This window comes from Populus trichocarpa, chromosome 2 (assembly GCF_000002775.5).
Source record: "Populus trichocarpa isolate Nisqually-1 chromosome 2, P.trichocarpa_v4.1, whole genome shotgun sequence".
NCBI lineage: Eukaryota > Viridiplantae > Streptophyta > Magnoliopsida > Malpighiales > Salicaceae > Populus > Populus trichocarpa.
Window position 1 is genome coordinate 13,612,649 of NC_037286.2, and position 144,179 is coordinate 13,756,827.

The following is a 144,179-nucleotide window of genomic DNA, read 5'->3' on the forward strand; positions in this document are numbered from 1 at the left end:
TAAAAAAATAATAGAAAACCAAAAGGGCTCAGAAGCAAACTAGGATTTAGCTTGCTGAGAATGCATAAATGCAGCGAGGTGGACTCCACGAGTTAATTAGCAGAGTAGCACCTACAATAATGAAGCAACATAAAGAGGAGTTGAAGGAGACTCATTGCATCTATATACAAACAAATATTTAGCTTGCTAGAGTCAACACACTGCTCTCCAACTTTGATTGGGTTTTCTAAAAAAATTTGGGGTAGTTTCGCACGGATGTGCAAATGTTTTTTTTATTTTTATTTATCCAAATAAAAATATTATCGGTCTTAGCACTGGTATTAGCTATACACGCAAGTTCAAAAACCATCAATTTTAATGAGAAAATCAAAGTGTGTAAGGTTTAATTGAGGTGGACATTTCCCAAACAGATGGAGAATATAAGCACTTCTTATTGCTCTATGGAAATGCCGTATGAGGGAAGTAGCTTGGAATTCTATAATTTGATCTTTGAACTTCTCGTGACATGGCTTTATGATCTTGTGCTCTCTTGTATAATCATTTTCAAAAGTTTTTTCTTTCTGTTTTTCTCTTCCGTGGAAGAATTAGACACTGGAAGAGATTATTGTGACGTTTTATGTATACTTGTGAGTGACTTTTTGTGAAATCTATGAGTAAATTGTTTTTCAATTTAGTATTTTAATATTGCCTCGGTGCGAACAAAAAACAATAGAATTTAGTGTTTATTATTAGAGGCTTAATGATAGTTTTTGACTTTGTTATTAATTAAATTATTGAGTTCATGTCACTTTAAAGCTTATATTCATGAAATATCATGTTTTTGTAAATATTAACATTCTGTTGTCTTTATTTAATTTGACTTTTGGAGTAATTAATGAATTAAACTTTGATTGATGCATAACAATAATGGCTTTTAGAATTCTCGATTAAGTTGTATTACATATCTTATTTATTATGTGAAGAAAGAGAGTTGATATTGCAAATCTTCAATCTCCAGCAAATAAATAAATCCCCTTAGGAGCTACTGGGATATTTAGCTATGTATTAACTGTTGTTTTTTGAATTTTTGTTTAGAAATATATTAAAATATTATTTTTTTATATTTAAATTTTTTTATATCAGCACATCTAAACGATCTAAATATATAAAAAAATAATTTTATATATAAAAAAAATTTAAAAATATAATTTTAACCGCGTTTCAAATCCATCACTAAAAAATAAAACTCAGGATACACAAAATCATATGGAATGGTAGAATCAACGAAGAAAATGAAACATGGTTTTCTTTTTTAAACACCAATAATTAGGTCTTCACGGGAAGGCAGCATGACCATTTTGGCTAACATTTTAAAAGATGAATTGAGCTGCTTACTTGCTTGTTCAAGCTTGAAAGTCCTCTTAGTTTTACTGTATACACGCAATGAAGTCAAAAGTTGGAAAGCCGTCAAATACTGCTGCTGACCTGCAAATTCTGCTGGTTCTTCCACTTGGAGAGAATTTGTCCCTCTTCTGTAGGGTTTATAAGAACTCGCGTGGAGAATAAAGAATATATCCAAATCATCAAATCAAACACACACACGCACACGTTGTTATCCTTAACTTCCCTAACTGTCATAACCCACGAACGTCTGCAGTTGTAATCAACCGAGTAATTTGAACTCTCCAGTTCATAATAAGAGAGGTATGAGTGAGACTTATAACTGCTACTTTTTTTTTTAATTTGGATCTAATTCTTCTACAGTCCTCGAGGTAGGAGGAGGACGAAACTGCAAAAAAGAAAAGAAAAGAAATTTCCAGTGGAATGAATAATATTTGGAGCCTTCTTGGCCAAACTGGAGATTTGTAAAATTCCGAGTTTTACTTTATTCAAGCTTCCAGAGCTATTTATCCACAATTTGATGGATTGCCTTAGCGTTATTAGTGTGCCGTATAGAAAAGATATGGCCCTTGCCTCCAATTATTTTTCACTTCAATTTTGTTTACCAGATGATTGAGACCATTATTCTGAAAAGAAAAAGAAAAAGAAAAAAAACATCAGAGAGAGATCATTAGAAGAACCTTTATCCCTTAATTATTAACAAAAGCTTGACCCCCTTCCAATAAACTTTGATCACCTTGACTCATTTGTATTGTTAGCTGAAATGGTATAACGATGGTTTTGTCTTTTATATATAAAAGAACTTAAAACTAATTATTAGGAGTATTAAAAACTTAAAACAATGGACAATTTTGTATTTTAACAATAATGTTTACATGATTATCATGTTAGATGAGGGGCAATTTTGGATTTGACTAGGTATATAAATATTTTAAAAAAAACAAAGCACACAGTAAAATGATTAAAATACCCTTAAAAGCCAAACAATTAAAACTGGCCTCAATAGGCTTTTTCATCCTTTCACTATGATTGTTTTTTGTTGTTATCATGTTAGTGGAGGGAAAATTAGGTCTTTTAATAAATAAAAATAATAATAAACAAATAAAAAGTAGTTGGTACGGGTGGGATACCCACCCACGCATGAGAGACGCTCACACCCTTTGGGCAGTGCGGCGCCTCCCAATTGCCAAAAATATCCTTCCACCATGTCATTGGAAGTGTCGCCACATCCTTTTCTTGTTGGTGTGTGCCACTGATGGTGGAGTTTGATAAGAGAAAAATATAATGACTAAGGTCACAGGTTTGAAAAGTTAATATGAATTGATAAAGTTTTTCAAAATGGGCTTTATAATTTTTTTTATTTTTTTTCTATTGAGGTATTCTGATCTCATGATTTGAGCTGGGAGTTTAGAGGGACATCCTAGATTTGCTCAATCCTGATTATCGAGGTTACATATTTGTTATGCTAATTCAGGTTTGCCAAGACTGATTTTTTTAGGTTTTTTTTGCTCCATTTCATCCTGTTGTATTTAATGAGATGTGAATTGAGCTATATTATTTGTATTTTTTAATATATATATATATATATATATATATATATATATATATATATATATTCCTAGGTTATCGTGATCACTTAAAAAACAACCTTGATCCATCTATTGTCATTGCTTATTTGTTTTTATCTTATAATTAAAATAAAACTAACTTATTTGACTTATTCAGGTCTATAACTCAAGTCATGAATTATTATTTTTTTAAAAAAAAAACACACTTACAACACTTGAACATCATTTTTAATTGAAAAAAATAGTCTAGACCTAGAACAAATCAGAGTAACTGATACAAGTTATTACACTAGAATGTTTGAAAAGGAAAAATGATTTGGATGGTCATCTGGTGCTCTAAATTTACTTTCTTGCTCGTAGTTTTGCATGAATTGATGAAAAATTGATTTGTATTTAGCACAAACTAGATAGGTGACTCGCACTACGCTGCGAGCAAAGTCAAAATATTCATAACATAAAAAAATGTCAAAGCCAATCGAGGCTAATATAATTAATACGCAACCCGAGATATGAGATCAAGTTAAACCTGCAGAAAAGAAAAAGGAGAAACAATCACAAAGTTTAAGTCCCAATAGCCTAATGTAAAATGATGTAAAAAAATAAGTTTTTAAAAAATAGTGTTGAAGAAAGAAACCCGGGTCAACTTGGGTTAATTTGACCAACCAACCATCTGCGATATGAGATTAGGATAAAAAAAATTAGACTCTTAAAAGAAGGTCCTAGCAAAAAATACGGAAGGTCAATAACATAAACATTGAAAAAACAATTTAGCTAACCTAGATTAACTTAACAAACTCAAACTTGGGATCACCTCACAGAAAGAAAAATAAAAAAAATGACAAAGTTCAAGGGTCAATAATTTAATGCTAAATGATGCAACTAAAAAGAAAATATTTTTAAAAACAAATTGAAAAAAAATGAGTCAACTCGGGTTAACTCGACTAACCCACCACCCACAATATGACATTGAGATAAAAATAATTTCAAAAGAAGAACCTAGCAACCGAAGCTAAATAAAAAAAAAAGGTTGAAAAAAAAACCAAGATAACATGTGTTAACTTGACTAACCCGCACTCGAGATAACACTATAAGCAAAGAAAGGAAAATCACAAAGCTCAATGATCAATAATGTAATGTAAAAGGATGAAATTGCAAAAAAAAAAATAATTATAAAAAAAACATCGAGAAAAACTCGAGTCAACCCAAGTTAACTCGACTAACCTGTTACTCGGTATATGAAATTAGGATAACCCAACAAAAAAGAAAGTTAAACAAATAACAAAGTTCAAGACCCAATCACTAAAATGTCAAATGATGAATTAAAAAAATCAATTTACAATAATAAAAAAAATTGAACTCAAATAGAACTTGGGTCATGAAATTAGAATTACTTGTAGGAAAACAGATATTAGAAAATGACAAAGTAAAATTCCCAATTAAGATGAGACTTATTAATTTCATTTGGTTTGTGCTAAAAGAATAACAATAAAACTTTAAGAATATATTATTGAAAATAGAAAATAATAAATATTCAACTTAATTATGTTCTAAGTGTTTTAATAAACAAGCACTTGACACTATTATAATTTAAATAAGATATTTAATTATATGTTTTATATAGTACTAGTATTTTGTTTTAGTTTCAATTGCAAATTTTACATTGATTATATAAATGGCATATATATAAATTAAACTTTTAGAATTGCTAGTCTATTTTATCAACAACAGTCATATAAGAGACCACATGGGAACACAATCTTTTTTGTTTATTGCAAAGGGTTTTAAGCAGGCTTACAGAACATAAATAGACGCGCACATGTAAGAAATTTCAGCCTTTTTGGGTACACATACTCTGACTTCGATAGTCTCCTCAAAAAAAAAAAAAAACAAAATCCTCCATTTGTTTTGGTCTTGGGCCGGGCCCACTCTATAACAAGAATAAAAAAAAAAAAGTGGATTAAAAAACATGTACATGCCATGGATACAAAGAAATAACCTTTTCCTCTATTTTGTTTCCAAACTGAAATTAGAATTTATTTTTATTTTTATTTATTTGTCAATATGCAGAAGAAGAAACCGCTGCGATCTTGTAAGAGAAAGGAATAAACCCGTCAGAATTAAATTCACATCTATAGTATTTGGGAATAAAAGACATCGAAACCACATATAATGGCAACGAACGAAATAGTAATGCTTTTAGTGGTTGAAAAAAAAAACATTAAATAATAATGTTTTTCGGGTCCAAATAGTTGACTAATTTATGCATTAATTACGCATCTAACCGCAATCCATGTTTAAAAAAATAATTTTTTATTTTAAAAAAAAACCACATAACAAGTTGAATACACACAAATCATGGGATAATGCTTAATATGATAGACAAAGATAAACAAGACATGATAATTTTTTATAAAGTTGTTTGGTGCATCTTTAGATAGTACAAAAATCATTTTTTATCCTGTCCAAGTTTGTTTTAATAGGGGGAAAAATCCCACTAAAAAGAATAGGACAAGCTTGTTCACTTCCCTGCACAAGAATTAACTCGGTGAAGAAAAATATTTTAGCATTACTAACATTTTTTCTAATAAAAATATTAGTAATGAACTCAAAATATGATGGATATTGAAAAAAAATCTTTTTAAAATATTGATTGTAAACTAGGTCATAACACCGTGATAATCATTTAGAAAGCAAACCAAAATAAATTATGAAATTTAATTTCTAATCAATCTAATACTGAAAAAAAATTAAAAAAATAATATTAAAAAAATTAAAAAATGACAAAAAAAAATGATATGAGTCAACTCAGGTTAACCTGCTAAACCCGCGATCTAAGTTATGAGATCATGATAACCCTATATATATATATATATATATATATATATATATATATATATATATATATATATATATATATATATATATATAAAGCTCAATTTCCAACCAACTAAAAGTTGAAGGTTGAAATAAAAAAAAATCAATTAAAAAATATGACCTACAAAACAATTCAAGTTAACCAGGACTAACATGTTAAACCAACAACATAGGTAATGAGATTAGGATAACTTCATTAAAGCAAATAAAAAAATTATGAAGATCTATTTCTAACAAATCCAATATTAAACGTTAAATTTGAGAGAGAGAAAAAAACTAAGTCCATAAGATTAGAATAACTCCATATAAAGCATATTAAAAGGGGCTACGAAGCTCAATTCACAAAAAATCTATTATTGAATGATATAATTGAAAAATAAATCTAAGAAAATAGAAGAAGAGTGAAGAGTGAAATTAAAAAATAAAAATAAATAAAGGACTAAAAAAATAAACCGAGTCAACTTGGGTCAAATTTCCAAACCTGTGACCAGGGTTAAGAGATTGAGATAACCCCATAGAAAGTAAATCAATTTTCAACCAACTCAATATCAAAGGATGAAAGTTAAAAAAAAATTCAATTAGTAAACGCGAAAAAAAAGGACCCAAACCAACTCAAGTTAACTTGTTAAACTCACAATCTAAATCATGAGATTGAGATAAATTCATAAAAAACAAATAAAAAAATTGTGAAGCTTCATTTCTAATAAATTTAATATTAAATGTTGAAATCGAAAACAAATCTATGAGACCAATATATAAAACAACAGGGAAAAAAACTAAATAAATTTATGAAGCTTAATTATCAAGCAACCTAATATTCAAGGGCGAAATTGAAAAAAAAACTGATTAAAAAAATCAATAAAAAAAAGATCTGAGTCAACTAGAGTTTACCCACTAACCTTACAACACTGAGTATAGAATTAAGATAACCTTATAAAAAAAAAGTGAAAAACAAAAAGCACAAAAACCAATTCCCAATAAATCAAGAGTTGAAGGAAGAATTTGAGGAAAAAAATCAATTTTAAAAAAGAACCTCAAAAAACTAAAGTCAACTCATGTTAACCTTAAAACTTATAACCCTAGTAATGAGTCCGGGACCAACCTCATGAAATGCAAAACTTAAAAAATAACACAATAAAAATCAAAATCAACAAAATATTAAGAGATGAAATTGAAAAAACAATCATAAAAAAATATCCTAAAAAAGTATAAATAAAAAGAATGAGAACTAAATTTGAAATAAAAATAATTTCAAATCAAATGATAAAAGATGAAACAAAAATCAATTAGGAAAAATAAGAAAAAAAATAACAATCAAAAGAATAAAATCAAATTTGATATAAAAATTAAATGAAACCAAATGATGATGGATGAAATTAAAGAAAAAAAATCAATAAAAAAACAAATAGCAATAAAAAAATGAGAATCAAATTTGATACAAAAAATAAATGAAAGAACACCTTTATATTTTGGCACGGAGAAGAAAAAAGTTTACCAGAGCTCAATCACTATTAAAATAATATTTATGTTTATCAAAAGATCAAATTTCTTCCGGACAACTTATTAATAACTAAAAACTAATTTGAAAATATAAAAAAACTTTGGATGTAAACTTAATAATTTTATTTTTTATATTATGTTTTTAAAATGTAAAAATATCAAATTACCCCAATAAGCCTTTTAACAAATTTTACTTATAAAGATAACATAATCTTTATGCTATGCAAATTAAAGATAAAAATACTGAAATTCCCAAGAAAAAAAATACCATATGATCACCGATATCAATTTCATTTTTTTTTTTAATGTTAAAAGGGCAAAACAGTAGTTATCTTATTGCAGTGAATATCTCTAAGCCCGTCAGTTTATTTATTTATTTATTTATTTTTTAAAATAGTTTTTGTGTCCATCCCGTGTTCATCAAACCTGGCGGAGGCTATTAGCCGTCTTTAAACTTGTCTTCAACTAGGCCTCCTCCACCCTTTTAAACTTGTCTTCTCCTTCTCCTATTTAATTTCCTCTTCTTCCCCCTTCCCCCTTCCCTCTTCAAATCAAAATCAAATCTTTCTACACTGGTTATTTCTCTATCACCCTTTTTCTATCAATCTCTCTTCCTCCTTTTAAAACATGACTTCTTCTTCTTCTTGCAAGAGGAAAAAAAATCTCCCCTTAAAATCCATCTTTTAATTTATTATAGCAATTTACAGGCAGCAAACCATGAAATTTCTCTATGCCCCAATCTTACTTTTGTTCGTAATACTCAGTCTACTGTTTCTGCTTCGTGTCCTTTTGTTCAAAACTGGGCTAATTTACATCACCAAAAAATGGTGGAGGTCAATAGAAGATTGTTTCCATGTCTATCAATTCTTCAAAGTCCCTGAATTCAATGAGAACATGCAAAAAAATCATCTTTATTGCGAAGTCTCTATTTATCTCAGCTCTATAGCTTCCATCGAAGACTCTGATTTCATCAATCTATTCACCGGCAAAAAACCCCACGACATCGTCCTTCATCTCGATCCGAACCAGGTAATAGATGATTATTTCCTTGGCGCAAGAGTTTCTTGGATTAACGAGGAGAAAAACGATACCAATCGTTGCAGAACCTTCGTTTTGAAGATCAGAAGAGCCGATAAGCGCAAAATTCTGCGTCCTTATCTGCAGCACATCCACATAACTTCAGACGAGCTCGAGCAAAAGAAGAAAGATGTGAAGCTCTACATAAATATCGACAGTCATGAGCAAAGCAGACAGTGGAGATCCGTTCCGTTCAAACATCCGTCGACGTTCGATACAATTGCAATGGAATCTGATCTCAAGAATAAGTTGAAATCAGATCTTGAGTCGTTCCTCAAAGCCAAACATTACTACCACCGGCTGGGGCGTGCTTGGAAGCGAAGCTACTTGTTGTACGGCCCATCAGGTACTGGAAAATCCAGCTTTGTTGCGGCCATTGCTAATTTTCTTGGCTACGATGTGTATGATATTGATCTTTCAAGGGTTTTAGATGATTCGGATATGAAAATGTTATTGTTACAGACGACATGCAAGTCAGTGATTTTGATTGAAGACCTTGATCGGTTTTTGATGGATAAATCAACGAGGGTCAGCTTGTCAGGTATTTTGAACTTCATGGATGGGGTATTAAATTCTTGCTGTGCAGACGAAAGAATCATGGTTTATACGATGAATTGTAAAGATCATGTTGATCCGGCTATTCTTAGACCCGGTCGGATTGATGTTCATATTCATTTCCCTTTGTGTGATTTCTCTGCTTTCAAAACATTGGCTAATAATTACTTGGGTGTTAAGGATCATAAATTGTTTCCTCAAGTAGAGGAGTTTTTTCAAACCGGGGCCAGTTTGAGCCCAGCTGAGATTGGGGAGCTTATGATTGCCAACAGGAATTCGCCTAGTCGGGCCTTGAAATCGGTCGTTACTGCTTTGCAAACGGACGGTGATGGAAGGGGGTCTTTGAACATTAGAAGACAGTGGACTGATAATTCTTCAAGGAAGTCGACTGAGGATTCAGGGGAACAGCCGGGGGTTTTTTCCAAGGAGGGTGTCAATGCCATGAAGGATATTAGAAAACTGTATGGCTTATTGAGATTGAAAAGTAGAAAAAATTCAGAGTCGTTTGATAGGATGCCGGACAGTAAGGATGGGCAATCATGTGGTTTGTGATGTTTCGGGAACATACAGGAAATTTCATAGCCATGGTGCGGTTCGATGTTTCACATTGATAAGCGGGAAGGGGGCATGAAGAACTTATACAACGAAAAAGCCAGATGTTGATAAGAACATAGCATAGTTTAGAACAGCTGTTTTTTTTTTTAAAAAAAAAAAAAATTCTGGTGTTTGGATGCTTTTGTTCCAATCCAACTAGAATATGATTCTGTCATATTTTTTCACGCCATTTATTTTTACTCTCTCTTAGTTTAGCAGTAGAAGAAGTTGAACTTCATCTTCTCTGCTTCTTCCCTTGATAGTATTTTGGACATGTACATGATGCATTAGCTTGATGATCTGTACTTGATGCTAATTAGAGGACTTTACATGTATGTATATCTGTCCATTTTCCGAATCATTTAGGCAACCTAAAGGAGAATCAACATTCAAGAACAGGTGCTGTGTTAGTATAATATTGAATATTCTATTCGGTAGGCCAAATGGTTAGGTAACCAAGTGTGTAGCATAATCATCATCCACCTGGTTAAGAGAGCAGAAGGCTTAAAAAAGATAAATTTATAATCAATCCACGCGCTCCTGGCTTCAGTCACTGGGCAAAAGATCCTTTTAACTGTGTCTGCAATTAAAAGATAGAACATATATGTCTGGTGGTTTAGAGTCATGCCTCCAACCACACAACCAAGGTTCTGACATGCTAACAACAACAGAATATTAGGTTTGTCCCTTGAATCGAGCAATCTCTGATTAAGAAACATTTCCCCTTTTTTTCTGCAGAAGCAGAACAAAACAATGGATCTGAATTTTGTGTTCCCCAATCTTCTGTAATTTTTCCTGCGATTGTTGGTTGTTTGATGAGGGAGATTTGGAACATGTAGAAGGCATCAGTAGCCAAAAAAAAACCATAAAATTGATGGGATGTAACTAAAGGGTGAAATCAGGAATCTGTATTGGTCTTTTAGCAAAATTGAGCAGAGGCACAAATGACTTAAACTGGGCATGGTATATGAAGTTTCGGAAGTAGGGCTTTTCTTCTATTTCTAGAGCAATGCCAATCTTCTTCTTCTGCCAAAAGCAAAGATGCTCCAACCATTTTCGTACTCTCATCATTGGTGATGATGTGCTTGACCTTGACTAATCACTTGTAAAGTGGTTTTGTACTAGAAAAGTAAAATAATATAAAAAATAAAAACGAAAATATAAAAATAACAAAGAATATTTATTATTTTTTCTAAAAAAAACTTATTCATCAGTTTTATATACATCGCATCTGCTGCTGAATCTAGGACCCATAAACACAACCACCACGGCGGAGGAAACTATATGTTAATTTTATAGTATCTGAAGCCTAGCAATAATGAAAAAGGGACTGCTATCATGTGCTATTATTATAAAAAAAAAAAGAAAAAAGAAAAAAGAAAAGCAGTACTGCAATGGTTCAAGCTGCAATGTCATTAATGTGGAGTTATTCATCGGATTTTCTATATCCAAGAATTTGGCAACATGTCTATCAAAGGTCAGGCTCTGAAGCTGTATGCCAAGTGAAGCCAGATTGTCCTGTGAAGAGGACAGAAAAGTTCAATGGCTCCATATAATTATTGCTGCCATTGTCATACGGACCGAAGCCCCTGTGAACAGCTAACATTTTTTTGCTACCTTGGTCTTGTCCCACTGCCAACAGATGGTGGGTTCCAAAAGTCAGCTGCGCCGATAATGATCCTCGCCAGACGTTACGGCCAATATAATTAAATTGCTAATTATCGTCTCAATTTGATTCCATATAATTAGAAAGTTATTCGATATGCTTTGGGAATTAACAAATTAGAAAATTAGCTGGATTATTTTTAAAAACTTTATCTAACTTTGCCTCAATTACATCCTATACTTTATAAGTTCATCACCCTCGTGCATCCGCGTAAAAAAAAATTAAATTATTTAATAAACTGTCATTATATTTAATTTAATAATTAAAACATGCTTGCTCCTCTTCCACGATAGCCATCTCCACCGCCTCTTCTCCCTTCTTTTTTTCGTCGATCACTACAGCCACCACAACCATCTCACTTCCACCATCTTTCTTATCTCTAGCAAAACATCCACCACTAAAAGTAGAGAAACCACCAATTCCTAAATTGCGAAGAACCACATTACTTCTCAATCTGCACTCCAAACTCAACAAGCAAATCAATGGTGGGGTGATTTGAGATGTTTTTTTTATTAAAATTTTAAATTTTTTATTTTAAATTATTTTTTATATTTTTTGATTCTTTTGATATATTTATATAAAAATTAGTTTTTAAAAATAACAAAATATTATATTAATTTATTTTTAAACAAAAAATATTTTAAAAACCAACAATTACCTCATACTTCAAACACAGCCTGTAACAAACCTCAAAACTTAATTACTGCCTTATAAAGGCATATGATCTTAATAAAAACAAGTCATATCCAAGTACATATGGTAAAACAGCAACAATCCAATCTATCCTCCTCCTGAGGTCACTTCACTCTCACTTCCTTTTGTCGCAGAGCCTTGAGAGAGAGAGAGAACAGCAATTGTAAGCTTAAGGCCCCCTCGCAATTCATGTTGATTGATGCCTGCCTAAAGTTCTTTCGCTCGCTTAAGCCGAATCCTCCGATACGGCTACGCTCCTTCAAGCCTTTGAAACTCTTGAAAACGGCACCGTTCTTCTCTTTTTTTTCTTCCTTGTAACTATAAATTAACACGAACAATAAGGGCGGGCATGAATATAAATACATACAATTTATGATCATTTATTGTCTGTGAGATAATTTCCAATCTTGAATCTATCTCTTGTGATTGCTCTTAATTTATCATTGAATGTAAATTTATTTTCCAATCTATCCTTATAAAAGACTATTTATTGTTTTATTAAATGATTTTCAATTTTTGTATATATTTTAATTACTTTAATAATTAATAATATCATTAATCTAATTATGATAAAGATTAAAAGTAATGAGTCTTCATATATGTTACTGAAGTAATAAGCTTTTCATTAACAAAAAATTGAAAAAAAATGATGGTTTTACTATGTATCACCTCACAAAACACTATTTATTGTAATAATATTTTTTTTCTCTTTATTTGTTTGTTTTTTTCAAGACATTTGATTTATTCAAAATTAAACTTCATGATTTTTTATAATTTTGTAATAACATCCAATCTTTTGACCCGAATTTACAGATAAGAATATAATAATTTAGTACCAAGTTATTGACATCAAACACAAAATTATCATCCAATTATACCATTTTAAACATTTATTCTATTCAACAATTCAAGATTTCAAACTTATTTTCACATTTCAAAAATCTTATCAATATACTCCATATTTACACAAATAATTAATCAAGTGTGTGTATTCAATGAGTTAATTAAATACATGCATTACCGTTTAAAGAAATAAAACAAGCTAAACCATATAATATCCCATAGAATCTTTTCTAAGTTAATTACAATACCTTAGTTTCTAAATTTTTAATTACAGCAAAAAGTAATTTCTTAAAAGCCTCACATAAAATTCTAACTACGTCAAAAAACAAAAAACATCCTAAAGTTAGCTAACAACCTTAGCTACTCAGATGAACCTAAAAATTTATTTAATACATAACATAATTAAATCATATAATAAAATATAATATCATGTAATTTTTAAATAATTTCTAACAAAACACAACGTTATTGAATTCAAAGTTACACCTTACACCATAATTTCCGATTCTAATTCCCACATTCTGCCCTACTGCCTATAACCAAGCATTTATCTCATAACCAGGACTAAACCCTCAACTAGGGTAATAAATCACATAACCCAAAATAGGCATTAGTCCTTGACCAGGACTATCAATTCCCATTGCCCAATCGGACGCTAGTTCCTAAACCAGAACAATTACCTCACATTGTTTAAATTCGAACGCTAAATCCTAAACAATGATAATTAGCTCATACTGTTCAAAATCAGGTGCTAGTTTCTAAACCAGGACAATTAGCTTACACTTGCTATTAAATTGCAAAATTCATAATTCAAAAGAATTGATGATAAATGGTTTTGATTTCTTATAATAAAACAATTCAACTAGTTTAAGGTGTCTACCACCTATCTAGATTCTATACTCAACTAGGAGTTCCTTCTTGCTAAAGAGTGAATATGGCCTCACCTATACCAACAGGTAAATCATATTATTATTAGTATTAGTATTAGTATTAATATTATCATACACTTTCGATTTACTACTCCACCAAACACATACACCCAATTTTCATTGAAAGCCAAAACAATTAAGTGTGTGTGTTAATCTTAGAACGACCACCTTTCATTCTCACGTCACATTCCCAATACAACCAAACAATTGTTTAACTAAATAAAAAAATAAATTTTTTTGATATAACACATACATTAATGATAAATCAAATGACATAATCAATTCGATTGATCAATTCAATTCGACAAATTTATTTCCAATATAACTTATCGACATAACAAATTAACATATCAATTAATTCAACCCAATAATTAATTCTGATAATTCTTATCGACATAATAAATCAACTCAATCAACTCAACAATTTATTTTAATATTTTCCATCAACATAATGATTATTATAATAAATCAATGAATTTAATCAATGTAACACAACTATCAAATTTAACATTTGCAACATAATTAATTAACGAAGTCAATCGATTTAGACTAAAAATCAATATCAATAACAACCATCAATATAATAGGCCAATGAAATTTCATTCATTCATTCATGCAATAATTTCCACCATCAAAAGCATTAATTCATATCAAACACACTCATAACACTTCGCAAGCAACAAATCAATTTCCTCAAACTCTTTATTTTTTCCTATTATGGCAAGCACTAATTTTCTCTAATAACCCATGATATTTTCTTCAATTATCTACTATAAGACATTATTTATAACACAATTTACCTCAATTGCAATAATTTATAACAATATAATATTTTCCTCAAATTTCTCTTCAAGAACCCTAACTAGAAAAATTCAATTTCATGCATAAAATTAGAGTATATTCCATAAAACTCACATCATTGGTTTTAAAATTTCTTACCAAGAATAAAAGTGAGCTTTGAATGTTAGCCTATCGATTCTCTCTCTACAACCTCTAAATTCTCCTTTTAATTCTTGTCTCAGTGATATTAGCAACTTGATTCTTAAACTTGCCAAACTTTCCCCATTGATTTATGATGAAACCCAACCAATTTCAAGAGAGAAAAATGTATAAATTTTTTAACCCTCTCTGTAGCAGTAGTCGGTCGTCATGAGAGAGAAATGATGAAATTTTCTTTTTATATTCCTAGTTTACCCCTTTTTTATGTTCTTAACATCCTTTTGTTGTTTTTGTTGTTTACTTTCATTTCACTTTTAATTATTTTAATCCATTAAAAGTATATATATTAATTTTTAATATTTCTTGTTTCCACGGTAAAGTTTTGCTTTTAAATCGGATCGTGAAAAAATTTTAACCGGGGTTTTTATAGGTTTACTTTCTATGTAGTTATTCCAATCTCATAATACATGTTGCGAATTTAGCAGGCTAACTCAGTTGACTTTGATTTGTTTTTAATTAATATTATTTTTTTACTTCATCATTCAACATTAAGTTGATTAGTAATTATGTTTTATGATTTGTTTTGATTTACTTTCTATAATGTTATTTTGGTTTCATGACACGGGTCATGGGTTTTTTGGATTAACCCGTGTAGACTTCGGTCATTTTATTATGTTCTTTTTTTAGATTGACTTTTTTTTTCATCATTTAATAATGTGTTGATTTGGAATTGAGCTTCATAATTTATTTCGATTTGCTTTCTGTAGAGTTATTCAAGTCTCATAACACGGGCCGCAGGTTTAGTAGGTTAACCCGGGTTGACTCGAGTTGTGTTTTTGATTTATTTTATATGAGATTATCCCAATTTTATAACCTAGATCGTGAGTTTGACAAATTAACACGGGTTGATTCAGGCCATTTTATTTTTGTTAATTTTTAATTGATTTTTCTTTTTAATTTTAATAAAGGTGTTTGTTTTAAAAGTGTTATTTCACTTTTACCGATTAAATGTTTATTTTAATCATATGAAAATCATTAAAAAAAACTAAAAACAATATATAGAAACAGTTATAACACATAAACAAATGATGGCTTCGTGAGTACGATATTTTAAATCCATCAACACAATTCTTAAAACAAACAAGATACATGTGTATATATGTCCACGCGCACGCGCGCGTCTTATTTGGCGGATCTGATTACCGAACCTCGTAACTAACCTCTTCATGATCCAAGTGATGATTATTAGCGATGTGATTAGAGATCACACGAAACGCATGCAACATTCGCCTCTCTTCGATCCATGCGGAAGCATAATATTAACAGCGAATTAGAGGCGTGCAAAGCCTAGAACACGCAAAACAGGAACGCATGGACGCTCGAGATGTGCGAATTATATAATTTTGTCCGAAAGCACGTGCAAATAACACGAAAGGTAACAAAGCCATTATTGCCGAAGCACCTAAAGGAGAGGCAATAATATTATTTTATGGTCTCTCCAAGAGAACTTTCTAGCTCTTGAGTTATAGATGAAGTCTTTTAGTTCATTTGTTGTGATTATAACACCAACCTTAAAAGAATCGAGGTGGGATTCACAATGTTGCTCTCCAGTTTTTTTTTTTTTTTTTTTTTGTGTGACTTTTTTTATTTAATCTAATTTATAATTTTATAAGATAAAATTTTAGATCGTGATAAAAATAAATAAAATTAAAATTAAAAAAAGAGAGACATGATGTAAAACATAAAGAATACATGTGATCAATCTCAGTTTTTAGAATTTTAATTTTAGTTCAAAAACTTATTTTGTTTATTTTTTAATCTCTGAAATTAAAAATGAAGAGAGAAACTTGCTGGAAAAAAATAGAAGTGAGAGTCATTGCTTGCCTACATTTTGGCTACAAAAAATAACGATATTTGTGCTATGAGTTTCTCTTCTTGAGAGGAGCTCAGAGGAGGTGCTGGTTTCCCTTTAAACATGCGAAATGTAGATAGGGGTTCATTTAATTTTTTATTTGATTGAATTCTATTTTTGAGAATGATTTTGGGGTGTTTTGGTTTGATAAATGATTTTTTTTTTAGGTTTATATTGTGTTCAGAGGTTTTCCTAGATTAAACAAGATGAAATTTGGTCCTTTTTTTTGTCCAAGAAACTAGATCCTAATTTTTCGGTCACCTTCGTTGATAAAAAAAAAACCAAGTGATGGCAGGTCATTTGTCACTATAGACGACTTGTCGCCCGCCCTTAAAAAAAAAAACAAATGCAAGCCCACGCTCTTTTTTTTTAAGGCTAGGCGTGTGAGGCTGGCCCATCAACGCTTGATCTATTTTTTTATTTTAATTATTTTTTGAAAAAAAATTAATACCCTCCCTTTTTAATTTATTTTTTTACTTTGCATTAATTTTTTTATTTAAATTTAAATTAATACCTCTCTTTTATCTTTTAAATTTTTTTGTTCACCTTTGTATTCATAGCATTGACATATTTCTCTACTACATTAAAAAACAATTTGAAATTCCCTTATTCAGACTTGAATAAGGGAATAAGGGAAACAAACTTCTATGTATTCTCGTTGCCATTAGGAAACACAAAGGACCAAATTTGATTTGATTTTTTTAGGGGAAAAAAAGTAGGTTTAATGGCGGGTATTCCACCCAAGTCTGCTATAATTTGCAAGCTCGGTTGCTCCGGGGTTTCTTTCTCCTAAGAGACATCTTAGCCCATTGATGCAAACTTTACAAACCTAGCAACCTAACTTAGTAACCATTTATCTAATTTGAAGTCACTCAATTTCGTAGAGCCTTCAACACAGCGGAACCTTTATTCATATCAAATTAGAGAGATCTCAAGTTCTTTACCATAGTTTTGAAACCCGGCCCGGTGGGTCGCCCGGGACCCGGCCGACCCGGAATTGTAACCGGGCTGGGTTGAAGAAAAAATATTAGAAGAAAAACCTGGTGTGACTGGGCAGGTTGACCCGGTCAAAAACATGGTTGCAACCCGTTGACTTTTTTTTGTTTTACTAAAATGACGTCGTTTTGATTTTAAAAATAAAATTTAACCTAGGTGACCCGGTCAAAACCCGGAACCCGGGCTTTGAACCGGACCGGTCTGAAAACTATGATCTCAATGCATTATCAAAGGGTCAAAAACGTTTAAAATTGCAACTTGCATGACCCGAGGGCAAATTCTTTTCGGCCTGGGTCCATTTTGATATGAGAACTTTTTATATTACCATTATATTTATTTTGTAGAAACTGAATTGTTATTTATGAAGGGAGGAAGTCTTAGGGCTTTAAAAATGAAGTAGAGAGGCAAAATAATGTGAAGGAAAATTTCATGGTGATTAAACAGTAACCAAGCAAATAAATATAATGGTAATAAAATACGCGGACTAAGTTTAAACATATTAAATCTCAAGAATTAAAATATTGTTAAAAAAAATTCAAAACCCCCAATTTCACATCGAAGAACTTATCCAATAAAATCCGTTTAACAATGAATTGCATTTCTTTTTTTTCTTTAGCTTGGCAAAATGAAATCCATTTCCACCGTATAAACTAACGGAGAACTCTCGATTCAACCATGGCACGCATCTTAATTTATAACCTATTTGTCACTTTAATATGAAGAAACTACACTTGATAACCATGTAATCATGGTAATACTGGGCAAAACAGTTCAAGTTAACCCATTAAACTCAAGTTTTAAATCACGAGACCGGGATAACCTGGCATAAAAAAAATATCATAAATTTGGATCAAAAAATAGAATTGAAAACCAATAGAACTTTTATAAAAGGATCAAGAATATAAATTACAAGTCAAAAGTATAAGGATAAAATCAAAAAAAAATATATCTATATAACAAATTAGAATCAAATAATGAAATTGAAAATAAACAAAACTTTTATAAAAGAATCAAGAACAAAAATTAAAAATAAAAAGAGTAAGGACTGTAGTTGAAATACAAAAAAAAAGACTAACTTGTAATTTTCAGGAGATGAGAGAGAGAAAAAAAAAACTCACTAGCAATAAACCACCTCACCTTTGTCAACACACATCGCACCATTAAGAAAATAATGTGGCGACGCATCTAAGAACATGATGAAATGATATTTTCTGCCACTAGAAGGGGTGACACACTCCATTTAAAGTGTGCAGATGCCTCCCATACACCAACAACTTTTAGCATTAAAAAATTAATTATTCAACTTTAAAAAGATGAAAATGCCCTTAATGGTCATGAATTTATCAACAACCAAAAAAAAGTGTGAGAAGACCAAAGGACCCTAGACACATGATTTAATTTTTCTATTTATATATAAATGGATTACAAGTCATTTAACTATATTTTTACAAGTAAAAAGACAAAACACACCCCTCTTAGTGAGTTTTAAAAAATCTTGTCTAGAGGGTAATTATATCATTTTATTGTGCTAAAAATACAGCAAAAAAATTTATACTCCCAGTCAAATCTTTAATGACTAATTGATCATGTAAAAAGACCAAAATACCCCCAACATCAAGATGTATTTTTTTTTTGAAAGGAACAATCATAATTATACTATTTGTAATGTACAGCGAATTGTGTGTGCACGCAGTGAATCACCCTTCAACTTCAGCTTCTTTTTTTTTTTTTTCCAACTAATACTAATCCAGAATTCTAACTAATGAAGGAAAAGAAATACCATCCATCCAAATCAATACAAAAAAAATAAAGTAAAATGCAATGGTTATACAAGACAAGTACGGTACTGTTCAAATCTTGGCAAGTTAAGAAAAAGGAAAAACTCGCCACCCTTACCATGGCACCGATCACCACTTTCCAGAGACAACCACAGAATTATGTAAGAGCATGGAGGAGTAAAGTCATACAGCACAAAATTCACTAGAAAATGATCAAATCAACATGAGCAAGCAGATGATTTCTTCACCTCGCTTATCTCCAAATCAGTCCCTGATATACCATCAATCTTAGAACCTTTAAGCGTGATGGCATCAGCAACATTAGAATTTCCATTGCCACACTCCAATGCCTTCTTACAAACCGTATCATAAATTTCCTCCAGCAACCTGAAAAATGCACTGTCCACATTGTCACCACTGAAGGCTGATGTCTCGGAAAAAAATAAGCCCTGATCCTCTGCAAATTCCACCGCGTCTTCTGCTGGAACTGCCCTGAGGTCCACGAGATCAACCTTGTTCCCAATAAGCATGATCACAATTGAGTTATCCGCATGGGCTCGGAGCTCGTCGACCCACCTAACCACATGATCAAATGTCGGTCTCTTGGTGATGTCGTAGAGTAACATGGCCCCCAATGCCCCTCTATAATATGCACTCGTCACTGCTCGGTACCTGCAGATTTTTGTTTTTCAATAAATTGAACTTTATATATCAGAATATGACTGCAAGTTCGGAATATGTTTTAATAGCAGCATCAGTATTTCATTGCTATTCACGAGCCGATATGCAATGGGCCCAACTATTGCCTTCAAGGCACTCATTTCCACAATTATTGTACTCTATTCAATAATTCTAATACGAACATTCCATCAAAAAATTATAAAATAAGGGGAAGATTTCTAAAAAAAAACAAAAACTAAAGAAAGATAATCTCTTCTTTATAATTATAAACATCAATTAGAAGAAGAACTATTATCTTCTGCTAAGCGGGCGCAAGTAGCTATACTTTATAGTCTTTTTTCTTTTATCATGAGCCATAAGTTACAGTCTTGAAACAATTAGATTAGATGTATATATCAGGCGACCAAGAGGGGTCAAGCAAAAAGATACATGTTTGATGTGCATATGAAGAGAGAGAAAAGAAAAAACAGAGAGATGGGAGGCCCCAACCTTTCTTGGCCAGCAGTATCCCAGATCTGAGCCTTGATGACCTTGCCTTTAATGGTGACGGTCCTAGTCTGGAACTCAACACCAATGGTAGACTTTGAATCAAAGCAGAACTCATCCTTGGTAAACCTGGAAAGAATCTGAGTCTTGCCTACTGCAGAGTCACCGATCACCACCACCTTGAACACATAATCTATTCTCTCTGCAGTCTCTTGATGGTTCTGATCACTCTCAGTATCCATCTCTTGGTTCATTTTTTACCACTACTAAAACACAGTTGGGGCAAAAATAAACGGTACTTTATACTGATTCGGTTTATCAGCTGTATGCCAAATATCGTAGGGACACTTTTGAAACTTTGTGATTGGTCGTGGGACTCTAGTCCTGGTGGTAAGTGAAGGACGAGAAAGTGGATAGACAAGAGTCACAAGACAAGACTGTGTTTTCAAAGGTTCGAAATCCTTCACTAAACAGCGAAAAAGGAGTTGTGAAATATGGTCCACACGAGAGGGTTTGTAATTATAATAGCGGTTACGGTTTAAAATAATTTTTGTTTAGAAATATATTAAAATAATTTTTTTATTTTTTAAAAATTATTTTTTACATCAAAACAACTTAAAAATATATATAAAAAATTAATTTTAAGCAGAATAAAATTTAAAATTTAAGGGAACATGGTTTGCACCGCTTTTCCAAACAGAGTCATACCTCTCTTTTAATGCTTTAGATTAGTTATACTAGCGTATTGTCTCAAAGTTAAATTTTTAAAATCCACTGTTATTTTTATTTAATATTAAGAAGGAAATATATTGGATTAATTTAGCTAAATTTTGGATTGATAAGAAAATGTTGTGAGGATAATTTTGAAAAAAACAAACTAGAAACTTAAATTTCAAATTAATTCAATGTAGAAGAATAAAATTAAAAAAATAATTAAAAAACCAAGTAAATTCGCGCCAATGAATCAAACTCTCGATACAAGTCATGTATGTCATCCGATTCAATAAGTTTATTATTTAATAGATTTTATTTAATAGATTTAGATGAAAATAAAGTGCGTGAGAATTTTTTAATGAAATATTTTTTGAAAGAGAAAAACCATGATAGCCGTGTGAGACTCAGATAGCAAAAACAAATAGTTTATAACAAAGGGTGAAACTATATATTTTTTAATTTTTAAGTTAAATAAAAAAATAGATCATGAATAAGAAAGGATGAAATTGTATTTAAAAAAAATAAGAATGAAAAATGCATTAAAAAAACAATAGATTGAATGTTATGGCTTAACTCGTCGAACTTGTGATCTAAGTCATGGAACTAAAATAAGAAGAAAAAAAAAGCCCGGAAGCATGGGCTTTTGGAATGAACAACTCAAGTGTGTGGGCTTTTAAGCCCAAGCCCTCAAGCTTGGACTTTTTTTTCTCTCATTTGAAGGGTTGGACAACTTGTCATCCATTTTTTTTTATTTTTCTTAAAAAAACACGGAGACGACACGTCGTCTTCAAGTTTAAATTTTAGCCACCACTGTGGTGGTTAGGAAATCAGGGCTATGGATTTTAAACTCAACAAACCCATTTTTCAACCCTTTTAAAGCTAAAAATTTGTTCTAAAACATGTAAAAACCAATTTAGCAACTTAATAAACCCAAAAAACAATTCAAATCACATAATCAAGTTGAATAAATTTTCTCATCCTTGACTTAAATCTATTTTTTTAGACAATATCAAGACTAAAAAAAACCACTATAAGACTCCCTTCACTGAATGAAAGTCATTGACACTAATTTTTATCATTTTGGTGGTTGAAATAGGTGTAAATGATGTTTCTTCCTCTTTAAACTTAAATTTAACACTCCTCTTTCTCTTCTCCTGTAAAAAATGACTAAAAAATAAGAAAAATAAATTTTAGTATCAAAATTATATTTTTTAAAATTAAAATGACCGATCGCCTATAAACCCAAAAGGATGAAGGATTAAAATAAATTGTTTGTATGAAATTTGAAGCCACTATCTCTTTAACCAACTATTTTCATTCTGATTCTCTAGCTTTCCATCCAATCCTTACTTCTAAAAAAATACAATTTGGTGCAAGGTTGAGCAAAAGAAAAGCTCAATTGCAAGGAAAAAAATCAAATACAAATTGATTTAAAAAAAAATTAATTATTCCAATCCTCGGTGAGTTATTTGAGAATAAACAGTAAATATACTACAGTATTTTGGCGACACAGCTTAGTGTTCGTTAATTAATAGGTACCGTGCATTATTAATTCACATAGCATGATAGAGAAAATTAATTAGCTAGTGTTGACTGTGGCATTATTAATGGGATTGTGAGCTAGGATTTGTGACTCTAATTACCTGGCTGTCCAGGCAGCTTCCTCGTACATCTCTTGTTTCCCGGAACAATCTCGGGATTGAGCTTCAGCTTTTGTTTTACTTTATTTTAATTTGAAGTGCTCTAAAAAATGCATGCATATCCCCATTGAGAGATGGACTTCAGACCACCGTCTGATGCTGTAATCAAATACCTTAAAGCAGGGATAAGTTAAAAAACAAAAAAACTAATTAAATTGAGAAAATAAAAAAAATTATCAAAAAAAACCGAACCATAAAAAAAACTGATGAAACCGATTAGAATATTTAAAAAAAACTTATGGTTCGGTTTGATTTTGGTTTCATAATGCTAAAATCAATAAACTCTAATCAAATCAAACCGGTTCATATTAAAAGATATATACTATATATTAAAAAAAAATACTTTATATTCTAACCCATTAATCCTAGCAACCACCCCCACTCCTTAGAGTCTATCGCCCTAGCCTTATTCTTTTACATTTAATAACAAGAAAAAAAAAAAAAAACTCGATGCTTTAACCCTGTTGCCTAGCCTCCTTGGCATAATTGTATTCTTCCCAACACTTTCTCCATGTGAAATGGCTCGAATGCACCTCTAGCCCCATTTCTTTTCACTTCTGTCACTGTTATCTTTCTTGGCAAATCATGCAAGAATCAAACACACAAAATAAATCCCTCTTCTTTTTTTGTATCATTCTCCAAACTCAAAAGGTTGGTGGTCATTATATTACCTGTTTTTTAGATGGATATAGGGATTGATTCCACAACTGGACAGATCTAAGCGACTCAAATTTCTTCTTGTGATAGTTGTTGTTGATGCTGCTATTTCTCTTATTTTTCTCATTATTATTTTATGATTATTGTTCTTGATGATCATTATTATTTTTTTCTTGGATATGAAACTCCGACTGTTGTTGTTCAGCAGATGTGGATTGGCTTGGATATGAAACTCCAACTGTTGTTGTTCAGCAGATGTGGATTGGAGGCACTCATTTTACTTGAATTTGACTGCACATTCATCATACACGGTAACCTTGTATAGGTTTTTTCAATTTTTGACATAAAAAACAAACCGAACTGAAACCGGTCGGTTGGAATCGGTTTTGGTTTATTTATTTATTTTTTATAAAATTTTGATTTGATTATTTTTATAAATAAAAACCGAATCGAATCAAATCGAAAATGATCACCCTTACATTAAAGTTTACAAAACTTATGCCCGTCCCCATTTTTGGTTATTTTGTTTTTGTTTTAAATTAGTTTTTTTATATTTTTAGATATTTTAATATATCAATATTAAAAATAACTTTTAAAAATAAACAAAAATATTATTTTAATTTATTTTTAAATTAAAAATATTTTAAAAATTATTATTATTACGATAAAACAAAAAATCTTCCACTACCATAGCTCCCCCTCGTTCATGAAAAAGGCAGCTCCAAGTTTTATTACAGTGCCCATAAATGCACGGGAAACTTCTAATAAAGTTTGCTTTATCCCAGCAACTTCAGTCTTTAAATAGAAAAGGACTCCCAGCTTTATTTGCACCGACAAAATTCTTGGGTGCAGTGACATCCCCAAGGATGAAGTTCGGGATGTCAAATCGAAACCATCTTCAAAGTGAAATGAACAACTCACTGAATCCTCGAAAGACAAAAAAGAAAAGAACATGATGTTCCTCCTGAGAATCACCACAGCGTTCCTTATAAAAGGTAAAAAAAACTGTACGTTTGATTTTTAATGATGAATTTAACTAACCCGACATCATTATGCTACAAAAAGCAAACAGTTAATCATAAACAAGAATATTTAAGATTTGGAAAGGCCACGAACACTGCTCTCTGATCCTGGCTTTGCGCGTAAACAACGATAGTACAATTTCAGATCGCCTGGCGTTGTTGGAACTTGGAACAGATTTCAATGGGCCAAAGGATCTCTGACGGGAGATTTGAAGGCACGATCTGATGGTCATGGATGGGCCAGATTTTTGTATGCTTTATGGCAGAAAAGATGAAATATATGGACCCATGAAATATTTTCCTGAGGCCCGATGGCAGAAAAGATGTTGGAGGCTCGCTGCTGATACTGGTTCATGATGCCCTATGTTCTGGGCGCGCCATGTTTCTCGTCAAAATAAACCTGCAGGGCAAAATCAGATCGATGTTGCCCACCAAAATTGGTAACATTAACCATTAATAAAAATATTAAAACATTTGAGGTGGAAACACAATTCATATGCATAGTGAATCACCTCACATCTTTTTTTTTTTTAATTCATGTTCTTTTTCTTTTTTTGATTGGATTCTTTTTTTATTTATACCCTTTTTTATTGAGTTTTTTTATTTTTTATTTAACAATTATAATTTAATTTTATAAAATTGACGCGATGTTTGGATTATAAGCAATGAAACACCTCAAACTTTTATTTTCATTACCATTAACTCGCTCTGCTTGGTTATTACTGGGGATTGCTACTTATAGAGATCACTGGCATTGTCGCATCCATAGATTAAATCAGTTGCCAGACTCAAAAGTATACAAGCAATTTTAGAGGGGTATAACTTAATTGATCAGGTCTTGAGTTTGCTCCTAGAGATCACTAGTTCGAGTGCCACAAATGTCAGGGCTACTGAAGGCTTGTATAATTGTTAACTATAAGACCTCAAGAAATTAGTTGAAGTGAACGTAAATTAACCCAGATATCTCTAGTAAAAAAAAAAAAAGTATACAGGCAACAAAAAAAAATATGAGCAATTACATTCAGAGCAGAAATATAAAAACAGCAAGTTAGACTTTTGTGCCTTCCTTTAGTTTCAACTTGTGTTATGAAACGTGTTACATCAAATTTTTCTTGAATGAAAAAAAAACTCAAATATTACCAATGTTTTAATTTTTCTGGTGGAAAAAAAATTAAATCATATGGAGAATGATCTGATATAACTTGATTAATTTTGCAGGTTCAAAAATAATTTGAACAATCCGTAAAAACATAATTTGACTCATAAAAAATTTCAAGATAATATTTTTTTTTAATAATAAGATAATAAGATATTGGATTGACTTGGACAAACTCGAGTTAACATGTCAAATTCATGACATGCGTTGTGAGACTATGATAACACTACAGAAAACAAATCAAAACAAATTATAAAGTTTAATTCTCAATCAACTAAATGTTGAAGGATAAAATTGAAAAAAAAAAGAATTAATTAAAAAAGGACCCAAAAAAACAAACTGAGTTAACCTGTCAAACCCTCGATCTAAGTCCTAAGACTAAGATAACTCCATAGATAGCAAATCGAAATAGATTACGAAGTTTAATTCTTAATCAGACCAATGTTGAAGAATGAGATTAAAAAAAGAACATAAAAATGATCTAAATCAATTTGTCAAATCCATGAGACAAAAATAACCTCATAAAAAGAAAATAAAAAAATGATCTGATTTAACATTCCAAATTCATGACTCTAGTCATGAGACTCAAATAACTTCATAGAGAGCAAATCAAAATTAATTATGAAGTTCAATCCCCAATCGACCCTCTCATACTCAATGATGAACGATGAAATTTATAAAAGTTTTAATTTAAAAAATAACAAAACAAATAAGTCAAGTCAATTCGGGCTAACCCATTAAGCATTAATTCTGAGTTATGAGGCCACGATAACTTAATAAAAAGTAAACTAAAACAAATTATGCAACCTAATTCCAAAATGAAACACAACATTAAATGATGAAATTAGAAAGGAAAAAAAGTCAATTAAAAAAAAATCGAGTCAACTGGGTTAACCTGCTAAACTCGCGACCTAGGTTATGAAAGGGAGACAACCCAATAAAACAAAAATTCAATGTTGAAGGACCTGTGACCCGGGTCATGAGACGAAGATAATTTCTTGGAAAGAAAATAAAAAAAAACAACTCAATTTAACTAGGGTTAAAATGCTAAAACTTGCATCCTTGATTACAAAACCAAGATATCTTCATAGAAAACAAATCAAAGTAAATTATGTAACTCAATTCTCAACCGATCTAATATTGAAAGATAAAATTGAAAAAAATCTCAATAAAAAACACAAAAATAAACCCAAATCAACTCAAGTTAACATGTTAAGTATTATTCCCGAGTTATAAAGCTGAAATAACTTAATAGAAAGTAAACAAAACAAATCATGAAGCATAATTCTTAATTAATCTAATATTAAATGATAAAATTAAAAAAAATTAAAAAAAAACTCGAGCTAATCAGGTTAGCCCGTCAAACTTATTATCTATATTACGAGAATAAAGAAATTCAATAAAAAATAAATCTAATATTAAATAATAAAAGGAAAAAAATATAATAGAAGGAAAAAAAAAGCCTTGTACAAATAAGTTAAAAGTGGATGACAACCGTTAAAACCACACGTTGTTTTTTGTGTATTGTATAATAATAATAATAATTACCCGCGACTGCTTGGTCGGAACTTCTTTAAAAAATCGAACGCGTAAAATGAGGGTTGATTTGAAAGATGATTCTGGAGAAAACAACAGTGATTTTACGAGATAGCTTTGTTCGTGGACACGTGGCAATAAAGACTTTTGGTACATAAATCCCCAATAGCTCCAGTATAATTGCATGCCAAGATATTTATTGATGGAAGGGCCTCAACTTGTGACGTGCTGTTAATAACGTGCCACGCAGTTCGCAGCAAGGAAAGCGTTCATACCGAGTGCATGTTTACGTGGATATTTTTATTTAAAGTGTTTTATTTTTATTTTAAAATAATATTATTTTATTTTTTAAATTTATTTTTAATATTAAGATATTAAAACAATTTAAAAATATAAAAAAATTAATTTAAAATAAAAAATTCAAAACCCTATGAAAAGCGGTGCAACAAGCTAGCATCACAGATGTTGCTAGATGAGCTTTGATCAATATTATTGATCTCTAGCCAATTTGCATATCAAATTTAGACTAGGTTTTTATTTATTATTATTATTAATCTAAAAAATGCATAGATTTATTTTATTGTATTTATTAAGAAGATTCATGAAGAATTAAGACGAGGACATGTTTATCAAATATAAAGTTTTCAAAATAGAAAACAAGAGCCTTATTTAAGTTAAATTGAAAATAATAAAATAAATAATCATAAAAAAAGTTTTGCTTGAATTGACTGGAACATCTACTTTTTAGACCTAGGGTTTTCTTTTGGGGGCCCACGACTTTCCTCCTGTTTAGCAAGACTTTTCAAGAAGATCATCCATCACTGCCAAGTGCGACCCCTTCCAATATTCCCAGCTGTAACGTGCATGCGCGCATTCCTCAAGAGAAAAGACTTGGTTCTTTCTTTGTAATTGAACTGGTCAATTCACTTGGGGGATTAAAGTGGGCACCTTTCCAGTGTCCAAGAGCATTTAGGATTGCCCATATTGACCGTCCAATTCTCATTTTGTTTTTTTGTTATTACTCGACGAAGTTATAAAAAAATTGACATTGTATCTAGACTTGGTGATAGACATGTAAAATAAGATTTTCATTAAAATAAAAGATTCTATGATGTTTAAATTAATAAATATAAAGAGGGGGGGTAAATTGAATATGTGAAGAGAGAATGACTAGTAAAGAATATAATGTTATGTAACATCCCACGTCAAGAGAAGATTGTTCAAAACCAGATCATATTAAGATAGTTGGTAATTAACCTTGTAGGACGTGTTTTGGGGCATGTGGACTGACATGAACAAAACCGTAAGGCGTGGAAGCCGAGTTGAGTTGAGCTATAACGAACAATATTCTACAAGGAAAGTGGGCTGGATTTTAAATATCATGTGTGGAACAAGAGAGTAATATAGTCAAATGAATTTATCTTAGCTTTTTACCTGATCTAATGACTTATGGTATTTAAAGATACCTCAAGTCATATATGCTTACCTATCCAAAAGAGAGAAATGACGAGGATTATCTGACTTCCTAAAAAATTGAGTCATTGATTAATACACCATGCTAGCTTGCCATTAGAAGATAGGTTCGTGCTTGAGAATAAATCATTTGTGAAAAGGATGACCATGCTAGGAGAGTTGATGCAAAGTTAGGCTTCATTATAACTATTGGCATGAGATAGTTTGAGAGAATTAATTATTGATCAAATTACAACAATATCTAAGTCGTGTGGGGGAATCACTGTTCCCTCACACACAAAGTACTGTGGATTACAACAGTAATCCACAGTGCTTTCCTTCTTCTTCTTTTTTTGCTAACCTTTCCTCTTTTTTTTTGTTTTTTTCTTTTTTAAAAAAAGTTATTTTTTTTTCAAATTTCCTATTTTTTCTTTTATTTAATTTATTTTTTATTTTGTTTTTTCCAAAATTATTTTTGTTGATTTTACTTTTTAAATATTGACCCGGTTAAAATTTTTGCTTTGTAATTTTTTTTTTTAAAATACTGTGGATTGCTGCAATATTTTTCCACATAGTTTTTCTATTTTATTTCTTTATTTTTCAAAATTATATTTGTCGATTTTTTTTACAACAATATCTAAATCGTGTGGGGGAATCACTGTTCCCTCACACACAAAGTAATGTGGATTACAACAGTAATCCACAGTGCTTTCCTCTTCTTTTTTTTTCAAAATTATTTTTTTTTCAAATTTTTTTTTCAACTTTCCTATTTTTTCTTTTGTTTTTTCCAAAATTATTTTTGTTGATTTTACTTTTTAAATATGGACTTGGTTAAAATTTTTGCTTTGTAATTTTGTTCTTTAAAATACTGTGGATTGCTGCAATGTTTTTCCACATAGTTTTCTATTTTATTTCTTTATTTTTCAAAATTATATTTGTTGATTTTTTTTTTAATATGGAGCTGATTGAGAATTTAGTTTTGTAATTTTTTTTCTTTAAAACATTGTTGATTTCTACAGTGTTTCTCCGCATGGTTTTTTTTTATGGTTTTCTCCGAAATTATCTTTTGTTATTTTATTTTTTAATATTGAGCTGGTTAAAAATTACAGTTACAATATGTGAGGAAAACACTGTAACTTTCCTCGAAAATTACTGTTGATTGCTACAGTTTTTTTTCCCATATGGTTTTTTTCTGTTTTTGTTATGTTTTTCCCTAAAATTATCTTTGTCAATTTTATTTTTTAAATATTAAGCTGGTTAAAAATTGCAATTACAAGTAAATACAAGTTTTTCCTCACAAAACACTATGGATTGATACAGTTTTTCCTCACATGGTTTTTTCCAGTTTCTTTTGTGTTTTCTTTTTTTGTAATATTTTTTTCCAAAATTATCTTCGTCGATTTTATTTTTTTTAATATTGAGTTGGTTAAAATTTAACTTTGTAATAAAGCTTAATCATGTGGGGAAAACATTGTAGCTTTGCTCATAAAACATTGTGGATTGCTACAGTGTCTTTCCGCATGGTTTTTTTTTTATAATTTTTTTCAAATTATCTTTTTCAATTTTATTTTTTTAATATTGAGTTGTTTGTGAATTATAATTACAAGTCATTACAAATAAGGCTAAATCATGTGGGGAAGCACTGTAGCTTTCATCACAAAACACTGTGAATTGCTACAATGTTTCCAACATGATTTGTTTTCCTTTTTTTGGTGTTTGTTTTGTTATTATTTTTTTCTAAAATTGTCTCTGTCGATTGTTTTTTAATATTGAGCTGATTAAGAATTTAGCTTTGTAATTTTTTTTCTTTAAAACACTGTGAATTGTTGCAGTGTTTTCTCATGTGATTTTTTTATGATTTTTTCCAAAATTATCTTTGTCGATTTTTTTTTGAATATTGAGTTGGTTAAGAGTTATAATTACAATAAAGCTAAATCATATGAGGAAAGCGTTGTAGTTTTTCTCATAAAACACTGTGGATTGCTACAATATTTCTCTAAATGGTTTTTTATTTTATTTTATTGGGAAAAGTGCTATAGTTTTCCTCACAAAACATTGTCAATTGCTGCAATGTTTTTTCTCATGGGTTGTTTTCCTTTCAAAATTATCTTTGTTGGTTTTTCTTTTAATATTAAGTTGGTAGAGAATTTAGCTTTGTAATTTTTTTTGCTTTTTATTAACTGAAAAGCTAAATCATGTGGCGAAAACACTATATCTTTCCTCACAAAACACTGTAGATTGCTACAAATCATTTTGTTCAGTCTCTAAGTTTTTGATCACCAACACAACTTTTTTTTTCCGTCATACCTTTAATTTCCGTCTTTTTTTTTAGTCTCTAATATTTGCTCCAACATTCCTTTAATTTCTATTACTTATCTAGCGCTGGTTCACAATTATAACACTATCAAGTGCATTTGTTTTATAAACCCGCGGCAGCACGCGAGCATGTCATCTCGTAAGTTGGCTATTGCAGGTTGGAGTGTTAGTGCAAGAGTCAACATTATGGATAGCCGTTGGCAAAAAGGTTGGCCTAAGACAGTTTGAGAGAGCTTTTATTGATGATAGAGGGTGATCATTACAGGTTATGAGTGTTAGCGTAGGAGTCAGGATTATGAATAGTCATTGGCTAAGAATGTGGTCTGAAACAGTTTAAGCGAGGGTGTTATTGGCGAGAGAGAGAGTGACCAATGCAAGCTATGTGCAAGGTTCGGTTAGGTTGACATTTTATCCCCTTCTCCTTCTTTTCTCCACTTTTGGTTGGGTTTAGAATAAAAGTCGGTTCGGCCAAGAATGAGCAACTAACCTCGTCCTCCTCATTCACCCTCTTTTGCCCATGATTTGGCTGGCTAGGGGTTGGTTGGGCTTGCATGGAGAGGGTTTGGTTGGGTTAGCCCCTTTTCTCCTCCTCCCGGCCTTGGTTGGACCTTTGGGTTCGGTTTGGGTCTACCCCTTCTCCTCCTCCCAGCCTTGGTTGGACTTTCGGGTTCGGTTTGGGTCTACCCCTTCTCTTCTCTCTTTTTCTTCCCTAATCTAAGCCTTGATTGGACCATTAACAAGCAGCCTGCCTTGGTTAGAGGCTTCAAAAGAGCTCAATTCGGCAATTTTATATTTTTTTTTTATTATTATCGTCATCATTAGTATTTAATGTAAAAATTGCTTTTGTAATTGAGATTACTTTAAATTCATAGTATAACTGTCAAGTGTAACTTTTACTAGCCAGCAATCTCCCTTTCACTTACCAGTTCAAGGGTACACCAAACTTAATTAATTGACCACGCCAGATGAATCGATGTTTACATTTTCCTTCATACCAGGAAGAGTGTCCGGATTAAAACTAACTATACTAAATTATTTACATAGTCAGAGGTTTCAACAGGTTATCTATATTTACGGGTTTGTCCACAATAACATTCATTTGATAGCATCAAAAGGACTGGCACCTCACCCAGAGAATTAACAAGTACTTGACTTGCTTCCAGCAATCTCAAAACTGCTCCTCGTACATCAAAAAATTAATTTAATTTACACCATTTCGTCGTTTTAACCTAATTTTGCAATAGCTGTTCTCTCTCCTTTTTTTTTAATTTTTTTAATCAGCTTTCAAAATAATTAGAGAAAAAAAAAAACAAGGCATCCGTTAAAATTAAGATGAGAAAAAGAAGAAGAATATAAATTTGAAATGTGTTGTGCTTATTCTAACCACTCGGAAGACATGCTGCCCTGATCTTGATCACACAGGAGAGGAGTTAAACTATAGAAAGAAGACAAAGAGTGAGTCATTTAACAAAGTCAAGCCAAAAGACCATCAAACAAGTAGAGAGACACATGATTTCGGAAAGGAAAGAGAGAAGGAGAGAGAGTCTTTAACGTGTCAGATAGTTTATTAACTGTTGTATTTTAAAGTTTTTTTTATTTGAAATTATTTTTTAATAATTTTTTTTATATTTTAAAATTAATTTTTATATCAACACATTAAAATAATATAAAAACATTAAAAACTTATTAATTTGAAACAAAAAAAATATTTAAATTTTTTTATAAATGTTTTTGAAATGCAAAAACACAATCGTTTGTATTTTCTATATGAAAGATTGAGATTCGTGTGTGTATGAGTGTGTATATATATATATATTACTAATTTGTTAGGCATTATAGTAATAATTGCTTTCAAAACAATTTTTGTTTAAAAATATTTTTAAAATATTTTATTTTCAAAAATAAACGATCTCTTAAACCATTTTATTTTCAAAAACCTAAATTAGTTCTATTAAAAATTAATATTTTTTAAAATATTTTTTTGCTTAAAAATGTATTTAAAGAATGTTTTTTAATTTATTTTTTATATTAATATATTAAAATAATTTAAAAATACTAAAAATAATTAATTTAAAGTAAATAAAAAATTAATTTTTTTATTTTTTTAAATATTTTTAAAATACAAAAATACATGTGCTTTTATGCCTTTTTTTTTTTTTTTTCAGAAACCTAAATTGGTTTTACCAAAAACTAATATTTTTAAAGTCGTCTTCTTTCTTCCTTGTTTATTTTGCTTCCTTTTTCTTCTCTCTCTATATATATATATATGCTACCTCATTTTGTACTGTTACTATTGTTTTCTTTCGGGTCTTGCTTATACTTTCCCCGCAAAATCCGTGCATTTTCCCGGAAAATCGATCCTTCTAGTGAACTTTCATGGGCATTTACTACCTGAACAGGTCCTTCTCCCTCTCCCTCTGCTTCAAAGATAATTATAGTTGGATCTTTTTTTATATATCTAATTTAACGTTTCTTTTGACTATGTTTATTTGAATTTCATTTTGAGCTTTGAATTGATTAAAGAAAAGATTAGCTGAACCTTTCTTTATCTCCTGTTGTTGAATTTTGTTTAAAATTGGTCACATGTTCATGCTCCAAGGCTATGTCTCAACTTCAAAAAATTGAATATTTCTGTTTGGTTAAAGAGATAATGTGGGAAAAGATCATCAGTTATGATGGAAACATGCATTTTTTTTTTCTGGATTTGCCATGGAGGCTCAGCTCAGTGAATTTAAGCACTTTATGTGGTGGCTTAAATAGAGTTGGGGAAAAAAATGAAGGGAAAGCACCCATCTCAGATACTTTTTGAATAAAGAAGTTGTCTAACCTAAATTCTAATAATGGATTTAAGCACTTCATGTGGAGGCTTGAAGGGATTGCAAATGATATAAAAACCAGTACAATTGAATCCGTATTTCACCCAACCAAACAGATTATAGTCATATGGTTTAAATTTGTCTGCATTTCATTTCTTTTGTATGCTTAGAAACCAAGTGGAGGCCATGATTTCAATTCCTCTGAATATTTGTTTTCATTCTGTTCCTTGTCAATATGGGCTCTAATAAATATAGCAAGTAGTTCTGTTGATCTGTGCATAATCTGAATTGAATGCAGGCATTTTATGAAACCTGATCTGGATCAAAATGTCTAGACGGTTGCTTTGCAACTGGGTTTTTTTACCTCATGGGAGTAGAGTGTTTTGATTCTTAGCTTTTGTAGGAGTGATACATGATGGCACTAGATGTTATTACTAGTGCATGTTCTTTTCCAGCTGATGAGTGCCTTTCACAAATTGTGGAGGGGATGATGGAGGTTGTATATGCTGCAAACAATGTCCTTGTTAAGAAGGAGAGTTTTAAGGAATTTTCTGTCTACTTGGAAAGGGTTGCACCTGTTCTAAAAGAGCTGAATAAGAAAGACATTAGTCATTCTAGGAGCCTTAACAGTGCCATTGAGATCCTAAATCAGGAAATTAAAGCTGCAAAGCAGCTGACTGCTGATTGCACCAAGAGAAACAAAGTGTATCTCCTAATGAATTCTCGGACGATAATTAAGAACCTAGAGGACATCGCAAGAGAGATAAGCCGAGCTCTAGGTCTTCTTCCTTTGGCCTCTTTGGATCTTTCAGCTGGTATAATTGAAGAGATTGAAAAGCTTCGTGATAGTATGCAGAGAGCTGAGTTCAAGGCTGCTATAGCAGAAGAAGAGATTTTGGTGAAAATTGAGTCCGGAATACAGGAGAGGGTTGTTGATCGTTCTTATGCCAATAAGTTACTGTTTCACATAGCTGAGGCTGTTGGGATCTCAACTGACAGGTCTGCATTGAAGAAAGAGTTTGAAGAATTCAAGAGTGAGATTGAAAATGCCCGGTTAAGGAAGGATCAGGCTGAAGCTATACAAATGGATCAGATAATTGCTTTGTTAGAAAGGGCAGATGCTGCTTCGTCTCCTAAGGAAAAAGAGATAAAGTATTTCACCAAACGGAAGTCTTTGGGTAGTCAACCATTGGAACCTCTCCAGTCTTTTTATTGCCCAATTACACGGGATGTTATGGAGGACCCTGTGGAGACCTCTTCGGGACAGACATTTGAGAGAAGTGCAATAGAAAAATGGCTTGCAGACGGCCATGAAATGTGTCCTCTGACCATGACCCCTCTAGACACATCAATTTTGAGGCCTAACAAAACTCTTAGGCAATCAATAGAAGAATGGAAGGATAGAAACACCATGATTAAAATTGCTTCCATGAAATCAAAACTTGTATCTGAAGAAGAAGAAGAAGAAGAAGTGCTTCAATGCCTAGAACAGTTAGAGGATCTCTGTGAACAAAGAGACCAACATCGGGAATGGGTGATATTGGAGAATTATATACCACAGTTTATCCAGCTTCTTGGAGCAAAAAATCCAGATATAAGGAATCGTGCTCTAGTCATCCTTTGCATTCTTGCAAAAGATAGTGATTATGCCAAGGTACTTCAAGCTTGATCTATTATGGTGTCTTCTCTCTTTCTCTATTTATTTCCATTCCTGATGAAGGACAGCAAGATACTTAAATAGTGATTATTTGCAACCGCAAGTTATAGTGTGCTTATTTCAGCTCAGCTCAACTTCATTCAACAATACCTCTGTATGAAACTAGCCGGGTTGGCTACATGGATCCATCACCTCCAATCAGTTCTTATAGAGGCTAAACTTTCATTGCGATGATAGATTTTCTTTATCCTTGAGCTCACGTTATTTTTGTTCCACCTTCCCCATCTTCTCTCTTCTAACAAACATAAATTATGTGCACAAATACTGCAAATATGTGGCTATCAGATACAAACAAATGTGGACAGAGAACATGGATGCACATGCACAATATGCATATACGGAAATAGGAAAATACAATGCAGGCTTATGAGCCACTTGCTTAATTAAAATTCGGATCAGTTATGTGTGTGTGTGTGTGAGAGAGAGAGAGAGGGAGAAGGGCAGAGAGAGAGAGAGATGTTATAGCTGATTTGTTCATTCCATTGAATTAAATTAATTGATTTATTCTTGATAATTTCAATACTTCATTAATACTAAACATAAAGAAACTTTTCAATTTAGATTGAAATCACACTCATAAAATTATCCAAGGTATTGACCGACCTAATTATATTTGACATATAAACTTGGTAGATAATCAAGGAGGTGTTTCTTGATAGCAATTCTTTCCTAAAATCTGAAACATGTTGCAGGAAAGAGTTGCAAATGTTGATAATGCAATCGAGTCCATTGTTCGATCTCTTGGACGCCGTATTGGGGAAAGGAAGTTAGCAGTGGCATTACTGTTGGAATTGTCAAAGTGTAACTTGGTAAGGGATGGCATTGGAAAGGTTCAGGGTTGTATTCTCCTCTTAGTGACCATGGCAAGCAGTGATGACAATCAAGCTGCCGCAGATGCCCAAGAGCTATTGGAGAATCTTTCGTTCTCTGATCCCAACATCATACAAATGGCTAAGGCAAATTACTTCAAACATTTGCTGCAGCGTCTATCCACAGGTGATTTGCATGTGACAACTGTATTAATCTTCTTAATGTAAATTTTGATTAATCCTGTCATCTATTTTCCCCTTCACAATTATTTTATTTTATTTTATTTTTGTTGGTGCAAGATCTTCCTAGAATAGTTGCTGCCCTTCGTAAAATGAGCTGAAATCTTTGTCACAATATGGAGTCAAACTGGGCCTAATTAATCATGCTGAATGTGTTTGTGTCAATTCATACAATTCTGGATGTCCAAGTGACATTCGACATGCCATATTAACAGCATGCTGGATGTGTGGTCACCAACTTGCTATGTATGAATTCAACAATGTAACCTGGAGTTTAAATTGTTTCTGCCAATGACTGCTAAGTGTAATATTTATATGATAATAATTTATGTTCTAGCCTTGGAGTGATTGAAGAGAGACATATTCATATTTCAAAAGTGCTTATTGACCTGTTTATGCAGGACCAGAAGATGTGAAAACGATCATGGCATCAACTCTGGCAGAATTGGAGTTAACTGATCATAACAAAGCATCTTTGTTTGAAGGAGGTGCTCTGGGTCCTCTTCTTCACTTGGTATCATGTGGTGACATTCCAATGAAAAAAGTGGCTGTCAAAGCTCTTCAGAACCTATCAAGCTTACCTGAAAATGGCCTGCAGATGATTAAAGAAGGTGCAGTTCAGCCATTACTTGGCCTTCTCTTTCAGCACATCTCTTCGTTTTCAAGTTTACGTGAGCAGGTGGCTACCACAATCATGCACCTTGCTGTATCAACAGTATCTCAAGAATCCAGCCCGACGCTGGTTTCATTGTTGGAATCTGATGATGACATTTTCAAGCTCTTCTCATTAATTAACTTAGCAGGGCCTGATGTGCAGCAAAACATTCTTCTAGCTTTCCATGCCTTATGCCAGTCCCCATCAGCATCAAATATCAAGGCCAAGCTGACAGAGGTACACAAGAAGTTCTGTCTGTGTGTCCAGTTCTAGGATGATATTACTGCATATTCAAAGGAAAGAAAAGTAGACCATGGCTATTGTGCATAGTAGATATTTACAATTTCTGTTAATATAGTAATTACTTTTGCACAATCCACATGCAATACAATGTGCTAAAATCTAATACCAAAAAGATTGTGATAAAACTAGATGTAATTTCTCCTGCAAAGAAAACAAGAAATGTCGGTGCATAAATGTAATTAGATACATAGATGCAATGTTATGGCCAGATATTGGCTACTAACATATTTGGCTCTACACTGCTGGTGTTCAGAATGCCATCAAGATCCAATTTCTTAATAATGTTCTTAAAAGATGAATCTATTCTTGCTATGAACAAAGTACCAGATAAGATAATACATGGGATGCTTATTTACTGTTTAATAAACCTGTGTCAGACCAGGAAAATTGCCAGATGCAAGCACCTGAGATTTTTTTTTCCATCTGTTATTGTCTTATCCTGCCATTCAGTTCCTCCAGATTCTTAAGTTTATCTATAATGTTTGTTAGATAGGGTTTCATCATATTGTTACTAACTTGTCTTGATAACAGTGCTCAGCCATGCAAGTTTTGGTCCAGTTATGTGAGCACGACGACCCTAATGTGAGAGCAAATGCTGTGAAGCTGTTATATTGCTTGATAGAAGATGACAATGAAGCCATCATACTAGAGCATGTGGGTCAGAAATGCATCGAGACCTTGCTCCGGATTATCCAATTTTCTAATGTTGAAGAAGTGATTACTTATGCGATGGGTATTATCTCAAACCTCCCAGAAAAGCACCAGATCACCCAGTGGCTTCTGGATGCTGGGGCACTTCCTGTGATCTCTAAATTTCTCCCTGATAGCAAGCACAGTGATCCCCGTAAAAATCACTTAGTCGAAAACGCCACTGGAGCCATGCGGCATTTTACTGCTTCAACAAATCCAGAATGGCAAAAGAGAGCTGCAGAAGCTGGCATAATTCCTGTGTTAGTGCAGCTACTGGACTTTGGAACTACCATGATGAAGAAATGTGCTGCAATTTCTCTTGCTCGTTTTTCGGAGAGCTCACTAGCACTTAGTCGTCCAATACCGAAGCACAAGGGATTCTGGTGCTTCTCTGTTCCACCTGAAACTGGCTGCCCGATTCATGAGGGAATATGTGCTGTTGAATCATCATTTTGCCTTGTGGAAGCTGATGCGGTAGGACCACTTGTGAGGGTTCTTCAAGATCCAGATCCTGGAACCTGTGAGGCTTCTTTAGATGCCCTGCTGACATTAATTGATGGCCTTAAACTTCAAAATGGTAGTAAGGTGCTTGCAGAAGCAAATGCCATACCACCAATTATTGGATTTCTTGGTTCATCATCCCTCAGACTGCAGGAAAAGGCTCTAAACACTCTAGAAAGGATCTTCCGGCTGCCAGAGTTAAAACAAAAGTATGGGTCCTCTGCGCAGATGCCTTTGGTTGACCTGACACAACGGGGTAACAGCAGAATGAAGTCTCTTTCAGCCAGAATACTTGCTCATTTGAACGTACTTCATGAACAGTCCTCTTACTTCTAAAGAAATTCAATGTTTAATGCCTCAAAATCATACAGAGCAGGTCTGACAAGTAATGACTAGGAATGAATCCCATCTTGATTCTCTAGCAAGAAGCCTCTGCATGGCTATGAGTAGGGCTTCACGTTTTCAATGCTGGATGGAAAGTGGCTGTAGAAGGGCATCTTCTCACTTCTAGATGATGCCAGATAAGTTGTCTTGGGCTGATTTCGTAACATTTTCTATCATTTTTTTGTGAAGAGAGAATATTGATAGAGAGATGGATTTTTAGAAGTGGCTTATGTTAAGTGCCACATAAATTGTTCACTTTGTACAGTTGAAAGTTGAATTAGCTATTGATTTGTCTGCAGGAGAAAATGACAGATCAGGATTAGGTAACCATTGATAGACTGGTTACTGTACCCTCCCCGATCATTCTTCATTTTTTCCCCTACTAGAATTGAATTCTTTGCTCGTATTTGTGGCATAGCTTCTGATATTCTTGGTTGTTATTTTATTAGACAGAAAGAGTAGCAATCAAATAAAAGCCTCGAGTGGTCCAGCTTCTGCTGGGAGTAGTAATGCACCTGTTTATGTTTACCTGCAGGAAGTCGTATCATTTGGTTGCCTTCTTTATCTTTTTCGTTTTGACAGTTTAGTGAAGTCTTCTTCGAAAAACCATTTGGTAGTTTTTGTTTTTCTTAGACTAACAACTATGGTTATCTAAATAACTCTTGTTTTTGTTTTTCAAATTTTGTTGGTTTTGTAGAAGTTAAAATAACTTGTTTTTTAGAGATTTTTATTTATTTATTTATTTTACAAGTAAAAATTTGTCTTGTTTTCTAAAATACTGCAACCACAAAAACTATTACAAAACTAAACACTACCTAAATCTTTTCTATTGAGGTTTTTATCTAATTATGTATGTGAATTTGATGTATTCATAAGAAAAAATAAATTATAATCATGTTTTTTCTTTTTAAGCCATGCATCATGAAGGCTAACAAGCCCCTTTCATGATGGATTCTTTGCTTACCTCGTTCACAACGCCCCACATTGCCTAATCAAACTAACGTGGTAGTGGGCATCACCAGTCCTGAAGTTGCATGTTAAACTCTCATTTTCAGCCCTTTTCGAAAATTTATATGTTCCTCAAACTCAAACCACTGTTTTTTAAGGACCTTAAAATAATCAAATTCCACATTTTAGCCCCAATCTATGTAGTTTATTGAGATTCTCATTACTGCATTGTAATTTGCATCCCCCGATAAATGCTGTTTATATATATATATATATGAACACTATCTTGGCATGAGCCAATTGAACAGAATTCATGCCCATACCCTTAAAAAAGGCATAGATTACTCGAAAACTCTCATAGTAGAGCTCCTCCGAATCCCTGACATCCCTTATGCCCACAAAGTGTTCAATCAAAGTCCTTACCCCACCGTCTTTCTCTATAACAAACTCATCAAAGCCTACTCCTCTCAGAACCAGCCTCGCCAATGCCTCTCTCTCTACTCCCAAATGCTCCTCAAAGGCTGCCCGCCAAACGAACTCACTTTCACTTTCCTCTTCCCCGCTTGCGCTTCCTTTTATTCCCTTCTTCATGGCAAAGTAATCCATACCCATTTCATAAAATCAGGTTTTGACTTTGATGTCTATGCCTTGACTGCTTTGGTTGACATGTACGCAAAATTGGGTGTTCTCATGCTGGCACGCCAAGTGTTTGATGAAATGACTGTGAGAGATATACCCACTTGGAATTCATTAATTGCGGGTTATTCGAGGAGCGGGGATATGGAGGGTGCGTTGGAATTGTTTAAATTGATGCCTAGTAGGAGTGTGGTCTCTTGGACCACAATGATATCTGGGTATTCACAGAACGGAATGTACACCAAGGCATTGGAGATGTTTTTGAAGATGGAGAAGGATAAAGAAGTTAGGCCTAATGAAGTGACCATTGCTAGTGTATTTTCAGCTTGTGCAAAACTTGGTGCATTGGAAGTTGGGGAGAGGATTGAAAGTTACGCAAGAGACAATGGGCTGATGAAAAATTTGTATGTAAGCAATACTTTGTTGGAAATGTATGCTAGGTGTGGTAAAATTGATGCAGCGAGGCATGTGTTTAACGAGATTGGCAAGAGGAGGAATTTGTGTTCTTGGAATTCTATGATGATGGGCTTGGCTGTCCATGGAAGAAGCAATGAGGCCCTGCAGCTTTATGATCAAATGCTGGTAACCATGGTTTTTCTTTGTTAGCTCTTTGTATTAGCAGTTTATTGGAAAACACAATTTCGGATTCTCGTTGACTTGTTCCCATGATGTTGATGGCATTGCAGGGAGAAGGAATTGAACCTGATGATGTCACATTTGTAGGACTTATTTTGGCGTGCACTCATGGAGGCCTGGTTGCAAAAGGCTGGCAACTTTTTCAGTCAATGGAGACAAACTTCAGTATTGTTCCCAAATTGGAACATTATGGCTGCATGGTTGATCTATTAGGGCGTGCAGGTGAACTGCAAGAAGCTTATGATCTCGTTAAAAGTATGCCAATGAAACCAGATTCTGTAATCTGGGGAACACTTCTGGGTGCCTGCAGTTTCCATAGTAATGTTGAATTTGCCGAAATAGCTGCCGAATCTCTCTTTCAAGTTGAGCCGTGGAATCCGGGAAATTATGTAATTCTTTGCAATATATATGCATCAGCGCAACGGTGGGATGGGGTTGCGAAGCTTAGAAAGCTTATGAAGGGTGGGCAGATCACGAAGGCAGCAGGATATAGTGTTATCGAAGGAGAAGGTGAAATTCACAAGTTCATTGTGGAAGATAAATCACATCCAAGACATTATGAAATATATGCATTACTGAATGAGATTTCGACAAAGATGAAGTTACAAATAACCGAGGATGATTTTAAACCTGAACTTGAAGGGTTATTGTTAATGGAAGAGATGTGATATGTTTGTCTTTTACTCCCTCTCTCAAGTGAACCATGAATTTTTGGTTCCTATTTGCTGCATACCTGATGGTGTATATTAGCGACAACTGCAGCACAATAGTCTACTTATTCCCCACTGCATCAACTCGATATCATTATCATTTCGTTATCACTATATAGGATGTCCACTCATTGCTGTGCGCTACTTTTTAAAAACATGTGCTGCTTAAAAAAAAAAAAAAAAACCGTGTTCTAAGCATGCAATTAAAAACTAGTAACATTAAAAAATATATAATTTGGCTTTTAAACAGTGAATATAAAAAACTTACTTAAATTATCTGGAATTTCATATAAAATTCAAATTGTAAAATATAAAGGGACATTAATCTAACATAAGCTTGTTTGAGTAACTCAAAATAAAAAGTTGCATAATGAACAAAAAGAGTACGGAAGCCTAATTTTTAAGTGAGAAGTGAAGCCCAACAACTGTTAGCAAGAAAAGAGTGATAAATACTTGTCAACTTTTTATTACTGTAAAGACTTGAATAACTTAGTTAAGTATCTGCAAAAACATTTTATGTATTTAGACCCAATGTATAAAATAAATATAGTACATACCTCAAATACTCGTTTTAGAATGAAAAATTTTTCCTTTAAGAGAAAGCAATAAGAGCACTTAAAGCCTTTAGAATTTCTTGGGCAAGCATTGGTCGTTAGCCACGTAGTCTCATTCAATTGAATGAGTACGGGACAATCTTATAAAAAATAAAAAATAAAAACCCAAAGCTCAATCACCGGCAACACAAACATTGAAGGATGGATTGAAAAAAAAATAAAAAAGACAAAAAAAAACCCGACTCTAGTTAGCATGTCAAACACATGATCAACTTATGAGAACTAGCTAACCCTATACAAAAGAAATTGAATAAAACAAAAGAGGTCAACTCTTAGGCAAACAAAATAAATAAAGGCGAAACTTGAAAAAAATCAATAATAAATAAAAAAAAGATTAAGTCATCCCACGTTAACTCGACAAACTTACAACTTAAGATATAAGATCATAATAACTATATAGAAAGAAAAGAGGCAAAACTCATGAAGTTAAAGGCCTAATAATATAATATCGAATGATGAAATAATTATTTAAGAAAAAAAACCTTAAAAAAATCAAAGTCAAAATGGGTTAATCTTTGAAATTTGTGTTCCAGATCATGAGACTAGGTTAACCCATAGCAAGCAAACCCCAAAAAATGACAGAAAAATTTCTAACCATCCAAAATTAAAAAAAATAGTAATCAAAAGAATAATGACTAAATTTGGTACAAAAATTAAATGAAATAAAATAAATCGAGAAAAGAGTAAAAAATATAAAAATAAAAATAAAAAGAATGAGGATCAAATCTGATATTTAATATTAAATTAAAAAATAAAATAAATCAAGAAAATAAAAAAATAGCAATTAAAAGTTTGGAGACTAAGTTTGATGAATGAAAAAAAAAATTAAAGAATGATGAAATAAAAAAAATCAATTCTATAAATTATTTTAAATAAAACAAATAATAATTAAAAAAACATGAACAAAATTCAAAGAAAAACCAAGTTGAAGGGCTGGTCTAGAAAATTGAAGGATTGGTGTGAGAATTAAAGGAGGAAAGGGGAAAAAAAGAAGAAAAGGTCGATTGTGAAAAACCGACAGTCCATTTTCCAAACGGCCGCCTAAGCATGTAGAGGACGCGCAAGCACTTTCCAACACCACCCAAGAATCTGGATTTTGGCTAACAAGTAACGTTGTATGCGCCGCCTGCACCTTGCGCAAACACCTGCAGATGCAATGCACATGCCAATTATTTTTTAATAATATTTAAAGTTGGTAAATTATTAAATCACCTCTTATCCCATGCGATGATAACAAAAAAAAATATAGTGAGAAGACAAAAAAGACCCTAACAATAAGTTTAAGATTTATTTCTATTAAAATTATTAAGTTATTTACTATTTTTAAAAAAGTGAAAAGACCAAGCAGCCCATGGATGTTAGGCAATTTGTTTTTTTAAGGGTATTTTAGTCTTTTTAATGTGAAAAAAAATAAAATAACTAATTTCACTCTAATTAATTTGATAATATAAAATGAATCATTTATATCTTATTTGAAATAATTATTATAGTGTATGAATCCATAATAAAATGAGTCTTACTGAACGGAATCATTTATTATGTCTTTTAGTTTTTTTTTTAAAATTTTAATAAACAAAGAAAGCCAACTCTATTATTATTAAGGATTTGTATGGTTAAAAGTCAAAACTGTAAGAAGTCCAAGTTATGGTGATCAAAATATCTTGGGCCATCGTCGCTATTTGCATCATCACAGGACACATTGTGGGCTCTTGTCCCTATTTCGATCTGCGCCAGCACGACCCATACCGTTGCTTGAACGTATGCCCGTGCTCTCGTCTCTCTTTCAAGATTTTTCTTCCTGAAAATATAAAGAAATAAGCCCAACCTTTTCTCCACTTTATTTTTAAAATCGAAATATATATAAGTGCTCCACCGATTTTGAATTTCTTTTACTGTAAAATTAGGGCAATCTTCAGAACAATCACTGCTATTGGAATCAGATCACTTGGTTGGTATTAAAGAGAAGAAGTTTTTCTTTGCGATTTCAAGACTTACCTATTTTCATTTTTTTTCTTTTACATTTTAATGACATATCTTTTGTTTGGGCAATTAATATTTGTGTGTTTGTTGCAACCTGCTTTACTATTTATCTTGTTTTGATTCTCCAGATTAAAAAAAAAAAAATTCCTGTTTCGTTACAGAATATTGGACGAAGGCCGACGCGATTACATCACAAAAATGGTATTGGCAGCTTTCTCCTCTTTTTTTTTTAATTCTTTTTATTAAACTTAGAAAGAAGAAGAAGATTACTGTAGTAGTTAGTATTTGTCTGCTAACTGCCTTCTTTTTTAGGCAACACTAGCTGATTCTTTCCTTGCTGACCTTGATGAGTTATCCGACAACGATGCTGATATTGTCGTAAGTCTCTCTCTCTCTGTGTGCGCGTGTTATATTTTTATTTTTGTTAGTTAGAGAATTAAGCTTGTATTTTAGTTGTTTGGTTAACCTTGTTGGATAATTTTGTAGGATGAAGATGATGATGTAGAGGCAGGAAACATGGAAGAGGATGTCGATGGAGACTTGGCAGACATTGAAGCTCTTAACTATGATGATTTGGACAGTGTGTCAAAATTGCAGAAAACACAACGATTTAATGATATAATGCAGGTTGTCATTTTTTATCCATTTATATTCACTTCTCTCTCCCTGTACTTGTTGGTTTGGCTAAATGGTATAAACTTCTCGTCTGCTCACTCTATGCATGGTTCTGTTGCCTTTTCATGTTCCTGCCTTGCCCTTTTATTTGTTGTTGAAGGCTTCTCTATAAGAAATGAAATTCATCTTGGTGCTCTTTTCTTAAAAAAAGTTTTTTGATCAACCACTAATTCTTCCAAGGCTGCCTCTTTTTTTTTTTTCATTTGATTTAATTTGATGCTGTCCTCAGTAAACCTGATGTTGTGTTTATCCTGTTGTTTAAATGGTAGAAAGTGGAAGATGCACTTCAGAAGGGCTCAGATGTCCAAGATCATGGAATGGTATTGGAAGATGATCCTGAATATCAGCTAATAGTGAACTGCAATGCATTGTCAGTTGACATTGAGAATGAAATTGTTATCATCCACAATTTTATTCGTGACAAGTACCGGCTGAAATTTCCGGAGCTTGAATCACTTGTCCATCACCCAATTGATTATGCTCGTGTTGTGAAGAAGATTGGAAATGAGATGGATTTGACCCTTGTTGATATGGAAGGGCTTATACCTGCCGCTATTAGAATGGTGATTTCTGTGACAGCATCCACAACAAGTGGCAAACCGCTTCCTGAAGAAGTCCTTCAAAAGACAATTGACGCTTGTAATCGAGCTCTTGCACTTGATTCAGCAAAGAAGAAGGTCCTTGATTTTGTAGAAACTAGAATGGGTTACATTGCACCGAATCTTTCTGCTATTGTTGGTAGTGCTGTTGCTGCAAAACTTATGGGGATGGCTGGTGGTCTCACAGCCTTAGCCAAGATGCCTGCCTGCAATGTTCAGCTTCTTGGTGCCAAGAAGAAGAACCTTGCAGGATTTTCTACTGCAACATCCCAATTCCGTGTTGGTTATATAGAGCAAACAGAGGTGTTTCAGTCCACACCACCTTCTTTGAGAATGCGTGCTGGTCGACTATTGGCTGCAAAATCAACACTTGCTGCACGAGTAGATTCTACTAGAGGAGATCCATCAGGAAACACTGGAAGAACCCTTAGGGAAGAGATTCACAAGAAAATAGAGAAGTGGCAAGAGCCTCCTCCTGCAAAGCAACCTAAACCACTTCCAGTTCCTGATTCTGAACCTAAGAAAAAGAGAGGTGGGCGGCGCCTAAGGAAGATGAAAGAAAGGTAGTGTAGGTTTTTGTTTTTATATGTTTGTTATTAGGTGATTTTTTTCTTTGAATCTTGGGTAACCTCATAGTGCATGGTTTTCCAGATATGCGATAACAGACATGAGGAAGCTGGCCAATAGGATGCAATTTGGGGTACCTGAAGAGAGTTCTTTGGGTAAATTCTTCTCTTTAGCTTGTTGAGATTCTGAAATAGTTGTGAATCTATACCTCATAATATATTCTGATATAATTCTGAGTAGCTAGCTCTTTCGTCACTTTAAGTGCTCAATAAGCTGGAAAATAGACCTTTTGCCATCACTGAAATATATACAAACATAATACCCCCTCCTTTTCCACCTATTGGTTTGTTTTGGAACAATATGTTGCTAAACTTCCTGCATATCGTATTCTTTATTTTTTTTCAATTCATTGTAAGAATGAAAGTTTCAAGGAAACTAATTGGCAAGGTTTTTTTTATTTATTATTATGTCTGTTGTTATAGATCTAGAATATATTTTAAATTCTTTTCTTTTGGTTTGCAAATTCCCCTTGACACTTAGGTGATGGGCTGGGGGAAGGTTATGGTATGCTTGGTCAGGCTGGGAATGGCAAGCTGCGTGTATCAATTGGTCAGAGCAAACTCGCAGCGAAAGTTGCTAAGAAGTAACCCCTTTTTGCTTCTTTTGAATCTTTATTCTTTTTCCATCAAAGCTGCAGTTTTATGAGTCTTAAAGTTTCTCTTTAATTTTTCTTAACTTTAGCTTGGAACTCAAATTGGTCAAACTTGTTTGCATTCCATCTCAACCATTCATGGCCTTATTGTTTTTAGGTTCAAGGAGAAGAATTATGGAAGCAGTGGTGCTACTTCTGGCCTCACCTCAAGTCTGGCATTTACTCCTGTTCAGGTTTGTTGTATTTTTTTTTTGTCTATTTTGATTATGAATTGCTTCTATCAATGGTAATTTGAATAACAAATTCAAGCTGGTGCTGCTGGCACTGATGAGAAAGATTTACAAAGGAAGGAAAAGTGTATTTAGCCCAGACCCTGCAAATTTATCCCCAAACTTGACAGTGAACATAATAGTTCACCGGACCTTTTGCAATAGTTTCTGGGTTTCAATTCTTGGAATGTTAGTTGACATTGGGAAATTTCTCATTTAAGAATTTTAAGTTTCTATATGAGATTGAATAATTTTTTAAAAAATCAAGCACTATATGGCTTTCACTTGATCCAAAAGAACAGAAATCAAGTTATGAAGCATTTTAGAAGTAGAAATATGTACTTTCATGTTGATCCTGTGTAATACTTGTGGCCAGATTTGCCTTCGAAATCCATTGCTGTTTGTCAGAGCAGTTAGGTGATGAAGCTTTGGATCGTAGAACATTGCTTCTTAGATTGGATGTTGCATGGCTTTCCGCTTTCTCTTGTCCTCTTACCATGTATAAAACGTCATTTTTTTTTTCTGGGCATTAGGTTCTAGTGGTGACAGGGAATGGGTTCAGGGTTGAATCTACCTATATCAGAGAATTAAAGATTCCAGAGTAGTCAAAAAAGCTGTTTAGATTTCTCATCCTCATAGACCGTAATAGAACAGTAAAATTGGTTTCATCTTGCATCTGAAGTTGAGGGTTGATCAGGGCCTATTTCAATTAAGATTTGCCAGGAAAATTTTCCGCCATGCCTTTTGAACTTTTTACTGCTATAAATTTTTTAAGTTATGCTTTACCATATGTCAATCAAATCCAGAACAGGCCTTCTATAACAAAACTAAGCTCATAAAATAGTAGATAAGTGCTTACCACAATTATCATCTTGTTTTAACAGGGGATTGAGCTCACAAATCCACAAGCTCATGCGCACCAACTTGGCAGTGGGACACAAAGCACCTATTTTTCTGAGAATGGAACCTTTTCAAAGATCAAGAGGACCTGATTATGCGAATCTCACGTTGGCTGTTTTGTATTAGTCTGTACATTAAATCATGTGCAAGGGAGATGTTTAGATGAACTTGTAACTAACCTTATGGATTATAGTTCTTTCACCACCAGTTTTGTTTATCAACATGAGGGGTATCTTGAATCTCAAAATCACTTGGCTGGATATGACAATCTTAATGTCAAGATTACGCGAGCTGTTCCTTCTTATTCATTCTCATTATAACAGAGTAATGATAACAACCTTGGATACCAGATATCATATGTTCGCCAAGTTATACCTCCTGGCTTTGGAACTTTACATAAATTGTGCTTTGATTTTAAATTTCTTATTCTTATTATGCTTTGATTTTTCAATATTGCATGTTGATGTTGCTGGTCAGGTTTTAACCATGTGTAAACTGCCTCTGATTGATTGATGCTATGTGGATTAAAAGAGAACTGATGGTGATAATTTGACTTGTATCGGTAATAGCTTTGACAAGTTAAGCGTTAAATTTTGAGAAGAGCAGTTCTCGCTGTTTACGTGGATGCAAAGCATCGACGATGTACAAACTTGGACGACTGTTGATTGTTGAGGTTTGTGCTTGACTTTTAAGAAATTATTATTCGACTCATCTCCGACTCTGGGTATTGTACGTTGTCTGTTTATACTTCTGCCTGCTGCAATACAGAGCGCTCATGAATCTCCAGGCTTCACTCTTGCAACGAAGCATGCCCAGTTTGAGAAGCAATACAAGTCTGGGAATACCATGTTATATCACCTACAATGAGAGAGCAAGAAGGGAATGGTGACAAACTCACCCAAAGAGGAAGGTTTTGGGACAATAACACCGGAAAATGTCATGAACGAGCTTTTATAACTCCTGAACGTGTAGTATCGTCAATTTGAAGATTTCTTTTTCTCTCTCTTTCATATCCCTCCTGGTTTATGCATATGCAGGAGTGTGGATCTTTAAAGAGACAGATAAACATGGTGGGCATTGTCATCAACTTGAATGCCTACCTTCCTGTACGAAGTAAGCTTTTCTGAGAATAATTTATCCAGAAAAGGGATGTGTAACAGCAAGGAACGAATCAGGAGAATTCAATTGTCATAAATACAAGACTCTAAAGCGCACCAAAAGCATAATTGAATTGGGAAAAAAAGAGGAGATCATATCATCTGCCTTTCGGGCAACAGCTGCATAAACAGCCACTACCACTGAATTCAACAGAATAGTAAAGATAACCAGAATACAAAACAATAAAAAAGACTAGAAAGAAAAACATTTGAAGAACCATTATCATATTGGTAATACTGATAGCGTCTTTTCCATCACTTGAGCAGGGGAAGTCAGTCACAAACACGAAATGGTTTGGATGACAGCAATAAGGATAGAATGTATAATTTAGAAGCAATATCATGTACATTAGATGCATGAATGTACAATTGATATTCTTCACCAGTCTTAGTCTGGAGTGTTCTCAACTGTCACCTTTCCTGGAGCAGCATATTAGAGCCCTTGTTCCATTCGCATGCTGGACAAAAGATGAATGAAGTGAGATGCGAACTATTTAAAAACAGACTGGGTTAAGATGTTCGCACATGCACAAGTGCAATCCCATGATACTACTATGTTTGTGTCCTACAAAAGTGATAGACAAGATACAATTTGCTGGCGCCTATTTGTTAGCACATCTTCCCTAAACAAAGCAATGCACGTTCAGACATGGAATATAGGGGAAAAAGTCACCAGGGGACTCATAACCTATCTGGTTTACTACCTGCTACCCAAAAGAAAGGGAAAACAAAACAGAACAAAAGAATAAGGCACCGAAGAAGGGGCAAAAAGCATACTTTAAAGATTGAAGCAGCTCCATGTCACACCAGGGCAAGCAAGCACACAGACTCGAAAGCAATCCAATAAAACAATTCAGTCGCTTGATAACAGTCCAACACAAAAACTACAAAATGCTAGCTCTATTATGACCCCCACCCCACTGGCGTCTGCGGGCCCTTCTTTTTCTCCCATCCTTTTTCGCCTTGGCCTTTTCTATCAAATCCCTCTCCCCTCGTCGTTTATACATTTTGAAAGTCACATGTCTATCCGCAGCCATCTTCCTCACCTTCTCTGTGATCTCGGCTGCAAACTGTCTGTTATACAATTTCCTTAAACCACGCATGAGCTTAGCAAAAGTTTCTGGTTTTGGCATTAAATCAGCATCCATCATGTCCAGACAATATGAACATGCTTCCTTCACATGCCCATTTGAGAACAGTGCATGAATCCAAATTGTCCATGAATCCACATTAAGCTCACATCCTTTAGTCACAATGCAACTCCAAAGATCTTTAGCCAATTCAAGCTTCTCACCTCGCAGCAAGGCATTCAATAAATCCTTCAGTATGCCATATTGACGACTAGACAAAAGACCTCTCTCAACCATTTCTTTGAAATACTGACAAGCCTCGACCAGGTATCCATGCCCTAGAAACCCATTAATCATAATAACAAAAGTATCAAGTCCTGGACTAAGGCCACTTACTTCCATTTCATTCCAAGCATCAACACCAGCATTCACCTCCCCCAACTTGCAGGCCAATCTAATCACTACATTATAAATACTAAGATCTGGAATACAACCAATCTTTTGCATCTCCCCCATCAATTCCTTGCACTCTTCCAACTCTTCCTTCTTCTCATGGGCCAACATCAGATGCAAATAAGTCAATTGATTGGGCATATGCCCTTTCTGTATCATGCTTTGCAAAATCTGATATCCCTTATCTATCATCCTCCACTTGCAAAAGCCACTTACCAAAGCAGTATAAGTCACAACATCAGCATCACAACCACTTCTCTCCATCTCAACAAATACTCTCATCGCCTCATCCATCTTCTCCTGCCCACAAAGTGCCTGAATCAAAATGGTATAAGAAGTCGCATTAGGGTCGCATCCTTTCCTCCTAATCTCCTTCAATAAATCAAAAGCATCCCCCATTTTCCCAGCCGTTGCATACCCACTTAACAAATTGTTATACACCACAATATCTGGCTCAAACCCCGCTTCCCTCATTTGTACCAACACATGTTTAGCCTCCAATAACTTCCCTTCCTTACACCAACCATACAACAAACATGTAAAATGCTTCAAACTTGGACTAAATCTCACTCTCATATCCTCAAAAAGAGAAGCAGCTTCCTTAACACTACCGTTCTTACACAAAGCATCCAATAAACAACCAAACACATACTCATCAGGTTCACATCCATACTTTGGCATCTCATCTAAAACTTCAATTGCCTTGTTCACCATTCTAGAAGAAGCAAACCTCCTCATAACAACAACAAAAACTTCACTCGTTATTAACACACTGTTATCTCTCATTTCCTCTAGCAAAGCCCAAACAGCACCAAATTGTTTCATTTTACTCAAAACCTTAATCATAGCCTTATAATTCTCATAACAATGTCTATAACAAGGCTGCTTCGATGCCCAGACAAAGAATTTATAAGCTAAAATCCCAGCATCGCCGCAGCGATTCAAGACACGTTCAGTGAGACCATTACGCAGTACAACACCAGATTCCTGTAAAGCAAGTTCTAATTTAGGAACTCTAGAGTGAAATTTCCTGAGTAATCTATATACCTTCTCGACATCGCTTGCAAATTCATCGACTTTGTTGTCCCGTTCGTGTGGTTGTGGTTGTGGTTGTTGGGTTTTAAGAGAAATAAGACCAAACCCATTGGTTGTTTTGTTTGATATGTTGTTGCTGGGGTTTTGGTGCAGTTGTTGTCTGTGTATGAGGAGAAGGATGTTAGAGTGAAGCAAGGCACTGTAATTATTCGGCCCTTTAAGGATAGAGAAGAAGATTGTCTTTGAAGAGACCCTCTGCATTATTTTCCTTCTCTTGATTTTAATTGTTGTTTCTTTCACCTCCAGGTTTTCCTTTATGTGTCATTGCTGGTGGAGTAAGAGACTTGTCGCTTAAACATTTTGGGTTTCTCAAAGAACGACTTGTCTTTTTACTGCGTTTACCTTGAAAAGACGGACAGACTCCCATCCTACAACTAGCCTTTGAGAAGAAATGTTACTGAAGATTTTTGTTTGATGCATATAGTTGAAGTTCACGCTGTTGCTTTTGACAAGTTTCGTTTTTTTATTAACCAGGATTTCGTCTTCATTTGTTTTCTTGGAACACTAAGAAGCATTCAAGCAGGCACTGGGGGTATCCTCACGAGATCTTGGGAGCTGCAGGTGGGCACTCGTCCCTCACACTGATCCAGCGAACTCCGGAGCACCTTGGCTTGCACGCTACTTGCTTGCGAGCTATGTTGGGCAAGAAGTTTACTGCAAATTCTACGAATTTTAATTGCTAAGAATTTCCAGTGACCATATTCAATGCTGTTTATTTTTTATTATTATTGAAAATTATTGTTATCCGGTATAGGGAGTTCAGGCCACCCATGCCCTGCCACGGAAGAAGTTTCTTCCAATCCCTATAAATCTTCATCATTTCATGGTGGTCTTTGAGGGGTCATTTTTAGATGGTAAGCACAAGAATCTTTGGACCTGGGAGCGGCTAGGCATGAAGATCAGAAAAGAACCACCTAGAAGAACGTAGAAAAGAAATCGCATAGGTGTAACAGAAAGGATAAACTTCTAGGAGAAATCAATTTTATCAACAAGATCCAAAACCTACCTATTCCTAATTTTCTGAGAGGTTTGACATTATTGTTCCGAGTGTTGTGTGTAACCTGGGTTCATGTTAGGGCCAGCAGTATCTGGGAACCCCAGGATTAGCCCATCAACATCCACAGGGAGTAAAAGCTTTTGCCACAGGCATCCTGTGGAGAAAAGCTCTTGTGGCTGAACAATCATCGAAATATCATTATTTCTACGCAAAACACCAATCACGGTAACAAAGCTGCCTTCTTGTACGTACCTGCCGAAACAGACAGAAATTTCCAGCTCGTAAGCTTCTGCAAAGTATGCACAAAAGCAACAGAAGACCTAGGTTAATAGATTACCCTTCTTCCAATCGTAGTAGGCGGGCCTCGGCTGACAGGTTTCTTTCTTGCAACCATTTCCTCAAGTGAGAAGATAGGGTTCTGCATTGCCTTGTAGTCACAAGTTTGCTCTCAACAATCAAGGGAACAACTTTACAACCTGAACCAGCTTTTACCATGGCTCTGATACCAGACTTTCGATCAGTTATGTAGAAGTCTGTGGAGAACCTCTGTCAGGTAGAAATTCCAAACAGAACAACATCAAACTTCCAAAAATAAAAATGACTCGCCATGATTTCTAGATTCAAGCGCAGCATTAATATGTACTGAACTAGTGGAAAGAGCCACAGAGCTTTTTTATTGACATACATGCCAAAAACATGAAATTGATTTCATGATGAATTTAACAATAACATGTCGCCTCAAATCCTGACAAATGGATGGTCTATTTCTTAAACCAAGCATCAACATATATTATATTATATTATACATTCATGCTTGTCCAATTTTAATTGCTGCATGAGCAAGATCCAAAGAAGATGTAACCTGCTTTTAATACAATAGGAAAGTGTCAAATATCAGACCTATATCAAAAACTGTTAGTGATTCATCACCTGGATAAATTAATTATCCGATCTTAAGATTTCATGTTTTCATAGTCGAATGATTTATTGAGGAGGGCACTAAAAAAATGTAGTGAAATGTTGACTGACAGAAGAGCAGCAATCCTGTGGTCTCTTCATGACCATCAATTTACACTATCAAAGATATCTTGACTGCAAACAGAATTAGGTCAGATTAAATAGTTTGTGAAGCATCAGAGACGGGAAAATCTAGGGGAGAGGCCAGAATCTGGGCCACAATCTAGGGGAGAGGCCAGAATCTGGGAAGTTTAAAAAATGCAGAAATTAGGGAAAGAAAAAATAAGTGATAAGGCAGGAGAAATTCAACAAGGTGAAGCTAGCTATCAAAACAATGGCACAGCATTCATAACTGCCGCACGCTTTATCATAAAAATTGCAGCACGACAATCAAACAACATGTCCATAGACTGTGAAACTAATTAGAATGCCAATTTCTTCATAAAAAAAAAGAGTACAAATAGGGAAGGTGGAATTAGATGCTGAACTGATTAAAACAACGAGCAATATTATGCTAATTTTGTCCTTCCATTTATAGGGTGTCATTGCTTGGTGCAAGAGTTGCAACCATAAGATTGTAGGCTTGAGCCTTAATAACAGCCACTTTGTGCATAATGCTGAAGTAAAAGATTGTTTCACATATTCTTTCTCTAAGCTCCGGTTTGGTTTATCATAGCTTGGTAATCGTCTGTTTTGCAAAAATTAATAAATGTACAAAAATAAACTAAGATCGAGAGACGAGTATATTCAATAAATGTACAAAGCATCTCTAGTTTTCTGTAGAGATAGACTGTAATTACAACTAACTACTTAAAGTGAAGTTATGTGAATCAGAAAGGAAACTGACATCAGCTATCAACCCAGTAGAAAATATAAATAAAGTAATCGTTCTAAGTGTAAAAGTTTGTGAGTAAAGAGATATCCATACCTCGCAATATTTTAGATTCCACTGTAAGCATGATGTATTAGCATTCATTGGCTTCACTCCAAAACCTCCATATTCATACAAAAGAGTAGATACGTAGGTACATCTGGCAGCTCTCTCATATGAAGATTCCAGGGAAACGCTTCCACAGGATACCAGCTAAAATCATGAACAAAAGATTTTTTTTTTTAAAAAAAAAGCAATTGATCCTTTGTCAGCCAGAAAATATTCTGCTAAGTGATATCTCAGATCAGGGTAATAAAGGCAAGATTAGCAGGATGAGCTCATCATGCAATGAGCTTCTTTAACTAATGCCTCCGTTATCATGACTTTCTCAGACAGCTATCTGTGCTATGAAAACCGCGTGCTTAATTTTCTAGACAATATTGAGTCATATTAGTTAAACTAATATTGGCAACACATACATAAAATAGATAGATAAATAATCAGTGAAGTTTCCAATCATTCAATACTTGGCAAGTAATAAGGCAGCATTGTCATCATATTTCTAAGTTTTTACTACAGAATCTGGAATGTTTCATTAAATCAAAAAATTACTGATACTATTTTCTGTCAAGTGCCGATCAATCTGCAAAGGCAAGAAAGCTAAAAATCCAATTAAGATGTGATCACCTACGTACATTCAAATATATAGATATAAAAGTTTCCCTCAACCTTGGATCCACATTTTCTGTTTCACTAAAAGTATAACATCAAATCAGAAAGAGAATCCATTGGCATCCAATCTCACAAAAAAAATTTATGGAAAGGCAAATTAGAAATAAGAAAATCACCCACGCTCCCAAAACAGATAGCATATCCTTTGGTTGCCATTTGACCTATTCACTTCAATTTGATAATCACCAGACCACATTCCCCATGCTTTTCCTTCAATAGCAACTCATCCAAAACCAATTTTTCAAAAACCCCATAAGGTATTTATGTTCATATTGAACAATGCAACGGATTGAAACCCCTCAATTGAACCATTTAAGTTAAAGACGAAGAAACGGTTACCTAGATAAAAGAAAATAAAAAATAGTACGCCAGCAATCCTATGTCTGTTTGCTCTAAAAATCCTCCCATTTTCAGCAAGCATTTCCCTTTTTTTTTCGTGTTTTTTTTCCCCTAAGCAACAACATCAAATAGCGAAACAACAAAAACCCACCAAAAACAGGCTCATGAAAGGAAGACAATAGAGATCAAAAGTTTGGAAGTACCCCAGTAATTTTAACAAGCTGTCCTTCAGTAGCAGCAGCAAGGTCAGAATCAGGAAAAGAACGAAGACACCAAAAGACAGCAGCTTTACGTCTCCAATTAAGCTTATTCCAAGCTAAAAAGGAAAGAACTAAAGCAAAGAGCAAGATAAAAGAAAGAAAGAAGAAAACATTATGGACCACAACGAGTATAAAAACAGAAACTGAAAGCCCAACAAAGAATACAAGTAGTAAAATGCAGACTGCTAGTCTTGGTATTGGCTTGCAGCTGTGGCTGTTATGTTCTCTCAAAGTTGCATTGGACAGGTCGTTCATCACTCTCTCTGTCTCTCTCTCTCTGTACGGCAACCCACTTTACTAAACCATTGAGAGGAGGAGGAGAGATTTTCAGCTAGTCGAATGGGGAGATACATACATACATACCTTTTGTTACAAACGACATGTTGCTTGTTGAATCTCGTTTTCCTTAAACGGTCCCGTTTATTGGTTACTGGGAAGAAAGTGGGACCCTTTTTTTGACCAAATCATCCCGCCATAAGCTCAAATCATGCAATGCCAGCCGCCTGATTGGCTCTAATTCGTTTTCAGAGATGTTCTTCGAGTAGGGAGGATCTCTTGCCGATTGAATTGACGATTTTTGGATTCAAAATCCGGAATTGAAGGTGAGATTGTCTGAACTGCATTGCATTGATTTATGGAGCATCTCTGCTTGTTGTTAACTATTCTTTGAGGTGACGCGATGCCATAATGGAGATGGCTGGTTGCTGTGCTTAAATTTTTTTTTCCCTTTTAAAGGGATCTTAATGTCTGATTTGATTGAATTGGCACAAAAATTTGAAGTGAAGCTCTTTGATCTTTGAATTTATTGGCTTTAGGTAGCATTAAAATGATTAGATAGACATTCGCATGATTAAAATCCTGGTCCATAGTAGAAACTTCGTTTTTCTTTTAGGTTTTTGATATGGCGGGTGGGTCTAGGAGAACGGAATGTTAAGATCAATTGTCGTACTCATACCCTCTTAGAATAAGCAAATAGCATTAGTACAAGGTTAGTACGGTGCGTATTAAAACATTCTGCTGTCACAAGATTCCATCAGCATATGAGAGCTTTAAGTCAAGATTACTGCCCACAACTTCTCTACATGATGGATAGCTTAGGGCCAATTTGGTAGCGTGTTTCTGGTGTTTTGGAATGTGCTTTTGGGTTGAAGAAGCATCAGGTTGATGCTTCTATAGGTGCTTTTTGGATGGTTTTTATAATAAAGATGTCAAAAACCATTGAATAACACTCAAAACAGCATCTTTTTCAGCACTTGAAATGCAACATCTTAGTGTTGCATGCTCCATTAAGGCTGCCTTTTTTGGCATGAACTGCAATTATGCAACATTTAAAGGCTTTGCTAATGTCCTATAGATGTTATTTAGCCATTCTCTAGAGATGCATCTAATGTTCTTTAGTTTATCCGAGTGGGATATTCAAATGTTAGAAGAGCAACTTGCAAAGCAGGCGGATAATTCTCCTGAAATTGTATGGTTACTTCATGGCTGCTTTTTGTATATCTCCTGAATCACCATGTACCTTTGATTTCAACCCTATAGTTTTCATTACTTGTTTTTCCTTGGCGCAATTCACAATATGTGCACTTTAATTTGGGATCCCTCTGATCATATATTCATAATGAAATTTATCTGCAAACATTGAACCACTATTGGGAAAAAGAAAACACTGAATTGCATATAAGATAGCACAACAGCAACTCCTTTAAAGATTGGAGAGAACATGTCTCTACATCGGAGTTCTAATGCAGCATTTCTCTCCGTCTCCCCCCCACATACAAGCAACTCTTTTATGCACACTAGCTTACTACTTACACGGCTTCCTTTATTTTCTCCATTTTTTATGGACATCATCTTTCCAGGCCCAGACCAGTAGGGACTCTAATGTGGGACAGATTCGGAGAGGTAAGATTAGAGCGGAAGCTTTTCTAGTTGCACCAAGAAGACAATTTGAATCTCTATACTCACAACAAAATCCAAATTTGTCACGTCAATTGATGCATTCCTCTGAAGCGTTCCTCTCCGATGGTCTCTCTGAATTTTGCCTCACCAAGAGCTGGAGTTCATCAATACAAGGACAATTGATAAATTTGTATCAAGTTTCATTGAGTTTCCTCTTCAATCAAGCCCAGAAATCCCACCACTGATAGTCACTGCTTGATTGATCGAAGAGGCGATCAGAGTCTAAACTCCCCCAATCTTCTTGTGATGTCAATGATCCATCAGCGGGTTCCACCATACTAATTAGGTTCGGTTCTTCTTCGAGTTCAAAATACTCTGCTTTTATGCTGCTATCTTCATCTGAGAGGACTCCTAATCCATGTTCTGGTCTTTCAATTGACAATCTAGGATTCGTTTCTGATTCACCCATAGTTGTGTCTGCATTCTCTGATTTGCCTTCGATACTGTTCACAGCTGGTCCTTGGCCACAACACTCTCCTTCCTCTCCTGGCTTCTTCATCAAATCATTAATCTTCTGTAACTGTCAAATTTTGGAAAATTCTTGGTTAGTATGTACACGAATGTTTCTGTTTTTCCCCCAACCAGGTGAACAAAAAAAAATTATTAGTATAGTACCTGTATTACCAAAGCTTGCTTCTCTTTCTTCAGAGTCTCAAACCTGGAAGCCAAGCTATTGTAATTGGCTCGTAGTATGCTGAAGTCTCTTTCAAGCTGCTTAGACTTCCATCTAGCTCTCTTATTCTGAAACCATATTGCAACCTGTCGTGGTTGCAATCCAAGCTCTTTTGCCAGCTGCATCTTCTTTCGAGGCTCAAGCCTTGTTTCTGATTCAAACATAGACTCCAGCGATTTAATCTGCTCATCACTAAACCTCCTTTTGTTCTTGTTCTTCTTCTTTCTGGAGGTTGTGACACCGTTCATGCAGCTAAAAGGCTCTGTCGCCGAAGGTGAATACTCTCCTCCATCAAACATCTTGTTGTTGGGATCTTCAACTGCCTTCAGGAAATTCTGTTTCTTTAATTCAAATAATCAAATATGGTTTGTCATAGGAGATTATTTTGGAACTGTTAAGAGTATTTGTGAGCTAGAGGTGAATGTTATTTATTAGCTAAGTTTTTGTGTGTGCAAGCCTTGGTTCCTGGTCTGACTGCAATTTGCTTAGTTGCTGCTTTTTATCTTCAGTTTGTAGGGCTTTATTTCCAGCGTGATAACCTACAGTGCTTTTCTTATGGCACCTTGGGACATTATATGTGCTTCAAATTTTATTTTTATTTTTTATTTTTTATTTTTTCATTTCTTGGAGTAATTTCATGGATGGGCCTTTAGCTTAGGTGGCCTATTCAAGCCGGCTTGTTTATTCTCATCAATGACTTTGTAATTTCTTATATATATTTATAAATATCTAAAATAACACAAACTTCTCCAATAAATTACCCTAAGTGTTTGAGCTGAATTTGGGAGCACAGAATCAGATCTTCTATCAGTTGATTTTTATTTATAAATATATTAAAATAAATTTTTTTTATTTTTTAAAAATTATTTTTTACATTAGCACATCAAAATTATCTGAAAACATAAAAAAAATATTAATTTGAAATAAAAAAATAAAAAAATTTCAAATTTTTTCAAAAGTGCTTTTGAAACGTAAAAGTTATTATGAAAAAAATTAAATTTTTTTTATTTTTTTCTTTGCTTCAAATTAATATTTTTTTTATATTTTCAGATCATTTTGATGTGCTGATGTCAAAAATAATTTTTAACAAATAAAAAAATTATTATTTTAATATATTTTGAAATAAAAAGCACTTTGAATAGCAACCGTTACCTTATTTTCAAATACACTAAGGCTCCGTTTGTTTGCTGGAAAGTAGTTTCCTTTTGGAAAGTGAATTCCAGGAAAATGAATTATTTTCTAATATTTGTTAGTATAATGGAAAATAAGTTAGAAAATATTTTCCAGTGTTTGGTTATGTCATGAAAAATGAGTTGGAAAATAACTTATTAACGTTTTATTTTTCTCAAGTTTATTAAAATAATAAGAAACAAATCTTACAAATTAAAAAGTTGAATGAGAGTGAAATTGAAAAAAATATAATTTCATAAATTATTTCAAATAAAATAAATAATAATCAAAATAATAAAGATCAAATCTATAAAAAAAAATATATGAAGAAATTAAAATAATAATAATAAACATTTTATAAATTATTTCAAATAAAATAAGTAACAATCAAAAGAATAAGGATCAAATTTGATAGATAAAAAATTTCAATAAAAAAATGATAAGGGAAAAATAAATAACAATTATAAAAATGAGGAACAAAGTTAATATAAAAATTAAATTTTAAGAGATGAAATTGAAAAATAAATATTCAAAATAAAATATATATAGCAATCAAAAGTTTGAGAACCAAATTTGATATAATCAGCAAATAATATAATATTTCTAATTTTTTTCATGAAAACTAGTTTTCAGGAAACAAACATAACCTAATATAAATTTCAAACTTTTGATCGGAGAATCTTGCATAATTCAAGCTTAAAATACATTTCAAGATGAAGTCTTTATCAGTTTCCATTACCTAAACTAATTAATTGAGATTTTCTCTCGTACACACTGTGTGAAACCTATTTTCTGGGAACCAAAAAGTCCATATGACAAGCTATGTCGATTCTAAATCACTTTGGATTTATTTGTTTGTTCTCTTCTCTCTATTGCCTTTTTCTTTGAAGAAGAACAACTGGAACCTCGCTGGTTAAGATGTTAATAGATTGATTTTGGCATCTAACTGAACTGAATTGTCGAGGTCTGTTACTGCTCTCACTCGAAATGTTCATGTGCCGCAGCCATAACCTTGATGTTGATTTGTAGAGATTAAATTGACCCACTTTGCAATTTTTTGCATTTAGATCGAACCTTAATGTTAATCGAACAGAAGAGAAGAGGGCACGATTTTTCCCTTTCAACGTCGATAGAAATCTAAGCATATTTTAAGTTATTTGTTTTTATTTTTTTAAGTACATAACAGGATGGTAATAATTGTTTTTTAATGAGTATACATCAAGCTAATATATATGTTTTAAAAATTATTTTTATATCAACACATCAAAACGATTTGAAAACATAAAAAAAATAAAATAAAAATATAATTTTTTATAAAATTATTTTAAAACACAAGCAAGTTTTTTCTGCCTTTCATTTTGTTTTTAACTTGATGATGTCGGCAACGGGAGTGATATGGTGCCACTTAGCTATAACCAGGCATTTATATTCTTTTCATAATTTTAAGAAAGCCTCCATCAAACGTCTTCAGAGTTAGGATTACAGGTTCACTCTCCAGATTTGCTAGATGGTTGATGATACTTTACATAGTATTCAGACATGTCACTTGCATTCTTCCATGTGCAGTTGATCAGTCGTTGTCTTCCCACGCTGGCACAGCTTACATGTGTCTTCTGCGAAGCATGGTGTGCTGGATACGCTCAATCTCACCAGGAATAGAAAATAAACCGAATGCTTTGTAACTAATGGAGCTGTTATTACAGGGTCATTTCCAACACTTATGCAGTAGCAGGATGTTTCAGGAACGTATAATTAATCTGTATATATATTTTATTGAAGTATCTTCGGCATATTTATTTTTATGTTTTAAAAATATTTAAAAAAAATTTGAATTTTTTTTATTTTTTTCTTTGTTTAAAATTAATATTTTTTTATTGTTTTCATATTATTTTGATGTGCTGATATCAAAAATAATTTTTAAAAAATAAAAAATATTTTTTTAAATAAAAAATACTTTAAAAAATAATTATTACCACACTTATAAATACATTTACTTTATAAGAAGGTTGTAAACAATCTATCTCCTTTACTTTATAAGAAGAAATTCAAATACTTGTAAAAGCTATGTACAATCACAAAAATAAATGGGGTTTTAAGGTTTTGTCTAGTATTGTTATCCAGCTGTATTTTGTAAGAGAAATTAATTTTAAATTAATTTTTTTATATTTTTAAATCGTTTTGATGTATTGTTATAAAAATAAATTTTAAAAAATAAAAATATATATTATTTTAATATTTTTTTAAAAAAAAAACTGCAATTCACTAAAATAGTTGGCGGTTTGGGACCTCTGCTGCTGGCATTTGATGCAAACAAGTCGTCGACTTGAGCCGTATTTAAGAAGAGTTAGGTGAGCGAGCGAAGGAGTGAGTCCCAGTCTCAGCTTAACGTGCCTGACTTTGTTACCCCACCAAACATCAATTGAATATCTTTAGTTTTATCTGTCCAAAATAACATTAATTTTTTTAAAAAAATGGAATAGTATTTCCAACCCCATCCAATAGGATTAGTTGCCTAGGAACAAGTATCTTAACACGCCACCCAATGATATTATGCCAGCAGAGCGTCCATTTTTTTGTCGTCATTTTCTTTTGGAGTTTGGGTGGGGGCTTCAGGCAGTAGGTACGTGTCGAGACCTCTATGGTTCAAGGTAGAAACTAGAAAGACTGTTTTTAATACAGACGACACGTGCTCATTGTTGCTCGGGAACCGTAGCCCCCTGGCTGGGTTTTTTTGCTTTTTAATTTAATTTTTTTAATTTTTAATTTTAGATTGATTTAATATATTAATATTTAAATTATATTTAAAATTTTAAAATTATTTTTTTAATATATTTTTAAATAAAAAAATATTTTAAAAAACAATTACCCAAAGAAAACGGACTCTAGAATCGTCAGTGGGGACAGTTTTTTTTCTTTTAATTTCAAAAAGGTTTTTGTCCTATTCTGCTTTTTTTTTTGTTGCCTTCTATCTGTTTGACACGTAGTGCTGCCCTTGTACAAGTGTCTTCAGAAATCCAACTTCTAATCCTTGAGGGATATACGTGTATTGTTCGCATACTTATTAATTATTAATTATTGTTGATGTTATTGTTCAATCAATAATGCTGATTTTTATTATTTATCTTGGCCAATTTAACTTTTTTCTAATTTCAACATTTTTTAAATTTTTTTAAAAATTTATACGTTGATAATTCCTTCTTCTTTTTTTCATATTATTTTCAATTTAAGGTTTTTAATAAAATTTCAAATTTAAAATTAAGACCAACTTGATGAAATAATATTTAAACTTATAATGTAAACAATTAACAGGAGAATGATCAAGATAAAAAAAACTAGTTTTTTTCCCAATTCATCCAAAAATATACTTAATTTACTCATTTTTTGTCCCGATTTCATATTTAGATCTTAAAACATTATTTTATTTTTCACAGTCCTTGCGTTTTTAGAGAGAAAGTGATCGGAAAATGAAAATGAGAAAAAATGATTGATTGGAAACATTCCGACCATAAAAAAAAAATGATCTTGGTGTTATTTTTTCACGAGAAGAGTCATATTAAGAAATTTTTAAACTTTCATCTCGTCAAAAAACATTAATCGGGGCTAGGAAAAAAGTTTTTAGTCATTTCATTTAGTTGTTTTATTGCTATTTAAAGGCTTTTTATGTCAAAACTGATTTATTAAGATATTTAGAGTGTTTTTAAATTAAAAACAAATAGTTAAAGATGGCTTTTTAAAGTCCAAAACACTAGACACGACAAACTATTGAATAAAAAAAAAAAAAGAAGGCTAAGACGTGTGAGCCTAGTCTTGCAAGTTTACTCTTGCATGTGTTTTTTTTTATTATTATTATTCCAGACTGTAGGCCCAACCTTCTAAGCCTAAGAACTCGACCTCTTTTTATACAGTTTAGTTTTTGTTTTTAATTTTAGTTAAAGTTAAATATAAATATAAATTATTTTTGTTTTCAAATAATATTATAGTATTTTCTAATAATATTAGCAATCATTTTATTAATTATTATATATGAACTAATATGTAAAAAAAAAAATAAATTTTTGGTGATAATATTCAATAATATATATATATATATATTAATTTTTATAAAATTTCCTTGGATTAACTATTCTTTTTTCCCTTCAATTGCATTCAAAATATTGGGATATTCTTTAATATTTTTTATATTGAAACTCATAAGTTCTTTTATTTAAAAACAATGCTTCTAATAAAAAATATTATTGTTAAAAAAAACATATAAAATGCATTGATAAGAAAATGTAGTTTTGGTTGAAGAGGTATAATTCTTTTCTATTTATTTTAAATTATCGAGATTATTAAAAAAATTATTTTAATTGCCTTCATTTTTAATTCAAAAACATGCTATTAATAAAAACAAATTGATAAAACAAATGCATGAATAAGAAAAGAATAATTTCAAAAATTCATGAGGTATTTTTCAAATTTGATTTGATTTAATTCTTTTACAATAGAAATAAGTATTTGTATTAAAGGCTATGATTTTATTTCTTAGATTGGGGCTCGTGAATTTTCTTGAAATCAAGTTAATATTGCATTTTAAAACCATTTTTTAAAAGTTTAAGCCTACAAATAGATTTTTTAAGGCCAAAAGTATTTTTAAGGTGTTTTCAAATGAAAACTTTCTTGACAAATTGTTTTTCTGGTCCAAGAAATTGGAAGCTCGACTTTGCTTCCATTTAAGATCGTCGAAGATGAACTAGACGCGACACATCGTTTGTTGCATCAGACAAAACATCATCCGTGTAGTCTGCAAAGAAAAAAATGGCCTCGGTGCGTTGGCTTGAGTTACCAAGCACAAGTGCATTGACTTATTTTTAAAAGCCTAAGTGTTGGGCCACCCAAGGCAGGGTGCTGGACCTTTTTTTTTTTCCCTCTTTACTCAAAAATATATATATATATTTTTTAATTTTTAAAAATATATTTTGTATATTATTTTATAAAATAATTAAATAAATTATAAACATATTAATATAATATTTATTTATACCGTTCATTGTTTTTAGTATTTTCGAATAAGATCATCGAAGTTTTTTAAATGAGAAACTATTCTTTTTATACAACCCATCATAATTGTTTTTGTAGTTTATTCATTTTCTTTGCCTCGAGCTTCAATTCTCGCTATCATGTGATTAGATAAAAAAATGGTGTAAAATTTTATTAAACCTAGTCGGGTCTATAATTGAAGTCATGAGTTTACAAGTTAACTAAAGTTGGCCTAAGTAGCTTAGAGATTTTGTCGTCTCATTATTAAAAATTGAAATCTTGGAACATTTTTTTAAGTCAACTGAGTTTTGACCGATAGTCTAACCCACATGTGGATAAGGTATTTTTATCTATGCATGTCTCTTATTTTCATGACTTCGTATTTGGTTTGTGGTAAAATCTTTTTTTAGCATTTATTTACACATATAATCCTCAATCTATTTTGTTATACATATACGTTATATTTTGAGTTCTTGATACATTTTTCTTTCATAGAAAAATCATTGGTCCCTACCATATATTGCTTGAAGTGTCCTAAGAATAGTGAAATTGATTATAAAACAAAGTTCATTGATGTGTTTTTAATTTGAACCATTTTAGTTGAAAAGAGTAAAGGGAAGCTCTATCCAAACTATTATAACCCAATTTTAGGTATTCTTTAAAACTAGGGGTGATCATTTTCGGTTTGATTTAGTTTTTACCTAAAAAATAACCAAACTGAATTTAAAAAAAAACTGAAACCGGTTCTAACCAACCGGTTTTAGTTCAGTTCGGATCGGTTATTTTACACAAAAAAAAAACCCGTATTGTTTTTTGGGCTTTCTGATGGGCTTGTAATTGATGTTAATATTGTCTAATTTTGTTACAAGATTCTAGAATATATTTAATTTTTTTGACACTGAATATTCATTTATATTACATTATTAGTGCTAATATTGTGTTTAATATGATGCAAGCCTTCCTAATTTTTTTTTGGAATAAAACTCCTACATCAAAGTTTAAATAACACACACACCAATTAAAATTTAAATTACAAAACATTACCTTCGAAAAGGCTTAAAAAAAACAAATAACCTTATCATAAAACACTTCATGCAAAAAATATAAATCTTCATTGTGCACATCATCCAAATCGAAAAACACATCAAGAACATTGCACTTTGATTCCTTAATACCATTAACATCAAAACTTGGAATTCAAGATCTAGAATTATAACATGATAAATTAAATTAGAAGATATAAAAATAAAAAAGTAGTACTTTACCATCAAACTGACTTTTGAACTAATTATTATCTGTTGCTAGATGTAACTTTCCATCAAATTCTATAAAATAAAAGAGTAGACATGTTAGATGATTTAAAACACTTTAATTAATAAATCACAAAATAAAAGGTGCAAGTTTATAAAAAAATTACTTTATTCAAGGTTTTCGTAGGTTTTAAAATCATTTATCAAGGTTCTAATATCAATTGAAATTGGTCCATGATGCAACCAATTTTGACAACAAATGAGTGCTTGAATTGTTGCTGGTTGTCCATCTATTATTACCTAATGAAAACATGTTAACGACCATAATTTATATGAGAATGATAAATTATAAATATGTTTACACTTTACAGATTAGACAGTGTTTTTGTATATTTGACACCAATACACCAAATGTCTTTTTCAAAGAGTTACATCCCTATCAAAGTTCAGCAGCTATATCAAATTATAATAAGGAAAAATGGGGGAAAACTGGAAACAGATTATTCTTTTTCAAGGTCAGAAAACTCACAGATTAAATACTAACTAGGAATCTCTATAATAGAATGTGAAACATTATACCAGCACTTGAGCCAACGTATTCACAATACCATCTTAAATACATCCCAAAGAGGTAAAACAACTATATTTATCCCACATAGCACAACATGCCAATTCTAGTTATTGTTTTCAATTTAATGCCTGAACTACAACGAAACTTTGAGAATATGATTTTCGTCAATAGAAAATTGGAGACCATAAGCAATTAAGATGATTTTGATATTTTGCACAATTAATCTGAAAAATAAAACTATGAAAGACAATGGATTTATTGGTAAATAGTACAAGCAAGCAATTTTTTCATTTTGTACACCTGAAGCTCAGTGAGTTTCTCACGAATTTGTATATAGCCTAAATGAAGCTTCCCTCCAAAATGATTTGCAAGGTGTCGGTCACTGAAAAGAGCAGAAAGGCATTTCATGAAGATGTCAAAAATGAAAGGGAAGCGCATGCATAATATGTTGCCACATAATATTCTAACTATATCATAGTCTACAAACATACAGAACAAAAAAAAACGCACATTCTTTAGCTGCAAAAGTTAAAATATATATATATATATATATACACAGACAATATATCTAAATATATATGATCCTCGATGCAGATGAGATTTTCTTATCATAGAGAGATTTCTCGCATAAAAGTTTATAGTTCATTTATTGATCAGAAAAAAGAGAGATACATCAAAATGATCTCCTATGAAGCATGTCGATCACAGTACTACAAATATAATGAAATCATTTGTTTTAGAAACAAAACCACTTATGACCTCTCAAGTCTCAATTGTTTATAGGAAGCATTAGCATCAAGATAAATGAAAATTATATCAATCTAATCTAAGCTCTAACTCTGATTTTTGGTAAAGACATACAACTTTAACAAATACACAAAGCATATGTTAAAAAAATAAAAACAGAGATTGACAGAAAAAAAATATATACCTGGTGTGACAAGATTCAAGGTCGGGTGCGAGAGAGGGAGTCAGAGAGGTGACTAGTTTGCTAGATCTGGAAGTTAGGTGTGGTGACTGGTATGTTCCATGCCTGTGTGGGAGATGGAGGTGGCTGGTTTGTTAAATTTGAAGATGAAGATTGAAGCCTTATTGAAGGTTTACTAGTCTGCAAGAGTTAGGAGATGAAGATTGATTAATTTGATTTTGTTAGACAACTAGATCTGCCCATGAAGTTTTGTATAGCGATGGGGAAATCATTTTTTATCAGGCTGAGAGTGTAAGAGATTGAGATCTGAGAGTTGGGGCTTGTAAGGGCTGGAGGGGCGGCTTGTGAGGGTTAAGGGGTAAGGACGACTACTGGATGCGGAGTAAGGAGAGGACGGGTACTGCTAATGCTAGGGTTAAAAATTAGAAAGTGCTTTTATAGTACTTTTTTAACTGAACCGGCCGGTTTGGTTTTTTTTTTTGTTTCAAACTTATTAAACTGAAACCGAATCGAACAAAAAATTTTAAAAAATATTATAATCAATTTTTTTTCATGATTCGGTTTTTTTAGTTATTTTTTTTTGTTTTTTCGGTTTAATCAGTTTCTCGGTTTTTTGCTCACCCCTACCTAAAACCATCCTTTTCCTTTTAAATTTCATGGTTTTACATTTTAATCCTTAAACTTTATTTTTATCATTTTTAGTCCTTAGGTTATGAGAGATGATAAAGAAAATCACTGAAAAATAACAAAAATAGAAAAATAATTTGATTGGTCATATTCTGACAATAAAAAAGATCAATTTTGATATCAATAAATTTTTCATAGGAAGGTTAGTCCATTTTGTAGTGTTTTTTGTTATTGGAAAAAAAATATATCAAGTCCTATTAATATTTGGTTTGATCTTTAACTTTTTAAGGGATTTTAGAGTCTTTTGAAGTTTGAAAGTGGGTGATTTAGATTTGTGGGATGTTTTAGAGATTTTTCTAGTCAACATGGCCTTAAAATTGAGCTTATGAGGTCAAAACCATTTGGCTCAATTTTTCAGCCGCTACAAGTGATGAGAAAATTGTCAAAATAGATAACACATAGTCTACTATAATTTTTTTTTACAATATTGGATAAACAATGCATCATCTAGATGCAGGCGCATAGGCCAGGTCTAGGGGCATGTCTACCGAGGCCACGTACCCTATTGTGAGCCTAACCTCCGAGGCTTATAATACTTTTTAATAAATTCTTAATTAATTTAATAATTGCAATGCTAGTGAACAAATCACTTCTTTATGTTATGCTTTTTAAATGAGGTTAGATTTTTTTGCTTCAGTTTTAAAATAATTATATAGAAGCCTAATATGTTATAAATGGAAAAAGGTTGCACATTAATATTCAATGGGAGTTAAATAGTCTTTTTATTGTTGGTTTTAGTATTCTTTGATTTTATCATATAGCCACATAAAAATTATGATTTGTTTTGGGTTGAAACTTGTTTTTAATATTATAATGAGTTTTTGCCTAAAAGAATGCTACTAATAAAAAAATTTATTTTCATAAAAGAAAATAAGTTAATAAGGAAATGAGAGGATTGCTTCTATAAATAAAAAATTTCACTCATTTATTTAAATTATTGAGATTCTTGTGAATTTATATCTCAATCATCTTGGATTTTTAATAGAAAAAATGTTAATAATAAAAAAAAGTTTTTCATAAAAAAAAATGTATAAATAAAGAATATGGGCTTCAGTTTATGAAATGCATTTTCTTTTCCATAATTTAAATCTTTCAAACTCTTATGAGCATTGCATTATGATGAGTTTTTGCTTAAAAAAAAGTGCTACTAATGAAAAAAAATGTTTTCATAAAATAAAAGTTAATAAGAAAAAGGGAGTTTTGCTTATATAAATAAAGATTTTCACTCCTTTGACTATTGAGATTCTTGCAAATATTTATCTTAATTATTTTGATTTTTTATGAAAAAAACAATGTTATCGATAATTAAAAAAAGATTTTATTATTTATTTTAACTGCTATATAATTAAATAAAAATTAAATTAAAAATCATCAACGGCATCGTGCGGGCACAAAAGGCTAAAAGCTAGCATACACACACACTACTTCATGTCTAAACACATTTTCTTTCTTTCTCAGTTAATATCAATATTCAAGATCCAGGGAAGTTCCTGCAAGAGTGTCCTCCATTGAATTTATCGATCGACCAGCAGCTGGACAGTGCCGCATAGTAAGCTTTCACGTATTCCATTTTTAGCACTGTTCTGACATAGACTACACTATCTTACCAAAATGCAAGTAGAGATAGAGTATTAATATACTTTTATTTTTTTTGATAACTATGAAGTTTACAAATGGGAAGTAAAAGAAAAACGGGCGGCAAAAGTGATGGAGACACTTCGGTGACAGTGACCACCATTTTTATTTGTATTAGGCGGAGGCTATCATTAGCATTTCTTTCCGTATGGGTAAGAATGGAACAATGGACCAATCTACAATGGCGGAGTAGCAAATAAGCTACAGGGGGGGACGTTGAGCAGTCTAATACACAGAGAGAGAGAGAGAGATAGGCAAGTGGAAACTTCAAGCCATTCGCATGAAGAAATGTCCAACACAAGGCAGAGACTAGAGGCCAGAGAAGGGCAACCCGACCTAAAATGAAGGTGACGGGGGGTTGAACACGTTGGATCTACTGGGTCAATTTTATTTTGGTACGTGGAATCTGGGGGCCAAGCTGGTAGAGAGAAAGGATCAACTCGAAGTCGCTGTCATGAATTCTTGTCGTTTTTCAGGACCTGTTTACATATGCAGCCAGTGTTCTTGTGTGAACTAGAATCTGGGAAAGGATAGAGCATTGACCTTTGAAAATAAACATCAAAATCATAAAACGTCCTTGTAATAATCATTACATCCCAACCTCTGTTTACTTGGAATTTGGAGGTGCCGGGATGGTTTTTTGATGTAAGGTAACGTGACGGATTTGAGGTGGTAATGAGCCGGACAACGCCTTCGCCAGTGCCTGGGGCAGTCAGGGTTGGGTCCAGCTGGGGTTGTTTTCTTGAAAGGTTCTGACCGCTGAGTCCTTAATTAGGTCCACAGGCTTCAATCTACAAACAGACAGTTCCTCAATGGGCGTCCGAGTCGGGCCTCGGATCCAGTAACTCTTTATTCACTTTAACGGGGCTAAGTGGCTCCACGATCCTCAAATAGGAAAGAGATACAAAGTTGGGCCCGGATGTTTGATCGCTTGATCTTGTCGCAGAAATCTTCCTAGATAAAAACTAAAAACAATTGAGTACGGTGGAGAAGTGAAGGAAAGAATTGGGATGGTTAGAGACAAGTCCATGTTTTTGGAGAACTTCTTACTGTTAATGGCTTCACGAATCTAACTTATTATTTTTACAGTCAAAGTAGCAAGTAATTCTTGGGTTTTGTTGACATGGGTTTGTGTTTGGTCGTTATATATTCTTAATTAATTGTTTCTTCTTTGAATTTTTTATGGTTCTTTCATCTCAACGGGTAAGAAACAAAATAGTGGGTATTCCATAAGAGTATTATTGCCATCAAATGAAAGACACCAAGACCTGTACGGTTCCATTAGCCTTTCAAATTCTTAAAACTAAGCAAGGAATGGCTATTTGTCACTGTCTAGCCGATGATTTCCTTGTTTGGGTTCATGTTAAAGTTGCTGGTGTTGCATAAATTGGCTATCCCACTTGCTATAACATGGATTATACTTGCTTTTGATGAAGCTCTCCAGATTGTACTATTAAGTTGATGTAGCTGGGTTTGTAGAGTTGGCGGTTCTAGCCGGTCAGGTGATGATGTAACATTACTATATGGAAATTTGTTATTATATAGATGATGTAGCATAGACTTTTAAAAATCAATAAAATAAATCAAAATCCAAGAAAATGTATGAAACGGTCATAACTAATTAGCTTCTTAAAATTACAATAACAATATATCTGATCGTTGAGTTAGACTCAAATTTTTATGAGTAATTTCTATATGAAATTTTTTTAAGGATAGCCACTACATTGCTAAACGAACTATCAAATCTTTTAAAATCATGTTTTGAGCATTGATATTCCTGATATGATAATTTTTAGTATTTTTTTATGTTTTTCCTGATTGTGTGATTCAATTCAGAGTTTTTTTTTTCCTTTATAATTTATATTTTTAGTTGTTTTCTAAAGAATATAAGTTTTTCTAACCTATTTAAAAGTCATGTAACCTGAAAAGAAGATGGTCATAATATGCTTTAACTTTCAAAAAATAAATTATGAATTCAGGATTCAAGTTTGCAATTATCTTCACCCATTAAATTTTTGTCTCTTTCCTTGTGATTCCTTGTCATTTTTGTCCAACGTAGCTTCCACCCGCATCATAAGTTTTCTTTGGTTTGTTCGTAACTTCTGATATCCAGTGGCTCCACTTAACCTTATGAAAACTCCAAGTACTTTATCTCCGAAGACCGGCCAACATTATTGGAAACAGAATGTGCAAAATTAATGATGTAGTTGATAACTTGATTCTTGTTGTTTATGGAGAAGAACAAATTTTTAGTTTGTATTTGTTCATTCTAGCACCTGTATTGTTTAGTAGAGAATTAATGGAAATGCATTGAAGGAAGCAAAATGATTACATGCACGGATTGTAAGCACATCAAACTATCAAAGGGATGATGATGTTGCTATATATTTGCCGCTGAAGTTAATTGCTATCTGCGAGTAGAATAGGTTTTTGCAATTTCTAAGATGTAAAGTTGGCAGGCTTGGAGTGTGAAACCAGTAGTTACAATGCTTTGGTAATGTCCATCACATGTTTGATAAAAATTCAAATGAAAAGGGCAGTCTTGTAATTATGGCAGTTTTGTAATTTTATCAGATGTTTACAAAGACCATTTTTTATATCATATTAAAATTAATTCCAGATCAATCATAAATCGAGAAGGGCTTGCAATAATGTCCAATAAATACTTTGCGAGATTTATATTAGTTTCCTAGTTAATTTAAAATTATTTTTTTCTATTTTATTTAGAACTCTTTTATTATTAATTTTTCAAAATTATTTAGAAAGTTTTTTTTATCTATTATAAATAAGGTTATTTAGATTATTGTACTTATATGTTAGCTTTATGTCATGATGTTTTAAATAAACTCGTGTTTTGAGTAATGAAATATTTTTCAACACATGCCGCATCAGAAGAAAGAGGATTTGGCGATGCTTCCACAGAGACATCGGAAGACAATATTTGACTATTGTACGATGCTCACGCTCTGCTCAAAGGGAGTGTTCGACGTCCACTCATTGACACAACTTTTTTTTTTAATATTTTATATTGTGAAAAGACAAAAATACCCTAAACGCACTCAAAATAACAAAAAAAACCTTGATACAAACACTAAAATGATCCTCAATGAAAGCTTTAATGTTATTTTATCACGAGAGTATTGAAGTTTTATTTATTGTTTATTTAAAAACAAAATGATCAGGACAAATACTAATATATATATATATATATATTTTTGTCTAAAAGGTTATTTTAATAAATCTATTGTGAAAAAAATTAAAAAAACATTTGTGCGCTCAATGTTTTTTAAAAGATATTTATGCCCCTTTAAAAGATAAAAATACCCCTATTCCAAGGCATTTTTTTTCGTGATGAGAGGGGCAAAATAGAAAAAACATTGTGGACTCACATGCACAGTGTTTTCCACTTCCTTTAGAGTTTCTTTTGAATTTCTTATGCTGATAATTATTTAAATGTTCGAAGTTAAAAATAGTCATCTCATTCGTCCTTCTGACCTTTTTATCACTTGGTGCGACCATCAAGACAGAAAGTCCAAGCTCAAACTGAGCTGAGTACGTACCTCAAGGTATAGCTTACAGGCAACAAACATAGCAGGGAGCAGTAAGCAGTGCTGTATCTAAACTTGAGAGGTGGAAGGATGACCTGGATTCTCTTAATACAGGGGAAGATGTGAACAGGAACAAGAAATAAACAAAGAGAGAGGTCTCACTGTACTTGTTGCTCTCACTAATTACAATGCTACAACCTATAGTTAACAAGTTCTTAGGTGCTTAAAAAGTCCTCTCCTCGGTGATCATACAACATTAAATTATAGTAAAACTTTGAGGTGTCAAATTATATATAGGAGAAAGTGTACAATGACAGATGGGCTGTCTAGAAAAAGAATTCAAAAAATGGAGAACGTTACCCACGCAAGCTCTAGCATATGTTTGTTTTCTTCACTTTACAGAGAGAGTATGACTGTATCAGTATCTCCCACTCTTTCTCGATCCAGTCACCAAATTGACTTGAGTATCAAAAAGCTGCCTTCTAAATTATAATAAAGTTTGGTTAACCCTTTTTCTTCCCCCCCTTTCAACTGCTCCTGCAATTGACACGCCACCACACGAACCCCGTGTAGATGGAGATAGGTGGCACGTGACCATGCATTTTTAAAGCTTGAGAATCCATATGGGTACAATTGGACATGATGGTGCTTGCTGGAGAGCAAATTAAGATGAGAAAATGTTAATTAATTTAATACTATTACTGTTGGGTTTTATTTTATTAGCAGCTAGTGTTTGATTGGTAAATTATTATACGATTCAGAGGGCGGAGTCGACAACATGGGTTGCAGATGCAGGATTTGACATTTACGTGTTGTTTCTATCGATCTCACTTCTCGCGCGCTCTCTCTCTCTCTCTCTCTCCCTGTCTATATATAGAGACACAATTTTCAAGACTGTGAAAGCGTTGAAATATGGAGCCAGTATCGTCCTCTCCGTTTGTCACTCTGATATACAGTACATAGAGAGAGAGAGAGATGGTGGGGGAGCCTTGGTTGTGTTATAGAGGTGATAGCAAACATGGCAGCACGTCTTACGGGCACCATCCAGCTCAACCTCACATGAAAACAAAGCCTAGTTGTTTTCACCGAGTAAGGCTGTGCAAGTTCCATTATCTACTAATCCTTAAGGCTAATTAATTGTGATTAACCATGTCTGGAATCAAATGGCCACGGGTAATATTTGCAGGAGAAAAAAAAATTGATGAAAAGAATCACCCTGCATGACCCCTACCTAATCAAGGCAGCTGTGAAGATTGAGGAGCAAATCATAGCAGCATTTTGATGAACGGCAATATAATTATCCATTGTCATACTGTTTTCATTGACTTCTGTAAATGTCAAATGTTAAGAATCTCGTCGCTTGATTTCCCGGCCGAAAGTCTTGTCCAATAAAGTGCTAATAAAATTCACAGGAAAATCTTCGTTTGTCAAGAAAGCAAAAGCTAGATGACTACGAAGTATGAACAGCGCTGGGCCAATCTTTACTTATCATTGAAATAAATGTTAATGAGACAACGTTTCAGGTGAGGTATCTTTCAGCACTGCAACATGCATTGACAATTTATGACTACAAACCACGAGTGCCCAGCATCGTCTCGAGCATGATTGACGTGTGACCAAATAGGTAATTAGACCCTCATGATCCATTCCACTAACAATTTCAGTCTCTGGGGGCCAAGAGGAGGAGACATGCATTTAAATACTCAGAGCGACGACACGGGGAAGAAAATGGACCCATATGTATGTAAATGTTTTAAGGCGATGTGCATAGGAAGATGATGGACGTGCCAAGTCTCTATCTGGACACCAAGAAAGTAGATGACAGTTTTTAATAAGCCAAAGAAATCTTTATTTCAAGGTCACGCCCGATTTGTTTCCTTTCGTCAATAATTATAGATTTGATCAAGTAGTAATACAGCTATGGTTGATTGATTTTCTTAAAGAGCGCAAGTACCCACGTCAACTTGGATCACAAAGTATGGAAAACTCTAGTGGTAAATAAATTAAAATATTTTATTCATCTAGAATAAAACAACGCAATTCATATTTTTTTTATTTAATATTTGAATTTTTAAAAACCAAACTTCATAATTTATTTTGATTTATTTTTTATAAGGTTGTCCTAGTATTATAACTCAGGTTGTAAGTTTGACGGGTTAAATCGGTTAACTTGGGTTTTTTTCTCCTCTTTTAATTGATTTTTTTACCAGTTTCATACTTTAATGTTGGGTTGATTGAGAATTAAGTTATATAATTTGTCAGTTTGCTTCTATGAAGTTATAATGATATCATTACTTGAAGTCATGGGTTAGGTGGTTTAATCCCGATGACTCAAGTCTTTTTAGGTCATTTTTAGTTATTTTCTCTTAAATTTCATCCTACAACATTGGGTTAATTGAGAATTAGGCTTCATAATTTATTTCAGTTTGATTTCTATGAGGTTATCTCAGTCTCATGACTTAAATCATGATTTTAGCAGGTTAACCTGAGTTGACACAAATTATTTTTTATCCTTTTTTAATTGATTTATTTTTCAATTTTATATTTCAATATTAGGTTGATTAAGAATCAGATTTCATAATTTGCTTCAATTTATTTTATATGAGGTTGTCACGGTCTCATGACTCGGGTAATGAAGTTGGTAGGTTAACCTAAGTTAATTCAGGTTGATCCAATATATATGTTGTCATCTCAATATTAAAAAAGATATCATCTTGAATTTTTCTTAAGTCAAACTATATTTTTAACGGTTATCCAAGTTGTTTTTGGATTCACCAAGTCAACCGGGTTATATTAAGTCATTTTCTACACAATTTAAAATGCTTTTTATTAGAAAATACATTAGCAATTCCTGAATATTTTTTGAAGTTTTTTTTTTAAGTAATTACCCTAAAATAAAATAAAAATTAACCTTGGCGGGGGAGGGGTAAATAAGTCTTATTGTTTGTTAATGTTTAGTAAATGGACAAATATGCTTTTAGAGTGCAAACAAGAGATTAAACCATAGGGTCAAGGGCCTATAGGTTTTTTTACGTTGTTTTTTTGGTAATTATCGGGATATTTTGTTGGTAATTGTCAGGATAATCAAGGACATATATGTCCTTTTATTTAAATTAAATATTATTTAATTAAGAAATGTTGTTGTTGCATGAGTGGCGCCCACGTATTTTGGGTAACGTGTGGCGCTTCCTATTGGCAGAAAATGCCCTGATGAGCTGTAGCATCCTATTCCTCCTAATATGGCGTGTGTCGATGATTGTTGGGTGGTTTCTTGCCAGTCGATGTTTTTTTTCCTTTCTTTTTTCTCTCCTCCCCAAAAAATACAAGTTGATCCTTTTTTCTTTTGTATTTCAACTTTAATCCTTATTCCTTTGATTTTTAGTTTTTGTCTTTGAAATTTTTGTTAAAATTTTATTTATTTTCAATTTAATCCTCAATTCTAATTTGTCGTATATATATAATGTTTTTTAATTTGATCATTCTTTTAATTTTTAATTTTTTTCTTTGGCCGTTTTGTTAAGATTTTGGTGGTTTTCAATGCCATCCTTCAATCCAAGTTTGTGGTGTTTTGTTTTTTCTATTTTGGTTCTTATTCTTTTTATTTTTTGTCCTTTTGTTATTATTTTTGTTTTCAATTTAACCTTCCGATAAAAAAAAACTATTCGTGTCCTCTAATTAATTTTTAATTTTGATTTTCACCCTTATTATTTTAATTTCTTTTTTTATTTGAGATATTTTTGTGTAATTGATTTTATTTCTTGGTATCATCCTTCAACATTTGATTTGATGAGGATTGGACTTTTTTGGTTTTTCCATGCATGGTGTTTTCAATTTAATAATTTGTGTTACAGGTCTTAAAAGTTTTCTATCGCATGGTTTTTAAACTCGACTTGAGGATCAACCAACAGAAAGTCCTAGGTCACGGGTCAGGTGGGTTAACTCGGGTCAATCCAATCTTTTTTTGTTTTATATAAAAATAAAAATGATATCATTTTAAAAAAATAAATAAAAAGGTCAATGGATTTTGATTGGGTTTCCCCATGATTAATTGGGTTGCAGGTTAACCCTTGTTTCTAATTGAATCATACGAGGTCAATTCTCCTCCTATTTTTATTGAAACCCGACTTGACCTAACCCGGGATCACCTAAGTCATGGGCCAAACCTTCATGAATGGTCAATTTATAAAACAATTATATGTTGAGTTATCCTTATCACATTACTTGGGTTACAGATTTGGCAGGTTAACCTGAGGTGGCTCACCCCTTATTAAGCAAGTACATGTTTATCATGCAATCTTGAATTTACTCGATTCATTTTTTTTTAATCTAATTACATAATTTTAGAGGATTGTTTTTCATGTTATCATGATTATTTTATATGTTTACTATTGTTGCTAATTTTTTTTATCTTTTTATAAAAATAAAATCGATTTATTCAATTTTTTTATTATTATTTGTTTGAAATGGGCAAACAGTGCCTCAACGTTGCTTTTTTCACATAAAAATACAGAGTGGAGCGGCGGCCCATAGCTAGTTTTGACCTAAAGAAGAAAAGAAACGTAGAGTCGCCGAGGAATTGGAATGGGGTAAAAAGCCAAAGTGAAAAGGAGAGCGTGGACCCCTGACTCTATCTGTCGGTCATCGCCTTGAATTTCTCGCCTTTGTCTCAAAAGTGACACGGCAGACGAGGGTCCATCTTTCATGAAAAACAAAAACCTTAATTTTTTTAAGAATAAAATTCTTCTGCTTTCTATATTTTACGGAGTATATGTATATTATATTTAATTTTCTTATTCAGTGTGTGTGTGTATTTATATTAAACGGGCTTTCCATGATCGGGCAGCTCAATAACTCAACCACTCCTCTGACCCAATTCTAGGCCTCCTTTACTTTGATTCCTTTATTATATATTATTGACTATTATTTATAATAATCATATATATAACAGCTTTTTTTTGCACAGTACGAAAGTCTCACCTCCCTGTGGTCCATGGTGGGTATTTAAGCCACCGTTAGACATTATTGTACGATCTTTTTTTAAAATTTTTAAATTTTTTAGTTTTAAATTATTTTTTTATATGTTAATGTTAAAAATAAATTTTAAAAAATAAAAAATATTATTTTAATACAATTTTAAATAAAAAACATTTTAAAAAACAACTTTTACTACTGTAATCATTAAATAAACATTTAATTTCTAGATAGGTTACGTCTTGCAATACACAGAACAGTCACAGTAAACAGTGTTCATGTATGATAACACCATCCAGCCATCCTAGCTAAAAATCTAAAGGTGGGTTTCACTTGTGTACATATTCAATCTTGTACGAGGTGTTACCTGGCAAATCCAACGGTGGTTAAGGGTTTAAACGACAAAGATGCATCTATCATGAAGTTCACCGATTCATGTCGGGCCGTGTTTAAAATCGTTTCAAAATATCTTTTATTTAAGAATATATATTTTTTAAAAAATTATTTATATCAGAAAAATAATTTGAAATTTTTTTAAAAAAACTTTATTTTTATTTTTTATTTTTTTTAGTTTAACGTGGGTGTCCGGGCTAGCTTGCGCGCACCTCGACTAATCCCATGGGCCCTGAAGTTAACGGCCATATAAGCCTCCAGTGGTCATCATATGAGTAACCACAGGGCTCGAACCTGAGACCACAGAGGAAGTAAACCTCTTGATCCCAAACTCTTACCACTGGACCACCACCTAGATAGTTTTTTAAAAAAACTTTATTTTTGAATGTATAAACAAACGCAATATTCGTAGAGCATTATTTGAACGAAAATGAATGAATAGTTTATGATATAAGTACTAGTATTCGGGAAAACAATTGTTTATATATATATATATTTTGGTGTGTTTGGTATTGAGTTTTGAAAATATTGTTGAAAAAATTTAATTTTTATTTATTATTTTAAATTAATATTTTTTTAATATTTTCAGATATTTTAATGTGCTGATATTAAAAATAATTTTTTAAAAATAAAAAATATTATTTTAATATATTTTAAAAAAAAACTTTAAAAAATAATTATTATCATTCCTTCACTCGTACTTATACATGGATAGAGAAAAAAAGAGATAAAGATGCATGGGGTCGTGGTCATTTCTGGAACTGAGAAACCCCAGCTGGTAGGGTCGGGTCTGCGTCTATCTTTTGTCTTTTTTAACGTTTGCTTTCCACTCCTTTTAATCTCCTTATAACCCTCATACCATATCATTCTCTTCATTATCTCATTCATCATCCACAATCTCTCTCCCCCCCAAGCCCCCCTTGAAGATAGGCGAGACTCATGGGGGATAGAGAGATAAGAGACTAGTTAGAGAAACACCCACGTACCCGCACGAACATACTCACGCAATCAAATTCCTTGCAAACAGAGGGAGCATCTTTTTTTGAGGGGAATGTTGTCTGGCTCGAGGACTCTTTCTTGATCAGTCTGATCAAGTGTTCTATCTTTAGATCTAATATCTTAGATCGTGTGTTAGGGTCGTCGGACCAGGCTTCATTCCCCCCAATTATTGCTTCCATTAAAGGTTTCTTCGAGGATTCGATCATGGTTTGCATGTAAGGGTTTTATTTTTACTTCAATTGCTTTTATATTTCTTAGTCTCTGCGGATAGAATAAGCAGTTTTTTAATCATTGGTTTTTCGTTTTAGGCTTTAGGGTTGTTAGTATGTATGCAGATTGGTGTAATCATGTTCCCCCCCCTACAAATCTCTAATGTTGAGAACTAAAAAGTCTCATCATTACTCTTTTTTCAGGTTTTCTTTTTCCCTGATCATGTAATGATGGTTTTTTTTTTTTTCTGTCAGTCTAAAAGCCTCCTGTAGTTCATTATTAGGTAGATTTTCCCCATGATAGCTTTGTGTATCTGATCTGTCTGTTTGTGCTATTTTCAGATCTGGCTTTGAACTTTTTGAAATATTTCTTCTATTCTTCCTTCTTGCTTTATAGGGTCACACGCTGCAGCTGTGGCTCCGATCTCAAAATGAATATATTTTACAAAGAAAAGGTCATGTGCAGTGTGAAGATGTACAAGCAAGAAAGTGATGCACTTTCTGTCCCTGTTTGAAAGTCTCTCGATTCTTTAGAGAAAGAGATAGAAAACTTGATCGCACTAAAGATTTAGACGCCCTTGCATAGTCTTGATATGATTTTTAGATTCAAAATCTTTGCTCGGATATTTGAAGTTTTCCACAGTCGTGTCCTTTCTTCCTTTGATTGTGCTTTCAGAAGATTGTTATTTTCTCAAATCTAAGCCAAATATGTGAACATGGGAGACTTCCTATGCATGGCTGCCCGCAATTTGAAAATGTGTTATATTCTACCTGGCCTTCTTTTCTCTGGGTTCAGTAGTAAACATTATACCTCTTCTTTTTAAAAAAAAAAATTAATTTATGCTTTCCCTTGAACTGCTATTTATATGCCAAGCTAGAATAATACTTTGAAATGAGAACAATTATGTCATTTCCTGGAGTTTGTGCCCGAGTGTTGTGTGTCATTGTCAGTCACGTCATGGAAAGAGGCTGTCTTGGCAAAGCTATCTCTCAATTAATACAATCCTAATTCGTTTTAAAGACGAGCTATTTGCTTAAAGCAGTAAGTCCCATTTTTTTATTGCTCACAAATTCTATTATTGTATATTAGTTTTTACATTGCTAGACAGGAAATTGTAAGGAAACTATATTGGCGAAATTACAATCTCCTCAATTAAAGCCCTAATTCTTTCTCAAGACGAGCCACTGGTCCACGGTTATAAGTTCCCGTACCTTATAGCTCACAAATTAAATTCTCTTTTGACAGATCAATACTGATCTCAATTTGATTTTAGATGTCGTGTGTTAAATAGCAGGTTTATGAAGTCTCCCCTCAATGTGGATTTACATGTCATACTTCTCCAGCGAAAAGCTTGGTCGGTTTCTAGAGGGGCATTATGCGGGTAAGACCTCATGTTTTCAGTGAGTTTTTCTCTATTTTTTGTGAAGCTATTGTTCATTTTTGAGAGTCAACGTTAATGGGAAGCGATGACATGGGATGTTGAATTTTGGTGAGCATTTTTATTCTATCTTGCTTGCCTCGTTGCCCATTATTTGCCTTACTTTCCTCATGTGAGCTTAATAGATGAGATCCTTGCTAAAAGATGAAAACAAAAACAGTAAAGTAAGATTTGAAAGATGGCAAAAAGAGTCGCACTATACTGAGGCAAACATAGGTATATATGCCAGTTGTATATGGGCCTAAATAATCTTGTTTCTCTCCCTCGCACAAGCATACATGGGAGCACAAAATGATAGAAAATCACAGAGCAAGAGCATGGCAAAAGGTCACGAGGAGAAAGAGCCACATGAATACCAGTTTATTCTATGTCACTGAGTAACCTAGAAAGCAAACTCCATTTTTTAATGTTATTACAGATGTCAGCATTTGTACCTTGAGATCAATCTGACCAATCTTTATGATTTTTCTCCTGGATATGGGTGGTGCTTAATTAGACTTCTTTTTCTGTTTTTTGTTTTCTTCTCACCATCTTTTCCTGTTTCAGAATTTTTCCTCTAGCCCTTTGTTGAAAAGGGGATTGCATGTATAAATGCTGTCTCGCAAAGCTCCACCTTTTGGGAAATTGAATCTTTTGACCTTTGCAAACATAAAGTATCCCACTTTCTGCTATGCTTTTATCCATTTTTTTTTCTTTAGCCTTTGATTTTATAGAGAGGGGCCATGTCGATGAATTCCTATGAAAGCTTTAAGACCACAATATCTTTCCATGGTGTGATTGGTATGTCTACAACCTGACCAAAACTTTATAGTAACTTTGTACTATTGGAGCTTATAGTATATGGCTCCACGGTTGTACAAAAAAACTAGTGTAACCTAGACCTTTAAAATTAGTGATGGATCCAATGCACGCATACAGCTTTGTCTTCGCCCCTTGTCCCACGGCAGTCAAGAGTCAGGACGGAGAGCATTAATTCTTATATGAACCTTATGTTGCGTGAATTGGGCCAATAGCAAAACTACAGTTTTTTTGAAGCACTACAATCTTTCCTGTAACAGACAAAGTATAATGACCCCTGCCCTTTGAACCAAGATTGTCTCTATGACTTTCTTGTTCACAGCATCACTGTTGAATAATTTTTTTAATGGGCAGCAAGCATCCATATTTAGACTCTCATTGACAAGAACTTTGTGGAATAAGTTCAACGCATCCGAGAACTCTTCGGATGCCTTCGGTGCGGGAGCCTCTCAAATTCTTCTAATCTAAGAATACCACTTGTTTTTTATATTGAATTTAAGTGAATCAATATTCTCTTATTCTTACTGATAGTAACACAACCGCTTTTTTTGGATAATCAGTAACCATGCACGACCGCTTTATTTTTCGTTATTGACAAAAACATCATACTAATATTTGACAAATTACAAAATCACGCGCTAAGATAGAAAAGTCTATGGTCTAGCCGTCACGAAAATAATAAGTTTTGGGTTGGATGATTCCTTTGATACGTTGTTAAAACCTTTCTTTTTTACATGGATAGGCCAGTATGAGTTCAATCCTAGGAATCGTTCTTCGCTTGTGATAACAAGGGCGGAGCCTTGCACAAGGCTCAGGTGGGCTGTAGCCCAGGTAAAAAAAAATATTATTCGAATACTTGAATATTTATAATTATATTTTTCAAAATATTCTGAGTTCTTGAATATATCTTGTAAGTGTCCTTCTTCGCACCACATTTTCATATGCAAGGACATGCTCTGATTAAATCATAATATAGTTTCAACTAGATGGCTACCACTTTTATGCTGCCAACACAACTCAAAACCCATCATTATTCTCCTCCATGAAATCAAAGGGAGCTTTTTTCGTTTTTCTAGCCACGATGTGGCAGGCATGTACCAATCAAATGGCAAGCTAGGACTGCAACCTGGAAGTTCAATGTATCATTGGAGGAGATTATTTTTTAAATTGTTTTTTTATTTAAAATATATTAAAATAATATTTTTTTTATTTTTAAAAATTATTTTTGATATTAATATAATATTGAAAAATATCAAAAAAAATAATTAAAAAAATATTTTTCAAGTGTAAAAACAATGTGCTCTTAACTATGACAGACAGGGCCATGGAATGGACTACAAACTCTATTTTTCAGAGATTGTCCTTATGCATATTATGTACATTGCTTTGCTTACTGACTACAACTGGCATTAGTTGCAGTAGCTGGAAATGAGATTTTTATTTGGTTATTTTTTTCAAAATTAACAACCATTATTAATCTTATTAGTGCTTCTTCCAAACATCATATCGAGTTACATGATATTCAAGCTATAGAAATTGCACATATGTTAGCTATTGAATAATGTGAGACTGGTAGAGGGGCTAATCAAATTGGTAATTTACAACGAAGTGAAACTACTCGTTGGAGCTCTCATTTTGATTCTATTTGCAGCTTAATAGATATTTATGGTGCAACTATTATTGTGCTTGAAAGTATGGTTAAAGAAGGATCTTCTAATTCTACACGTGGAGAAACTGGTGGTTGTTTGATTTTGATGAAATCTTTTGAATTTATATTCATCTTATATTTGATGCATAAAATAATAGGGATTATTGATTTATTTTGTCGAGCTTTGCAGCAAAAATCTATTGACATCTTAAATGCAATGGATCTTGTATCAACTACTATAGCATTGCTTTGAATTTTGAGAAATGCCGGATTTAATCTTCTCCTTGCAAATGTGCAATCTGTTTGCACAAAATATGAGATTAACATACCACATATGAATGCTTAGTATAAAAAGGCAACATGTCGTTCATGTCAACAACAAGGTTCAGTGACAATTTACCAGCATTATCATTATGATATATTTAACTTAACAATAGATTTTTAATTGGAAGAATTAAATTCTAAATTTAGTGATGGGACAGTGGAACTCCTCGTACTTAGCTCTGCTTTAGAACCTAAGGATAATTTTAAATCATTTAAAGCTGATGCTATTTACAAGCTTGCTGAGAAATTTTATCCTGAATATTTCAATGAACAAGAGATGTATTATTTGATATCTCAACTAGAGCATTATTAGATTTATGTGATTTATCATGAGAGCTTTCAGAATATGTTTACCATTTCTGAATTATGTCGAAGATTAGCTGAAAAAAATAAGTCGCAGCACTATCATTTAATTGACATGTTGATTCGTCTTGTTATGACTTTGCCTGTTTTCACTACCACTATAGACCGAACATTTTCGGCTATGAAACATGTTAAAACTGTACTTCTTAATAAAATAAAAGAGGAGTTCTTAGCAGATTTTATGATGATTTACATTGAACGAGATCTTGTTGAAGATTTTGATTCAGATTCGATTATAGATTAATTCTATTCTACGAAACATCAAAGGGTGCAACTTTAATAGTGTAATTTATTTTTATTTTTATTTTGAATTTTATGTACTTTAAATTTTATTTTTTATATATTTTATGTTATGTATTTAAATTAAAACTTTATTGTTAACTTGACAAATTTATATATCCGAGTTAACGATTAATCTTAAAAAGTAATTTATATGCATTTATATTATAACCCAGGATAAAAAAAATTCCTGGCTCTGTCCTGCTTGTGAATTAATTACAGAACAGAAGTACGTAGTGGGGTTGCGTTTAGGCACTTAGCATCAGGGTAGTTGTTAAGATTTGATCGAATCTTAGTTAATTTAACCTCTATACGCCAAATTAATGAATCTCAATTTCAAAATCCCAACTTCTGAATTCCTTCTTTAACTTGACAAGGTGGTGCTATCTCTAATCGAAACAGGAGTAACAAAAAAAAGTGTCATCTGTATATGGCAGATTAGAAACACATGATTCTCAGTCACCTGAATTCTTTGTAATAGATTCTTCAAGTCTGAAAGCTCGTTGAACCAGTTTCGAATTTCGATAACCCTTCTGCTAGCTGTAGTTTTGAAATGAAAAGGAGATGGAGAATCGCCTTGACAGATACCTCTAAACACTTGGAGCTCTAAGATAGGAATTTTCAGAGAGTTTATATAACATTAAGCAGATTTTCCCAGGATCTAATAATTATGCCGAAGGGAAACCCTTCTTATCTACAATGTTTTCGTGAACCATTGGATTGCAAATTACTGTGTCCTGTTTCTTTTCATAATTGGACATCTTCTTTTTACAATCGAGTAAACTCCTTTTTGCCTCTTGTACGTTCATTAATATTCCACTTCGACAACAATATTTTAAGCATTTTAGATGTTATCCTATAGTTTTAAAAACATTTCAATGTCACACCTCTATTCACTAAATAGCCTACAAAACTGAGTTTTCCGCTCGTTATTGATAGTTAAGGGTAGAATCAAATCTTCTTAGAAATTATAATAAGGGTAGCATTAGGAAAACCTGAACCATGGGGGTAGAAACCATAGATTAAAGAATCTAGAGGGATGCAAAATGAAAGTTACCGTTTACAGCTTGTATTTTGACCTCTTCGAAAAAATGAGATTACACTGCAAGAGGCAACAACATGGTTCAATCATTAGATCCCAGGTGGCCAAGTAGCATCGCCATTCTAATCATATCATGATCATCACAGACTTAGCTTTGACCGGTAGAGATAAGATGGAACCCTGCGGATATGTTGAATCAATTGAGTCCTGGAATTAGCCCTAGACCCGCTTCTCCATTATCCGTAATAAAAAGAAAAAGGAAAAGAGTCCAATAGAAGCACTAGATTCAGGTCCCCTACGAGTCCAATCTATAAATTGATTTTAAGCTAGCAATAGTGTTGGGCTCGGCAAGTTTTTGGGTCGGTGTTTCCTTAAGAAATATGAACTGAACTCCACAAAAGTGTTAATCGGACCCAAAAAAAACACCAAGAAGCCCATAGGAAATTGTTATTATAGACATCGTAATCGAAACGGTTGCTGCCATGCAGCAGCAACAGCCATTACTGTCATGGCTATCGTGGATGCAAAAGCCACGATATTATGAATTTTATATTAAAACCCATGGTTTGAAATTAATTATTTTCTATAAGTATCGAACCTTAATATAAATATATAAGTTTTTAATGTTTAACATATAGTATAACGATCGTCATTACACAACACTCACTCGTAATGTTCCATTTAGCTGTGATCATATCCACATTTGCGATCGTAATCGTGACTGAACCACACGGTATAAAACCATTGACAAGATCTAGTCAACTGAATTTCGTTGCGTAAAATAATAAAATTGTGATTCAAAAAGCAAAAGCATAAAATGAGAGGATGCAAAACCCTGATCTCTTCTTCTTCTTTTTCTTCTTCAAAAAGCAAAGCACACTCCTCCACTTTGGATGGTTTTTCTGTTCTCCACTTCCTTGACTTTGCATCTTTCTGCCCTCATGGGTCTCCCCTCTACTTGCTAGATATATGTGTCTTCGGGTGAAAAATATATTAAAAAACACGGCTTTACAAGAATGATTCGACTTGCTCTCGATTCAAAGAAGAAGAAGTGACGACAAAGTACAAGATATTCGATATACTATCAATTTCTTATGTAAATATATGGCCGGGATGGATAAGATTGATATTAAGAGGGAAAATGGATTTTTGTATCTAAGATTTAACGTGTGATCAAGAGGCTACAACTATCACTACAACACTAAAGATATGTTCACTAACAGAAAATCAGTTTTCTTTTCTAATAAAACATTTAAAAGCATGTTTATTATTGAGAATGAAAATGAATTTCTTGACGAAAAGATAAAATAAATAATAAATAAAGATTACAACTATTATTCATAAAAAAATAAAATTTATATTAAGATAATCTAATTGTAAGATATTATGTTTATTTCATTGAAATTAAAAATTATCATTAAAAAAATATATTTTTAACTCAAGAAAAGAGTCTTTATAGCAGATTTATAATAAAACTTAAATTGATGATGCTAAGTATGAAAATAAAATAAAAAATAATTTTAATCTTTTACATTACTAAAAAGTATTTGTATATAAGTCATAAAATAATAGATTGGTTGGTACGGGGATAGAATATGATATTGATCATATTTGAAACAAAATTAATTAAATTAAGAGATTTAAAATCTGATGATAATATTATCATATTATTTAATCAAATATAATAATATTACATGAATGTGATAAAAACATATTTAAAAGCTAGTAAAATAAGAGAAACAAAACTATGAAACGTTTAAAGCGATTTTTTTGTATGGTTATTTCCATCCCTTCTTTTTAAATGAAAAAAAAATAGTTGTTCTTTAGATAAAGAAAGAACCTTTTTTATGTTCATTTATATAATTAAGATATTTTTAGTTACTGTCTCAAGATAAAAGAAACTAAGACAGTTGTCGTGATATGCATGATATCGAATGACAGATCAGCCTCCTAAGAGTGGTGAAAAAAAGTTTTAGGTTTAATCATAAAATTATGATTATAAGGTTCACTAGTCAAACATAATATTATGGTCACTAGTAAACCTAATGATCTGCGAAAGTCCGGGTAAAAGACTGGTTGTGCAAGAGAAAAACACATCACCCTCAGTTATTTGATTGTTATTCTAAGTCGCATTTCTATCCATTGGTCTTGCCTAAGATTCAAGACATATCTCCTTTCGTGAGGAAATCTCTACCTTATTAGGTTAAATCCTAACTATTCTGAGGGCAAGACTTATTTATTTCTTGGATATAACTAAATCTTTGCATAACAAATGACAAACTAATTATAATAGTATTTTTTTATATTTAGACCAAACTCTAATGAATAATTATAAATCGGTTACAATATCTATTTTGTGTTTTTTCAAACATGATAAAAATGATTTTCTCTTTTAAAAATTATGCATGAAAGTTTTTTATGATTTGACCGTATGCACAAGGATGAAACATATTTTTTGTGTTTTTGAAAAGAGAAAATTAATTTCATTTTTTTTTAATTTTCAATTAAAAAAAATATTTTGGAGAAAACCGAGTATTTTTAATATCGGGTTTGTATCTTATAGTGTAAGTCTACAGTCTGATATTATGCAAAATAGTTGGAAAAACATGTGAGGGACCCATAAGTATTTTTAAAATTGCCTTTGAAAAAAAATTCTTTTTTTTTTAAATATATATATATTTTAATATTTTAATATTATTTATTTATTAAATGGGCTTGACTTGGCCCAACCATTTGTCTGGGCTGAAACGGGTCTTGCCCGACTCAGTTGGGTTAGGCCGACTAGCGATCTAACAACCTTCTCTCCCCTATTTTTTTTAAATGTTGGTCTAGAGCCCAAGCCCGATCCAATTAGGTTTGGCCGATAAAAGGCCCAACCTCTCTCTCTCTCTTTTTATGTTGAGCTGGGCTGAAACAGGTATAGCCCAAACCCTTGTGGTCGTTGGCCTAGCCCAATGACTACGTTAATTAAATGGCACTGCATGCAGAATGAATCCTACGTGCAATGGAAATAATTGTTACGGGAGAGTTTGGAGAAGAAAATGAAGAAGAAAACTTGTCTGCTGGAGGAGAAGAGTTGCTGGTAGTGTTCCTAGCATAGTTATTAAACCCGGCCCGGAGGTTGACCCGGCCAAGGGGCCGGGTCCCGGGTTTCATGGGTCAACCCAGAAAAATTAAAAAAAAATTAAAGTTTTAATATTTCATATGAAAAAATCCATGTAAATATAAATTATACATATTATGAAGTTTAAAAGAATATTTTAAAAAAAAATTTATCCTACATTAAAAATATATTATGTTAAGCTTTTAATTTAAAGTATTTAAACTAAAAAAGTTTTTTATCGCACATTGAAAAAACATAACTTTTTTCTTGGAAACATAGAGTATATATACTAATGAGTTTCAAATCCCACATTGAAAAGATAATATATTATCCTTTTAAGTTGAAGTATTTAAACCAAAAGGTTTTTTATCCCACATTGAAAAAACATGATTTTTTTCTTGGGAACGTAGAGTATATATACCACTGTTATTAAACCCGGCCCGGCGGGTCGACCCGGGACCCGGTCGACCCGGTGGCTGGACCGGTCCGGGTTTAACAAAAGACCGGCTGTGGCAACAGCCCGGCCAAACCCGGACGAGACCCGGTTTTTTTTGTTTTTTTTTTTTCAAATGTGGGATTTGAAACACATTAGTATATATACTCTATGTTCCCAAGAAAAAAGTCATGTTTTTTCAATGTGGGATAAAAAACCTTTTGGTTTAAATACTTCAACTTAAAAGGATAACATAATATTTTTTCAATGTGGGGTTTGAAGCCCTTTCATATATATATACACTATGTTCCCATGAAAAAAACAATGTCTTTTCAATGTGGGATAAAAAACCTTTTGGTTTAAATACTTCAACTTAAAAAGATAACATAGTATCTTTTCAATGTGGGGTTTGAAGCCCTTTCATATATATACATTATGTTCCCATGAAAAAAACCATGTCTTTTCAATGTGGGATAAAAAACCTTTTGGTTTAAATACTTCAACTTAAAAAGATAACATAGTATCTTTTCAATGTGGGATTTGAAGCCCTTTCATATATATACTCCATGTTCCCATGAAAAAGTTATGTTTTTTCAATGTGGGATTCGAAACCCATTAGTATATATACTCTATGTTTCCAAGAAAAAAGTTATGTTTTTTCAATGTGGGATAAAAAACTTTTTTAGTTTAAATACTTTAACTTAAAAGCTTAACATAATATCTTTTTAATGTGGGATAAAAAACTTTTTAAAATATTCTTTTAAATTTCATAATGTGTATAATCTATATTTACATGGATTTTTTCATATGAAATATTAAAATTTTATTTTATTTTTAATTTTTCCGGGTTAATCCGGGTTGACCCGAGTTGACCCGGGTTGACCCCTGAAACCCGGGACCCGGCCCCTTGGCCGGGTCAACCCCCGGGCCGGGTTTAATAACTATGATATATACTAATGGGTTTCAAATCCCACATTGAAAAAATATGGTTTTTTTCATGGGAACATAGAGTATATATATGAAAGGGCTTCAAATCCCACATTGAAAATATATCATGTTATCCTTTTAAGTTGAAGTATTTAAACCAAAAGGTTTTTTATCCCACATTGAAAAAACATAACTTTTTCATGGGAACATAGTGTATATATATAAAAGGGTTTCAAATCCCACATTGAAAAGATACTATGTTATTCTTTTAAGTTGAAATATTTAAACCAAAAGGTTTTTTTATCCCACATTGAAAAAACATGGTTTTTTTCATGGGAACATAATGTATATATATGAAAGGGCTTCAAATCCCACATTGAAAAGATACTATGTTATCCTTTTAAGTTGAAATATTTAAACCAAAAGGTTTTTATCCCACATTGAAAAAACATGGTTTTTTTCATGGAAACATAGAGTATATATACTAATGGGTTTCAAATCCCACATTTGAAAAAAAAAAAATCGGGTCTCGTCCGGGTTCCGGGTCGCCCGGGTTTGGCCGGGCTGTTGCCACAGCCGGTCTTTTATTAAACCCGGACCGGTCCAGCCACCGGGTCCCGGGTCGACCCGCCGGGCCGGGCCGGGTTTAATAACTGTGGTTCCTAGTGGTACTCACAAGTTTGGTGTGTGGTTTTATATTTTATTTTAAAAAGAAAGAGGATAAATTTTGCAGGAATTACCCAAAAAAAGGGTCATAACAACAACAAAGACAAATAATAAAAGACAAAACAGGAAACAAAGATATAATTGTGTTTGATAATGGTACACAAAATAAAATAATTATTGTCTTTGTATCATATTTGGTTAATGGTAAATAAGAAAAAATAAAATATAAAAAATCTATTTTACTCTTAATATGTATTATTGTCAAACTTATATTTTTTTTAAGAAAAATAGATTTTTTTTTTACTTTGGATTAATTTGAGTGTTAAAATTAATAATAGTACAATAACCTTAGTTATAAAATCTGGATTGGTCTGACAAGTTGCCCTGAGACCCGAAAAACTTAGGGCCTTGACTAGTCTAAATTTAAGAAAAAATTAGAGGGAGGATTATCGGCTTGACCCAGTCAAAAACTCGAATTAACCCATGACCCGTTCAAAACCTTAGTCAAAAACTCATTAACTTTCTTTTAAAAAAAAAAAATTTAGTCAAATAACATCGTTTTTATCTCTTTTTCAAAAAGAAAATTAAAGTTGACCTGGATTAATACTCTCGATCTGTGATTAGGAACTTGTTTCATGTCAATTTTAAGGTCTGTATTAAAACTACAATAATAAATTATTTTTATTCTTATATGTTTTAGTTTGACAAATATAGAATTAAGAGTTTTTTACATTAAAATTTTTTAGATAAAAAAAATAAATTTCCTATAGAAACATTTTCCCTAGTACCTTATATTTTGAAAACAACAAAACTTTACGAGGATATTTTTATATTTGTCTTTCCAACAACAGGTATTTGTATTTTTATTTCTATTCTCTACCTTTATGTTATCCGGAAACAATAAACTATCCACATATATTTCTATCCCCGCAAACTTTTTGTTTTTTTCCTTGTACAATAATCAAACTCAAACGCAACCATAGTATCCCTTTATTAATTTCAAGCGAAAACGAGCTGACGATACATCTTGACGGTCTACATGGACATGTCGAAACCCTGCTATTGTCTGTCCTTCAGAATTGCCTTCCTGTAAACGACACCTCGTTGTCGGCTATGCTGATAATTCATAGCCTCGTTTCCATCCACGTGTACCCACCTTCTCTACTCACTGTCCACGTGTCTTGCCCCTTGTCACTCCCCAAATTTACACCTTTGCCACTCAAGGAATCCTAAACACTCCCAAATATTTTGCCCGTTAACAGAAAAATCATTTGCTTCATCATCAATATCTTAATTAATCAGACGTTTAGAAATCCAAGTCTGTTTAAAAAACAAGTAAAACCCTACTTTCGCAGCCTCTCTCCGTCACTCTTCCTATATATTTATTCTTTTTTGGTTTTGTATATGCTGTTTGGTTTTCTATCAACCATGACCACCGTACCAATGTCCCTTGCATACTCTTCTTTAGCCCTCTCCAACCAAGCCATAACAGCAGATCCATGGCCATGCTCCTTAGTTCTGTACTAAGTTTTTATCGGGAAAAGTCAACAAAAGAAGAAAGAACTCTAGGGTTTTTATTCTTCTTCTTTCTTTCTTTCTTTTTTTCCTTTTCTTTTCTAGAGATATAGATATGATTATGGGTGGTGGAGAAAAGAGCCTAAAGAACTTCCACCTCCACCTGCCGAATCTTCATCATCACCATCACAAGAAGCAGGCGAGAGATGTTCCAAAAGGGTGTTTGGCAATCAAGGTGGGCCAGGGAGAGGAGCAGCAGAGATTTGTGGTGCCTGTCATATACTTCAATCACCCACTGTTCATACAGTTATTGAAGGAAGCAGAAGAAGAATATGGTTTTGATCAAAAAGGCACCATCACTATCCCTTGTCATGTGGAGGAGTTTATGTACGTCCAAGGCATGATTGACAAGGAAAAGCCCATCCATCATCACCATGTTGGATGTTTTAGGGTTTGATATTAGTATATCATGAATAGATCGTGGCGGGTTGTGGTGCCAAACAGGCCTAACCCCATGAATTAGGTCCAGTCTTTTTATTCGGATGTCTAGAGTACTTAGGACCTCCTTTTTTAAGGTTTTTTTTTCTTTCTTTCTGGTTCTTGATAGACCTTGATGGTTAGACGAGGAGGAAGTTGATGGTGCTGATAAAGATGATGTGTGTTCATGACGAGGACAAAATGATGTTGCGATTGTATAATTGATTTCGTTTCTTTTCTGTTAGGAACCAAAATGTGCGATCGAAAAAGCAGAAGTAAATGCTTTTCTTTTCTTTTCGTTTCTTTTCCCTTCTTTTCCTTTCTTGAAGATGACCCTTTGAAAATTTTAATGGTGATGGCATCATTTGTACAGCACAGGGAAAGGAGAGAATAGACAGGGCTAACCAATGGTAGGGCCATGCATAGAAGTTTCTTTAAGACTTTAAATTTGCTTGCTTAGTTCAGTAATGATCGCTTACAAACACTGAACATATATTGGATACAATAACAATCATGACGCAGCACTCAACAATGACAGACCGAGAATTCTATTCACGTATCTGCAATGACTTTTCCTGTACTCGGTAAACTTTATTCTATACCATAATTAACGCATAATTACCTTTCTTGATTTTTTTGAATTTATTACCAAAGGATTTTTTCCCTTTTAATTTGATGAAATATACTAATTATAGTGGATTATCCCGTAAAGGAAATGAAACGATAATGTCAAGCAGTTTCAAAATCTTTAGTGGTTTGTTTTACCTGTATACATTGGAAAAGGTAAAAGGATAGAATAATCAGCATGATTTTTTGAATTGAAGGATAGAGTTGATCCATGGAGCCATAACTGCAGCGCAAAAGTACCTTAACCGCTCGGGGGTGCTTTGAATACAGATTGTTCTCAAAATGTTTTTTTGTTTATAAATATATTAAGATAATGTATCTTTTTATTTTTTAAATTCATTTTTAACATTATCAAAATAATTTAAAAATACTAAAAAATTAATTTCCAATAAAGAATATTCAAAACTCTTAAAAAACATGTGGTTGGACCGCGCTGGCAAAAATACCGCGAGTGAATATAAAAAAATAATACGGTAGTTGATGCTGCTGCTTGGAGCCTTGGACCGCATTGAATTGGGTAGGTGAAGAGGGTTATGGAGTCAAGAAATAGCCAGTGGTTTGTGCCCTCCACGTAAGGTAAGTTTTTCGGTTGATGAATATCACAAGTAGTTCCTGTAGGACAGACGCACCTCTGCATGGAAGCCTTGAACAGAAGAGCCAAACAGCACCGATTTCGAACCTTTTACAGTGTAGTATTTATTGAGGGCTGGAGATTATGGTTCGGGAACGACACAGTTTCACTGGCATCTTTGGCTGTACACAAATGCTACAGCTCCAAGACGTTGAAGACTAAAAAAGAGCATTGTGGGGCCCGGTGGTGGGGTTTGACTGTTCTGGATATGCTTAATGTCATTGGTAATTTGGGTATAATAGATAAAGCTTCAATTATTTGCCTAATTAAAAGATTAGTAGGGACAAGGACTTCATCGTATTTTCCCATTTCATGATTTCTGGTCACTGAGATAATGACCTTGCGAAGCAAATAAATATCCCCATGGAATCATTTTATTGGATAATATTTAATTAACTTTTCTATTTCATATTTGACTAGCAAAGATATAAAGCTAACAAATACAAATAAAAAAAAGAGAGCATCATGATGGAAGGAGCTAATGCGTCACATGTAAGTCTTGATTTGGTGTTATTAGACCAATCTATAATATTTTCAAGCCCCATAATTAAATTAGTTTCAGTAATTATAAAGAACTTATTTGTAGAAATAAGCTAATTTGAAAAATAATATAGAATTAAAAAGAAGTCGTCTTCGAAGATCGCAGTTTCATCATTAAAGCTAATCTTAGCTAGCGATGTTTATACACTATAATTAAGTGGATTACAAACCATTTTCAGTTTCTAATTGTCCATTAAAACTATAATCAGAAAATTGCTCTTAAGGAACCAATTAGATTCAATGAAATCCATTCAGCATGTCCTCTTCCGTAACGAAATCTAAAAAAAAAAGTTTTAATTGGACTCGGTTGCACTGTATTTTTGTGGACCTTCTAGATGCGTGTAAAATCAAAGTCAAACATGGTTAAAAATCATAATTTAAAAAAAAAAAAAACAAAGAGAAAGGAAAAGAAGAAGAAGAAGAAGAAGCATTGAAACTAAGAAAATATAAATTCTAATGGCCATATCATATTAATTAAAGTTGAAAAGCCTCTTTTGGTGATAAGCATGTGTCTGTATGGCAATAGTGGTCAAGTGATGATAAAGATGATGAATACTGGAAAAAGAAAAAGAAATTAGTAAGTTAAAAAAAAAACATAATTATTTGTAATGTTTACCTCTGTTGATGTTTGACAATGTCAACTCGGTCATCTAGTTCATGTGTTTTGAGTCTTTTATAATAAAATAAAAGGTCATTTGTAATTCTTGCCATCTCAATTTTCAATGTCAAGATTGTTCATTAGGGAAATCATTGCATTTTTCATTAGGACCTACGAGTCACAAAAATTCTACTCATTTTAAGTTGATTTTTAGTGATGTTTAGGGACTTACCCTTATTTTATCTTTTAATGGTTTTTATATTTTGTCATTTTTGTTGATGCGCATATAAATGTTCTTTGGTTTTATCTTATTGTTGTCAAATCTAATATATTTAATGTGTTTCAGTAGTTTCAAGTTCAGTTGAGCGATAATTTTCTCGCAAAATTAAATCTGTTCAAACTAATTGTGGTGGTAAATATCACAAATTAAATTCTTTTTTTAAAAAACATTGGTATTCACCATTGCTTAATCTGTCCACATACTCATGAATAAAATGGCACTGTTGAGCGCGTCATCGATATATTGTTGAAATTAGTCTTATTCTTCTTGGTCAATATAAGACACCTCTTAAATTTTGGATTTATGCTTTTGAAACCTCTGTATATCTCATCAATCGTATACCAACACCTATCTTGCATAATTAATCACCATTTGAATGTTTATTTACTCAACCACTTGATTATATCTTTTTGCATACTTTCAGGTGTCTCTATTTTTCTTTATTATGTCCTTATAATACTCATAAATAAGACTATCATTCTACTTCATGTGTATTTTTAGGCTATATAGTTCATCTAACTTAAGCTATCGTTGTCTTAACTTGTCATCTCATTGTATTTACATCTCTCGTCATGTTTGTTTTCACGAACATCATTTTCCATTTATTGAGTCTAATCGAGTTCTCCATACTAGTTCCTCTATGTCTACACCTACACTCACTATAAACCTTTCTTCCCTTGCTACCTTCCCGATCCCAAAAACCTTAGCCCCTCGGTCCTCCCTCACCTCCCCATCAGTTTCATTATCTCCACCTACATCCTTGTCTCTTGATCATTCTTAAGGTTCAGGTTCTATCGTACCAACATCGTCTCCATCTGACTCACCTAATTTTACTGCATCTCTAACTTCACTTTTAGGTGCTTCTTCTCCTTCCAGTACCTTTGCTCAATCCACGTCTTGTTTAGACCTCGTTGTTGATTTCTCTAGCTACTCTCTTCCATAACAATTCATGTCAGTCTCGTCTGATGCCCCTTTAGCACCTTGAAAGCACCATATGGTTTTACATCCATGGCAGAACAGGTCTGTTAATTTAAGTTTGGTTTCTAACACTTTGTTGTCTTCAACATCATGGATAACTTCTTCACCTGATCTTGAACCACTTATTTGTAAGGAAGCTAATTGGTTTGTGTGCTGGCATAATGCAATAAAATCTGAAATTGCTGCTTTAAATGAAAATGGTATTTTTTTCATTGGTTCCTTTTGATCCTACTATGAATGTGGTTGGCTTTCAGTGGATGTATAAAATAAAACGATGAGTTGATGGTGATATTGACCGCTATAAAGCTCACTTGGTTACGAGAAAGTTCACTCAGTAGGAAGGGATTGATTACTCAGAAACTTTTAGCTTTGTGGTTAAATTGATTACTATTTGGTTAGTACTCATTATTATCATATCTAAAGGCTGGCAGATTCGGAAACTTGATGTTAAAATGCATTTCTCAACCGATCACTTAGGGAGGTTGTTTATATGAAGTAGCCCATGAGGTTTTTGGTTCTTACTTTGCCTACTCATGTCTGTCGTTTCCACAAGTCTCTTTATGACTTGAAACAAGCCCTACATGCTTGGTACACATGGTTGAGCAACTTTCTTCTTTCTATTGGTTTTCGATCTTCTAATGTTGATACCTACTTATATTTTTTATATGTGGGATGTGATATGTGTTATCTTATTGTATATGTTGATGACATTTTACTTACTGGAATTAACTCTACTTTGGTTTAACGTCTCATTACTTCGTTGAGTTTAGAGTTTAAACTTCGTGATTTGGGTGTTGCTCATTGCTTTTTAGGAATTAAAGTCGCTCCTACTAGTATAGGTCTCATGCTTGGTCAACACAAATATGTTATTGATATCCTTTGTTGAGTTGGTATGTCACCGCGCATACCTGTTGATACTTCAGTTTTTGCTTCTAAGCTTGGATTGCAGTCTGATGAGTTTTTTTCGGATCCCACTCAATTTTGCTAAATTATTAGTACTCTTTAATATCTCACATTTACTAAGCCGAATATATGTTATGATGTGAACAAGGTCTGTCCATTTATGCATGCTCCTATTGAGAGCTATTGGGCTGCTGTTAAAAGCATATTGTGACATCTTAAAGGTATAATTTCTTTTGGCTTGCACCTTACCTGTCGTTCTTCATTAGCACTTTATGGTTTTACTGATGCTAATTAGGCTGGTAGTATTGGTGATTATAAGTCTATCGGGGCTTACCTTTTATTTTCTGCACCACTTTTGTTTTATGAAAATCGAGCAAGTAACGAATTATTGCTCGCTCCTCTACTGAAGCTAGGTATAAAGCTTTAGCTGATGGCACTGCTGAAGTTCTTTGGCTTCACTATCTCTTGTCAGACTTATGTTTCTCTTCTAATTTTATCACTATTATTTGATGTGACAACTTGGATGCTACTTATTTATCACCTAATCTGATTTTTCATACCCATACAAAGCATGTTGAAGTTGATTATCATTTTTTTTGTAATAGAGTAGCGAAAAAAGAGGTTCATATTCACTTCATATCCTTCAATGACCAATTAGTTTATGTTCATATAAGTTGCTGCCCCACTCTACCTTTATTCATCTACGATCCAAGCTTTGTGTAAATACTTCACCTTCAGTTTGAGAGGATGTATTATAGAATGTGTTGTATTATAGAAAATAATATATTTATGTTTTATAGAGTTATTTCGTGTAATATAATGTACCTTATCTTTTATATATTATCTTAATCATATACACACACAGAAGATGGCTGCTATACTAGGCGAAACCTCCTATTTACACAAAACTCTGTTATATTATTTTCTTTAATTTGTTTTGATGAAATAATTGCAAATATCCCATTGAGTTCGTTTCGATGAAATAATTGCAAATATTCCATTGAAACCCAGTTAATTTATCCCAACTTGTGTGTCCCGTCATGCAAAAGTAAATGATATATGGTTAGTGGAATCAAATCAAATCAATAATTATATATTGGTGGAACCGATGCTATTCTTTTTGTCTAATGTGTCCACAGTTTAATACTTGCAGATTAACCTCAAGTGCTCGTAACTCCTATAGTTTATCCAATAAAAGAAAAAGGATGCAATATAACTCCAAGTTCATGTGTATTTTTGCCTTTCAAAACCTGTATATGATTCGATTTCTTGAAGCTAAGAATATAGACATATATACAGGACACTTTACTTACAAGAAATTAACTACCCATGATTTACCTTTAATCCAGTATCTAGAGACGAGATGAAACTTTCAATATATTTGCCTTGTAAAATAACATTAATCAATATCAAATTCTTTGTTTGTTCTAATGATATTAAAAACACGTTTCTATATATAATGTAAATTAAGAGAAATTATATCGTTAATGTACATTTAAAAAAATTATAAAATACTGATTTCAAAATTTAAATATAAAAAAAATACGTATTCTTAACTATCAAGATAATCCTTTTAACTTTTTGAAACAACTTTTCTTTTCTTTTTCTAATTAATGGAAAATGTGATGAGTGTTGATACAAGCAATGAAATTCTCAACCAATTTCAATTATCCTTGTGGTGTCCACATAAAATTAAGTAAAAGACATATCATATTAAATTAGAAAAAAAAATATTTGTTCCTTAAAATGCTATTAATATAAATTAAGTTAATGCTAAAAGTCATAAAAAAACAAACAATTCAATTATTAATTAAAATCAAAATGAATAACATGTAAGCAATGTGTCATTTAATAAATTATACACATAGTGATTTTCATTAAATTGTAAGAACTAATTCTTGATTAGTAATTATTGTCGCACGTGGACGGCGTCGCGGCGATCGTCCTCCACACTCAAATGTGTGTGTGTATCTATTTGGAAAATATGGGAAGACAAGGGATTCTTGTCTTTTATCAGTGGAAAAAAAGGAATGGGAGTCGCCACCTAGTATTATGGTCACTAGGAACCCTAACTGGTCTCAGAGATCAGGTATGGAGACTGGTTGCGTAAAGGGAAGGTATTAGCACCCCAAATACGCCCTACCTAAGGTAAGCTGCATTGTTTTATTTGTCTGATCAAAATCTAAGGTTTGGTCGTGTTTTCTACTTATTGGTCCTGTCTATCTAAGATTCAAGAAAAGCCCTCCTCAATAAGGAGGTTCTTATCTTTAATGGGGTAGAACCTAACCGTTCTAACGTTGGAAAAACATTTAATATCCGGAATATGTATTACGTGTAATATCGTACCCCGGATACTAAAAGACAAACAAAATAAAATTTTTGTTGTTTTTGAAATTTTGGCCAATGTTCTCTTGACTCTAATAAACTGGTTATCAAAGCCAAAATGCATGCTAAAACATTTTTTTTTTTGTATGAAAAACACTATGATTTTTTAGCTTTGAGACACTTGGCCGTATGCACAAAAATATTTTTCTTTTTTTCAAAACAATTTTTTTTTTGGAAGTTCCAGGTATTTTAATATCGGATTTTGTATTTTTAGCAACATAAAAAAAATATTGCTTGATATTAATCAAAATGACATAAAAAAAATACGCTGGAAACTTGTAAAATTACAAACAAATATTTTTGAATTTTTCTTTTAACAAAAAATAAAATAAAATAAAAAAAATTGGGCCGGATCTGGCCCAACCATCCTGGGCTGGGCCTGACCCGGCCCATATACTGTGGGCTGGACTCAACCCAGCCGCGTGGGCTGGGCTGATATGCCAGCCCGTAACAAATAAAAGGGGCTGGTTACTGTGCTGCGCACAGTAACCAGCAAAATATAATTAGCCAGTTACTGTGCACAGCACAGTAACTGGCTAATTAATCTTCATTTGCTGCAGAACGTAAACGTTCTGCATGCAAATGAAGCTGAAGCGAAAAACGACAGGGGAGGGGAGAAAGTTACCTGGAGCGGTGGCAACGCTGGCGGCAGCGGATGCAGCAGGGGTGGTGGTGTAGGCGGCGGCTACTGTTAGGGGTGTTCAAAAAAACCGATTAACCGAGAAAACTGAAAAAACCGATGAAAAATTAACCGAGAAAACCGAACTGAGATGGAAAACCGATTAAACCGATTTTTAAAACCATAAAATCTTGCCGGTTCGGTTCGGTTCCGGTTTTACAGCAGAAACCGGTGAACCGAACCGAACCAAGTCACCAACCATAAAATACTATAAATACTAGTCTACAGTTAACTTAACCCTAATAACATTACATTCGTCGCCGCCCAGACCAGAGACTGGTTTTCCCTTCTTCATTTCCCTTTTAATTTTCATCCACTCTGCGTCTCTACCCCCTGCATCTGTCTCTTCTCTAGCCAAATAAAAACCCACATCTCCATCTCTTTGGTTTCTCTCTTCACTTCACGTTTCGGTCTCTGTTCTATCTCTCGCTCGCACGTCTGTCTTTCACCATTTACAAATTTGCAGAGCCAAACAAGCAGGCAAGCATGAGTGGTCATGATTCAAAGTATTTCTCGACAACCAGGAAGGGTGAAATCCTTGAGCTCAAAGAAGAGCTCAATTCTCAGTACAAAGTTCATTCGTCGTCTTTCTCCTTTCCATTTTGATTGAGTTGTTAGATCTGCCTAATTTTGACTGATTGATTTTGTTGGACTTTCTTCTGTAACTAGAATTTCATTGGAGGATTGACTTTTATATTAATTATGTTTATGTTGCTGAGAAATCGTATAAAATTATGCTGGGATTTCCTTAGGTTTGGTTTTTGTTTATTATTATATATTGAGAATTGAAATGGAACTATTAGGGATCATCTGATGCAAAATATCCTTCCGTGAAAGAAATCTATTGTATAATTTTCATGTTTGGCATTATGGATTTTAGGAATTCAGGTGATTAGGTTTCCCGGTTTTAAAGCCAAAAAATCGAATTTAACCAAACCGAACCGGTTCGGTTTGAACCGGAATTCGGTTCGGTTCGGTTTGAATTTTCAAAAATTTAAGTCACTCGGTTCGGTTGGTTTTTATGGCTCAAACCGAATCGAACCGAACCATGAACAGGCCTAGCTGCTGTTACAGTTTTTTTTCTTCTTCTTGCTGCCTTCTGCTATCTCTGCCCCTCCCCCTCGTTTGTTCTGTTCTTCCCCGTTTATGGTCTGGCGGTAGTGGAAGGTGGTCGGGGCAGCGGCTGGGAGGAGAAATGACGATGATTCCAAGTGGTGGCGCGGCTGTCTTTTCTTCTCCTCCTCTGTGCAGAGCCCGCGGTCTCTGTTTTTTCTTCCCTCTCTATTCTGCCCTGTTTCTCTTCTCCCTCTCTGGTTCCGCGGCGGTTCTGTCGGTGGTGGCTGGGAGGAACGGTGGAGGCGCTGGTGGAGGTGCAACGGTGGTTCTTCTTCTCCTCTGCTTCACTGCTTCTTCTTCCTCCGTTTCTGTTTTTTCAGTGTTTCTTCTTCTATTTCTCACGGTGCAGGGGCTGTTACCAATGACGGGGAGGACGGTGGCAGCTTGTTGTTGGTGGCGCTGCTTCCAACGACGAAGAGATAGAGGACGGAGAACGGCTTGGATGGTGGTCGACCTTTCTTCTTCTTCTCTGCGTTTTTTTTTTCTTGTGCTCTGTTCTCCTCTGTTTCTGTTTTTCAGTGTTTCCTCTTCTCCCCACTTCTGTCTGTTTTCCTCTCTGTCACTGCCCTTCTCTCTTTCTCCAAAATTTTTACCCCCCCTTTTTGTTCCTCTCTTTCTCAAAAAAATCATCCCCCCCTTCTTTGTCTTCTCCCTTCTCTGTATTTATAGCCGCAGGAAGAGAAGGGCACCTTACCACTGCCATGGTGCAGGGTAAGGTGGCTATCCTGCCCATGTCTTGGCACAGGGTAGGGTGGCCGGTCATGGCTTGCATTAATGGTGGCAGGGTATGGGATGTGGCTTGTGTCCAGGTTTTGTGGGCAAGTGGGAGGGAAAAGAGAAAGCGGGGAAAATGATTTAAAATCTTCTTCTTCCTTGCCTCTACATGTGCAGCGAAGAAGAAGCTGCACAGTGCCGTTCAAAACGGCACCGTGCAGGGTTTTTTTTTTGAATAAAAGGAAAAAATTTGGGAGTGACCCAAAAATGGGTTATGACAGTTGCCCCCCTCTTTACAATGCTTACGAAGCAAAGACTTTGCGTAGTAAGCTTGTAAAGAAAACAAAAGGAAAGAAAATGATCTGATTATCTTGGGCAACCTGCCCACACACGCTCACAGTAGTCTATTTTCAAGGGCGACCAGCCCACACACTCACACTGGTCTATTTTCACGGGCGACCTACCCACACACGCTCACACTGGTCTATTTTCATGGGCGACCTGCCCAAGTACTCAAAGTGGTCTATTTTCAAGGGCGACCAGCCCACACACTCACACTTACCCTGGTCTATTTTCATGGGCGACCAGCCCACACACTCACACTTACCCTGGTCTATTTTCATGGGCGACCTGCCCAAGTAGAAAAAGGAAGAGTGGTCTTATTGTAATAGATGACCTACCCAGGTGAAGGAATGGTCTCATTGTAATAGGTGACCTACCTAGATAAAAACGTGGAGAATTAGTCGAATTGTAATGGGTGACCTACCCAGAAATGGAAAAAAAAAGGAAGAATGGTCGTGTTGTAATGGGTGACCTACCCGGGTGGAGGAATGGTCTCATTATAATGGGTGACCTACCTAGATAAAAACATGGAGAATGGTCGAGTTGTAATGGGTGACCTACCCAAAAATGAAAAAGGAAGAGTGGTTGTGTTGTAATGGGTGACCTACCCAAGTGGAGGAATGGTCTCATTGTAATGGGTGACCTACCCAGATAAAAAAACATGGAGAATGGTCGAGTTGTAATGGGTGACCTACCCAAAAATAGAAAAAGGTAGAGTGGTCGAGTTGTAATGGGTGACCTACCCAGGTGGAGGAATGGTCTCATTGTAATGGGTGACCTACCCAGATAAAAACAAACATAGAGAATGGTCGAGTTGTAATGGGTGACCTACCCAAAATGGAAAAAAGAAAGAGTGGTCGTGTTGTAATGGGTGACCTACCCAGGTGGAGGAATGGTCTCATTGTAATGGGTGACCTACCCAGATAAAAAAACATGGAGAATTGGTCGCGTTGTAATGGGTGACCTAACCAGAATGGAAAAAAGAAAGAGTGGTCGTGTTGTAATGGGTGACCTACCCAGGTGGAAGAATGGCCTCATTGTAATGGGTGACCTACCCAGATAAAAAAACATGAAGAATTGGTCGTGTTGTAATGGGTGACCTACCCAAAAATAGAAAAAGAAAGAGTGGTCATGTTATAATGGGTGACCTACCCAAGTGGAGGGATGGTCGTGTTGTAATGGGTGACCTACCCAGATAAAAAAAAAATGAAGAAGTGGTCGAATTGTAATGGGTGACCTACCCAGAAATAGAAAAAGAAAGAGTGGTCATGTTGTAATGGGTGACCTACCCAAGTGGAGGGATGGTCGTGTTGTAATAGGTGACCTACCCAGATAAAAAAAAAACATGAAGAAGTGGTCGAATTGTAATGGATGACCTACCCAGAAATAGAAAAATAAAAAGTGGTCGTGTTGTAATGGGTGACCTACCCAAGTGGAGGGATGGTCGTGTCGTAATGGGTGACCTACCCAGATAAAAACATGGAGAAGTGGTCGAATTGTAATGGGTGACCTACCCAAAAATAGAAAAAGAAAGAGTGGTCGTGTTGTAATGGGTGACCTACCCAGGTGGAGGGATGGTCGTGTTGTAATGGGTGACCTACCCAGATAAAAAAACATGAAGAAGTGGTCGAATTGTAATGGGTGACCTACCCAGAAATAGAAAAAGAAAGAGTGGTCGTGTTGTAATGGGTGACCTACCCAAGTGGAGGGATGGTCGTGTTGTAATGGGTGACCTACCCAGATAAAAAAAACATGAAGAAGTGGTCGAATTGTAATGGGTGACCTACCCAGAAAAAAGTTGGTGAGGGCTCAAAGGCGCACTCGAAAGGAGGTAGGGTTAGAAAACGCACTACCTAAGAGATGGTGGCTCAAAGGCGCACTCGGAAGGAGGTAGGGTTAGAAAACGCACTACCCGGAGAAGTGAGGGCTCAAAGGCGCACTCGAAATGTGGTAGGGTTAGAAAACGCACTACCTGAGAAATGAGGGCTCAAAGGCGCACTCAAAAGAAAGTGAGGGCACAAAGACGCACTCGAAATGAGGTAGGGTTATAAAACGCACTACCCAAAAGATGGTGGCTCAAAGGCGCACTCGGAATAAGGTAGGGTTAGAAAATGCACTACCCAAGGGAGTGAGGGCACAAAGGTGCACTCAAAAGGAAGGTGTGAGGGCTCAAAGGCGCACTAAAAGAAAGAGGTAGGGTTAGAAAACGCACTACCTAAAAAATTTGATGAATGATTAACAATTTGCTGAAATGTTGAAAACAATGTATTATGATTGATATGCATGTATACCTACTTGAGAAATATAGATCCCCATTTCTTCATGGTGTCTTTCTTTTCTCAAAAGTTGGAGTGTTGATAGTAAACTTCAACGGCTTTTTCGCTCTTGCTTACTCAAGTCATATCTTGTGATCTTGACTTCTAGGAAGGAATTGATGTCATCATACTTTGTCCTCCTCCCTTTATCTCAAGGATTGCCAATTTTGCCCAGCATTTTTTCTTAGAAAGGGAATCATGGAGCCAGCCCTACCACGAGTTTTTGATTGCCCCCAGCTTGATCATGCCCCCAAGTATTTAATTCAGGTTTGGGGATGAGGTTGTATGAAGGAAGATTTGGTTTTTGACAAGGAGTTGCAGAATTTTTGGAATTTCAAAGCTATTCCAGACACAAAAATCATTTTGACATCGATTCAAAGCAAACTTATTCTGAAGAAATTCAAGTGATTCCTATGGAGAGGTTTTCAGAAGTGATGAAAAATTTTTGTTTTGATTTTGGTGAAAAATATGAAGTGACATCTGGTTAGTCAAAAAGGTTTCAGATTTAATTTGAGAGTTTCAAAGAACCAGTGTTCAAAGCATTCATTTTATTTGCATGAATAATGACTTGGTTTGCATAAGAAAGCGCTGCCTACCTATCCATATTGCTTGCCTTTGATCAGAAAGGGCTTGATTAGGCACGTAATATAGGCTTGGGCGGTTGGTTATAAAGAATGGGATATTTGCAAGCTCAAAAGGTATTTAAGGGATTTCAAGACTAAGGATCACTTGTGCTTGTTTCTTGACCTTTTGTCATTTGAATTTCTTTCCAAAATGATCTATCGTGCCCCCCAGTGTTGGGCTTGGGCTCTTTCTCTTTGTTTTTGTTTTCTTCATTTGATTTTGAGCATCATTGTATTGGGTTTTTTTTTGCTCAAAATTTTTGGATCTTTTGGATTTTTCCCAAGCTTTGTTTGGGCACCTTTGATGATTGAGAATTTTCATTTATGCCCCCCAGTGTTGCTTGGGCACTTTCAATCGTCGAGGTTTTTTCTATGTCTCTCGCACTTGCCCCCAATTTGGGGTGTGATCCTAGCCAAGGTTATTTCCAAAAACTTTTCTAGGCTCAAAAGGGGACTGCAAAGGATATATTTCAGCCTTATGAAAGGATTATCAATGATGGCCTTTCTTCATCTCAAATGCATGCATTTAGGATCGGTAAGCCTTGCTTTCATGCGAACATGCAAAGTGATTTCTCATTATTCATTCAAATAAAACTCAGCTTTAGAGTCACTTCATGGTGTTTTTGCTTTTTTCAGGTTTTCTCGGAGTATGGTTACCTTTCTAAGGAATCACCTGAATTTCCAGAACTCGTTTGTTTTGGACAAACACCAACATGATTTCTGTTTTTATACTAAACTTTGAATTCCTAAAAAATCATTGTGAACATGTAAGATCATGCATAGTTTGGGAAGAAAAGGAAACCACATCCGTGATTTCGTGAATAAAGACTATGCTCAGTGTGTTATGAAATAACAACAAAAATAAAGACATGTCATGAACACAGAAAAACACATAATCTTATTAACAAGAAAGGCTCATTTGACATAGAAAGTCTTGTGGTCTTATGAGCCAAATTATCAACAAGATTGAAATAAGTTGAAACAAAAAAATCAAGAAGTTTTGCAGGCATGATCGAACAGAGGTAGTTATGTTTTGGCAGAACAAGAACAAGCTCCATTATGCAATGGTGGTGCAATTCCCCTTCGGCAGCCTTCCCACAAAAGCTTTTGCAGAAATGCTGGATTGTGTTGAGGCTCTTGACCATGTTTGTCCCCAATTTCTTCAGGCTGAGTCGTTGTTGGGGTTTGAACAAAGATGATAGGTCAGTTGGAAGAAACTTCCCCAGAGTTATTTCTCAGTATTTGCTCGAGTAGGCTAGAGGCGAGTCAAGCTCGTCTTCAGAGACTCCAACTCTTCTTGAAAATGAGCATCACGGTGAGCGCGCTCTTCATCTTCCATGTTTCTCGCTCGAAGTCGGGTGTTGTAGACTCTTTGGGGACCTATATTTCAACCGGATGCATGTATGTATGTTATTTACAATGAATGGATGTATATGTACGATGCAAATGTATGTATATGCGTATTAGGGAGTTCATACTCTAAGGATAGGTTTGGGCCATTACATGGTGTGTGGCTTTCTACCTGGTCTCAAAAGGGTCTCTTGCTGTCCCAGTGATCACCCTCGTGAAGGCAATTTGGGGGCTCAGTAGGTAGTGGGATGGCATATGCACCAATCATTACCAGTCTAAGCACTCAGCGAAGAGTTGGGGTTTACACAAACTTAAACCTTGACTAAAAGTCATAAGGTAAGATGCTAGTCCCCCACTTAACCTAAAGTTTTTCTCAATATAAACTCTCATAAAATGTAAATGATGCATGAAACAATTTTACACAATGCATGAACAAATATGTACAAAATTAAAGCGTATAAGCAAATTAGAATGAAAATTAACAACGGCACAAAACCAAACAATAAAACACGATGATCAGACAAAAACAAAGCTTAGTCCACAAGGTCCCCAGTGGAGTCGCCATTCTGTCGCACGTGGGCGGCGTCGCGGCGATCGCCCTCCACACTCAAATGTGTGTGTGTATCTATTTGGCAAATATGGGAAGACAAGGGATTCTTGTCTTTTATCAGTGGAAAAAAAGAAATGGGAGTCGCCACCTAGTATTATGGTCACTAGGAACCCTAACTGGTCTCAGAGATCAGGTATGGAGACTGGTTGCGTAAAGTGAAGGTATTAGCACCCCAAATACGCCCTACCTAAGGTAAGCTGCATTGTTTTATTTGTCTGATCAAAATCTAAGGTTTGGTCGTGTTTTCTACTTATTGGTCATGTCTATCTAAGATTCAAGAAAAGCCCTCCTCAATAAGGAGGTTCTTATCTTTAATGGGGTAGAACCTAACCGTTCTAACGTTGGAAAAACATTTAATATCCGGAATATGTATTACGTGTAATATCGTACCCCGGATACTAAAAGACAAACAAAATAAAATTTTTGTTGTTTTTGAAATTTTGGCCAATGTTCTCTTAACTCTAATAAACTGGTTATCAAAGCCAAAATGCATGCTAAAACATTGTTTTTTTTTTTTTTGTATGAAAAACACAATATGATTTTTTAGCTTTGAGACACTTGGCCGTATGCACAAAAATATTTTTCTTTTTTTCAAAACAATTTTTTTTTTGGAAGTTCCAGGTATTTTAATATCGGATTTTGTATTTTTAGCAACATAAAAAAAATATTGCTTGATATTAATCAAAATGACATAAAAAATACGCTGGAAACTTGTAAAATTACAAACAAATATTTTTGAATTTTTCTTTTAACAAAAAATAAAATAAAATAAAAAAAACTGGGCTGGATCTGGCCCAACCATCCTGGGCTGGGCCTGACCCGGCCCATATATTGTGGGCTGGACTCAGCCCAGCCGCGTGGGCTGGGCTGATGTGCCAGCCCGTAACAAATAAAAGGGGCTGGTCACTGTGTACAGCACAGTAACTGGCTAATTAATCTTCATTTGCTGCAGAACGTAAACGTTCTGCATGCAAATGAAGCTGAAGCGAAAAACGACAGGGGAGGGGAGAAAGTTACCTGGAGCGGTGGCAACGCTGGCGGCAGCGGATGCGGCAGGGGTGGTGGTGTAGGCGGCGGCTGCTGTTACAGTTTTTTTTTTCTTCTTCTTGCTGCCTTCTGCTATCTCTGCCCCTCCCCCTCGTTTGTTCTGTTCTTCCCCGTTTATGGTCTGGCGGTAGTGGAAGGTGGTCGGGGCAGCGGCTGGGAGGAGAAATGACGATGATTCCAAGTGGTGGCGCGGCTGTCTTTTCTTCTCCTCCTCTGTGCAGAGCCCGTGGTCTCTGTTTTTTCTTCCCTCTCTGTTCTGCCCTGTTTCTCTTCTCCCTCTCTGGTTCCGCGGCGGTTCTGTCGATGGTGGCTGGGAGGAATGGTGGAGGCGCTGGTGGAGGTGCAACGATGGTTCTTCTTCTCCTCTGCTTCGTTGCTTCTTCTTCCTCCGTTTCTATTTTTTCAGTGTTTCTTCTTCTATTTCTCACAGTGCAGGGGCTGTTACCAATGACGGGGAGGACGGTGGCAGCTTGTTGTTGGCGGCGCTGCTTCCAACGGCGAAGAGATAGAGGACGGAGAACGGCTTGGATGGTGGTCGACCTTTCTTCTTCTTCTCTGCGTTTTTTTTTTCTTGTGCTATGTTCTCCTTTGTTTCTGTTTTTCAGTGTTTCCTCTTCTCCCCGCTTCTGTCTGCTTTCCTCTCTGTCACTGCCCTTCTCTCTTTCTCCAAAATTTTTGCCCCCCCTCTTTGTTCCTCTCTTTCTCAAAAAAATCGTCCCCCCTTCTTTATCTTCTCCCTTCTCTGTATTTATAGCCGCAGGAAGAGAGGGGCATCTTACCACTGCCATGGTGCAGGGTAAGGTGGCTATCCTGCCCATGTCTTGTCACAGGGAAGGGTGGCCGGTCATGGCTTGCATTAATGGTGGCAGGGTCTGGGATGTGGCTTGTGTCCAGGTTTTGTGGGCAAGTGGGAGGGAAAAGAGAAAGCGGGGAAAATGATTTAAAATCTTCTTCCTCCTTGCCTCTACATGTGCAGCAAAGAAGAAGCTGCACAGTGCCGTTCAAAACGGCACCGTGCAGGGTTTTTTTTTTTTTTTTGAATAAAAGGAAAAAATTTGGGAGTGACCCAAAAATGGGTTATGACAATTATTATATCTTTTTTTCTAAAATTAGAGTTAAGTATAAAACTAACAAATTCATAAGTTTTAGTATTTCACAGATCAAACAAATAAAGAAATAAGTAACAAAATAATAATAATAATTAAGGGTTGATCTATAACTTAACAAGAAGTATTTTTTTTAATTTAATCATTCAAAAAAGTTTCAATTATAATGATAGTTTCAAAATAAAAATAACTGTGACTGAAGGTATAGTTATATGGAATCGATAAATATAACCAGTATGGAAAGAGTTTTTCATAAAATCTTGGCTGACATGACACTTCCTCCTAGGAAAAAAAAAGGTGATGAACCAAAAAGTTTGGAAGAAAACAAGTGTTCATATTTCTTTTGAAGAAGTGTCAGACTATATCCCTACAGGAACATGGTTTGATCACAAAATTACATCAGGGTCATATATTTAGGTTTCATTTATTTAGTTGTACAGTGTAAAAAATATAGCTAGTTATTTAATAATACATCAAACTACGTTTTATACTGTAGAGCCCATTAAAATACTAAGAACATGGTTTAATCATGAATTTTTATTTAGTTGTACAGTGTAAAAAATATAGTTAGTTATTTAATAATACATCAAACTACGTTTTATACTGTAGAGCCCATTAAAATATTAAGAACATGGTTTGATCATGAGTGGATCACAAAATTACATCAGGATCATATATTTAATCCTATCGATCTCCCTTTAACTTACCGAATCAAATTAAACAGTCTTTATGGGCAATTTGCAATTAGTGTATAAAATTTCTTGTTGCTGCACTTGCAAGGTCAGCCAGTTGACAATGCTATTCTAAGCTCTAATTCAACTTTATCGATAATTGATGCTATTTATTTGTCTTCTTTTTAGCAAGCATTGTGTGAGGTATGGAAAGTCCCACCTGCCACACACACACACAGATATACATAGAAAATTTGTGATCATGAAAACCGAGGTTTTTTTGAATTAAATAAGAATGTTTCAGAGTAAAGCGGGCAATATAGCCGGTGAAGAAAAATATAAGGTGAGATCCTGACACCTTCCATCCACTTGAAAAAAGATGATAGTGTTCTAGTTGAAGAGTTCTTCCGACCGCATTTGTGACAATTTTATATGATTAGGATTGCAGTGTTAATTGTGGTTTAAAGTATTTTTTTATTAAAAATATATTAAAATAATATTTTTATTATTTTTAAAAAATTATTCTTAACATAATATAGTATATCAAAATAATTTTAAAATAAAAAACAATCAATTTAAAAATTAAAAAAATTAAAAAAAAAAAAAACATAATTTGAATCGTATTCCTAATCACCCTTTAATTTGGAGAATATGTTCCGAAGGTCTTCTGGTTTGTCAAGTCTAAACTTTCCCTTTAATGATTGCTCCATTTAGTGCTTTGGTACTTTTAATGCACCTAACTCCCCCAGTATAGAAAAGTAAGCGCTTTCGGATCCTGCTTCCCTCTTTTTCTTAGCCTGCCGAATTTAAATTGCTCAGTTGCAGAACAAGACCTTTCTGGTCTTCCTTTGTCACGTTCTTAGGCCCACTAAGGCTCCAAACTCGGCTCCCGATTAAAGGAACTTTTAGGCAAATGGCTCGACTGGGTATTGTACAGAGTAGAACCGAGTAGCTACTGAGAAGCCCAAACATATACTTTGAACAGATGTTTAAACCGAAAGAAAAGGCATAGCAGGAGATTTGAAAGGGGCCACAAAATCATGTGCCCACTACTGCAAAAAAAAAAAAACCAAAGAATATTAGAACTGTTCTTGTTGTAGACATATCGTTATCTGGACAATCTGGAGGCAGGCACCAAAGTCAATTCAATTGATCTGGTCTTCATAATCCTCCAACCATCCATGGTGGCCAACCACTACATTTCCATGATCTGGACACCCTCAAATCCCAAGTCTCAACTTGCTAGGACGGGAGAATGGCAAGTGTGTTTCATGCTCATGTTACACATGGCGTTTGATTATTAAGAATTATAATCAATGTACCATGCAGGAGATGTCATAGAAACGTGTATATTTAATCTTGAGGTTGAATTCCGTATTAAAAAATAATGATTAACTTGCGTTCAAGATATGCTCTACCTAATCCCAATTTTTGTGCGAAAATCCAATGTGTTTTGTTCCAGGAAATCTTTTATTTATCGCACCTGTCAAATTAAATTGTGTTAGTCAATTGCGATTACCTAACCTAGAGTTAATTATTTATGGATTATATTGAAAAAATATTAAAGATATAAGATTAGGATGACAAAAATAAAACATCAATATTAGTAATATGAAACATTGATGAATGCAAAGATATGTGATATAAATGAAAAGATTTAATTGAAAAACAAACGTGACTTTTAAGTGCATGTTTAAAAGGCACATTTAATACCAAATTAAAAATGATTTCACTCATTTTATAAGTTAAAACTTTGTTTGAATCTAATATCTATTATATGCTTTTTAATATGAAATATTAACAAGATTTAAATAAATTATAAATGAGTGAGAAATTAATGTCAAATAACTCTTGGTTGATATATTTTGATGAAATTCAAAATTCTATAAAAATATTTTATCCCACGTAGAAAATAAACAAAATTTTCTTATTGTTTATAAAGTGGAAAGTTGAGAAATTAAAATTAGGTCTAAATAACACCCAAGCTTTTAGAGGAGATGGGTCCTAAGCAAAGTGAACTTTAAGTTTAAACCCACACAAATACGCACCCGACCCAGCCTGGCTCGTGCTTGAGCTTCGAGTCAGGCCTGAGCCTGGGCTTGGATTTATTATAAAATAATATTTTAGATTGCTACAGATTTTTTTTTTCACCAACTGAAAAGTTGGGCCTGGGTTTGGTCCATGAAGAATTATTTCTTTCAACCCCTTGTTTTGTCCAATCTAGACCATAAATGTTAGCACCTAAAGAGTCTTTTCCAAAAGTATTTTCTACAAACCTGAACAATTTTTGTATTTATAGCTAAAACATTTAGATTTAATTCTTGATTTATAGTGGCTAATCAAATATTAATAATAGTGAAAATTAATTTTAATTATTACCAAAATCAATTATTTGACTTTTTAGCTTCCAAGACCCACTATAAAAAGAGGGTGAAAGAAGAGTTTCCTGCAACTTTTTCTATATTTTTACGCATTCTTTCTCGCCTCACTTTTAATGTTTTCCTTCTTTTTTATATATTTTAGTTTTCCTTTCAAATCTAGAGCTTAAGTCTTCTTTGTTGAGAGATAATTGAGTTTTTTTTTTAGTTCAAAGACTTTATTTAGAAATGTATGTAAATGAAGATCATATTGTTGGAATTTAGAAGATTTATTATAAGAGATAAGTCATAAAATCTTAAAGATAAAGGATTCATCATTAACAACAATAGAAGTTTTATTATTTTGAAGTACTAGCAAGCACCTTTCATTTTATTTTAAACTTAGATTTATTGTATGATTAATATCCATATTTGAACTTTATTTTTATATCAATTGCAAGTTTGATATACATGCTAGAATTTTTATTTTTATTTTTCTTTTATGTTCATAGTATGTTTGTCATAAATTATGTTTTTTTTATTATAGTTTTAAACTTTTAAAAACTCTAGTCTTTTCTTAGATGATTTGTTTTAGCATGTTTTTGTGATGTCAACCTAAATAATCTATGCTAAATTTTGAATTGCAGGCATGTCGGACCGCAGGAAGCCACGTGTCAAACCAAAAGAAAATGTAACTTCTTTAAGCAAATTAAATCCATGCATAATCCCTCTCCATGGTGGTGACGCGCCGGAAGAAAAAACATGAGGCCACAAATCAGACCCATGAACATATCTAGCACCCATAATTTTCATGCAGAGCTCATCATACCCGCTCACAAGCTCCCAACTTAATTCACTAATCAAGGCTGTATTAACCTCTCCAGCCTAACGAACATCCAATCCACCAAGCTTCGTAGGAAGAGTTACTGTATCCCAATTCAGAAGATGAACCCCAGGACCCCTACTTTTTTTCCCTGAAGAAAACCTCTAGCCGGCATATCGATATCATCACACGCCGATAAAGGCCACACCGTTTGCATCGCACGAATAGGGATCGATGTAATTGTATTCTGCACCGAAGTAGCTCGCTCAGCACAATTAAGCAATTTGCCCTTCCAACCTGCAAAACGATTCTTAGTTTCATCGAGAATATCAGCAAATGCTGCCTTATTGTGCCTTCCAGTACATAGAGGAAGGAACCCCGAGGTATTTACCCGTATCCAACTGGAAGGAAATATTCAGGATAGTCTCCAGCCGATCTTTCCTCCTCCGAGTACAAGCTGGACTGACAAAGCCTTTAGACTTTGGATGAATTAACAGCCATCCCTAAAGCATTACAAATCTCTTGAAGAGTCAAATTAATTACCCGAGCTTGATCAATAGAAGCTCGAGTAAAGAATATGACATCATCTGCAAAGAATAGTGAGATATTAAGGGACCGCTCGGAGAAATCTGAAAAGGCTTCCATTCACCTCGCCTCACTCTTTAGATACACCCGATTATAGGCTTTCGCTGAATCCACTTTTTTTAACAGCCATTCCACCACAGCGACCTTTATGTGTTTCCTAGCGGAGTGAAGAAGCTCCTGGGCAATAATGTTATCAGAAGCTACCCTTCCTGGAGGAAAACTTGCCTGCATAGGATTAATAAAATCATTTAACAAGGGACGGATTCTGCACACAAGCACCTTTGTGATTAATTACAATATTCTATGCTTGAACAATCAAAACAATCAAGGTCTCAACAATAGAATCAGGGAAAGAGCCAGTAGCAAAAACCTCACTGACAACACGGGTAAACTCCTCTAGTGTTAGCCAAGCGGCCTGGAAGTGAAAGGGCCTCTTATAAGAAGGGGGAGTGGGCGTCCACATCTTGAGCAACAAATGACTGTCGGAATTAAACCTTGGAAGATGAAGCACAGATGCTTCTGGGAATAAAACTCGGCACAACTCATTAGATAATCGTCTATCCAGGCGAACATGAATATAATAAACAACATGGCACTTGCGAGGATAAGTGAATATATTCCCTTCGTAGCCAATTTCAATCAAGGAGCACCCATCCTCTCTCTGAATTTCAATGCACGACCATGAGCCCTCCCCTATTCTCTGCGGTATTAAGATAGCCGTTGAAGGCCCCTGTCAGAGCCCAAGAAACTTGCAAACCAGACGAGAATCCATATAGAAGCTTCCGTGACTTTTTCTTTCAAAGCAGAAACCGGACTTGCGTATACAGCAGAACACAGTTACACAGCCATTTATGCCCATCAAGGTCCGCAATTTCTAGGGTCAAACATCGGGAATGAATATGATGAACAGACGCGTCAACCATTTGGGAGATCGATAAGGCCCAAATCCCTCCTGCAAATCCGTTGGCACCTGATCGAATCATACCATCAAAACCCAAAATGGTAGAACCCTCATCTGCTCGAACACCTGAGATATGAGTTTCCAAAAGGAAAATAATATGGGGCTTATTATACACACGCCTTAGCTCACCTAAAGTACACTAAATCTGTTTTCCCTGCACCTCTGCAGTTCAAGCATTGAATATTGTAATTAATCACAAAAGATAAAAGGATATCAAAGAGAAAAGAAGGGGCACCCGAAAAATGCTTAGCACTTCAAATTCTCCATGGCAGTAGACATGTCACCACGCGAAAATGGGCCGATGACTTTGATCTCTCTATTGCCCATTCTACTACACGCAAATTTCTATTTCAAACCTCACAACCAAGCAGAGTAGCAGACTGCATCATGTTGCGGGTTATTGGGTTTTCCGACAAAAATACATCCGAGCCCAGGGAGGTCAGGCGAGTGTAAACAGGGGTTACTAAGAGCACAAGAGTTCCACCCTTGAGCTTAACAATAAATATATAAATAAATAAAAAACCCGCACCAGTCAACCCATTTTACCTGTTATATTCAACAACAAAATTCCAACGATTATCTTACAAACAAGAAAAACCCTTTTAAGAAATAAAAATACAAACACTACAGGTTGATAAATAATGGCAGTAATCCAGACTGAAACTAATTTATTAAAAAACTATGTTCGACTTCTCTTCTTTTCTTTCTTTTTCTTGTTGCAAAAATAAGAAATGCGCCACGGACAAACATAAATTAAAAATTCGCCCCAGCAATCTCAGAAATGACTCGGCTAACAATACATTCACTTGCGCACACTTTTCTGTAACCCCGCCCACGAAAACCAAGCCCTCCAAGTCTTCCAATGCCACAATTTTTTTGAAAAAAAAAAACTATATGTCAAAAGCTAAAAAACTAACGGTGTCTCGTATTTGTGCTACGCAGTGTCACACCATGTAAAAATTTTGCATATCCAAGTACACTAAGCTTGCCATCTGAGCTTCTGATCCAGTCTTTGATGATTGTATAGGCAGAAGGGCCTACATTTAGTTCCTGCAGTGCGGAGAGATTTAAAATTATATTCAAATAGCAACGAGTGTAACACAAATCAAACAGCAGCAGTTGTATATACCCGCGCCAATTCTTCAACAGAGATGACTCGGTTACCCTCCTGTTCAAAATGCTCAAATGCAGTGGAGGCAATCTGCTCCCACCCCTCAAGAGCCTCTAATTGATATGTGCTGATCGCAGCAGCACAAAACTCTTCGAAGTACATCTTCCTATAAGAAAGGGATTCCATCTGAAAGAGAGGTACATTTGAAAAGGGATAACCATCAACCTTGAGGTGAAGAAAAGGGAAGAAATTAAAACAGTTCCTAATCTTCAGAGCAACTAATATGTTTTAGTGGATTGACTATCAGAATAGATTTCGGTTAACATCATCCAAACGCAAATAGAGGCAGTGTAGCTATTGAAATTCAAGTGGATAGATGCAAAAATCTCTTTTGCCCAGGTAGAATATTGCTAGGTTTAGGCCTTATTTGTTTCATAAAAACCACTATCCAAGCTTTCCTATATTTATTTACCATTAAAAAAATTGATCAATGAAACATTTTCCAGTCAAAGAAAAATTTTATTTGATTTTTAGAAAAATATTTTTCTTTAATTTTAGACGGAAAACACTTTTTAGTTGTAAAAAATCAAAAATATCATATTATTTGTTGATTTCATTTAATTTTTTTATAAACTTTGATCATCATTCTTTTCATTGTTATTTGTTTTCTCAAATCATTTTCTTAATTGAAAATTTTTATCTATCATATTTGGTCTCTATTCTTTTAATTGTTATTTATTTTTATTTGAAATCATTTATGAAATTATAATTTTTTTTAATTTCATCATCTTTCAACTTTTTTATCTATCAGACTTGGTTTTTATTATTTTAATTGTTATTTATTTTATTTGAAATAATTTATAAAATTATTATTTTTTAATGTCATCCTCCAAATTTTTTGTCTGTAAGATTTAATCCTCCTCCTTTTAATAAACTTTAAAAAAAAAAACATTAATAAGTTATTTTCCAGCTCATTTTTCATAACTTATCCAAACAATAGAAAATATTTTCTAACTCATTTTTCGTAACATTATCAATCATCAAAAAATATCTCACTTTTCAGGAATCCACTTTCCAAAAAAATCACTTCTCAAAATGAAACTACTTTCCAACAAACAAATAGGGCGTTATTTAACTTAAAATACAAAGATAGTAACTGCTGGTTATAATATTATTAGCAGAGCTAAATATGATTACCGCATTGAGAATTTCAGGAACCCTCGACTCTCTCATGGCATCAGTTGCATTATGTACTAAAGCCTGCAAAAAATTGCATTTCTTTTTTTTGAGAAGTCTTATATTATCATTCCTACTCCAATAATAAACCTGTAGACTACAGAGATTGATTGAAATAGAAACGGTGACTGACCATTCTGAAATTGTCCAGTGAAACACTTCCATCACCATTTGGCCCTAGCAGATTGAATTGAGCTCTAAGATAGAAAAGCTCATCCTCAGTCAAAGCTTTTGAGAGAGCCTGCAATAAGAAGAAAATCCAAAGAAATGTCAGCTGACATACAAAAGAGAATATCAACTTTAACTCTTCAACCATTTTACTTTTAATCTTCAGCAGAATTCAAATATTCAGCTACATTGATGATTATGCCTTTTGCATCAGAAACAGCAGTTGAGTCAGTAACTAGGTCAGAAATAGAGTCAGACAAATCTTCACTTATACCTAACAAATAGTAGCGACTTTCACTTGAAGCAGCCTTAATCCAAATGCAATGGACGTGATCACTGCTATTAATTTAACTTTTAGACAAAACAAACCAAATTTAATTTTAGTTTCAGGTTCTGTTTCATTAAAAAAAGATATTCTTAATAGTTTAGATAATATCAGGGGGTTTCAATAAAAAATTGGGTTAGGAACCCCAACAAATGATCAATGGATTTTTGGTAATTAACAAAAATAATAAAATCCGCACAGCTTAAACCTTATCAGCAACAGATTTTGTATGACTATACCCCCTCCACCCCCAACCCCCTTACAAAAGAAAAAGGAGTAAACGGGGAGGGGGGGGGTCCAAACGTTTGAAGGTTCTCTGCAGAAAGCTTTGAATCTCCATGGTGAATAATTTTTGCATTATCAGGATTGAGATACAGTATAAAATCCTTAAGGCACGGCATGAGGGAAAAGAAAAGGTACCTTTAGTGCTGCACGTTTAAAAGGTGTAGCATGTAAGTACACCTTGACTAGCTTGTAGATCAATATGTCTACATGTATAGGACGACTATCATCCCTCAACCATGGGTGAGCTGCAATAATAGAGGATTTTGTTAGCTAAAAGAAATCAAGAAATAAGAAGTGTCAGATGTGAATTTCTCAAGATCATGTTCTGAATTGTCAATAAGCACGTAAGATGCACAATGCAAATATAAGATGATAGACTAATTTTGTGCACGTGTCAAACATCCAACTATTCCAAGTGATATATGTTTCCAAAATATTTCAGCCACTTCCACCTCCAGCTGACACCTTTAAACAACATGGACACAACCAAATAGCCTATGCAATAGTCCTTTGTTCAACTTTATTTGCATGAGGGACTTTCAAAGGGGACAGTTCATCATCCATCATCCATTAAAAATGAAAATCAAGGATCCTTCCGATCTAACATACTGCTATTCATCCACCGCCAATTCTCCATGGACGCTTTCTTATCATAGAAAAGAATGCCACAACCTTGTGATAAACTTGCAAAACCATCCTCGCTTATCCATTGTTTTGTCAATGTCATGGGAATGTTTTCTCCAAGTAATAGAGGAATTACCAACTTACTTAGAGCTTGGACAGCAGTCATTCTTTTCCTGTAGTCCTTGTTCAGAAGTCTCTTCACAAAATCCTTGGCCTCTGGAGTGACAGAAGGCCAGGGTAGATCTTCAAAGTTGGGATCAGATCTCAGCACTGCACGAAAAATCCCTGATTCAGTCCGTGCCCAGAAAGGCCTGCTTCCACATAACAAGATATAGGTAATAATGCCAATGCTCCATATATCTGCTTCAAGACTGTAAGATCTATGCAGGACTTCAGGAGCAACATAATATGCACTTCCAACAATATCATTTAATCTTTCATCTGCAAACACCACACAGAATTAAAACACTAAAAACTCTCTCAGATATCAACTAATACATACAAAAATCATAAAGATTTATACACCATGTATTTTAAACCAGAAAAGCATGTGATAGAAAATAGTTTATATAGTTTAGTTTAACTAGCATTTTTCTTTAGTTAATATTATTATCGTTGTTGTTGTTGTTACCTAAGAAAATATTGAAGTTCCCAACTTCATTTGTTGCCTATTCAAGTGCGCACCTAAACGTTATTTTTGGGCAGTACCATTTGATGAATCTAGTTTTTCTACCTGGTAGAGCTCTAGGTTTTCTTCTATTTTTCCTTGTGGATTGGAGGAAACCCTATTGGATCTCTACGATTTGTTTACTTCCTCCACTGTCCTGTATCATCATGTGCACAAATATCACAGAAATAAATAAAAATATGGCAGGCATGTTCATGCTCTTATATTATCAAGGTTACTAATTTTCATAGCCTGCATCAATTTAGCTTAATAATGTTAAACCCCAAATTAGCACAATCAAATCTAAAATGCTGTCACAGCGCGCATGGGAATCCAGTTATCAGGCATGGAACAAGTAAATATGGCAAGGAAATAACCAAATCCTGTGAAAACTTAAAATCTCAGTGCGGGTAACAGACCCAACCCATTCAGTGAAAGATAACTAAATCAATCTACAGGTAAAGCAATGGAGGCAAGGATAGTAATTTATGTAAGTTGACCAAAAACCATGGGAAGCTCTGCTTATTACCTGGCCTAAAAAAGTCAGAAAGACCAAAATCAATAAGCTTCATGTCAGCATCTTCACTCCCAGAAGTGAAAAGGAAATTCTGTAACAAAAGAGGATCCAGTTATGAGTACATAAACACTGTCAACCCCCACGTCACCAATGACTGCAATTATTTTATGTAAAACAATAACAAATCAAGTTTAAGGGGAAAACCTCTGGTTTTAGGTCACGGTGTACAACGCCTTGAAGATGACAAAATGCTACCACACACAAGATTTGCACAATTATAGCTTTTGCATCTTCCTCTGTGTATCTTCCTCCTCTGCAGCAGAGGAAAATGTGACATTAATATGAGTACATAACAGTTCAACCATGCAAGAATCATTTAACAAAACATAGAATTTGAATCAGTTCTACCCAGCATAGATGGATGAAAAGGTTCACATGCAACATCCATCATGGTTTTAATTTGAGGCCAAGGCAAGAAAATAAAAAAAAAAAGTTCATAGACCATGCAAACTTATTGCATTACCTTGCCAAAATTCTGTCTAAAAGCTCCCCTCCCTCACACAATCTGAAAAGCAAACAGCAATCCCCAAAACATTAGACATCAAAGTTTAAAATGTGTTGACAAAATCATACAACATAAACAGAAGTTAATACTTCTAGCAGAAAAAAAATCCAAAAATTGCCATTTTTAAATACTGCCAGAGAAAATAATGACAAAGATACAATGCTCAGTTATGTTCCTTGCATAAATTTAAACAAAAAATAATAAAAGACATACTCCATCACTATGTACACGTTATTGGCATCCTCAAATGCATCATAAAATTTGACCAGATGCCTATGTCCCGATAGAGCTTTCAGTATTTTTACCTCCCTACGAACATCTTCAATTGATATAGTGGAAGTCATCTGCCAAATAAGTCTTGTGAAAATATAGATGTTACACAATACATAATGCAATTAACCCTAATTAAGAAAATAATTCAGAGATTTCATAAATCTGATCACTGCACATAAAAGAAAAGAGGCAATAGCCAAAGCTATCAAGGAAAACAATTAAGGATACTTCTTAGGAATTAGAAAATAGAAGTTTAAGCAGAAAACTTCAATCATCGGCATATACAGGAAACATTTAATGAAGGAAAAGGCCGCAGAATTCCCATTATGCCATTGTCTCATACACTGGCACAAACAATGGACATTTCCCAGCTCCAGAGATTGTTACACATATTTTAGGCGTATGAAGGAGGAGGAAGGGGGGGCTTTGGTTTTGATTGCCTTGAGCGGACACATGCGCCAATGAGAACATATTCATGCATATGTGAGGGTACGTTCGTATTTGTACTGGCACAAACAATGGACATTTCCCAGCTCTAGAGATTGCTACACGTAGTTTAGGCGTGTGAAGGAGGTGGAAGGGGGGCTTTGATTTCGATTGCCTTGAGCGGACACATGCACCAATGAGCACATATTCATGCATAAGTGTGTGTACGTTCATATTTGTACTGTGTCAAGTAACTGGCAAATTGGCAATTGAACCTTTATATAATTCCTACAAAAAAAAAGGGCTCAATATGATTTATAAAATAGGGTTTGAAAGGATTATGAATATGTAAAAGAATAGGCTCAACAAAGTGAAATTATAGTTTTAAATAAAATATGGCTAGAAAGTCATTTCAAGGTACAGCATGCATTTATAGAGGGTCAAATGATCACTTTGCATAATAAGTGATTGCCGTTTAATTACCAAATGATTTTCCATGTAGATGAATGTAAGATGTTAGAGAAGATTAGAAGAGGACCATGAAATATAACATTTATATGGCATTTTCGCATACTCAAACACATACATGCATATCTTATTACAAATGACAAATTAAAAAAAGCTACTACCAGAACGTATTTGATGGTCCAAAGAATGATGCCTAAAACCTATGAAGCACAATACTTAATGCATCTCCATGAAAGTATTGTAGGTATCTGAATTCTTTCTATGAATACGGACATTGGATAGATTACTCAAAAACTTCATATTCCAATGAGATTCAGTTACAGCTAGTGAATGGTTGATCTCATTAATAGAACCCGAGTGATGAAAATAATTCCACTCACATACTGTCTTCATTTTTCACAGAAGAATCAAGAGTTTGATATTTATTTATTCTATAATGCATAGCAATATAAACACAGTCACACCATATCAAGTCCTTTTCATCTTTCCAGGGTCATCATAACTGACACAACTAAAGCTGAGAACACTACCTGCAAGTTGAATATCCATTGTTTTATACTTGCAGTATTTGCATGCTTATATGCTGCAACGATGCCCAGTGAACTCAATATGTAACATCAAATTTGAAAACTCTGGCAGAGAAATATTATCATTAATGTTTCTCTCTTCAATGACAAAATTAGGCTAAGACATGAATTAACATAAGAGCTAAGGAAGTTCCTGTTGCCAGTTGCATAAATGCATATCAGGCACACAATAGCATCATTTCAGCTCATAGGATGCTTTCTTATCAGTTTCAGATGCTGACCACTATATCCGTGTATGTCATCCTCTTCGATGTACGATTTAACATCCTCACAAGTAAATAAATTCAGGGACAGATTACATCGAATGAGAACTGAACGATCTGTAACCCTTTTTTCTTAAGGTCTAACACATACATAATTATCTGGTGTGTTTAGTTATTGTGCACAGTTTTTTAACTTTTTTTCTTTCTATGCTGACTTCTAGACACGCAAAAGGAAATATATCAGTATAACTACAGTCAGATTCCATTTATTGAATTACAGATCTTTAGATCAATATCTTGCACATTCTCCTGATACTCGCGTCATTAAAACCCATGTAATATCCTCTCTGATCCTCTAAATAATGCTTATCAAGGAGTCCCTTCTTGTGGTGCCTTCAGCTACATTCCAGTTTTTGGACACAAGCTGACCTAACCAGATACCTCGTCTCGGACACTGACAAACACTCTCCTATGTCTCTTCCATTTTTTCCAAAATATTCACATCCATGTCACAATCGAAGTTTGACTGCCTTTCAAATTTCTTGCCACGCATGGAAGGAATAAATTGCAGATAAACATACGTCAAAATTACCATTGGATTTTCCACTTCCAGAAAATAACAAATAAAAAGAGAGTGATTCTCCCATCATTCCCATCAATGTGTTTCCTTACAAGTCAGCACCAGAACCAAACCACGCCTAAGAGTTGCCATACATAGCCGATAATATTTTAAACAACTGGCTAAAATTAGCCCCAACACAACAGAAAGAAGAAGTTAAACATAAAATCTACTACTCTAATTACAAAAAAAAAAAAAAACCCTCACTAATCAAATTGAAATGAGCATAAAATTAGTACCTTTGCTTTTGATATAATCTTGACAGCAACAGCTTCATCTTTAAGTTCACCTTTCTTAACTCTAGCAGAGCAAGTATGACCAAAATGCCCTCTTCCTATTTCCTTCCCTAACTCATACTTAGCTCCAAAATTCTTGCTATATCCAAAACTCTTATCAAGCGACTGCTCTTGCTGCTGCTCCGCCTCCACACTGCCGTGCTCCGGGATTGGTCCCTCCTTCGGCTTCCCTCTACCACCAAGCCTCTTCACCAACGACGCCGCTATATGCCTTGCCGGCGACGGCGGGGGAAACGGCCTCTTAAAAAATCTCCTGGGCGTAGACGACCTCGCCGGAGACGGCGACACTCCTTGAAGCGGGCTGGCGGCGACACCCTGTGGATACGGGCTCGGCCAGGGGCTCGGGTGCGTGGAGGAGGAACTGGCCGAGTACTTCAACGAGCGCACGCCGTTACGCGGGGTGGAGGAAGGTAACGGCGTTTGCTGGTTTTGATCGGTGGAGGAAGCCACGATTGTGACGGTTGTTGCGTCATTTATGTTAGTTGAATTAGTTTTGCCGTAACACTGCCCCATCTGAAGAAATCTTACAGTCTCAGTCAAAGTCCACACATCGGACGGTTAATAAAATATTTCTCCTCCGGATCTGATCTGATCATCACCGGAGAGAAAATAATTTAAATAAAAAAAAAACAAAGCAAGAGAACCAAGTTAAGAAAACGATTAAAGAAGAGAATGAAAGAGAGTTCAAAGTCAGAAAGAGAAGAGGAAAGACAAAAGGGTTTGGCTTGTGAGACACAGAGAGACAGAGATTGAATACAGCACAGGTGAAGTAGCAGTAGCAGCAAAGGAAGGAAGTTATACTGAGGAGTTAAATCAGCAAAAGTTATTGGATTTAAAATCTGCCGTTGGATTTTGTAGAATAAATATTAATTATCTTATTTATGGAAGTGAAAATCACGATACGAGAGAGCTTGCACTGTTTGGCTATGAGATGCAACTCTCTCTTTTTATTAAAATTTAAAAATTTTATTTTAAATTTATTTTTTATAATTTAATATACTAATATTAAAAATAAATAAAATAAAATATTATTTAAATACATATTAAAATTAAAAACACTTTAAAAAATAACTGCTACTCTATTATAAATATTCTTTTCATAATAAGTGACGCTACGTCATTAATAATAATAAGAGGTTATTTTATAAAATATTTTTAATATTAACAAAACAATAAAGAATATTAATTTAAATTTTTTAATAAAATTTTAAAAAATACAATTGGTGATATAATCATAAAGAAATAGGAGAGTTACTTATTTTCTTATTTATTTACTACTAACTAAATATAGAGAAGATCCGAAGTTGATTGGAGCGTAATGTAATACTAATCACAAGTTGATTCATTTTTATATCTCGAATGAATTCTTTCTCTCTCTTACTGTCAATTTCTCTCTCTCTCTTTTTATTCTCCCATTTATAAACCGAATATAATCCAAATCTCTTCGGAGCTGGGAATTGGGAAACAGATTTTCCACTCGACAACAACAAGCTCATGTGGTGTTTATTATTGTTGTTTGGACATCTTGCTTTCGGTTTTTGTCTTTTCCTACTTTTCCTGCCGTTGTTTCTAATTTTTATAAATCGAAAAGGAATTATATGGATAAAAGAGATTTTTATTGTTATTCAGTGATGACGGAACTACATATCGAACCATGCTATCATTAATCACAGCAAGTTCTTTTTCCAGGCTTGGAAATATCCTACTCCTGGCTTACAAAAATGCCCCTGCAACGAAACGTGGCTCTCTGTTGAGGGTGCGGAGTGTAAGAGATGATGGGATCGATGGTACAATGACAAGAAATCGCCAATTCGGTGGTGCTCAGGAGGGGAGTTAATTCGAGGTGGCAAGATCTTAACCGTCGAAATAAGCATTCCCATAAGTAGATCTTTGAGAAGTTACTCTGTTTAATTTAAAAATAACGCTAAACTCACAATCTAATTAATTAAGAATATGTATTTTTCAATGTAAAGTTTAACCCGTCAGATTTTAAATTTATTTTTTAAAAATTATCAGTTTGAGTCCTATAAATTTTAGAACCATTGAAGATTTACATGGTCGTTAACTTCAGGACCCGTGAAATTAGTTGAAATACGCGTAAATTAACCCAGACACCCATGATTAATAGAAAAAATATATATGTATTTTCAATTTCCATCGATTATTACTATCAACTTTACTTTGACGTATTAATACTCAATATCATTTCCCACTTTACTTTCTTTATGGGTAATTTCTTTTAAAAATTCTCAAATTATACTCAATGAATTGAATTATATATGCGTGCGTGGGAGGATACTGTTGACAATAATAACAAGTAAAGAGATGGATCATGTACGGGGAAAAACTGATCATCGTTATTCAAAAATAAAAAGAAAAGGAGGAATTACTAGGGGTGGTAAGTGGTAAGAGCTTGAAACCAAGAGGTTTGTTCTCTCTGTGGTCTTAGATTCGAGTTGTTCATATGATGGTCATTAGAGGCTTACATGGTCATTAACTTCAGTGCCCGTGAGATTAATCGAGATGCGCACAAGCTGGCCCGGACACCCACGTTAAACTAAAAAAAATAAAAAATAAAAAGGAATTATTCACATATTTGAATGTTCTCATGTTTCAAGTTTCACTGTTAATTTTGAGTACAATGATTTTTATTTGACAAGGAAAAAAAAAACTTGTGATTATCTTTATGCCTAAAATCATAGTCATTAATTTTAATTTTAATAATTTAGATTTGACAGGAAGAAAAGACATAATTTTTTAGATTTATTGAATGACAAGAGCCTTGACCAAACGAACACCTTCACATGCAGACTCATCAGGAGTATAATTATGTGTATTTGGTATTGTGGTAGTTTTTATTATTATAATTTGAAAAAAATTATTTTATAAAATATATTTTTAGTTAAGGTTGGTTTGGTATTTATATATGTTTGGTTAAAATTGTAGTTGAAATTGAGGTTGAATAAAAAGTAATTTAATGTGTTTGGTTAAACATGTTTTTTAAATTGAGATTGTAAAATAATTAAAAAGGATATATATTAATATTGATGGTTTTTAATTTAAATATTGTAGATTTAACTGTAATAATTTTTATTTTTATTCAAATGTTTATTTTTTATTTTTAATCTTTAAGTTAAAGAGAGAAAATATCAATGAAAAATAATTAAAAAAAAAGAAAATTATTAATTATCTTTGGGCAAATAAATAAGTTAAAATTAATGTTTAAAGATTTCATTTAATGAAGGGACTTCAGTGGTGGTGGTTTTCAGCCTACACTCTGTCTAAAAACATAGATCGGGTTAGAAAAAGATTTTTTTTTTATCTAATTATGTTTTGGGACTAATTTTAAATTCAGAGATTAGTTTATTGATGTTTTGTAGCTTGTTTATTAGGTCCTTCGTGTCTAAGAAATATAATTTTGAACCCAAAAACACACCAATCTAATTTTTGACCATTGCCTAGTGATTGAAATATGGGATAACATACGACACACCATTCATAAATTTTTATAAAAAAAAAAGATAAATGACATGTCATTCACTTCTTAAAAAAATAATAATTAGGGCAAGTTTGTGGGTCAGTTGTATAGCTAGGTGCTCAGATTGACCATTTTCTTGCTTTTTTTTTTCTTTGCAATCTAAAAAAATTAGTTACCATATGATAATTTATCTACCCTTTAATTTTGACATTTTTCTTAAATAAAATTAAATATTTTCACTGTAATGTTTATAATTATTTTTTTCAATTATTATATATGTAATATAAAACAATAAAAATAAAAAAAATAATAAATTGTTCATGAATATTCATTTAAATATATATTTTTTATTTTTCAAAATTTTAAATAGATTTTTAACATGATTTATAATATTTATTATTTTTTTAACCCTCAATCACATACAAAATGTGAACACACACACACACACACACACATATATATATGTAAACTTATTTTGACATAGTGATTCCAGATAAAATAAATGTTTTTACTAGTATAATCAAGATATATGTTAATAATGAAATTTAATTTAGATAAGAAATATATGTTTTTTACTTATTTCAAATAACTTAAAATTTTAACAAACCTTTATTTTAATTATTGCTCCCTTTTATTAGAAAAGTGTGATCCTAATAAAAAATAATGTCATTGTTTTTAAGAACATTAAAATGTTTTTATAATAATATCATCAGTTGTTTCATGGATAATTATGTATCAACATGACATGCAAAAAATTAATAATAATTTGTCATTGATATTGAATGAAGAAAAATATCTATATTCATTCCAATTCTTTTTGTTTTTTTTATCAAATTAAAAATCCATGACAAAAAAAAAAAGATATGGTTTTTTATTGAAAAAAATTATATTAATAAGAAAGCTGGAATTATTATTTTTTATCATCATTTGTATTTTTATATTCATCTCTATCTCAACTTCTCAACCCAATATTTTATTAGAAACAACAAATTTATTATTATTTATTATCATATATAATTATTAATTTATTTTATTAAATACACGTATTAACAACCCAATTTACAATTAAATTATCTTTTCATATATAAAAAAACATTAACAATATCCTCACTTTTTTTGCATTGAGAAAAAAAAGCTCTACCTCGCAGCATAATTCCGGGAATCAAACTAGTTAGAACTAAGATAAAAAAAAAATGATGATAAATTAACATATATATATATATATATAGAAAATATCAACTGCTACATATACACTGGTACGTTGATAGTACATGACAAGGTGGTTCCCAATCCAGTTTGGAGCCAATTAATTATCGTTCCTGTGTCTCTTCCTCTTTCTTGATCAGTTGTGACAAGGTGGGAAGATGCATAGTTTTAAGACCTGGTCTGGTGGCCAGTCCGGGTCTTGACCGGATCACTGATTTTTGACTGGGTTATTGGATCGGCTGGGTCAGTTTTTTTTTTAAATCAAAACGACGTCGTTTTAATAAAAAAAAAACAAAAAAAAAACAAAAGGCAACGGGTTTATAACCGGGTCTTGCCGGGTCAACCGGGTCATGCCGGATTTTTTCTTCTCCTGTTTTTTCTTCAACCCGGCCCGGTTCCAGCCCCGGGTCGACCTGTCTGGCTGGGCCGAGTTTCAAAATTATGAGAAGATGTTTGTAATCCTCTTCTCAGCTATGAAAGATATAGTTTAACTAGTTAGTTGTAGATTTATAAATTATTAATTTGAGTATTATAAATTTTAGAATTATTGAAACTTATCTAATTATTAATTTTAAAATCTTAAAAATTAGTTGAAATATATATAAACTATCCATAATTACTAAAATAAAAAATCTAAGAATCGTACTATTTCACTGTCTCCCAAACACTACATTTTTCAAGTGAATGTTTTGTATTTTAAAATGTTTTTGTAAAAGAAATATTAAAAAAATATTTTTTATCTTTTAAACAATATTTTTAACATTAAGACATCAGATTAATAAAAAATATTAAAAATTAAATTTTAAACAAATAACACCAAACATCCTGCAGCGCAACTATGCAGATGCCCATTACACGCATGAACTCCTCTGTGGAGCCGGCCGCCCTTCAAAGAAGCGTCAGTAGTGACCAACGAATTAATGTTCATTACAGAACCCTTAAGTGGGCACAGCATATGATATCAACGGAGCTAATTACTGTACAATTACGTACACATGCTGATAAACCCCACGTATATAACTCGAGAGGTGAAACTTTCAACTCAAAGTGTACTTCGGCGCCTGTTAATTAATCATCAATTTCTATCCATAATCTATACAATTACAGCTTGAAAGAAAAGAGATAATCATCATTAAAATGGCGAGAATGAAAGGTGAGGTGTGGCCTCTGCCGATAATTAACTATGCAACTTGCATGAATGATCTTAGCAGAGTTGTTGCGAGGTAACATCGAAATGTGGCCATACACATGCTTGTAGCACTCATTCTAATCGGTGACGAGTGCATGCGCATGCGATGAACTTGACCTAATCTCCTAGCTGCATCACAAGATTGTTTGTTTTTTTTTGTTTTAAAAATGTTTTATCACAGTAAAGATCATAATAGACCGTCACTTCATGTTGTCGTTCCTCTTCTTTTGTTTCTTCCTATGTTTCTTTTTCTTTTTCCTTTTTTTTTTTGTATTTTAATCACAGTAAAGATGATAATAGACCGAGTGGGAGCAGGTTTTTCACCTATCTATTCCCACCTTGGAAAGCCCACGTCCTCCACCCGAACCCATCACCAATCTGACAGGGTGGAGGACCTTTTTCTTGCATACAGCACGTATGTTTACTTGTTTCTTGCCGCTCTGTGGAAATTCCATTAGCATTACCTTTTTTCCTCACTTATTTTATTCTTTCTAAATTTAAATCATTTTTTTGTCACCTCCCAGATGGTCTTTAAAGAATATTGTTACTAAAGTATAATAACGTGTTCCAAACAGTGTTTTATAAAAAATTATTTATTTTATTTAAAAATACCTTTTTCTATTTTCAATTCATTTTAATTTATTATTATAAAAAATAATATTTTAAAAAATAACTCTTACTACAGTTCAAAACACCTCGTACATTTGGATCCCTCCTCGAATAAGTTACCGATAATGAGGCCACCGAACAAAAGACAATTTAAAAGATGAAGTGTTGTTCTAAAGTGGAAGCTTGCTTGTGATGGGCTTGGCTGAAGTTTGGGTCGGACTCTTTTCTCTAAGAGGAGGTGGAGGGGAGCAGGTTAATAGATTTGGGTTAGTTTGTACAGCTTGGTCTTGGGATCGATTATCCACTCGTTACAAACACTGCCACGTACGTTCTTTTCTCTCTCTCTTTTTTTTTTTTTTTTTTTTTCCTATTTTGGGTCCATAAGAAAAACTGATCATCGTCGGGTGGGTAGATCGTACACCATTCAGGTGCCGTTAAGTTTTTAGAAATGAAAAGTACGGGGTTTAAACGGAGAAATTGATATGACATTTTAATTTTAATATTATATTTGAAATAGTAACAAGAAATTACAGAAATTTTTTAAAATTTTTAATACCTTATATTTTTAAGATGAAATTGAAAAAATAATTTTATTAATAATAATGATAATATAAATAATAAAAGTGATTGTAGTAATAATAATAATAATATCAATAAACAAAATTGATATTAGAGTGATAATAATACAACTACCATAATAATAATATATTTTAATTCACTATGAAAGGTGATAGAAAAGTGAGGGTGATGAAAGAAGAATATTAATAGTATTAGTGATATATTTTTTGAAAAAATAATTTATTACTGTGGTGCATCATAATAATATTATAGGTAGTGATTAATATAATGATAGTGATAAAAATAGTTAATATTTCCACTATTATCAAATAACACATTAATGAAATTTTAAGCCAAAAATTATTTGAGAGAGAATATCATATGATTGTACAAGGAATTAAAATATTGTTACTTCATTAGTCACAATGCAAATTATCTATGCGTTCTCATCCAACCATCTTTTTGTATATCTCGTTCTCTCTCTTGTCAAATAACCAATTTAATTAAAAACTTTCAGTTATATATTTATATTATTTTCTAACACATCCTCTAAAATAAAAGTTTTGCTATGTTAGTAAAGAAAAGATATAACAAGGCATATATAATAACTAGCCCATTTGCCTGCGGGTCAAAGCAAACAAAATTTAAGGGCAAAAAAATGTATAGGCATTTGTAATGTGTTTTCTAAAATAATAGGTTTTAATTATTAATTAAATAATATTTTTATATAATATTGAGATGAAAATATATTTTGGATTTACTGAATTAATTTATAAAACTCATAGGAATAATCTTGAAATTTTTTTTGAAAAGCTCAATCCTGAATTAACTCATTGTTGAAGGGTAAAATTGATAAAAAAATTAAATAATAGATGAAATTACATTCTTTTAGTTTTGAGTTAAATAAAAAAAATAGATCATTTATATAATAAATGGTAAAATTGTATTTTAAAAAAAAAAATTAAGGGACATACAGGGTATTAAACAAAAAAAAAAGACAAATAATAGCTCGAAGGTCGCAGATTAACTCGTTAAACTTATGACCATGCTCATTGACTTAATTTAGCTCAATGATTTTTTTAATTAATTTTTTTAACCTAAGTATAAAACAAAACAAAACAAAAAGACAAAAAGAAGCCTATGCACGTGGGCTTGGTGGCCCAACATGCCTAGGCATTAAACATATAGGCCTTCCAACCCAGTTAATGCACCTAGGTGTAACTTTTTTTTCAATTTTTTAAAAGGGTATTCGACATGCTGTTTGCTCTAATTTCTTTTTCAAAAAAGAAAGTAAACAACATTTCATTTGTTTTTTATAGAATTTAGTGACCAAAGGTTTTTTTAAAAAAAGGCCTTGGGGTTTTTGCTAAAAAATTGATTTTTCAACCTATTTTGACCCAAAAGAAAACCTTAACAAACCTAGAAATAGCCTAAAAACAGCTCAAAAAATCAAACTCAACCTGAATCTAAAAATATTTTCGCAGTTATATTTGTCTCCTCGGGTAAGGAGAAGGAAAAACAACACCTGTGTGAAACCCTCCTCATGAAATAAAACTCATTGACACTAATATTAATTATTTTTATGGTCAAAATCATCGTCAATGGTGATTTTCTCTATCTACACCAGAATTCAACGAACTTCTCTCTCTCTTTTCTCACAAAAAGGGAATGAAAATGAGGGAAATAAAGTTTGATATTAAAATTGAATTTGTAACAACTAAAAGGATCGGTCACCTAATAAATAAATAGGATGGACAACTAAAATAAACCTTTTAAATGGAATTCAAGGTTGTCATTTTATCTGCCTCTTTCACGCTGATCCTCTATCTTTCAATCCAACATTTTCTTCCAAAAACATAAGCAGCTGGATGCCAAATTAGGCTTAAAATAACTTCGATTATGTAAAAAAATAATTCAAGTATCAAATTGCTAACTTAGGAAAAATTATCTATTCCAATTCACAATGATTTGTGAGGGAGTACATAGTGAAAAGACTACAATAAAACTACCTAATGACTTATTTTTTGTGTGATAATAAGATTAACAATGACATGCAAAGTATATTGACAAGTCCAAGTTCAATAAAAAAAAAGTTTGGACAAGCCAAACAAGCTTTTTGATAAAATCAAGTATAATTTTTACTTTGATAGTTGGATCAAGTTGAAATTTTATCCATTAATTAAAAAATTGATTCGACTTATTTTCTATTTCGACAACAACTACTGAACACGTTTTTTCAACAATGAAGATTATTAAAACAAGACTTCGCAATTATACGAAGAATATTTTTCTTGCAAATTATTTAATTGTTTATATAAAAAAAGAGATTGTCGGAGATTCTCAATAGATATAATAATCAATGATTTATATTCTATGAAAGAATAACGAGCACATAATTAAGATAAATATATAAGAATCTTTCTTTATTATTTTATTGCTATTGTAATTTATTTTTTAAAAAAATTACTAAAAAAATAATGCTTCGTTTTAGCTGATGTTTTTTATAAACTTTGTATGTTTATATTTGATAAGTATAAAGTTAACAAAATTAAAATAATAAATATATTATAAAAATAAAATTCATTTCATAATTTTGATTTAATTTGATATTATTCTTAATCTCTTAGCCCATACGTATGTCTATCGTTCTATATTTACAGTAAATTATAGTCTTTTGTGTTTACAACTCATGTACGGTGGTGGATTAGAAGGAAACAATTTATGTCTTGTTCCCCCCCCCCCCCCCCCCCCAAAAAAAAAAATATAAAAAAACAAATTATCCGGCAAATCCACTCCCATAATCAGCTGTCTTAATTCTTAATTTATAAGGTTCCGTTAAGAAGCTTATTTTTGGGTGGTGGTTAGTTAAGCAGTTACACTACATGATGTGGTGCTTTGCAGATTTTGGAGTAGCTTAAAAGGAATTCGAATATGGCAGCACTCCCATATCTAATTAGTATGGGCCCAGGCCCCTTCGATGTTTCCTCTCAGGCTTTTGCATGAAAGGGCGATCACTGTGGGTCTGTCTGTAATGATTTTAGAGAAAGCCAGTACAGGAACCTTTAGGTGGTAAAAAGAGCCGGTGGGGCGTTGAGATCAACCGTAACCACCAATCATATCATCATCACTCTCGATCACATTTTGAAGATGATGACAGATTGTCTATGGAAGCAATACCAGAATGTCACAGAAGGCAAATAATGAAGGCCTTGTATATCTACCATGTTTGTGTAGTACTACACACTGAAGCTGAATTTATACTCTACTGCTCTGGTAATGGGAGTTTGATGATTTCTTTCAGTGTCATTGTTCAACTGTAGAATCTCATTTCATGCAGCTCACGTTTATTCGTATGTAAATCAGCACGTAGAATTGACACTTCAGCCAAGATTAGGAGAAATCAAGCTAGGGAGATTCGGGTCTAGCAAGAAAAAGAAGAAGAAGAGAGCTTTGTCTAGATGCATTACAGGTGGGTTATTAAAAACAAACAATATGCAGAGAAGAACAATTTATATCTGTCTAGTTACTGAATAAATCGAGGCACACAAATAAATAGAATTCTCTCAGAATTCTTGAATCTTGCGCTATCGAATTTGAGGTGACCAACATTGCTTCGTCAACAACAAAATAAACAAGCAATACAATTGTCTTTTACAGGATGCTTGTGTCGTCTTGCATGAACATTGTGTTTTGGAATAGGAAGACATTTGGAAAATTCTAGTCAGCATGCATGGTGGCATAAATTAATAGCAGTGATTACACCATAAAAATCCCAAGGAAAACAGGCCAAGCAATAGCTGGATTGGATTGCCGAGTGGATGCCACTGCATGCCGGCCGTTGGCAAGTTCTCTGCATGGCAGCAAAATTAATTAATTGTTCACGTATATTTTTCCCACTTGACATAAGAATATTTGCAACGTTTTTTTACCACGTAACATTGTTCATGTTTACTGGCAGAGGAAGAGCTAGCCATGGGGAGTTATTGGACGACGTTCGATTTTCTCTCGTGATTTACGGCCATGACCGAACTGTAGTTGTAGCGGGAAAAACTTTATAGGATCCATCAAAATTCGAGGTATACAGTCGCGTTTTGGGACCATGTAGAACGAGCTGTAGATCAACATCGATGCATTTGCATGGCCAGCATGCTAATAATATATTCACGAGCCACACCTTCTTTCTCCTGGACCCTGTATTTGTTTGTATATATCATTAGTAACCAGGTACACTATACACGCACCATTGCCTATCTCTCTCGAGGTAAGATTCCTTGAATATAGTTACACTGTCAAATTTACACTGTTCCTTGGTGTAAACAGTGCACCTTTTTTCATGTCCTAGGCGAGAACAGACTCGAACCTTAATCGTCAGTTTCTGTACGCAGGAGAGCGAGGGTTGTCGTGAAAATTAACAAATAATCCATACAAGTTGTATAAATGATGTGGAGGTTGCGTTTTTCATCATTAAATATCTTTAGAACATACAATTAATATCATTTGATGCTTGTAAAGGAAACCAAAATGATATTTCGCATCGCGAATTATAATTAATCTAACCCTTGCTTTGGATAAGGATTAATATAATGACGACGAGAGAGAGAGAGGGGGGGGGGGGGGTTGTGGATAATTAATGATATTGGCTTGAATGGAGCTTGCAAGGACCAGTGTTTCATGCAGAACAGAAAATTAAATGTGACATTTGAGACTATACTCTGCAATAGAAGAGAGCCCACAAGGAACAAGGAAGGAACACCTCCATGTGACTGGATTATGGGGATTGCCAAGCAAAATACAAAACAGACGATGTGTGTGTGTATATATATATATAGTGAAATTTATGCTGTACAGCAGTGCTCGAGCTATATCGTACCATAAAATCTTTTACTTTTAACCCGCCATCAATCCATCTCCCCTCTTCTTCTCTTCTATGCGCTTACCTGCAAAGATGGTGCATGACGACGCCCTTCCGATTTTGTTTTTACGAGGCGTGTCAGGGTCGGAAAAACTAATTAAAATCTACCCATTATCTAGATCTTTATCATCTCTTCATGGGACTCCAACTTGATTGACCTCAGCTAAAAAGCACTAATTGACCGGCTGCTTTCTTTTTAACTTATTGGATTGTGTTTTGATCACGACGGAGGTCAGTTGGTTAAATGTCAATGACACTTCAATTAATGCCCTTTGTCCTCGTAGAGAAAAACCATGACAAAGAAATTGATTTAATTAGTCTGGCAATTCTATATACCATAGATCTTTTGAATGAATAGTATAATTGAAAAACCATATTGTATTATTTATGTTGGAGGATTTCTAGGGAAAAATAATGTTTTAGTTATTATCATTTCCTATTTAATTTACTTCATAATTTTTTTCTATTTAGTTTAGGAAATAAAATTAATATTAAGATTGATAATTTTATTTTTTTTCTTTTTAGTTTAGGAATCCCTAAAATAATTCCATAATTATTGATTGATATTTTCTTTAGGTAAATCTAAAACTAATGTAAATAATATTCTATTTCAATAAAATATATCATATTTTTATTCTTATAAAAAAATATGTTTGCTTTGTTAAATCTACCGCTATTCTCTCTTTCAACTATTAATTTTCATTTGCTTGATTCAGTGTCAAGATCCACTTTTCACTCGTCCATAGAAAAAGATTGTAAAAAAAGAGCATTATAATTCTAGTTTTAATGTAATATTTTAAAAAATGTATGGATATTACCTTAAATTAAGAATATTAATAAAAAAAATTAATTTAAAATAAATTGATTGGAATATATCTTAAACATGGAAGGGAAAAAAAATCTACGAAAGGTCTTTTAGTTTTCACTCCAACCCATATCATATCATATCATCATCTCTTCCTCCCACCCTATCCCTTCCCCTCCTGATCTCTTCTCACCAAATCCCTTCTTTATTATCACTCCATTAATAATAATAATAATAATAATAAGAGTCCCACCCTCCCCTCTTAATTATTAAGCCTTAACCTCCTCCACTGTTTTCATTAATAAAATAAATCCCATTCCACATTACTCACATTTATATCACTCTCGCTACCTGGCTCGCCAGTTGTTAAATAAATCAAAACACACATTCAACCGAATGACTCGCCTTTTCCGATCCAAATCTTGCGGACTCACCGAGTTCAACTCTTTCCCTCCCCCGACTCCCTTCTTTCACCAATACGACACTGAAGGTGAGTACGAGGAGGAGGAGGAGGAGGAGGAGGAGGGTGAGGACGAAGAAGAAGAGTTGTATAGTGATGCTTCTGAAAACCCGCTATCGACGCCGTTTATTGGGTCAAGAGAAGGAACGGGAGGGAATGAGAGAGGTCGAAACAGAAATAGCAATAAAGAGTTTGCATTTTTGGATATTTTCGTAACGGCGTTAAGGAAGTCTTTGGTGACATGCAGTGTGGAAAGAGACGATGTTTCTTCTTCAATGGACATAAGCTGGCCTACTGAAGTTAAGCACGTGTCTCACGTGACTTTTGATAGGTTTAATGGCTTCCTCGGTTTGCCTACTGAGCTTGAGCCTGAGGTTCCTCGCAAGGTCCCTAGCGCCAGGTTTATTTTCTCTCTCTCTCTCTCGGATTAATCATGAGTGGAATTATGAAAGGAAATGATTACCTCTCTCTCTCTCTCTCTATATATATATATATATATATATACATATACATATATAATATGAGCCTGCTGAATATTTTAGGAGTTACATTGGTGTTATAGTCAAATAAACGATCCAGATAATGGGGCCTTTGAAATTGAATCTGACTACCTGATTTATACCTGGGTATTAGATGTCCTGGTTGAGGTGCGGGCTTGTTCTATAAGAAAAAGGTTAGGCTCATTTAAGGCTGGCTTGTGAAAAATGTAACTAATGTTGATCATGATTTTTTCATCTCGCACGGGGATGTTTTTCAATAACTGGTTCAGTTTTGAAAGTAACTGAATTCATCAATATTTCACTCTAGTAGAGGACAGTAAACGGAGAAGAAAAGGGTTTTCCTTTTCCTTTCTCTTGTGATCAAATACAGTGAATGCCAACAAATACCCTCTGACGGTCTATTTTGTATGCATATGCAAAGGCAATTTTTAGCTTGCACTGTTTTGTGGGGGTGCAGTATATATGAATGTATGCGGTGTTGCTTGCATGATCCTACTGGATTAGTTGTGTTTTCCTTTTTAATCATACGAAGAATGGTTTAATTGAGCCGATCTTGATGATGGATCTGGGGGAATTGCTTAAGAGTTTTATTGAAACTGTAATACCTGCCGGCGCTAGTTCTGCTCATTGAATTGTAAATTTCCTCGTATCGTTCTCCGGTCCTGCTTCTTGGATTATTCAACAGTCGATATCTTCTTGACTTACACGATACATCATTCCTCTGTTTTCTAGTGCAAATGTATTTGGAGTTTCTGCCTGGTCAATGCAATGTTCCTATGATGACAAAGGGAACAGTGTGCCCACTATTCTTCTTATGATGCAAAAGCGTTTATATGTAGAAGGAGGACTTAAGGTATGTTTATGTTCCTAATTTGATTCAAGGAAATTTATTTTCAGTCCGCTACTTGTCAGCTCTATAAAAAACTAGTCTAGTTTCTGTACTGCTGTTCATCAGTTCTGTTAAAAAATTGAGGCATTTCTCTGGGTGCTTTCTTGTGTTATCAAAGGCGGAAGGAATTTTCCGTATAAATGCCGATAATAGCCAAGAAGCTTATGTCAGAAACCAACTAAACAAAGGTGTAGTGCCTCGTGGAATTGATGTCCATTGTTTGGCAGGTTTAATAAAGGTATGCATATGACATGTTTACATTTAGGAATATAATTCTATGTTGTCAATTTCCTGCTGTTTTTTTAAGGTTTTACCTGCCTTAATGTTTCTTCTGCTTCCTCATGACATGATCCGACATACATTTCTCCACTGGTTGTCAACATGTTTGGCATTTCACTTTATTTCATAATTAAGCAGATTAAATGTCACTCTGGAAATCCGCCCCCCCTTTCTGAACTGCATGCTGCATGTTTTTGGTGATCTGCAGGCTTGGTTTAGAGAACTACCCTCCGGGGTACTCGATTCTCTCACGCCAGAACAGGTGATGCACTGCAACACTGAAGATGACTGCACTCAACTTGTGAAGCAACTTCCTCTGACAGAAGCTGCACTACTTGATTGGGCAATCAATTTGATGACAGATGTTGTGGAGCATGAACAGTATAACAAGATGAATGTGCGCAACATTGCTATGGTCTTTGCACCCAACATGACGCAGGTTTGTTGACTTTGTTTTTGTTGGTGTGTAGTTGGTTGATGTTGGATATTTAACCTCGTGTTAAGCAGTATATTAGCTTTGTAGATACTAAATCCTATGGTTTTGAATTCAAAAAGGGATGGGCAAACTGCTTCTTTTGGATGATTACTAAAGATGACAATATTCCATTTGCTGCTAAAATGTTGACATCAGACTCCTGATTAGATCTGACAATCATCAATTCTAATTGATTTTATGCACATTTAAATAGAACTCACAGACGCATGGGGTTTCACAAGTTGAGATTATGGTTGTAACCACCAACAAGGAAATTCCTTTTTGTTTTTGCAAATGCTTAATATTTTTCAGTTATTAACTAAGATGTACTCTTCTTATCTTGCAGATGGCTGATCCCTTGACTGCATTGATTCATGCCGTGCAAGTAATGAACTTGCTCAAGACATTGATCTTAAAAAAATTCCGGGAAAGAGAGGAATCCAGTGCAAAGTTTAGGTTGCTCTCAGCATGTGCGGCTTCCCCAAGCGACAAGAGCGACTGTCATTCAAACTTAAACAGCAAAGAATCTTGTAAAATATCACTCAACGCTCGTGCACCTGAGATACCAACCACTGGCAAGTTCTCGAGGTCTGCCACTGTGAATAGAGTAGAATCCAACGCTGAGGAGAAATATTGGAGCTTCCAGAAAAAAAGTGATGGAGAAGAGGAATTTAAATCTGCTTCAAGTAGCAGCCCTCCTTTTTACGAAATGGACTCCCTAGACAGTGGATGTAAAGGTGAAAATGATAGTGGGGATTGGCTAAGTTTTAGCAAAGGGGTGAGGAGGCTATGCAGACACCCTGTGTTTCAGTTGAGTAAACCAGTTAAGAAGACTCGTGATCCTGGAATTGTAAATACCAGGGGAGGAGGCGGAGAAGCTTGGACTTGATTTATCAGTTGCTTTCTGGCCTGTACCGTATATATGTTGATCAGTTCATGGTTGCTGATCTAAAGATTGTGATAAAATAGATGTCAGCGTTTGTTTAATTCTATAGTCAGGGAACCCCAAAAACAAAACATAAAAATAAAAAATAAAAAAAAATTCTAAATTGTTTGAAGGCCCTAACTGCAGTTTTAGCTAGATGGACAATAATCTCTCGAGGGATGACCCTCACCGTAATGATTCATTGTTTCCCCCCCTCCTTCATGACTGTATTGGAGGTTTTGTTTCAGGAAAATCATGCAGGTTTGAGATCAACAGCCGGCTGAATCTAATAAGATGGGATTTCAAGGACCGGACGGGATACTAATGCCACCGGATATTAGATATCACTAACTAATTAAATGATTTGCAGAGGCAGAATGTATAGTGTATTGGAAACAGATTGTTCTCTATCTATGTACCTTCGCGTTAGGCCAGGAAGAGTGGAAGACTGCTGAGAAGAATTTGGGAGGATGAGCTAATTCAATTTTCTTGTGGTTTGGTTTGAATAATAAGGTCGTTACCCCAAATTCCCTATAGTTTCGGCATGTATATTAGCAAAAACTAAAAAAAAAACTGAATGGAAGTCACTGTTCACATGAACAGTTTTCAAACTTTTTTTTTTAAATTATCTCTTGAATTTTGTTTATTTATTTTAGTTTACTTTCTACGAGGTTATTGCAGTCTAAACAAACTTCCTGGTATTTGGTTGATGCTTAATTTTTATAAGTGTTTGTTTTTATTATTATAATTAAATAAAAATAGTTTTAAAAAACAAAGTTTTTAAGTTTAGTGGAGTCCATGATTCGAGCCATGGATTTTACGAGTTAAGTTGTGAAACTCAGGTGTATCCAATATGTTTATATCTCAATATATATATATATATATATATATATATATATATATATATATATATATAAAAGATTATCTTGAATTTTTTTAAAGTCAAACCATATTTTTACTGGTCATTCGGGTTGTTTTTGGACCCATCAAATTAACTGAATCACTTAGAGTCAACTTTCATGCCGATTAATTTTAAACTCGATCTAGACAGTGAGTCGGGTTGAAAGATTTCAAAGTTGACTTGTCAGGTTGGGTTTAATAATGATGCCAAATAAATTCTTTTTTTAAAAAAAATCTCATCCAATTTTTCTCTTCCAATTGAATCCTTTGTGTGTGTTTTGTGTGTGTGTGTGTGTGTGTTTTTTAATCAATTTTATCTTTCAATATTTGCTTGATTTTGAATTGGTATTCACGAGTTATCTCGGATTGCTTTCTATTAGGTTATTGCAGTTTCAAACAAATACCTCGATATTTGATTGGTGCTTAATTTTGCAAGCGTTTATTCTTGTTATCGCATCATTAAGTAAACAAAATAGTAAAAAAAAATTGTTAAACCCTATTTAGTCCATGAACAAGGTCATAGGTTTGACAGGTTAAACTGCGAAACATTAGTCAATATAATATGTCGTTATTTTAATATTAAAAAATATCATCTAGAAATTTTTTTAAAGCCAAATCATATTTCTTTTACCATTATATAGATTATTTTTGAATTTATCAAGTCGATTGAGTCACAATATAAGTTAAGCAAGAAGTAAGTCGGAAGTTTTTAAAGTTAACCTTATGTGTTAGTTTAAAAAATTTCCCTAAGCTTAGATATTTCTTTTAAGCTCAATAAAATACTGATCATTTACCTGGCAAGTATAGCTATGGCTAGGAAACTAGTTACCAGTAATAAACTAAAAGAAAATGGTAGCACCTTTCTATGTTCACCATGCATGGATGATACTTTTCAAGAAACAACATTGTTTTTTCTTTTTACATTCTGGATATAGAATTTTATTTCTTTTAATTCTATCCTCTTAAGTCACGGTGGCATTGCTTTATGTGTTGTTTTTCTTTACATGTTCTGAGATGTCTGAGAAAAATTGACATCTAATTAAATATTAATTTTATAAAATAGAATTATTCCGCAACTAGCTTGGACACTCTGGCTAGTACCATATATATATATAGCTACAAGTAAACGGAAGAAGGCGTGCGACACAAGTGACTGTAATTGTCAAGGCTCAGGAGCGATATATAAAAGGAGAAACATGTTCGGCATCCATAATAATTTAGTCCTAAGAAAGGGGATCTGAAGTAAGCAGGAAGGGAAGATACATAAGACACATGAAAGTCTGGTTGGCCACAGTTAGAAAATCCACTTCCTCCGAAACATGTCCTGGAACGAGAGAACCTTCCATGGAAGTTGCTGATTCGATATCGTGTAACCAAAGCCATCCGTTCGGTGAGAATCCTTAATATGTCTGAAGATATGATTAGGAAAGAACACCGCTCTCCCTTGTGCTTGAGCTCGGCATATAGTTTCTCCTGGCATTTTCTGCAACGCTGTAGGTTGAAAAAGAAACGCTTCTTTTTTTGCTAAATTTATTTTTCATATCACACGTAAATTCTCCAAATAGTTTGATGCAGCCGGAAAACTAAAAATAACAATTAAATAAAAACTATATAATATTTTAATAAGAGAAAAGAGCTGCAAATATAAACCTTAAATTCTCACAAGTTTATTTTTTCTAAAATAATAATAATAAAATTTGTTTATTTAAAAAGTTTACAAAACTTTAAATAGATGAGTAACCCTCCACTAAAAAATAAAAATAAAAAATTACAAAGAAAAAAAATATAAAATCCAAAATAAATAAGAAATCTGAAAAAAAAGAAAAATCACAAAAACTGCTAAAATCAGGTCTCAGCGAGATTTTTAATATCTATAAATCCGACAGTTTGTGTAGCGACGCAATTATTCTGCTCTGATACAACTAGATCTTATGTTGGATCTTAACTTATCTCATTAATCTATAAATATATTTGTTAGGTCATTCACCTAACTTATATGTGGCAAATATCCTTTAATTATACTTTAATTATAGTAAACTCATACTGATTATTCACAACTACCCATTGTCACAGGGCCTGCTACATCACAGGATTTTTTAGAAATCTCAATGACACAGAATTTTGCGAAGATCTTGACTCATTTCGAAACGGGCATTACATTTTCCTATTGTCGGTTGATATTGCAACACCTGATCCTGTCATTGTTTAGAAAGTTGTCCCTAGGTTGAATCTTCGGTATGACATGCTTGGATCCTGGTTGGTCACCAAGATTCTATAAAAATCTTCGGTATGACATGCTTGGATCCTGTCATTGTTTAGAAAGTTTGAACCAGTTATTGAATTATTCCATCCAAAGAATAGGCAACGCCTTCAAATCTTTAACCAAAGACACTAAAGAGAAGGCAGCTAATGAATAATTTTCACCACAAAAAAAATCTCACCAAAAAGAAGAAGAAAAGAATAATCTGAGGAGGTTGGATCCAACCAGCCCAAGCCACTGGACGGGTTTTCTTTTAAGCTTTTAGAACATGGGCTTTTGTTCCTATATAAAGCATAAAATGTAGACTGCTGTATTAGCCCAATTTTAGATTGATCTTGAGATTGGCCGAAGAGTACACATGGGTCCGGTGATTTCCAACCTCGCATGAAAAGCCTGTATTCTGAAGAAGAAAGCTCAAAATTCACATGTCATTGTTTATAGCCAATCTTTTCTTCTAGATCCCTAAATATTTTTTTCTTCTCTCACTTTGGTCATTTGACTTTATTTTTTTTCAATTCTTTTTTTATAATTCATGTTGACATGGTTCTATATATAGAAATTTGTTTTGATTAGCATACTCTCATGTACAGATGTGGCATTGAATATTGAGACTTTAAATTAAACAATAATTTTATAAAATCCAATTTGAAAATTTTATAAAATCCAATTGAAGTTACTCTTAAAACAAAAATCAAGGACCAAAATTAACATCGAAAAAAAACATGGCTTTTTCTATTTACACTGTTTAAAAGGCTTGAAAAACTTTGATTTGATTCCTCAAGTTTTATCTTTTGCATTTCTTATTCTTGTTCCTTTTAACTTTTACAATTTAGTTATGAAA

General features: G+C 33.6%; 11 protein-coding genes and 1 long non-coding RNA gene across 21 annotated transcripts; 7 read left to right on the forward strand and 5 right to left on the reverse strand.

Moving 5' to 3' along the window:
- The first annotated feature begins 7,766 nt into the window (after positions 1-7,766).
- LOC7497277 (AAA-ATPase At2g46620) lies at positions 7,767-9,887 on the forward strand. The gene has a single exon (XM_002301388.4). The coding sequence runs from the start codon at positions 8,040-8,042 to the stop codon at positions 9,504-9,506; it is 1,467 nt and encodes a 488-aa protein (XP_002301424.3). The 5' UTR covers positions 7,767-8,039; the 3' UTR covers positions 9,507-9,887.
- Positions 9,888-19,333: 9,446 nt separating this feature from the next.
- LOC7457414 (ras-related protein RABA3) lies at positions 19,334-20,963 on the reverse strand. The gene is made up of 2 exons (XM_002302620.4): positions 20,475-20,963; positions 19,334-19,976 (listed from the first exon to the last, which is right to left on the reverse strand). The coding sequence occupies exons 1-2, from the start codon at positions 20,723-20,725 to the stop codon at positions 19,523-19,525; spliced, it is 705 nt and encodes a 234-aa protein (XP_002302656.4). The 5' UTR covers positions 20,726-20,963; the 3' UTR covers positions 19,334-19,522.
- A 12,311-nt stretch (positions 20,964-33,274) lies between these two features.
- On the forward strand, positions 33,275-39,566 carry LOC7457415 (U-box domain-containing protein 24). 2 transcript variants are annotated; one of them, XM_024595403.2, is made up of 5 exons: positions 33,275-33,423; positions 34,139-35,494; positions 36,250-36,553; positions 37,008-37,498; positions 38,096-39,566. In XM_024595403.2, the coding sequence occupies exons 2-5, from the start codon at positions 34,253-34,255 to the stop codon at positions 39,089-39,091; spliced, it is 3,033 nt and encodes a 1,010-aa protein (XP_024451171.2). In that variant the 5' UTR covers positions 33,275-33,423; positions 34,139-34,252; the 3' UTR covers positions 39,092-39,566. The 2 variants fall into 2 exon arrangements, with proteins under 2 accessions (XP_024451171.2, XP_024451172.2); XM_024595404.2 differs by having other exon boundaries at positions 33,276-33,423; positions 34,244-35,494.
- Positions 39,567-40,088: 522 nt separating this feature from the next.
- On the forward strand, positions 40,089-42,042 carry LOC7457416 (pentatricopeptide repeat-containing protein At5g08510). Its single transcript, XM_002301391.4, has 2 exons — positions 40,089-41,305; positions 41,410-42,042. The coding sequence occupies exons 1-2, from the start codon at positions 40,379-40,381 to the stop codon at positions 42,025-42,027; spliced, it is 1,545 nt and encodes a 514-aa protein (XP_002301427.4). The 5' UTR covers positions 40,089-40,378; the 3' UTR covers positions 42,028-42,042.
- Positions 42,043-44,445: 2,403 nt separating this feature from the next.
- LOC7457417 (U4/U6 small nuclear ribonucleoprotein Prp31 homolog) lies at positions 44,446-48,744 on the forward strand. 2 transcript variants are annotated; one of them, XM_024595400.2, is made up of 9 exons: positions 44,446-44,631; positions 44,792-44,864; positions 44,976-45,041; positions 45,150-45,290; positions 45,608-46,500; positions 46,589-46,659; positions 47,045-47,147; positions 47,314-47,389; positions 48,310-48,744. In XM_024595400.2, exons 2-9 carry the CDS (start codon positions 44,862-44,864, stop codon positions 48,415-48,417), a joined length of 1,461 nt encoding a protein of 486 aa, XP_024451168.1. In that variant the 5' UTR covers positions 44,446-44,631; positions 44,792-44,861; the 3' UTR covers positions 48,418-48,744. The 2 variants fall into 2 exon arrangements, with proteins under 2 accessions (XP_024451168.1, XP_002301428.1); XM_002301392.4 differs by having other exon boundaries at positions 44,825-44,864.
- A 786-nt stretch (positions 48,745-49,530) lies between these two features.
- LOC7497279 (pentatricopeptide repeat-containing protein At3g49730) lies at positions 49,531-56,991 on the reverse strand. 4 transcript variants are annotated; one of them, XR_008058606.1, is made up of 6 exons: positions 56,200-56,963; positions 54,983-55,138; positions 53,435-53,630; positions 53,107-53,349; positions 50,260-53,014; positions 49,531-49,940 (listed from the first exon to the last, which is right to left on the reverse strand). XR_008058606.1 is itself a non-coding variant. In XM_024595402.2 (5 exons), the coding sequence occupies exon 5, from the start codon at positions 52,299-52,301 to the stop codon at positions 50,367-50,369; it is 1,935 nt and encodes a 644-aa protein (XP_024451170.2). In that variant the 5' UTR covers positions 52,302-53,014; positions 53,107-53,349; positions 53,435-53,643; positions 54,983-55,138; positions 56,200-56,991; the 3' UTR covers positions 50,257-50,366. The 4 variants fall into 4 exon arrangements, 1 of the variants encoding a protein (XP_024451170.2); XR_008058604.1 differs by having other exon boundaries at positions 53,435-53,643; XR_008058605.1 differs by lacking the exon at positions 56,200-56,963 and adding an exon at positions 55,621-56,179 and having other exon boundaries at positions 53,435-53,643.
- LOC127903938 (uncharacterized membrane protein At1g16860-like) lies at positions 52,639-56,638 on the reverse strand. Its single transcript, XM_052450190.1, has 5 exons — positions 56,620-56,638; positions 56,200-56,312; positions 53,435-53,643; positions 53,162-53,349; positions 52,639-52,763 (listed from the first exon to the last, which is right to left on the reverse strand). Exons 1-5 carry the CDS (start codon positions 56,636-56,638, stop codon positions 52,639-52,641), a joined length of 654 nt encoding a protein of 217 aa, XP_052306150.1.
- Positions 56,992-57,905: 914 nt separating the features above from the next.
- On the reverse strand, positions 57,906-59,441 carry LOC7497280 (homeobox-leucine zipper protein ATHB-7). Its single transcript, XM_002302623.4, has 2 exons — positions 58,831-59,441; positions 57,906-58,735 (listed from the first exon to the last, which is right to left on the reverse strand). Exons 1-2 carry the CDS (start codon positions 59,185-59,187, stop codon positions 58,376-58,378), a joined length of 717 nt encoding a protein of 238 aa, XP_002302659.1. The 5' UTR covers positions 59,188-59,441; the 3' UTR covers positions 57,906-58,375.
- Positions 59,442-79,866: 20,425 nt separating this feature from the next.
- LOC112326500 (uncharacterized) lies at positions 79,867-82,378 on the forward strand. Of its 2 annotated transcripts, none has more exons than XR_008058649.1 (2): positions 79,867-80,274; positions 80,368-82,378. It is a non-coding gene; the product is annotated as an uncharacterized LOC112326500 (long non-coding RNA). The 2 variants fall into 2 exon arrangements; XR_002980119.2 differs by having other exon boundaries at positions 80,611-82,378.
- A 10,394-nt stretch (positions 82,379-92,772) lies between these two features.
- Positions 92,773-93,402, forward strand: LOC7497282 (auxin-responsive protein SAUR32). The gene has a single exon (XM_002301393.4). The coding sequence runs from the start codon at positions 92,921-92,923 to the stop codon at positions 93,260-93,262; it is 342 nt and encodes a 113-aa protein (XP_002301429.3). The 5' UTR covers positions 92,773-92,920; the 3' UTR covers positions 93,263-93,402.
- Positions 93,403-116,154: 22,752 nt separating this feature from the next.
- On the reverse strand, positions 116,155-124,763 carry LOC7497283 (CDPK-related kinase 3). 3 transcript variants are annotated; one of them, XM_024595502.2, is made up of 11 exons: positions 123,837-124,763; positions 121,235-121,365; positions 120,980-121,021; positions 120,661-120,769; positions 120,469-120,547; positions 119,417-119,542; positions 118,784-118,893; positions 118,004-118,111; positions 117,832-117,894; positions 116,653-116,820; positions 116,155-116,573 (listed from the first exon to the last, which is right to left on the reverse strand). In XM_024595502.2, exons 1-11 carry the CDS (start codon positions 124,404-124,406, stop codon positions 116,436-116,438), a joined length of 1,644 nt encoding a protein of 547 aa, XP_024451270.2. In that variant the 5' UTR covers positions 124,407-124,763; the 3' UTR covers positions 116,155-116,435. The 3 variants fall into 3 exon arrangements, with proteins under 3 accessions (XP_024451270.2, XP_002302662.3, XP_024451271.1); XM_002302626.4 differs by having other exon boundaries at positions 119,417-119,713; positions 123,837-124,756; XM_024595503.2 differs by having other exon boundaries at positions 119,417-119,713; positions 121,235-121,378; positions 123,837-124,024.
- A 12,175-nt stretch (positions 124,764-136,938) lies between these two features.
- On the forward strand, positions 136,939-140,319 carry LOC7497284 (rho GTPase-activating protein 3). Of its 2 annotated transcripts, XM_002301394.4 has the most exons (5): positions 136,939-137,510; positions 138,343-138,463; positions 138,618-138,737; positions 138,987-139,217; positions 139,600-140,319. In XM_002301394.4, the coding sequence occupies exons 1-5, from the start codon at positions 137,047-137,049 to the stop codon at positions 140,140-140,142; spliced, it is 1,479 nt and encodes a 492-aa protein (XP_002301430.2). In that variant the 5' UTR covers positions 136,939-137,046; the 3' UTR covers positions 140,143-140,319. The 2 variants fall into 2 exon arrangements, with proteins under 2 accessions (XP_002301430.2, XP_024450242.1); XM_024594474.2 differs by lacking the exon at positions 138,618-138,737 and having other exon boundaries at positions 136,941-137,510.
- The last annotated feature ends 3,860 nt before the right edge of the window (positions 140,320-144,179 follow it).

Coding starts and splice junctions, on each gene's coding strand:
- LOC7497277 (XM_002301388.4), top strand. CDS start 8,040: ATGAAATTTCTCTATGCCCCAATCTTACTTTTGTTCGTAATACTCAGT.
- LOC7457414 (XM_002302620.4), bottom strand. CDS start 20,725: ATGAACCAAGAGATGGATACTGAGAGTGATCAGAACCATCAAGAGACT. Junction 19,977..20,474: donor GATACTGCTGGCCAAGAAAG/GTTGGGGCCTCC, acceptor AAAAATCTGCAG/GTACCGAGCAGTGACGAGTG.
- LOC7457415 (XM_024595403.2), top strand. CDS start 34,253: ATGATGGCACTAGATGTTATTACTAGTGCATGTTCTTTTCCAGCTGAT. Junction 36,554..37,007: donor GCTGCAGCGTCTATCCACAG/GTGATTTGCATG, acceptor CTGTTTATGCAG/GACCAGAAGATGTGAAAACG. Junction 37,499..38,095: donor TCAAGGCCAAGCTGACAGAG/GTACACAAGAAG, acceptor TCTTGATAACAG/TGCTCAGCCATGCAAGTTTT.
- LOC7457416 (XM_002301391.4), top strand. CDS start 40,379: ATGAGCCAATTGAACAGAATTCATGCCCATACCCTTAAAAAAGGCATA. Junction 41,306..41,409: donor AGCTTTATGATCAAATGCTG/GTAACCATGGTT, acceptor ATGGCATTGCAG/GGAGAAGGAATTGAACCTGA.
- LOC7457417 (XM_024595400.2), top strand. Junction 45,291..45,607: donor GATTTAATGATATAATGCAG/GTTGTCATTTTT, acceptor TTTAAATGGTAG/AAAGTGGAAGATGCACTTCA. Junction 47,390..48,309: donor TGGCATTTACTCCTGTTCAG/GTTTGTTGTATT, acceptor TTGTTTTAACAG/GGGATTGAGCTCACAAATCC.
- LOC7497279 (XM_024595402.2), bottom strand. CDS start 52,301: ATGCAGAGGGTCTCTTCAAAGACAATCTTCTTCTCTATCCTTAAAGGG.
- LOC127903938 (XM_052450190.1), bottom strand. Junction 53,644..56,199: donor AGCTTGTTAAAATTACTGGG/GTACTTCCAAAC, acceptor TCTACCTGACAG/AGGTTCTCCACAGACTTCTA. Junction 52,764..53,161: donor TGGCCCTAACATGAACCCAG/GTTACACACAAC, acceptor TAAAATTCGTAG/AATTTGCAGTAAACTTCTTG.
- LOC7497280 (XM_002302623.4), bottom strand. CDS start 59,187: ATGTTTGATGGAGGAGAGTATTCACCTTCGGCGACAGAGCCTTTTAGC. Junction 58,736..58,830: donor AGCAAGCTTTGGTAATACAG/GTACTATACTAA, acceptor AAAATTTGACAG/TTACAGAAGATTAATGATTT.
- LOC7497282 (XM_002301393.4), top strand. CDS start 92,921: ATGATTATGGGTGGTGGAGAAAAGAGCCTAAAGAACTTCCACCTCCAC.
- LOC7497283 (XM_002302626.4), bottom strand. CDS start 124,406: ATGGGGCAGTGTTACGGCAAAACTAATTCAACTAACATAAATGACGCA. Junction 121,022..121,234: donor AACGTGTACATAGTGATGGA/GTATGTCTTTTA, acceptor TTTGCTTTTCAG/ATTGTGTGAGGGAGGGGAGC. Junction 118,894..119,416: donor GACTGCTGTCCAAGCTCTAA/GTAAGTTGGTAA, acceptor CTATTATTGCAG/CTCACCCATGGTTGAGGGAT.
- LOC7497284 (XM_002301394.4), top strand. CDS start 137,047: ATGACTCGCCTTTTCCGATCCAAATCTTGCGGACTCACCGAGTTCAAC. Junction 138,464..138,617: donor ATGTAGAAGGAGGACTTAAG/GTATGTTTATGT, acceptor GTGTTATCAAAG/GCGGAAGGAATTTTCCGTAT. Junction 139,218..139,599: donor TTGCACCCAACATGACGCAG/GTTTGTTGACTT, acceptor CTTATCTTGCAG/ATGGCTGATCCCTTGACTGC.